At 32.8% G+C, this 102,512-nt stretch overlaps 4 protein-coding genes across 4 annotated transcripts; 1 reads left to right on the top strand and 3 right to left on the bottom strand.

Annotated features, from left to right (window-relative positions):
- Positions 1-498: 498 nt before the first annotated feature.
- Positions 499-12,426, bottom strand: LOC123712698 (glutamate receptor ionotropic, kainate 2-like). Its single transcript, XM_045665909.1, has 16 exons — positions 12,209-12,426; positions 12,020-12,106; positions 10,742-10,885; positions 10,419-10,528; positions 9,197-9,353; positions 8,667-8,875; positions 8,088-8,273; positions 7,608-7,760; positions 5,849-6,286; positions 4,296-4,519; positions 3,103-3,240; positions 2,526-2,724; positions 2,179-2,410; positions 1,793-1,911; positions 1,224-1,382; positions 499-692 (listed from the first exon to the last, which is right to left on the bottom strand). The coding sequence occupies exons 1-16, from the start codon at positions 12,213-12,215 to the stop codon at positions 510-512; spliced, it is 2,745 nt and encodes a 914-aa protein (XP_045521865.1). The 5' UTR covers positions 12,216-12,426; the 3' UTR covers positions 499-509.
- A 24,667-nt stretch (positions 12,427-37,093) lies between these two features.
- On the bottom strand, positions 37,094-58,178 carry LOC123713440 (glutamate receptor ionotropic, kainate 2). The gene is made up of 20 exons (XM_045667107.1): positions 57,935-58,178; positions 55,251-55,327; positions 53,825-53,980; positions 52,975-53,159; positions 52,485-52,642; positions 50,582-50,723; positions 49,276-49,443; positions 49,172-49,192; positions 46,937-47,089; positions 45,122-45,340; positions 44,460-44,710; positions 43,436-43,615; positions 43,061-43,192; positions 42,626-42,763; positions 41,816-42,014; positions 41,502-41,733; positions 40,591-40,706; positions 39,534-39,689; positions 38,985-38,993; positions 37,094-38,911 (listed from the first exon to the last, which is right to left on the bottom strand). Exons 2-20 carry the CDS (start codon positions 55,324-55,326, stop codon positions 38,765-38,767), a joined length of 2,838 nt encoding a protein of 945 aa, XP_045523063.1. The 5' UTR covers position 55,327; positions 57,935-58,178; the 3' UTR covers positions 37,094-38,764.
- Positions 58,179-73,907: 15,729 nt separating this feature from the next.
- On the top strand, positions 73,908-87,859 carry LOC123712855 (glutamate receptor ionotropic, kainate 2-like). Its single transcript, XM_045666181.1, has 17 exons — positions 73,908-74,090; positions 74,156-74,316; positions 74,772-74,939; positions 75,249-75,415; positions 76,021-76,217; positions 76,841-77,106; positions 77,290-77,394; positions 77,897-78,013; positions 78,713-78,919; positions 79,986-80,147; positions 81,438-81,637; positions 82,580-82,781; positions 83,211-83,302; positions 84,015-84,151; positions 85,113-85,228; positions 86,536-86,688; positions 86,940-87,859. The coding sequence occupies exons 1-17, from the start codon at positions 74,033-74,035 to the stop codon at positions 87,204-87,206; spliced, it is 2,775 nt and encodes a 924-aa protein (XP_045522137.1). The 5' UTR covers positions 73,908-74,032; the 3' UTR covers positions 87,207-87,859.
- On the bottom strand, positions 87,854-98,270 carry LOC123712857 (luciferin 4-monooxygenase-like). The gene is made up of 12 exons (XM_045666182.1): positions 98,161-98,270; positions 96,415-96,588; positions 95,498-95,705; positions 94,828-95,023; positions 93,719-93,841; positions 93,356-93,530; positions 92,952-93,092; positions 90,405-90,530; positions 90,061-90,144; positions 89,399-89,545; positions 88,582-88,747; positions 87,854-88,146 (listed from the first exon to the last, which is right to left on the bottom strand). The coding sequence occupies exons 2-12, from the start codon at positions 96,568-96,570 to the stop codon at positions 88,019-88,021; spliced, it is 1,650 nt and encodes a 549-aa protein (XP_045522138.1). The 5' UTR covers positions 96,571-96,588; positions 98,161-98,270; the 3' UTR covers positions 87,854-88,018.
- Between the last annotated feature and the right edge of the window lie 4,242 nt (positions 98,271-102,512).

Raw genomic sequence — 102,512 nt, 5'->3', positions numbered from 1 at the left:
TACCTTACTACAAAGATTATTACAAAATTTCATTAATTGTAATAAAATTATTGCTATCATTGTTATCGTTATTATATATTTTTGTTATTAATGGATTCGAATCTCTTCGAATCAACCGTGGTAGGGACAAGAAAAGGTCTGCGCTTAGCGAAAAATGTGACGCGTAACCGAAAATTATGACGGTAATTTTTTTTACACCGCCGATATCGAAGTTTTACTTCAAAAACCTGACATCTTATTTCTATACACAGTTAAACATAGAACAGACACTCTTTAATAAAATTAAAACAAATAATACCAAAGCTATATACGATTATATACCTATAGTAAAGGTCATTAAGAGCTTGTGTATACGTCCTATACCAAAGACAATTCAATTGTTTTTGCTTATTTATATTTATAAGACATTTATATTTGAATAATGATCGTATGTATCGCATAACTTTTGATATTGGTTGCAATCTTTATTTGTTGCGCGTAAAATCAAATATTCTTAAGTAAATAATTATTCAATGTTTATTAAACATATCGATGTTAAACAAATCGGCAGCTGATCTCAATACCGATGAGGCTCTTGAAGCCATATCCCCTGATGCAGACGAAGACGGCCTTGAATGCTCTACAGGTTTCTCAGTCTCCCAGAAACTCAACGCGAAAGCCAATTCCGCCCAAAAAGCCTCCGATTGTGTCATCTGTAAGAAATGTACGAGAGTTGTTTACTCCAAACTTCAGTATATATTCAGTAATATCAGTTAATGATTTCTAAATGAAATAAATGATTGTACTTGTTTATGCTAGTTACTAGTAATGACAAACTGGCAGCGCTTTTCTTTTTCTTATTACGCTTTTCTTTATAATCAAGTAGGTGATCAGCTTAGACACACGTTTTTTTATTGTTTGGCCATTCATGCCAGCATAACGAAGTTCTCATTCGTTTTCCTTTCAGCAAGTGTTAACTGCGCAATTAAAATGAAAAAGCGATCGGTGCACTGCTGGGCGCAGCGGTGGGGTTGACACACCTTTAGAGTAGACGCATAACAACGCTTCATCATAAAAATATCTAAAATATATATGTAATATAATAATAAATGTATAGTAATAGGTTTCTTATTTTTACAAAATTAAGATATCAATATTCGATAGCTTATAGATACTTAGTTTTTGTTATTATTAGTATATTTCTGTTGAAATATTAAAGTCCTTAAAGACTGCGTAAATCTTACCTTCTGCTCGATCGCCACATCTTTCACGTGCCAAAGAAACTCTAAAGCACCCATACTAGCTGCCATGCCACAGCCTATGCCCAGCACAACAAATACTCCACCTACATTGTCCACACCCAGTTCCGCAGCACTTGCACCTTCTTCGGTCGTTTCCTCAAGCTATAATTTAAGAAAAATAATCATTTGTAGCTTAATAAAAGTTAAATGACTGTGTGTCCTAGCATTCCTTCCTTGTATATTCTAAATGTGGCGTAGCGCAGACAGATTTATGCATTGGTATTTTTCTAAGATTTGCCAGTTTATTTTTACGTTACAAAGAACGCACTTAAAGGGATATATTAGCACCCATAGTCAGGCTAACATAGCTGTCAAAAATTTAGATGAAAGTCAGAAATAAATAAAAAATCCTTTGGTATTCAAAATTAACATGGTTAGCCCATTAATAAGAACACGCGTAACACTTATATAGAATATCATAAATTCTTTGTTTGTTATTTTAAAAATGTGCCAACTATATATTTTGATACAAGTTTTCTAGGTTAACGACAGTTTGAAACTTAAGTACTTACAACACACTTCTTAGGTGCATCTTCTGGAGGTTTCCACCATCTATTTTTCAGTTCCACTAATTTACCGCTTTCGGCTAATTTTAGTACAGCGTTGTCTACTGCAGTGCGATAGGATGAAACTGAAAATTCAAAGATTCGGTTAAATTTTATATATATATATATATATATATATATATGTCCAATGTCGAATTTTAACTTTATTACCTAAATATTCATCAATACTCAAACGCAACGTTTTAACATATTCGTTTTTAGGCTCGGACGTTTTTGGTAAGTAAAAACAAATAAATATTAGTTTCGTTCCCTGTCCTGTGTTCATTATCATCTTCATTACTGACGTAGCATACAGAAATATCTTTGATTCCCGCCAGTATACATATACTTACAGAAAGGCATTGCAATTCCATATCCTTTGGAGTCAAGCAAACCTCCAACTTGCATAAGTTCGCAGTGTCTCTCCAACTGGTACTCGATGGCAGTGGATTCCATGAGAAAAGCGTATTGCCGCTTCCCCTTGTTCACTCTCTCCACTCCTTCATCATTGTTCTTCACAAACACCGACGGTCGAGCTGATTCCATTGCTGTCCACATGCGTTGGTATGTAGACACATTAGACCTCTAAATGCAAATTTAAATTTATTCAGGAAACAACAGCTAGAAAACATGTTGCGATACCATCTCAATTGACCTTAATATTGAAATAATCATAATAATATTCTTAAGCTTTGTGTACCTTAAAAAAGCTAGAGGTGGAACCGCCATCCACGGTGCCAAATTTAATTTTAGTTTGCATAGCTAAATCTTCGGCGCTCTTAATAGAATCATCCATAGCGGCGTTTGTTAAAAATGCAGCTAAGTTCGCAGTGTAAGAGGAGCACATGATGAGAGCGAAAAACCACCACATACCGCACACCCAGCGAGTTGAGTAGCCTCTACGAAAAAAAGGATAGAAAGTAAAAATGTAATCATAAATAATAAATATACTTGTGAATGTTTAGTATAAAGAATTACTCTTTATTCTAAACATTCATTGAAATCAACATTGGTCTACGTGAGAACTATTAAATGAACCGTCGAGTTATGTAAAATAATTTAATAAATTTGCTTTGACATAGAAGTCACACTCTGTGTCGACTATGTCTATGTCTAATCTTACCCTAAGAATTTATTGCATCATTGTATTGTAACATTCTTCTATTTGTGAAGGAATCGAAGTATGAACCTATGACCAACCAAAGTCAAAATACATGCCGTTATAAAATGTTATATAAAATTGCCTGAGCGATGATAAATGGCTGAAAATGCATTACTTTGGCAATATATCAGATCCTTGTGTCATAATCGATCCAACGGTGAGCCAGCAAGAATTCTTGATATGCCAAATATTCTCCAATTCCTCTGGAGACTTATCACATGGATGCGGGTTCTCCCAATCATTTGGCGCGAGCCTGCAATTCATTTAGCCAAGTTGAACGTCGCTGGAATAACTTAATTTGCGCAAACCAGGTCGATACGCCTACCTACATTGAGTGGTTTACGTTATATACAGAGTATAGACAGTAGTATTAATTACTAAAATAATATTTCTGTACTTCTTTAGTATAATCAGCTACTGGACAATAATAATAAAAATATTAAAAAACCAATTCGGAATTGGTTAAATTAATGGAACGAATAAATATTTTTTTAATTCTGATAAGTATTGGCTTTAAAATTTCAAATTAAATATTCATAATTTCAATAACCTTTTTGTCTTTTTACTTTCTATTTTTAATGTATCATCTTTTTGGTTTAGTTTTTTTTTGTTCCTGTTTTGTTTTGTCTTAATACATACACAGTGTATAGCATGCATTTTTGCACTACTTGCCTATCTTATGTAGTTTAATACATTTTTATTAATTTTTTTCATTACTCACAGTGGTTGCCTGGAAGAGATCGCTCGAAAGCGATAAGGCCGCCAGTTGCCCTCCTTTTGATTTAATTATGTTATTTTTTTTATATTGTAATGTAACGAAGTGTTAGTAAATAAATAAATTTTCAAATTAAACATTCATAATTTCAATAACCCGCCAAAACGCTCCAGTAGGCAAAATAGGCGTAGCACCAGTCCTTATGACTTATCATGCCAGTAAAATAGTTATTACCATTCGATATTAAGTTCCAAAATAGAATTAGTATTATATGTTATCGGCGACTGTACTAATGTGTGACTGTTAGGTGTCACGTGATTGACAATGTATAAAAATCTTTATTTTTAATTATCGATTTTTTTAAATTAATTAATCATTATATTCAGGTTATATTTTATACTGTAAAATTTCCCATTTCTGTCTCTACAGAATTTTTTTCAATATTGAAAATATTATTAGATTTTTCATAAATATACTGAAGCAAAAGAGGATAATTTGACTGTGAATAGTTTTTTTTATCCCCTTATGTATAGAAATGGCCAAAAGTAAATCTTACCTAAACGGGAAGTATCATGTATCAAGCTCATACGAACCTGGCTAAAATATGGAGCAATAACGAAACCATTAGAAAAGCCGCGGCCATGTAAATCCAAACGTCAACTGAGAAAGGCTTTAGAAATGAGAATAGCTCGGGTTCCGGCGGTTTGGGCTTTGAATACAGAATACTGATCCCCAATGTCATAAACGGCGTTGTAAAGTCCACAGCTGAACGTCTCTCATAAGTAATGGTGAGATCGCAAATTGCCAAATCTGCCTTCTGTAAAAATCTTATTTAAATGTATTATTCTTTTAATATTGTAATGTTTCCCTTTAAATGTACTGCCCATTTGTCATAGATGCATATGCATGTATTGTGTTGTTATGTGTTTCGTTAGAGTGCCTTTAAAAAAAAATGTTTGTCAAGTGGATTCAAGAATGACAATTCGATTTTTTTCCATTTTTGTATTTGAGACGTGTAAGTAACAACATATGTCTGGTCTGCTAGTTATACATATAATTATATAACATATCTTTTATGTATGATAGGTGCTACTCGTTTCTTAATTGTGCACTTATTTTCGGCTTTTGCCTTGTAAAATTAACATAATAATAAAATAAATAAAATCACTATGTTTCATGGAATATTTCAAAGCTTGGTCCGGTTAAAAATACTTAACCATTATATTTATTATATTATTAGTAACATTAGCGTGGATGGCTCGAAATAAATTTTGTTTCCGTATAATAAGTAAATAAACAAAAATGTTTATTTTGGAAGCCACGTTTGAAGTTTACTTTTCCTGTAAATAATGAATAATGAAACAGAGGAAGATTTATTTAATGCCTGGCGTATATGGACTATCTTCATAAAGTCTAAACTCCTATGCCGTTTTACACTAGTAAGACTTTATGCATTATTATTATTATGTAATGATTCAAAAATAGAATTAGAAAAACTTTTTTTTGTTATGTACAGCTTAGATTAAGACAACGTTGGTCTAGTGGCTTCAGCGTAGGTTCAACTCCCGGATGTTTTTTTTATTATAGAAGTGGGGGCAAACGGGCAGGCTCCCCTGATGTTAAGTGATATCGGCGCCCATGGACACTCTCAATGCCAGAGGTCTCGCGAGTGCATTGCCGACCTTTTAAGGAAAAATCATGTACACCATTTTACCTACTTCTTATGTACCCATCTAACATTCGCACGCTTGTACGGTGAAGACAAACATCGCGAGGAAATCAGCATGGCTCAAATACCAAAACCATGACTGTATCAGTCAGAAGTTTGACTGCCTACTTGCATATTAGAAAAACAAATGAATAGAGAAATGGTTGAAACCCATATGGGGTTATAGCTCCACTAGATTATTATTATTATTAAAATTTTAGGTTATTTTTTTTATTTTAAAGTGTACCATTACCATTGCATGGTAGAAAAAAAGGAAAAATCATTTATTTTATGCCGTATGAATAAAAAATGCCACGGGGTTATTGTAATTATTGTATCCTATTTAAATTTATTCATTTCCGTAACTTTATGTTCAAAACTTGATATTCATAAGATTTTGTTCGAAACCATAAAGTAATAGAAAACTCAATTACTGACCCTTTCTATCAAATGCCCAATAAGTCCGTCCCATTTCTTTGTATCCTTATTGTACGATCCATAACTTTTGTCCGGTACAATCTCTAACTCATAATTCAGATGCAATGTTTCCTTCAATATCTCATGTATCAAATCTTTTGAGTAGCCCTCGTACCGATCATTTCCAGTAAGTGTTTCTCCTTTTTCAGGCACTTTTTCGACGAGGTAAGGCGCGCCAATCCTCGACACGACTTTGAATGTTTTGTTTTGCCATATTTCAGCTAAACGGTCTGAGACATCGTTCGCAGTTCGAAAATGTACGAATCCGGTATCGGAACGCCATTTTGCGATTTTATTAAAACCACTGTTTGACAGCTCCATTATTTCTACATCGAAATTGGTTCGGTCTCCCGTTGAATTGTTTAAGGATATTTGGCCAGTTATTCCTGTTATTTCGTTCTGAAATCACAACATTCCCATTTATTTCTAAAATACATCAGTCTAATTGCAACGTTTTGGATAAAATACTCATCTGTCTCTTTAAATGACAGCGTAAATACAATGTGACACAGAAAGACAAATTAGTATTTTAGTTATAAGAGTGCAACACCGATGTATACTCGTTATTTTTCAATTTAATTTGTGATTGAATGTGAATTGTTATTTTCGATGGATTTTTACTTTATTAAATCATTCATAATTGTAGTTATGGCATACATATCTTTTAAATAAGGTTCTATGCATTAATAAATTATAAGACTTCTTTCTAAACATGTAAAAGTAGTTTACAAAGGTTGTACATATAAACATTGAAGATGGATGTTTATTGCGATTTTTCCCTGCACTTTATTTTTGCAATATCTCTGATAATATCCCTAAGGAGAGCTAAAACCGTCAACACGAGTAGAGTTAACGGTACGAAATACGTTGCATAATATAAAGCTGGAAGTCAGTAAAGTCGAATTGTACTAGAATTATGCACTATATACAACCCTAGTACAAATTTTAATATACAAACAACGAAATAATTACAAAGTTGATATTTCTATTCCTGAATGCACCTTTATAGTTTTCTTGGAACAAAAAATGACTTGTTTGTAAATAAAAACTGACACACCAGATCATATACAACGCAAAAGCTAACGAAAAAACACACTTTCTTCGCCCAACGCTTTTTCTCCTTTAGAGGCCCTTACATACATCTTTAACCACTTGTTTAAAAACAAAATCTTCACCAACGTTACTTTCCGAATACTTTATACATTCACTAACAATCTTCAACAACATCTTCTCAACCGAAAACGGAAAGTGTTTTGATTGTGGAGTAGTAGTTTAACCATTAATATGTCTGATGGAAGAGACTAGAAATCCTAGTGCCCCAACACTGCACTTTCTCTTTTATCTAAATATCATTTTCTTATTATGTGAATAAAACTTTTTATTCTTCATTCTGCTTCATATAAAATTTTATGTTAATAAATAATTACACTTGCACAGCGAAACTCGACGATTTTCTAAACAAAATTTTATAATAATTTTCTGTATGTTGATAATAACATAGATATACCTTTGGATTTGGATATGGAGGTAGGATACCTTAAGCACGACATAAAAGTCCTTATCACAAATTTGGGATAATTATAAAATTAAACGTTCATTTGAAGGGCCATCTAGGGGACTTACGTTGATCATTAATTGATCTATTTTGTTATTAACATACTACTATAGTTTACACTAACAAACACTCCATGTCCAATCAGAATCTTGCCCTAAGACTCACCGTCAATAGTAATTCGTTAAACTCACTCCCGATTTTCCATTTCTTATCGGAATCACATTCGAGAGGCTCTGGTTCAATTTCAAAGTTTTCGGGCGCGTTTTCTACAGAATCTGTTATTAACAGCGCGACGTCAGTCGCCAAAGCAGCCTCTACCTGCAACAAAACTCTTGACATATAAAACATATGTTAGCTGTAACTTTAACATGATTAAGGGTTTTCAGTTCAGTTTCTAAGTAGATTTTGTTCTGATATTTAAATTGGTAATATTTGGGTTTAATTTGCTATTTATTGTTTAACGTAAATGATGATTAAAAGTGTGTTTGCGCATTATTTTAGTATTGTTATAACTTATATAAAACTATGTTAAGTATTGACGTCATACATACAAAGAAGTCTTTTGCTTTTAATGTGAATTATTGATTCTCGTATTAATAAAAACCATACAATAAATTCAACTGTACCTACAATTCATAAGCTTACCGTAATTTGGTGAGTTTCGTTAGGAAGTTTTATATTGTTAGGATTTCTAGAATTCCAGTCAGCTAGGTAGGAAATAGTTCTAGAGTCTGAATGATCGAAAATCCTCAAACATGTAACGTTCGAAAGTCCGTGGCGTAGTTCTTGCAAGTCCAATGTATGAGCGTCTAAAGACATGAGTACGTAACTCTGAAAATGTATTTGTTATTAGAATTAATGAAATAGGTATTAAAAATGTTTCGCTCTTTATACAAATCGTTCTCAACGATACAACGTTCGGGTTTTTATCGTAGAACCCTTAATAGTTTTAGTGTATAATATAGTTATTTTGTAGATACTTTAGCTTTGTATAACACTTTTCAAAATCATAATGATTCTGTGCGCACTTAACGCATTTGAAGGAATTAATTACTCATACGTACTCTTGTTTAATCTAAAATCATTGTTTTTTGACATGACTTGATACATTTATTAATCATCGACCATCCGTCTCCGTGGCTCAGTTACGCACATAGCACATAAGCCAAAGGTTCTCATCCCTAAGAAATCTGATGGTCTAGTTGAATTCTATTTGACTCTCACCATGTAATCTTCGAAGAATTTAACATCGTGCGCCTGTCGTAAATATTGAAGTACTCTATCAGACGGGCAGTCTAAAATCACTCTAGTTTGTCCCCTGGCCTTAAGTGATTTTAACAGTTGTTTATTATCTTCCCCTCTCTTGAGTCTTCTCACCAGCCACTTGTCTGTAGAAGGAGCGTATTTAAGAACTTCCTGTAATCGAATTAGCCCTGAAACAATATTGGTCTTAATCAAACTTCCGCTAGGCCGGGAACAAACGCCCGAGATCGCTTAGTGTTGTGTATTCTTCATTGCTAAAATAACAATTCAGGGACAGTTAAACCAAATAGCACAATTAGGGCTAACATAGACAAGTTATAAAAAACCATAATTCCATGTCATATAATTTCACTATTAAGTACATTCCACATTCATTTCGTAGAGCAAAGATGTAGATAAAGGCTCTTAATTATTTTATTTTAACCCGTCAAAACGTAATGTTACTCCACGTTTGCTTGAGACTAAAAATATCATTTCATACAAACTCTTACCTTCATCGTCGTCATAAAGAAAAGTGTAGGTATTCCAGTCACTGTCTTTTACAAATTGTGCCATTGCTTCTGACAGAGCTACGGCTTCGGGATATAAATTGAAGCCTGGCGGAGAGGGTATTTCAAAGCCTCTTATTGGTGGAGGTCGCCAAGATGCCTGAAAATATATAGTTATAGTTTTATAAATTGACTGAAGTGATCCGTTAATCTGTTTTGATTTTTTTAATAGGACAACAAGAAAAATGAATCTCTAATTTAATTATAAAATTGCAAACAAACAAGAACGTAGTCTTAACTTTTTTGTCTTGTTTATTTAGAAATATTCTGCGTGTGTTTGAAATTAAACTAAATTTTGTGTGTATGTGTTGAAATGGTTTAGATTTTATTACTATTAAAATTATATTACTATTTTTGTATTTAAGACGTGTGTACAAGATAACTTCTGTTGGTTCGCTAGTTGGCTAGTTGCTGTATACAAATTATGGTATTATAGGCATGTAATGTAAACTTTATAAATTTGTGAATATTATCATATCACGATTTTACCATATTTTTTTAGATCATTATTTAAAACGCCTATGTTACATACTTGACGCAGTAAGCCATTGCCAAATTCTTATGATACGACGTAAACGGGCTTGGCAAGTTTTTCACCGATAGCCTTTTAGTCAATGAAACACTATTTTCTGTGTTAAATAAATTAAATGTATTTTTATAAATTACATCTAATTGCTTTATTTTAACATGCATGTATTTGTGTCGCATTACTTTCAAAGTATGAAATCTTGTTAGCCTTTAATTAATTTTAAGGGATTTATTATAGATTAGGTTTAAGACATTATGATTTGCTTCCAATGAATTCTTTTACTGGATCAGATGAGACAGTACAAATAAAGAGTTCAAACGCTTTGACCATGTCAAAGTTCATAATTGTACTTAATACTTATATTAGAATGTCATATTTGTCTTTCTGCGGTTCTTATTTCCCGGAGTACACCGTTAATATACTGAAGTTAGTATTGATCAGCTGTTTTTTTTAAACCGACATATTTTTGCACATTGTACATAATTAATGTGTTTTATTTCAGTTCAGTTCTGTAGCATGTTTGATAAACGAAAATCTAATCTAATAAAGAGAAACTTCTATTAAATATATTTCCAGACGCAACCACTTAAACTACGTTAGTACTAAAAGCTATTGAAAGTTAAGACAAAAGCTAACTTGTATGTGCGGCACTCCAGCTGCTCGACAATGGGCCTGGACGGCGTCCGCCGAGTACGGATCAGTAGGTCCATAGATTGCAATCACACCACTGGCGAGCAGATCACACGCTGTAAGACACGAAATTGATTAACTAACTTTTGTAGACTTTATATTGTATAGGTACAGCTCTCTTTTGATTTAAAAACATTCTTTAGGAATACTACGGCATAAGAATTATTAGACGATCTAGATATATGACAGACATATTGTAGGCTATATTTGATTAAAAAAGCTTTGTATGAGGTCAATGTTGGTCTTTAGTATTTTGTAAAGCTTCTGACCTGCCTTCGATGCTGCAAAACTATCTCCATACTGCGCGTACCGTATATTCATTACATAATTATACTTCTTACTTTCCATGGAGGCACGAACAAGAGCTGATTCGAAGGCCACTTCTGTTACCGTATTTGGTGGTAGAATAACACCTTAAAATAATCTTTAATTAAGTTTAAAAAATAGACAGTAATTTGTGTTGTTTTTGAGCTCTGAAAACAAATGTTTTGGTGAAGTTTTGTTTATTTACTTACACTTCGTTACTTTAAACATCCATATGAAAAAGTGAGTACTTTAAGTCATTGCTATTAAGTCATTTCTCACAGGCAACAATAGCATGGATAAATAAAAAAAGAAATATCTACTGTGGGTAAAGTATCTGATGTACTTAACTAGATTAACGAAAACATACAATTACTTTTAACACTAGAATAAAATAATAACAATAAAATCTAAAAGCTTACGAGACAGAAAAGAAATACTTAAGAATATACTTCAATGAATTTGAAGACTGAGCACGTCTGATTTCAAGAGGTAAGGAGTAAGGTTGACAGTGCGAAATAGCCAATGTGTCACGTATCATATTGATCCATGTAAATCTATATATATAAAAATGAATCCCTATTTCCCTTGGTCACGGCATCACGTGTGAAAGGCTGGACCGATTTTGCTAATTCTTTTTTAGTTGTATTTGTTATTGTCAGGAGAAGTTTCTTATGAAAGAAAAAACTAAAAAAATTTAACGGGAAATTAAAAAATTTAAGAATACTTAACCACCATATTAAGTAATCATGATCAACCTTTTGTTGCGATATGAATTTTTTTTTTGTTCATAGCGCTTTTACAATTCAAACTTTTTCATATAACCTTATGGCGTTTGATATAACATTGAGAGAATGCGTGCTGAAAATATAGTTAACGAGGATGTAAATGAATATCGCTTAAAACAAATGCTTCTATCGGAGTTATTATATTGATAAAATACATATTAAATAATTACTGTCGCTAATTGTTTGTGGCATTAATCTTGAAAATCCATCCATGGCCAGTTATATGTCGCCTGTTCCCGTGTCGGAAAAAAAACTATTTATATACGCGCCAGAAAAACAAACAAATAATGTTGTTTATCATAAAGCATAAGAATAAAAAACACTTTGTTTCTGAAATATTTTTTAGTTATTCGATACTAATATTCATAGTTAAGACAGGACAACGTCTGTCGGGTCCACTAGTATATATATACATTTTTTTACAGTACAATGAATATTTAATAAAATATCGCTTACCAATAGCCAAATGCTTTTTTAACAAAATGAAATTCCGCAATGCTCCATCGCTAAAACCATAAAGCGTTAGTACTATAAGTAGAATTCCTGAAACAGAAAATTCAAAGTTCACATTTACGATACTAAGCAAATACGGCTTCAGAAGTCCGGGCAAATAGTTTGGAGTTAAAAGTATATAACAATACTTGCCCTGCATTTTTATGATGAGATTTTCTGCAGAGCGGAAACGAAATCTAACGGAAATATAAGAGTCCGCAGCCGTCACATTACAACTTTATTTCAAACGTGCTCACTTTGAACATTACGTTTTAAGTTTATAATGTATGTATTACAGAGAACAGATGCAGACTGGGTCATTGGAACCGGTCGATGCGATCTTGGCCAGGAGAGCAGCCAAACAGTCTTGCTTTGACACGTGTTACGTTGTTGTTACGTATGATACATTGCTATGGGTCGCACGTAATGCGTACAAACTAATTTAACTCACACAAATTGTGGTACGGGTAGCAAATTTCACGACATTCAAGATATTAATAACATACATATTTTTTTGAACTGTTCATACGGTGGACAGAAACATCTGAATGCTCACCAGTTGACTTATAAGACTTATTAGAATGTTATATTTATATTATGTGCGATGAACTTTACCTTATTAGTTTATACATTTACTGCAATGAACGTTATTTAGAAGAAAAAATTTGTGCGTGTACTAGTTGTATACTAGTACACGCACAACTAGTACACGTGAAGTGAAACTTCTTTATGACCTTATTTTTCGAAAAATATTCTACTGTATACAACTTTACAGAAATTGGTTAAATAAAGTTACATTAGATAAAAGTTTAACAGAAGGCTTGTAATATCATAGACATGAATACAAAGAATACAATTGTTTTATTTTACCTGCTAAGATTATTAGAATTTCATTAACTGTAATTGAATTATTGCTTTCATTGTTTTCGTTGTTATATAATTGTTGTTTTTTTAACACAAGAAAAAATGTGACGGTAATTTTTTTCCAACGCCGATAAAGAAGTTTCATTTCAAAAAATAATAACGACAATAATGTAAATAGGAAATAAGTTTTGATTAGTAATCATAACAATCAAATATATAGTATTTACAATTATTTATTAGTAATTTACATAAATAATTATTATAATTGTCACACACGGCGATCTTGCTAATAAATGCTTGAAAATGTTACCAAGTAACCATTTTCAATTCTGCAATTGAATAGTTCATACTACGTATATACATATAATCTCCTAAGTGACGTACACGGCCTAATAAGAACAATAGAATCGGTAGAGTTATATTAATATTTGCTTTTTAGACGAAAAATATATGAGAAGAGAAATATACGGCGCGTTTGTACACGTGATCGTTGAATTTATTAAATAAATGGAATTAATCAAGTAATATATTTTTTGATAATTCACATTGCCGTATTGTTTCAAAACCAGGCCAATCATACCAGAGCCCTTCCTCTTTAAGTTCCAATACTGACAACGAATCCGATATGAATAATGAGTTTTGCTTCCGAACGAACCCAAAAACTCCGGTTTTAGCATTGCTGTCGCTACTAATAGCGAAGTTATATAGAAGGGGAACAGATCATCAAAAATTAGGACAACAACAACAACGAATCCTTCTCGGCAGTGAACTAGGTGATTAGTGAATTCTCGAATGTGAAATGGAGTGAAAAAATTGGCACAAAATTTAACAAATTTCATTTAGTCAGACCAAGCCACGGACAACAACATGTCCTATTTCAAAGCTTTCAATATCATATTTCCATTTAGAATCAACTCATCTTTTTAAGCAAACAGCGTATTTAAAAAGTGTGTCAGGGAAATAGGGGCAGGGATTTTATAGTATTTTTATCTAGCAATGCTTTTTCACTATTCAAACTAAATGCCTATCATGCATATGCAGCGCTCAGCATACATATACCAAACAGGTGGTCTGAATACGTCATGGCCATTCGAACATTTGGCCTATATCCAGGTCAATCGTATTTTTGTTATATCACTGATACATAATTAGTTCTAAGTGCTCTTAACTACTAAATTTAAGTTGCTTTTACAAATGAATGTAAATAAATATAATTTATCATAAAAAATAACTCTTATGTATTTTAAACACAAGAAAAAATTGCCTACGCAACATATTCGGTGGTGTCGGTTAAAGCTTTAAATTAGTCTATATACTGTAATTATATGGACTAAGAAAAAGTGGCAGCCCAAAACAGACCTGGCAGCGAAGCAGGATTAAAGGCAATGAAGCTGAAATGACCTGGAGTGAAGTCAAAAGAGCCGCCCAATACTTATCAGCTTGGTGTTGTACGCTGGATGCCCTCTACCCTACATGCGGAATGTAGAACTTTAAGTAATGTCGTGGTCGTAAGGTTTAGACGTACATTTACACTTCTTTTATATTATACAGTGTAGTCTATAAGAAAATGAGCGGTCGAGAAATTAACATTGTGTTTAGCAAAGGCTGATTACGTGTCTATATAGAAAACGACTAATATCCCCATTATTAATGACTAAAACAGAGAGGAAACGTTAAAAAAGTTTGGTATGGTTTGAAAATTGTATTCCATTTATTCTGCCGAATTCTGTATGTGTACATTATGGTCGGCTCAAGGAAAAAAGGCGAAAAGCCCGCTGTGAAATCAGAGGAAGCCGGAAGTGAAGTTTGATTTAAATCTATGTGATTCAACTTTTGCTGGATGTTAATTTGAAATGGGTATTAAGATTTAGTTTTTGGAAATCTCAGACAGCGTTAAGAGGTCATAATTAATTGAGTATAAGTATTTTAGTATGCGTTCTTAAAATAACTTAAAGTTATTCATTTGTATAGCTAAATCGCATAGTATCGTTCGTTACATATCTACTATTAGTACACTATACTGATCATGATTGAGGGCTTGAGTCTTCATACATATTGTTTAAACTGATTATAGTATCAATGTTAATGTAAGTTTTACGTTTTAAATCAAAATACCGATCCAAGCGCGTTAAATAATTTTAACTATTATTTACTAGTCTCTTACTACATTTATTATTTTAAAACATTTGTATACATGTTGATAAGTGTCGCCTATTAAAACCGTAAACTGTTTTTACTGAACACGTGTTATCAATAATGAAAGTCAAATAAATTATTAAAACCAAACCAGAATATATTTTTTTCATATAGTACATAACGTACACTAATGTCAACAAAAAATATTTTTAATTTACATTTACTGCCAGTTATCAAGTCAAGGGTGAAGAATCTACAAAAAGAACTGCCAAGAAATATTCGAATTTTAGGAATTAAAACAACAAAACATATATAAAAATGTCTACAAGTAGTAACTTAGTAATTGTAGATTTTTTTTTCAATTTTCATTTATAAAACTTAACTATAAATAAATATTCTGACGTTGTATTAGATTTACATTTAGGCGTAACTAACGCCATTTTATTGAAACTAATGTCAGTAAAACGTTTTAATTGACCATTAGGTCAATGGTTATACCATAGGCATTAAAGTATATATTTAAAAGAAAACTTAACTAACTTCGTAGTTTATAAGAACTAAGATTTAAATTTGTGTCATAATAATTGTTAAGAACACCTTGTTTGCTGCTATGTTTTTCTCGTGTATCTACACTAATTATACTAAAATGAATAAAATAGAAAATTTAATTTAAAATGAAATATCCATAAGATTTCGTTCGTCGACGTGGTGAGAATTCTTGACTTGGGAGAACGAAAATTCATTTATCTGCAGCATACTTCAATTCTATATAAAATTCAGAGTAATGTTTCTTAGCGTTATCTAGCAATAGGCTATATCTTAGTATATACAATGTGCCCTATTAATCACAAATATTAAAAAAAAACAAAATAGATAATAAGAAAGAAATATAAGATATTAATAATACATATATAGATTTCTTTATTTACGGAAGTCGTATGTATGATATGGTTTGTGGACTTAGACTTACTTGTCTGTTGTGCGTAAAGTACTGGCAGGCTCAGCCAGCCTAAATCAGAAGCCTCCTAGGCACTTGAAGCACAGAAATTTCCTGGGCACTTCACAGGCTTCACGGAGCGACCTCACTGTTCCGAAGATTTCTGCACGTTGTTTAGCCACTTAGCCACCGGTTGGCATTACAGGAATTAATCCTGTGGCTAAGTGGCTGATTCCACTGCACTGAAACAGCCTCTGCACATGGGGCTGTATGTCGCGCATAAGACAATAATATGTTTATTTAGGAGATAATGTCCCGTTATGATTATTTTGAGATTAATTTGGTGTTTAGGTTTAGAAGTCGCTTGTCATTAACACGTTAACTGCTGGCATAGCCATTTTGGACTGTCTGAAAGCTGTCTGGCAACCATCGTTGATGTTGGAGTTTTGCAGATCTAGGTTCGCACTTGCGAGAAGGGTCAGCCAAGGAGTAGATATGGGCCAGCAGGCATAATTTGGGAGCGTCTCTTTGCAAGTTCGTTGGCTGCATCATTGCCGAGAGACCGCCGAGAGTAACCCAGTGGGGTTATTGCCTCCAGTGCATTGTGACACTCCAATATCAGATTGCTGTTTGTCTTTTTAGTTAATTACGCCATCAGCACAGACGCACATAATACAAAAGTAATTTAATCCTAGCCGCTGCACGGTTCTGGCTGCTTTACTTAGAGCGACACATTCACATTAGAAAATCAAGCTATGTGTGCCTAGAGATAGGTGTATGTTGATGTTGAGATCAAGAGTGAATATGTCAACGCCGGAGACACGTAGCTCATTCAGGGTCAATTAATCATGGTCCTCTTCTAACATTTGTACATGGTATTTCTGTTGATTAACGATCCTAACAGATAGCGTGGCTATGAGAGGATGATACTGCCTTCTGCTGTATCTGTAGGTCTAGGAGTATAATTAGCAGGGATATCCCCATTGCTGCAGTTGGCGTTGTTTTCATGCAACCACTAGCTAGTTTCGTGTTTGCCGCTTTGACTTCCGTTCTCGGCCACCAAACCAGGGCTCAAGAAGGTTGACATTGGCCAAATTACGACAGTGTAAACCCATAAAGTTATCTTAACGATAAACTCAATTTAACGTCTAGCATCTTTTTTCATTGATAAATAGCGATCGTTGCATCACTATCTATACACTATATCAATTACACCTACTTGATTTGTTCCTTGGGTTTACGCTTAACTAGCGTTGAGTTTTGGCAGTCTGTACGGTCCAAAACTCTTCGGTTCTGAATACTAATTCTATTTTTGATGGGTTGACAGATCGTGCTGTGCTCATTGCACCAACACTCTGTAAGCCCTTCTCATGAGATCACGTAAGGTGCTTTCAATGCTCCCCTAAGATAGCTATGACAGCCGCATACCCTACTGTGTAGAGATTGCTAGCGTTGAGTTCTTTAATGAGCTAGTTAATTACTGGATTCCACAATAGCGGTGAAAGGATACCACCTTATGGGCAACCTCTGCTGATGATACCTCGTGTAGTAGGATTCACGGTGAACTGTAGAGCTCGTTGTTTAACATTTTGTTGATCCATTCTGTAAGAGTTGATGGTACTCCAGATGATTCAAGTGCTTAGCTTATGCTAGAATTTGTTTTGTCAAAAGCCCCTTCAATGTCAATAAATAGAGTAAATAGAGTTGCCCATGCGAGATACAAAGTTGTGGATTCTCTTGATTTGCCTGAGTCACACAGCCACATCCAAATCATGTATGGAATGTGTTCCACGTGCACCGGTCGCTGTGATCAAGAAAGTGTACGGCTCACTACTCTGCTGTACTACTCTGCTTCATTTAATAGAACCAACCTTAACCTTGCAATTATAAGTCCTTTATTTATAAAATTATATTATAACTATGTTCATCTATCTGTCAAATTGTGCCGGCTTGTGTAATTCATTTCAAATACTAATAAAAATATTATACTAAGGTATAGCAAATTGTGAATATTATTTTTGCATGATTAATACACCTTTCAGAAAACCATATAAATTCCACAAATTAACCATATAAGTTCGAGCGGAATGTTCAAATATTTTCTATTAATTTCATTAAGGATTTTACCTTCAGGCCGAGTAAATTAATAAATTAAAGCTCATTTTGTTAAAATAAATATTTTGATAGGACAGTATTCCAGATGGAATAACTGCCAATTTTTGCCTTTAAATTATATATCTATATCATTTTAAGAATAGAATTGGCCTTGTTTATTTATTGTATGTTTAAATGTAAGCTGTGATTACTACTTCATATATGAGGCCGCAAACCGACTTTCGAGCCTTCAATCTGTGTGTCCATGGTCACATCACTCTCTTATTAACAAAAAAAAACACCTCGACTACTACTACTTACGTACCTTTCAAACTAAGGCCCCGTAGAATTGTTGCAATTCATTTGTCAACGTTGTGTAACATTGAAATGCGTAAACAACTATTAGAACAATGTGTTACAAAGTTTTCGCGCTACCGAAGTATACACAGAAAATTGTCGAGTCAAACAAAAAATTTATTCAAGTACCGTACTTTGTTCACAATGTTTTACAAAATCCCGAGCTAACACAATGAAATTTTAAATTATTATGAAAGTGTCCTGCACTTTCGTTTATCTTTATAATAAAATTGTAATAGGCGGATGGCTGTGTAGCAAGTTTTTAAGAAAACTTAGAAGGGAAAAGTGTTGTTAGAGCAGTGTTGGCCTAGTGGCTTCAGCGTGCGACTCTCGTCCCTGAGGTCATAGGTTCGATCCCCGGCTGTGCACCAATGGATTTTCTTTCTATGTACGCATTTAACATTAGCTCGAACGGTGTAGGAAAACATCGTGAAGATACCGGCTTGCCTTAGATCCAAAAAGTCGACGGCGTGCGTCAGGCACAGAAGGCTGATAACCTACTTGCCTATTCGATTAACAAATGATCATGAAACAGATACAGAAATCTGAGGACCAGATCTAAAATGGTTGTAGCGCCATTGATTTATTGTTTTTTTAGGATAGCAAAGAATTAAAATTTATTGAAGTATAACTACCTGTAATTAAATATAAAAAGTGCTCAATTTTATTTAATGCGTTTCAAGATTTGAGGGTAAAAAAAGCTAAAAAATCAGCAGATACAAAGCTAAAAAAGAGTAGTACTTTAGTGCACCTTTTAGGCCAGAGCTGTTTTTATTTCGTGATCATTAGTTTTCCTTTAGTAGGCGCCTTGTTATTGGCGCACTAATATAATTAGCAGAACATATAAAAATAATGTCTAAATATTACGTCTTAGGCTTGGTTTCCATATATTTTTTTTTAATGAAAAAGAAACGGCTGTGAAATGCTGCTATAAAAATCAACACCCTAACAATTAATAGACACTAGGCTTCAGTAAAACTGCTTTCAGAAATAAGTCTGACAAATAAATTTAAATTATAAAAATACATATGATTGATGGTGGAATATTTTAAAATGCAATTTTTGCAACTAATATTATTGTATGCTTTGCAACAAGTGTATGCTGAAAGTTCAAACACAATAAACTTCATAATACCAGATTGAGGAAATAATATCAATAACGTTCTTCAGTGACTTTAAACCGCATTTATTAATATTAGATTTCGAAAGTTACATTTGTTACAGTGGTAAATAAACGCATCTATATGAAGTTACATACATTATAAACACGCGAATACAAATTTATCCTAATAAACCCAAACGTCTTGAATTTTTATTTTTTATAACATTTAAAAAAAACTGCTTCAATGGTTGAATGGTCAGTATGTTCGCAGATCTTGTGTCCTTCGAATTCAAGATCAAAAACCTACAACCACTAACCACCACACCACTAATAAATCCACTGGTTGGTTTGGTAAGATGCTGGTGGCCTAAGATGTACACAATTGCTGGTTTTGCTATACTGTGAATGCGTTCTTCATGTGGGAGTATGAGAGTTATGCAATGATTGCGTCTGCGCACACATTAATTACGTATAATAATAAGACATGCACAAAAATATTTGTCTCATAAGTTAGCTACAATTAAATCCCGTATTTTCCCTAACTTTCATTCGGTATATTTACTTGAATAGCAAAACTTGGTATTATCATTTCGATAGGATTGCGTTAGAGTTGAGATCAAGTTGAATACAAACGTCACGACGTGGACGTTCACTTGAAACCGGAAATGGTGTTTATTGTCAAACTTGGCGCTCAATACAATCCCGGGTCGAGCCGGCAACTTGATGAGGAGTTACCCTCATTAAAGAAGAAAAACTTGATCCCATTTTCTCGTTGAAATCTAGTTGGGAACTAGCCGGCTGCGACTGAGCTGTCTGTCAGTAATGAGTTTTAGTTGGCAATTTTTAATGTAATTTGCATTTGCTGTAAGCGTTTCACTTAAGCTTTAACGTCTGTATTTCTACATCAATTCCAATTAACTGAAGAACGTTGAATAGAAAAAATAAATTATTTATATTGATACAGTCTTTCATTATTAATTAGTTTATTTACCACTCTAATTTTCTCAATTAGATTTTTTGAAAGAGCTTCGCGATATAGAATTTATTTATTTATAGACTAGCGTTTCGTGGCCTTTAAAGCAAAATAATTTAATAAACGTTAAAATTGTATAGAAATGAAATTTTACTTGTGAAAACCTTTATTTTATTTATGTAATTAGTAACTACAAACGTGTTTTTTGTATTTTAAAAGCGTATTTATTCATAATGATTACTTCTACGTATCGTCAATTATCTTGCAACGCGAGGAATATAATAAAACTTTTAACGAATTGACAATATGCAAGAAAGGAATAAGAAAGGTTAATCAAATTAACAATAGAATAAATGTGATAACGAGGTATCTCTATAATATTTGACACTTACAATTTGACTATCAAAAACACGTAGAATGCATAATATTCTGCAACGATACTCTAAAATAACCATAACAGACTCGTATTTGCGTAGCTGTTTTAAAATGCAATATTTATGTAATCGTAAATAACTTTTCAATAACAGAACAGAATTTAGAGGTTTGATACTGTTTGCTTTACTTGCTTTACAGACACAAGTATATTGGCAAAGGGCCAAATAGGCCCGATAAACAATTTCCCTAATAATTGTTTACCTGTTGAATAATTATGGAAATGTTTTGTTACGTTTTTCTTTGTTTACCATATTTCTTCTATATATAACAAGATTTCTGTTTGAGATTCAATAAAAGCAATGAATTATGTAATTACTATACAGTTCGAAATTGCTATAAATACAATCTACTATGTTAAAAATAGACAGTTTTATTTCAAACAGTAAAACTAGATTAATTTTTATGAATAATAGAACTAATGCATAAATCGAACATTTTAGTTAGATTTTTGTATCGAAAACTTGAGTTCGATTAAAAATACGTGTAATAATTTATACGAATTGCATTATAAATCTATGCTATGTAGCTTCATTATTATTGCGTGACAAAAGTATAAATATATTATAGTAAGTATATATATAAGTAAGTAAGTTCGTGCTAAGAGTAACATTTTTTTCTAGAACATTAGCATTCCTAAACTAAAGACGATTATATAATAAGCAGCCAAAAAGATGCAGTTATAAAAACAGCTTTTCACATTATAATTTCATATTTAAATGAATTTCGCTTAAATATAATTCTACTTAATTTCCTAGTTCTCAACGCTTCTCATGCAGGTCTACTTATTTCCGGGCCATAAAGTATTTCCGCTTTCTACTTGGATATAGTTAACGTATGCAAACACGTAAATTAAAATGATGTGTACTGCAGTGCTTCAAGCACAAACATTATAAATATTTGATGTACTTTAGAACCAGATCCTCCAGCAGTGGAGCTAACTGACGCAGATTGTTTTTATATTATTATATTAAAAGCCTTTATAATATAATAACGGAAAAAGACAAGTCTCAAACAATATTAAGCTCCTTCTCGTATTGTAGGTCACAAGGACGTAAAATATTTTTCCTACAGTTGCTTAAAACCAATATGATAACAATTATTGTTACACCAAGGAATTGTACTGGTTATCCATACATAATTAAATGAAAAGGAGGACAACTGGTGCTGGCGCTTTCGAGCGTTCTGGCTGGAAGAGAAGAGAAGCACTGTAAAAAAATTATTTTAAATTAGATAAGGTAGGCAAGAAGTACATAAATCATATTACAAATAGTTGTTAAGACAAATATATATATATCTCTCTCTCTTGAGGTGGAGATTTGTTATAAGGAACAGTACCTATTACAGTAATCATAATTTACTTTTTGTTAAAAGTTCTTTCTAAAATAGTAAGTAAATTATTATTTTAAATTAATTTAATTACTTAAAATTTGGTCTGGTATTTATTGGATTTTAAATTATTAAAAAAGCAAACCAAAGCTTAACACGTCTAATTAATTAAACAATAAAATTTTCAGGTCATTACGTCATTGACAAAGAAACGTAAAAATTCATTAAAGGTTCGACGAAAAAGAATGTTAACAAAGATGACAAGATTTAATGCGAAGACTTTGTAAATGCGAGAGCTTTGATCGCTCAACACTTAATTTAATTGACAGGAAAATCCGCTATACACTTTCTTAAGGCTTTATCTATAAAATTACGTGGAAAACGTAACATTAATGGTTATTGTAATAAAGTGCTTTCGTATGCTACGCTGCAGTAATACTATAGATAAATTTCTGTTAATGGTAAAATTACTTATGGCATGGAGAAGAAAAACAGGCATATCAATAATGTAACCTCAAAGCTCGCAAGTACGATGCTGGGACCATAAACTAAAAATATTGAAAATTCCCCTTCTAATTTTGTAGGTGAAATTTGTAGGTGATTTTGGTAACAAGCGAAAGTAGGTTACTATTGTCAGGTTTACTAGGACTCAAACCACAATGAACGCTGGTTCCTCAATTGACTATTATAACATATATGTACTTATGTGTAGGTAAGAATTATCTTATTTTTATAATTTATTTATTTATGTATGTATCTTATATACATACAAATTGTAGTGTATGTGAATTAGAAATAATTTGATTTGAGTGTTTATCTGTAAAAACCAGCATTATTTGTTTTTTATGATTCTAAACTATTACAGAACTGATGTAATAAATGTAACTGTAAAAATATATGTATATGAAGTATTTTTGAACAATTTGAATACACAATTTCACAATGGCATATTGACACTGACAAATCGTCATATAAAATAATTATTGCACACATAATAATATTTAAAAAAAACGTTTTTGTAGTTATGTACACGCGTTAGAAGTTATACATCTTTGGCGTAAGAAGATAAAAATCTTTTCAAAAGGTTTATTCTACGTTTGTAGAAAAAACGATACTAACTATAGAAACAACTAAAATGTTCAGGGTGTCGCTTTTTTGCGACGGTGCGCGCGCGCATCGTAAAAAATTACTCTCAGCATTTTCCCCTAACGCGCCAAAAGAAGTGTAACTAATTTTAATACTTTAATTACCTACTAAGATAAAATATACAAAATTATTGGTTACAATTTTAGTAGGAATCTCCTCCACATGCCATAATAAGTAACGTTTACTTTAAAAAACAAAGAAGAAGGCCTTTTCAATATTAAATGACACCCTTTTGAGGTCATAAATTATCCTCATAGATTTGTTGACATCGTCCGCCGCATCACTTGGCTCCTCGCCAAATAATAGTTTTGCTGACCACTTCTTGGTCATTAAAATATCATTTATTTAAAATATTATCTGTGTCACTATGAACAGTAAAACCTTGTGGTTTTAGAAGCTGAAAATTGCCCGCGTAATAGATAATAGAAGTTTGACATTTTCCTCTGTAATCACATTACATTATATTGGACAACAGGGAAGCGTAATTGAAATATCAAAGGGTTTGGCAGCCTAAAAGCGATTTTTATGTATAGAGTTCGCGGGGAACTTCGTTTCTCCTTAAACTGATTTTCCTTAGCCTACCTTTTTAGTACATACCAACACGGAATATTTTGCTAAGCTACCCCAGAGACTGTTCGGTTTTTCGGAATAAAAACTTTTAGTGTTTTCTGTGAATTTTTCTCGATATAAACCTCAGAGTAGTCATAAGTTTTTAATTACCAAATAAAAAAATTGAGTTCATCGTAGAGGGGTGAAAAAAAGATGCTGTCCGATTCGCAGACCTAACCGATATGCACATCAAAATTTAACGAAAATCGGTCGAGCGATTTCGGAGGAGTTTAATTACAAACAACGTGACAAGAGATTTTTTTTTATATTCGACAAAATGTAAACGTTCCTGACTTTGATTAGTTACCCTAAATTAAGATTAGTTGCTTAGTTACTGATTGCGGCAGAAACCTGTAGTGAGTTCGCGGAGTATATCTCCTATAAGCTGTGATAATATATACAATTTTATTCACATATAAGGAACAACTTATCAATTAATGCTGATACTAGATATCAACGGATGTTGAAACAGTTGAAACTCATGAATATTTCTCATCGATACCAATTAATTTCATAAATCTTCTTAATCATTATTTCTAATGTATTCTAATATAACTAATACGTATCGAAACAATCAAGCCCTAAGTCATGATTTATATTAAACCTAAACCACGAACTAGTGTTGGTTAAAGGCGTCAACTAATTAACTTTAAATTTAACCTCAACTTAAATTAGATTTTTTATTTAATTAAAAAATAAGATTATTGCACGAGGGCAGTGAGTGAGTCGTGAGTTAGTTGTCGGGCTTTTTTAGAATTGGTACGCTTTCTTGAAGGACCTTAAATCGAATTCGTTCAGTAATAGTTTGGTTCAATGAGTACTGAACAATGGTCGGAACTGTAAACAAAGTAAGTACCTATGTTCTCGAGTTCGTAAACTTATACGTGTAAATGTTTTCAAACGCCTTAGAAAACCTGATCCACATACAACCAAGATAGTGTATACTGCGTTATGCTAGTCGATATTATCTTAATATATATCGGTATGGGGTGAAGCGGCATAGTCTTCAATGCTAAACATTGAGCGCAGCCAACATGCCATTCTTGAGATATCCTATAGGAAACCTTTTCACTACTCAACTTCAAAATTGTTCAAAGAAACAAAGCTTTGAACTGTTAGACAATGAAACTTACTAGCAATATGCAGACTTTTTTGGAAACAAACACTCGACACACTACATCAAACAAAACGCAAACCCTATATAATATATATATAAGCAACCCAAAAAACGCACTTTCTTCGCCCAACGCTTTTTCTCCTTTCTTGGCCCTTTCAAGTTTAACCACTTCCTTAAAAACAAAATTATCACTAATATTTCAAAACTCACATTACAAACACACACACAAAATCTCAAAGAATGTCTCGTCAACCTGTCCTATGCTGATACAGAAAATATTCTTATTGTGGAAAAATAGTTTTAAATATACATTTGTGTTATGTAGAAATCATAAAGGTAAATACAATTTATATGTTAAAAGGAAGAGACTGGCTACCCACAAGACAGGGAATCCTAGTGTGGGGGCCAGTGCACTTTACTTTACCTAAATATCCTGTATATTGAGTATAATAAAGTTTTCTTTTTTTCTTTTAAACTGTCCCATGTGCCAAAAAATTTGAAGTGACTGTTCGAACTATGCTTACGCTGTTTTACGCTGTTGTAGTGAATTATTTATAGTGTTTAACATTATATTGTACTGATACTTTTGTTGAGGTAAAACTGAAATGAACTATAAAAGAATATATAGTTAATATTTTTGTTGTAAATAAACAAAACACGCATGAAAAAAGGGCGAGTTATGTAACTCTTTCAAAGTTTGTTACGTGTACTCCAGCAAATGCAAACTACATTCCCAAAGGTTCTAACTTTGGTTAATTGTTATAAATTTCACGTTCCGTCATTTTATCGTTAATGGGCTGTTGGAAATTTATCAAGACAATCATATTTGATTAATGTATTGTATGCAGTATTAGGGTTCGAGAAAATTACATAACTGTGACAATTCCACTTTGTATTGTATGTTTGTATTAACAAATTTAAGGGTTTGCGATTTCATTCCTATGTATATAATAATATTAAACAGATATTAATAATACGTATATTCATATGTCATATTCATAATGTTACAATAGATGTTTAAGAGGCTTAAAGCTAGGTACAATATTATGGATCCTGTTAGCGCACAGCAAAAGAAGGCATTACAAAATTTATATTACATAATTAATAGTAACAAAATAGTACATAAAATTTTACATTTCAGGTTAGTATTAATTATATAGAAAAACTTTTTTATTTATTTATTTAATTTTGAATATTTAGGGATTAATAATTATGAAATTAAGCTATATTTTTATCTTCTAGGTACTCATTAACGCTATTATTATACATTTACGTATAAGAAGTTTTTTCAGTTTGTTTGTAAATATATGTATCTTTTTTTCATTTCTTAGTGTCTCAGGTAGTTTATTATAAATTTTGATTGACATGACTAGTGGGCTAGATGCATGTATTTGTAATCGGGAAGATGGTAGGTTTAGGCGTGAAAAAATGAGTATATTGGTAGATTTCTTTTTGATTTTGACGTACAAATAGCTTTTGAACAATCAATGAAAAATCACACATCTAACATTAAAAACGGATATACTTGATTTTAACCAATAATTTATCGACTATTGATGTGTTAAATCATTGGTAATTTGTACAAATAAGTGTACATAATTTATTGTTTATAAAAAGGCACTAAAGGTTTTTGTATACGCTAATTACACGGTTATTGTAGACTCTGGAACCGCATTCGCTTTTCCAAACCTGTCGTAATTGCGATGGATTAGTAACTAAAGGCCAACATTTCATACACAACATTTGAAACAGGTTTTTCTAGGTTTCTCAAATAAATTTATTACACAAATTTTTGGATTTTGATGAGGCGTAATTTTGTCTTTGTCTTATAACAGATATAAAAACATATTGGACTTTGACTACGAGTACTTGGATCATTCAGAAAATATTGGAAATATATTTATTCTATGAGAATCAAAAAAGAAATAATGTATCGTTGATTCCCTAAAGGTGTAGTGATAATGTAACATATACAATCCTCATGTCAAAGGAATACAATTGATAATATTGTTGGGCTTTGTGAGCGAACGTTCGTATTTTGGTTTTTATGAAGTGTCTATGAATAAATGAATATTTCGTGTAAGAATAATCGAGTACTTCTTGTGTACTCACTATTTATTTTTAAGTTTTTATTTTTAATATTACATACACGGCAAGAGTGACAGAATGCTGCAGTCATTGCAGGATGAGAATTGCTATAGGCCAGTATATATTTTTTACAATTGTGGATTAAATGTCTTAATTATGTCTCAATTATTTAAATAGAGATTGATTCTATTTAATTTGCTTTGCGAGGAGCTATAAAATATATAGTAATATGAATTGGAGGCAATATTTTATAGTTAAATAAAATTTGGAGCGTACATTTAAATCAATAAAAATAAATTTATTCATACCAACTATTGTCAGATTGTTATCAAATCTCCAAAATTGCAAAAGTCTCAAAACGTCTTACACACAACACAAAACTTTTTATTTTCTAACTTTTTCTATTCTGGCTTTGTATCGGATCAGATTTTAAACCATTTAGTTACTTAAAATATGTGAATGTAACTATCTATTTGTACAATTTATAAGATAGGAGGGCAAACAAACCTACGGGACAGTCAGCGCAGCCCCTGGACACCCATAGTTTTCACTACATCCTGGGATACGTGTTTGCTATGTAACTAGTTTTGGCTATAAATAAAATTATTGTTATATTAATGGCTGCGTTACCGGGCTTTATATAATAATAAAAAATAAACATATAAAGTAAATGCGTTTATCATATCATTAATTATATTTTTTATACACATAGGTATCAGAGATTTATCTCTGCAACTGTAATTGCAATCACTACTACTTGTCATACCGTCATACATGTAGGACCATACGTATATATAAAATAAAAATATTTATTACAAAAAATCTTTACAAGTCGGTTGTGGAGGCTTCCCAGAAAGTAATTAATGTACTTGTTTCGGGGAATCTCGCTCATCCTACGTGAGCAATTTTTTGTTGGGGTGTGGTGTTGTATGAGAGTGTGGGGCTTGTTTGTGAAGGTGTGAGAATGTGCCACATATACTACTAATTTGTTTTGTGTGTGTATGTACACGTATGTAATGGTTTTCTGAACAATTTTTTCCATGCGAGACAATCCGCGTGTGTTACACGGGTTTCAGCAACTAGGACCGTAACGTAATGCTTTCATACCCTGTCGAAACGTTCTAATTCGTTTAGGTCGTATAGTGCTGGGTTTTTAGGTTTAGGTTTAGGTAGGTGGACTCAATTTCCGCACTTAGACACGTAGTCGGTCCGTTGTGCGTAGAAGCCCTGGCTAATGCTGTATAGTGCTGGGTTCCTGACATGACCAGAATACGCTTATGGTAAGAGATGATGTAAGTGGAAAATATATTTAAATTAAATAGATATTTAAATTTCTACATTTTACATTTAATAGTACTATTGAGACAGCGACATTGCATGGAAGTAGTAATGTTTGTTAAGGAATGCGTTATGTTAAAATCATAAAATACGTTCTAAAAATAAAAAAAAAATCATAACTTTTTTGTTTTTAAAACAAATTATAATTTTTAAGTCCTACACTATAACAATATATATACATTTTAGTAAAAGATCTTTTTTGTATATAAACTGGTATAATAATCACAAAATCTATAGAGTAATGACATCGTGTAAAGCTTTATTGATATTAAATCATATTTCCAGCAACGAATCAAATTCCGTGAACCGTCGGCTTCTCGTTTAGAATATCGGTGAAATAGGAAACTGAAGGCTTCTGACACATAGAAGAAATATTTAGAGCGGAAACAATTGAATGCTACCTTTATCTATTTCGTATTTTCTGGAAAAGAAATCTTTTTTGACTTAGTGTTTGTAAAGCTTAATAATATCATCATATCATCATAATTTTCCGTTATGTATATTGTTATGTTATCTTACAAACAAGTTTAAAGCCAAAATATTATTTAAACTTGTAAGTTAAAAAAAATCTAATCGTTTCATCGAATATATAAATATCTTATAGGCCTTTCGTTTAAAAACTGTATATGTTTATTTGAATCGCACCATTATTTACCATTTATTTAGTTTACCATTTCCTATTCGGTATGACCTGCTACATACATTTAAAAATTAATTTAAGCAAATAAGACGAAATAAGGGAATATGTAAATCACACAGCCGACATTTTTCAAATTTGTGGAGAAAATATAGATATAAAGCATAATATCGGTAAACCTTTCGGGTGTAATGAATAAGCATGGCAGACGTATACGTCTTGAATACATTAACCGGGTTCTCATAAATTCGGGACGGTATAAGTAGAACGAATGAATATTGCATTATTTAATAGGTCTATTGTTAGACATGGATTATGTCAACCAGTAGAATGATTTACGTTGGAGGAGCAGCTAAATTGTGCTTTATCGCAGGATCATTCCTTGGTCCATTGAATTTTTGCTGTGCCTATTTCTGCTGCTTGCCAGATAGCGCTCCATTATCGCAATTTGGTGTTGATAGAGCATAACTGAATGCATCTCCTTTTTCAGGTCATAGCTAATTTTTCTATATGTCCATATAATGTTCTTTGTTAATACAACGCAACAATAAGTTTTGTTGAAGGTCAAAATTGGCATTATCTTAATTATTAAACACGTTCGCCATATTCACGCTATTTGATATTAAGGCAATATTAATACATAATGGAACATTAATAAGTGCATTTCACATATTTTTTTCGTGTTCATTATCAAATTTCAATATGAAATGGGGTGTTAAAGAAAATATGATTGCAGTGATTGCCTTGCACAAAGTTTATGGTCGACATAAAATTTTGGTCAGTTTTAGAGGACATGTCCTGCTCTAACTACGGCGACATTGAGTTTTCTGAAAAATCTTTGGAGCAAGCGGTGGCGAAATTTCCTTTGGGTGTACGGTGAGTAAATCCATAGATTCGTCGCCAAACAGATTAAAGGCCTGCAAAAAAGCCAAAGGTGGCCATTTCAATTAGATTTTTCAAAAATTTGCTACTACTTACTTTAATAAATATGTAGATAGTATTGTCTTTAGTTAACATAGCTTTTACACATTGAAAAAAAAAACACTTTTTTACCGGATTGAAGCTATGTATTATATTATAATTATTTTACATAATTTTAAATTTATCCGACGTTTCGCGTGCTTTACAAAGTGCTTGGTCACGGTGACTTAAGACAAAATATTTTGATAAATAAAATAATTATAAGTTTATAATAATAATAATTGCTTCAACAAAACAAAAAAGTGTTTTCTTTCAAATATGTAGGTATAAATTTTATTAATATTACATTACTTCATTTCAAAAAATGCATTTTCATTTGTAACAGAACTTTTTTTTTAAATAAAATAGGGGGCAAACGGGCAGGAGGCTCACCTGATGTTAAGTGATACCGCCGCCCATAGACACTCTCAATGCCAGAGGGCTCGCGAGTGCGTTGCCGGCCTTTAAAGAATTTGTACGCTCTTTTCTGGAAGGACCCTAAGTCGAATTGGTTCGGAAATACTTCAGTGGGCAGCTGGTTCCACATAGCGGTGGTGCGCGGCAAAAATTGCCTTGAAAAACGCTCAGTCGTGGAACGGCGGACGTCGAGGTGATACGGGTGGAATTTTGTATTCTGCCTCGACGTCCGATGATGAAACTCAGCTGCAGGTATTAATCCGAACAACTCCTCTGAACACTCTCCATGGTAAATGGGGTAGAAGATGCAGAGTGACCCCACATCTCTACGCAACGCCAAAGGATCAAGCCGCTTGGAGAGGGATTGGTCATCGACGATTCGAACCGCTCTTCGTTGGATACGGTCAAGTGGAAGGAGCTGGTACTGGGGAGCCCCCACCCAGAGGTGAGAACAGTAATCCATGTGGGGCCGTATTTGCGCTTTATAGGGTTGCAAGCGGTGGCCCGGAGTGAAGTACCGTCTCGCCTTGCTGAGCACACCAAGCTTTTTGGCTAATTTAGCCTTTCCCTCCAAATGACCGCGAAACTGAACGTCGTTCGATGTGTCAACGCTAAGTAATCCGATGCTGGCTGTGGCTTTAATAAGAGTGTATTATGGCTGGGCTAGGTTATATAGTAGTATTGCGAACACTTGATCTTATTTGGAAGTGGGTACTTCAAAGAATCGCTCTACTGAAACATTTATTTGTAAGACTAACCTCAAACCGTTCCCACCTTATTTGTAACCTGACAGGGATTAATTATAGATAGAATATTTAATAGATTCTGGTTATATATGAACAAGGGTTGATTTATAATTTATAAAAGGCCGATAACAGCAGCCCTGTTTCATCTATGGCACACCAACTTTTAAATTAATCTAAACAAAACTGAGTTTTTTAATGAGATGTTATGTAGCTTTTTAGGAATAGTGGTTTGGTTTTGACATACAACTCCTTTTTTTCAATAACTTTTTTGGAAATACGAAGGGATTAAGGTTAAAATTGATATTGCACGTAATGTTAGTACGTGATAAAAAAATCTTTTTGGTCGCTATTACTAGCATTCGTTTCATATAAATTCAAGACTCCGTGTAAAAGTTCAGAAATGTATGGACTGGTAATCGAGCAGTCCTTATGGTCTCATAGTAAATCATCCGTGTATAAAATATTCTGAATGCTGCATTGTGGTGCAAGCTGAACTTTGTCGTGATTTGCATATAAAGTGCATCTACTGATAGCGGTTTGGTTAACGTAAATATCGGGACATGGAATATCGACCTTATTTATTAAAAATGTTTCAATTTAATTGCGGTTTGAGGTTTGTTTTATTTAAAAAAAAACAAAAATCTATTTGCGACATATTAAAATCAATGGCACTAAAACCTCTTGAGTCCTCAGATTTGTGTATTGGTTTCATGATCATTTCTTAATCTAATAGGCAAGTAGGTGATAAGCTTTCTGTACCTGACGGGTCTAAGGCAAGCCGGTTTCCTCACAATGTTTTTTTCACCGTTCGAGCGAACCGACACCGACTACGACCTCAGGGACAAAAGCAGTGTTGGGTTAGTGGCTTCAGCTTGCGACTCTCATAAAAAGTATTATAATTTTATTAATTTATTTATATTATCACGCCTTTTTTCCGAAAGGGTAGGCAGATTCCACGGATCTCCACTTCATACCTTGTCATACCTCTCTCACTCCATCATTTTCATGACCTTCGCTATATATATATATATATGTCGGTTATTTCCTTCAACCTCTAGTACCTCCTGGATTTGATCCAGATATGTACGATAAGGCCTACCCAACTCGATCATACCAGTATTATGTATTAATAAAAAAGCACAGTTACTTCCTAGCAAACTACAAACATATATAACATTTGGAATCAGTAAAACATATCTAATTTGATGTCCCATTTCCTGATTTCGTCTACAGTAATCCTCCATTGTATTCTGTCTGTAATAGAGTTTAAAATAAACTAAAAAGGTTAAAAAAATAAAATACCTGTCTGGCTTTCTAGACTTTCTATTTTTCTAATTAAGGCGTAATCTTAATAAGCACTACTACATATATAACAGACAGATAAGACTTAAAAATTAATAAGAAAAAAAAAGATGTAACTAAATTATATATAATATAATATTTTAAGGAATGTATAAGTAGTCTAAGTTTGTCATGAAAGAGCTGGAAACCCTGACACAGGTATATTTTTTTACTTAAAAGGGTTCCCAAATCTTACACATTGAAATGAAATTGTACTTAAAATGAATAAACATATTTTATTATTATTATTATTATTACTTCTAGTATAAGATATTCATTATAAAAAAAAAATTATTAGTAGACTAGATTGTTTTTTTAATTAAATTGTTAATTTTTAATTCGCAGAAACTTGTTCCCATTCATTCTCTTTTACATAATTGTTATATTCGAAGACTTAATTTCCATTCAGAAGTAAAATGAGATCTTAATGCATTAGCTAACCTAACATCAAATCGTCCAATGATGTATTTAATTATTTTTTTACGTTAAATACGTATAGAACAGTGCTTGCAATAGGCAGTATACATATTTTATGATTATAAAATCAAACAAGAAAAGTTATTTTGGAAATTCCACCCCTAATTATAGAATATTGCTATATATTCGCAGTTGCACCAATATTTAATTAAGTTTAAACATTATATTGAAATTTGTGGTTACAAAATAGACGAATAATATACATATAGTTTCAAATCCAATAAGTTGGTCTTGTGGCTTCAGCGTACGGCTGTCAACTCTGAGGTCGTAAAATCGAACCCCAGCTGTGCACATGGACTTTCTGTCTACACTGTAACACTCAATCGTACGGTGGAGGAAAACATCGTAATCAAACCGGCTTCCCAAAGACTCTAGTCGACGGCGTGTGTTAGGCAGTGAAGGCACTTATTAGAAAAAAAACAAATGATCGCGAAATAGATACAGAAATCTGAGGCCCTTAAAAGGTTGGAACACCACTATTTTTTCGATATTCGAATTCATTATACGATAACCGAAAATTTCCAATACCATAACAGTATTTACGTTCGACTTTGTTTTACCACGTTGAATTGTTTTTAATCAAAGAGTTTGTATAGCATTCTAGCGATTTTGAAAACGTTTGCATTGAGCGGGTAAAGTGATAGCACTAGCCCATTAATTGTAGTTAAATACTCGTCGCTGGAGCTCATGCGACCTCTAATAAAATGTGGTGCGGACAAAATTCCTCGGGACTTTAATGAGGGAATTTTCATTAAACTGCTAGATTTATTATCTATGTTGAAGCAAACAAAATAACGAATGAGTGAGATATTTATGAATATTGCAGTCATTGAATTCAACAAAGAACACTCCTTGAAGGATATTGTATAATCTAGTTTTTTCAGTATGAAAATTGTCACTACGTATACCATTAAATCCTAATCGCAGAAGTTCAACATCCATTATAACAAAAAGGTTTTAATACTTATAATAGGTGCATGCATCGCTTTAAATAAGGCATTATTTCGTCTCTGTTTGTCAAATTGTGTTATCAGTGTGGTGAAAAGAGACAGATAAGTCTAACTTCAGCTAAAATGGTGTAATTGGACTGTTTTATTTTATGAATAAGGCTTCAACGCATGTCTTGTGTTCGCCTTTGCACGCGGATTTTGTAAGTAAAATTCATATTATTTAGGTTATATAACATCTAAGTTAAAAACATTCCAATAACGGTTAAAACTACAGAAAATTTTATCCCGTAGCAGTAATAAAATAACCGCTGGCGACATCAACAGACATCTATAAAGTTTTGCTTTTATATCCAATATCGACATACTCATATAAAACGATTTTCATTAGCATTTTCATTATACGGATATTACTATCAATCGATACTATATTTGTTTTGACTTACTATAATAAACTATTCCTTATTTTAACGAAAAGCGTAACCTTGCCTTTAGGTTTACGAAATAATACGGATTATTATTGGTTTTTATTATAAGTTATAAACTATTTTTTTAAAAACACAACCACAATATTTTGACAAGAAAATCTTCTACTACTTGAGCTATTTGTGAACACAAATTATATGTATTAGCTTTGAATATGAATACGTATACGAAGTCACCTTTAATCGAAAGCACGCACTTGTAGTCCTTAAGATAGTTGAAAGAGAAACATTGTATTTACTGTAGATAACTATTTCACATCCGTTGCGTTCCAATAATTTTTAACATTTCAAGCGGGAAAATAGATAAAGTCACTCGTAGATTTGACCGTCGATTTTTAGTTTTACGGTCATGTTTGCGAATGGTATACACGTCTGTCGCTCCCAATTGATAGAAATGCCCCGATATTCAGCGCTGAAAATTGAATTGAGTTGAAAAACGTATATGTTCCATTTTCAAATTTTAAATGTCTTTAGACCAGTAAAATTGGTTGTCAACCTTATTTACTTTTTTTTAGTCGTATTTTGGTAATTCAAATTTCGAACGTTAATTGTTAAATAATATTCAAAAGAATAAAACCTTTGGCGGAAAGAACACCTTGAATAAATAAATTAACCAAACAGTTGAGGTACGGAGGTGACCACAGACCAAGTTATGTAATATTAACATACGTTGTGATAATTGTAGATAATAAAATTATATACTATACAATGAATATTATCATCGTCGATTGTTAAGCTTTTAGAAGAATAAAAGGGAAAATCACAAAGGTGTGAGGTTATCGTAATGACCTATTATTTTCCGGCGCTCATTATGGTAGCTGTCCCTTGCGCCGGATTTGCCCTATATTTAAGCGACACCGCTTTTGTTAGCTATTGTTTGCAAATATAGAGATGTATAGTTAATCACTATGGTATTCAATAAGAAAAATCGTGGAAAAATTAGTATTACTATTTTGAATTAAAACTCGGACAAGTGTTGTAAGATACTTTTTCGTTACAAGTTTATTTAAGATGATTGTACGCATCGTGTTTTTATTGAAACTTTTAAAAACAGACATCTTTATTATGATTAAATATTTATTATTGTTATTATTTTGGACGTATATTAATAAAGACTGTATTGGGTACAAATGAATTAAAAACTGTACCTACAAACGACGCTCTTGAGAGTTTCGGTTTAATATCGGTATGTACATTTACTGGAGCCGTCCAGGGGATTCATTTTGAATATTCATCAAAAATAATAAACGTGTATATGATGTTATGACTGAAAATGTTTAAAAAAATTGCAATTAGTCTTTATAAAAATACGTCGAGAGATCTCAGTCACACGATTTAATGTCGAATTTTATATTTCGTCCCTCTTCGTTTGTTAGTTTGGTTTACCTTCTGACGACATAAAATTGTTCTCCCTACAACAAAGAAATTTGTTGCTGCCACCACTGTTAGTCAATTGGTCGCATAAGCTCCCAGTCCAATTGTATTAAAAGATTCTCGACTTATTTTCAATTATCTCATTATATATCTGCCACAATCTAGATTTATATATTACCTTTAATTTAGAGTGAAACAACGTAATTGTTTGTGGTTAGGTTAGGTTATCATTCATATGAATTCGAAAAATCGTTAAAAACGTGGGTATAGTGTATAACGTTGAAAACTACTGGTTTGCTTGTAGGGATAGTGAATTTAATGGCACGGAAGACAAAGTATCTTCCGCCGCATAGAGGACACCATCAATGAACTAGATGTGATCATCAATAAAAGCGTTGTAGAGCTGATATTTATGGTTGAAATTGTTTGTGATTAATTTTTTAAGCATAAAACTCTTTCATTTGTTATTTATCCTTTCGGGTTCGACTCTTTTGTTATAAATATTTCGATTGAAGATGATTTTTGAAGTGACTTCTTTATCAGCGTTGTAAAAAAAATTACCGTCACATTTTTCCGTTACGCGCCATCTTTTTTTATTGCCCCTACCATTGATTCGAAGCCAATAATAACAAAATATATAATAACGATAACAATGATAGTAATAATTCCATTACAAATATAGAAATTCTGTAATAATCTTAGTAGTAATAAGGTAAAATTAAACAATTGTATTATTTGTATTCGTGTCTATGATAATAAAAGTCTTTTGTTAAACTATATCTTATTTAATTTTATTTAACCAATTTCAGTGAAATTGCATATAGTAGATAATTTTTCGAAAAATAAGGTCATAAAGAAGTTTCACTTTGACGTGTGTACACTAGTACACGCACACCTTTTTTTATTTGAAATGCTTTATCACTTATCGTCGTGTTTAGTATAGGATAAGAAAACCTTAAACATTTTGCATGACGATCATGTATTTTTGGTCTTATTTCTTATAAATATTTAATTATAAGGAAAAATAATACACGTAATAATTCAAACGACTTACTTTATTTATTCTTTAGTCAATTTACGTATGAACTTACAAAATATATTAAGATTGTAGACAACATTTTGGCACACATTGAGCTGTTGTACAAATTAACTGTGTTTCATTATAATAAATTATATTAATTGAATTATCTAGTACATATTTCCATCTATAATAAAATTATTTATTCATTGTGGTCAATTTAATACACCAATCTTACGTCTTACTTATTTATTATACATTAACATTATATCGGCTTATAATGACTTTGAAACTGAATTGATGTAATAATTACTCTTTAATATCAAATATCATTCCTTTTTTTCTCCTATGTATAAACATTTTCATAATGCAATAATGTAACGAATTTTTGTTTATTTTATTCTGTGTTAAAAAAAAAAAACAATTGTACTTAGTTACAATGTTCCTTTTCAAATAAAGATTGACAATAATTACACAGTGTACAATCCCGTGGAACTCATTTAGCATTAACGAACACATACATATAAGTAATGTTACATAATGCCGATTACTACAGTATGTGTTGACCACAATCTCCTGCTAATTGGAAACATACTAAAACTATGTTCACACCATTCCGAAACCGATATAGTGTGAATGGACTTGCAAGATTCAATTATCAATTTAATTATACTAGAAATGCTTAATACCAATGTCATGAAAACTATTTACAAAAGTTATGAAGATTTCAATGATATGATATTTACAAGTTTGGCACAATTGTAAGTTTTGGCAAGTACATCACGGATCTAATACTATAAATGTTAAAACATACGTCACAACGATATATCTTAAACGACGATATGAGTTGTAAGATTATATACATAGATATTTCAATAATTTAATTGTGTCGTCGCATTATGCCATAAGGCCAAAATTTATAAGGCGTACTTTTACTTTTATAAGATTTACATACGCCAAATATGTGTATTTTCAGGTTTCTAATTTATTTGTCTTCTTAGCTGAAGACTTACATTTAGGCAATATATCATGAAAATTCTTACAACATTTCTATGCACACCAGCTTCTTTATTTGTAAGTGGTGTGCTGGCCTAAGTACGCCTTATAAACATCAGTCTTTGGTAGTTTTTGCCACTGGGATAGCATTTAAACCCGATGCTTTTCGATTGTTTTCAAATTACATTGAACGTAAAATATTTAGAATGCACAATTTTAATAAAATTTGAAATTACCTATGATTTGCTTAAATACGTCTATGTATCAATTAGGGGTTGGCAAGTAATGATCGTGCGTAATTATAATATTGTATTAGGCTCGTAAACCTGACCAAAGCGCCATCGTTACACCTAAGACACACCATCAAGTATGTTACAAATACTATCCTCTGGAATTAGTATGAAATTTATAGTAACGATTAGGAGGATTTTATATTGTAAAATGACAAATAAGTACATCGTCGAGCAAAACTTCGACTGGAATTATCAAATCTGCATTTCTATTTACAATTCAGTAGCTGTCTGGCAGCTACTGAAGTCCTTGTCAAGTCACGGTAAGTGTTTGTATCAATATAAATTATAATTGCGCAAATATTTTGTTTCAGTATTGAATACCTGTCGAACGACTGTCAAATACAACCATTTGTCAGTCGTTCTTTTATAAGCATCTACAACTAGCAAAAAATACGCTTAGTGTACGATTGACAGGGTTTTGGGCACGCAATGTACGATATCATTATGTTATCCATGCCTACACATCGCTTGGTGGCGAGGCGGCACGGTCCGGCCGCTAGTGCAGTTGGCTCTTGGTACTGAATCCGTAGTGCAAGTAGGGAGAATCTGCCCCCTCACGAGGTCCACTGCCCCCTCCACTTCCGCCACTAGGACACTTCAGAGCGGATCGTAACTCAGATGCCATCTCCGAACAAAGCGATGCCTGATCGAAAAAGTATACGGTAGAAGTTTTTTGAGGTTTGAAGTAAAAATGTAGGAACTTAGAAATAGTTTACCTCCTCCTTCTGTTCGGTGAGCATAAAAAATAAAAAAAATATTAATGTTTTAATTTATTTTATGCATTTATCTATGTAAAAATTCGAACACCTCTTTAGCCTACAATGCCTGAATAATCTGTCAATGTTTTAAGAATATTATTTATCTATATTGGATTCCAAAGACAATATGAAATGGCAATAATAGCAGAGATAGTTTTACTAGCACAATACCCAAACCACACATTGTACGTACGATCTGACGTCTTTTAAAAGTAAATCTAGAAAAAGGAAAAATCGTTAACACAATAAAAAAATAAAAACACTGGAACTTTAAACACTTTAATAGAATATATGTATTATATTTTTATTTATTTCCGTAATATATATTTTTATAGACAAATAGGTAATCGAGCTTAGGTACCTGAAACAGGTCGTCGGAAAAATCGACGACCTGTTTCAGGTCATGTTACTTAACCAACGTGTATCAAGTAATTTTTGAAACTTGTTGTTTTTTGTATTATATTTACTTCCTGTATAATTAGTAATATTTGTATAAGAAGTACTCACTCTTTCATCAACAGCCACTTTTCGGGACTTCCAGACGAATTCACAAACGGCTATAACACAGGCCACACCCATACCGCCCATGAGCACCACGAACACACCTCCCACATTTGCCAAACCCAGCTCATTCGCCGTTGACGAAGATTTAGATGTCTCATCCTACAAAACGTTTAATTTACTACTCTCCTCATTGAAAGTTGCGGAATTGTTCTGATTCACAATGTAAAAGGGCCTCTTATAGGCCGGGGAAAACTCTTCTTTTCTAAAGATATATACAGTTTCCTCCACGTGTTGTCTATACAGAGTCTTAAAGTCTAAACTTGTACATTATATATATCGAAGCAATAGCAGTACTGTCATCTGCCACTGTCATTATATGTCACAGAGTATATGAATTAACGACAATGTCTAATCAGTTAAAGAATGTTTGTACTCGTGGTGTGGAGATCTAAAAATTAACGACGATTTTATAGTCAATTCTACTCACTATTATTATTAAAAGTAATTTATCATGTCGAAACGTCACTGTCAGCTGCCATTGCTACTACATAATCGACTTTGACATTGTCAATAATTTATTATATGTATCTAGTTATATATGCGTCATATATATATATCTATATATTAGTCGATTATTGGTCAATTAACTTTTACAACAATTAACAAAATTTATTTATCTTAGTCAAAACCGCTTCGTCACAATAGGGTTAAATAACAAATATTTTTAAGGACGGATTGAAATATCATATGAAAATTGAATTGCAGATACATAAGCTAATAATCCAGGTCAGATATTCAAAAGTGACCGCTGCCAAGCTTATGCATAGTTCATTTATCAATGTCTCACTTACAGCGAACCGTAATTCCATCCAAAAAGGCAAACAAAAGTGAAATAGCCTGCAAAATTGCATCATAATGCAACTGCGGCTTTAAAATTTTGCAATTTAGATCGTCATTCCTCAGTCGGTTCAGACTCATTAAAATTTAAACCGTATTTTAGGCGTTTAAAAACTAAAAGGTTTTTTGTAGGCTATGTAAACAAGCCGTAAAATGAACGTACTCGACATGAACCGCCTCCACGCTTCTCTTTCCACCACTTTGTCTTCAATATGTGCAGTTTCCCTTCTTCTTGCAGTTTTAAAACAGCGCCACTTATAGCGGTACGGTATGGTGAATCTACAAAGTGAATAGCTTATATTTTATGACCGAAATTAGCTCTGCATTTCGTACATCGTTCATTTTTGTACGCAAATTAAATTTGGCTGCAATGTAGATATTGTAAATGTAAGTAAAATAAATCAGTGGCGCTACAACCTATTTAGGTCTGGACCTCTGTTTCATGATCATTTGTCAATAGGCAAGTAGCTGATCAGCCTCCTGTTCCCGACACACGCCGTCGACTTTTTGGGGTCTAAGGCAAGGCGGTTTACTCGCGATGTTTTTCTTCACGGTTCGAGCGAATTTTAAATGCGCATATACAAAGAAAGTCCATTGGTACTCAACCAGGGCTCTAACCTACGATCTCAGTGATGAGAACCGCACGATGAAGCTACTAGGCCAACATTGGTATACAAGTAAGCCTCTGCAAAAGCAAATGCTTATTAAATTTACTCAGTTGTTTATCTTACGAAACCCATTTCGGCCTTATTTACACAAAGCTATATAATTTAATATTACGAAGGGAACAACCCCATGTAATTAAATCGAACTATGAATATTAAATCATTGAGGCACAGACGGCCTTATCACAGTCACCGATCCCTCATCCAATACTCATTAATATCGTGAAATGACAGTCTCAGTCAGCGTCGAACGTAATTTACTTTGAGTTTTGTGCTGATTTGTGTCATATAATTAATAAAATAGATTTTTATTAAAATTTACATAATCCCTAAACACCACGCTTATGTTACACACTTTTTTATTATTGAAATATATATAGCCTTCATTATAATTCTTTTATACACTTACTTGGCGGCATAGCTATTCCATATCCTTTAGAGTCCAGCATCCCACCAACTTGCGTCAAGTCGCAATTCCTTTCCACAACGTATTCAATTGTCGTCGATTCCATGAGGTATGCATACGCTCCCTTACCCCTCATTACTCTTTCCTCCCCTTCTTTATTACTAGTTGTGAATACTGACGGCCTAGCTGACTCCATGAAAGACCACATTCTTTGGTACGTTGAGAAGTTTGAGTCCTACGCCAATTTATTGAGTTAAAACTCAGTTATTAAGTATTTTAACAGTCATAGCTTATCTTCATTAAAGGATTGTACGTACTCTGAAAAAAGCTGCAGTGGAACCTCCTTTCAAAGCTCCATACTTGATCTTGGTTTGCTTTGCCAAGTCTTCAGCACTTTCGATTGGGGAGTCCATCCTCTCCACCGTAAGAAAAGCTGCCAGATTTGCGGTGTATGAAGAGATCATAATCAATGTAAAGAACCACCACATCCCTGCTACCATCCTGGTTGAGACAGCTCTGGTTTGGTTTAAAAAAATGTGTAAATTTAGTAGTATTTGCCAATTATTCGTTAAAATTTTGATACGGATGGATACTATTTTTTGATACATTGGAAAATATTTACAAGAAATTAGTTCTATTTAAATAGGTTTTGGAAATGTTTTCATAATATATTATTTCTAGCGTTGAAATGACAAATGTAAAATACCTAATCGCGTTCAATGTTGATATTACTAAAGTAATTGAGATATTTGTTTAAACCAAATACACATTTTAAATAAATAGCGGGTACTAATATCACACACGGTTTTAAGTTACGAAACAAAAGTCATGTTGATGCAGCAAGCTATGGATACTACAGAAGCCCTGCTAGCTAACTCCAATTTATCTCACATCAATTAGCAACTAAATTACAAACTTGAACTATCTAGTGAAAACCTGAGTAGTTGAAATCGCCACACACATTCAAATTGGTCACTCAGACCACCGAAGCTTGAAATTCACAAAGGGCTGCGGTCGCTTTGTTACTAATTAGTTAACTTCTTCAACAATCGATTTTTTTATCCTTTGTAAAATCAAGTTCGGCGTGTGCTGTGATCTTTTGCAATGACTTTTCATTTGTAACTTACTTCGGTGCGATATCCGAACCTTGCTGCATCAATGATCCAATGGTGAACCATAGCGAGTTCAACAGTGTGAACTGATTCTCCAGCACCGGCGGCTCGTCAACACAGTTCCGGGGATTGTCCCACTCGTACGGGCTGAACCTGCGCCCAAATACACCCAGTCATTTGCTGACTTCACTATCCATTTGACCCCAGAGCCAATTTGGCGGACGAACACGAAATTTTATAATGGGTTTGGTGGTGTGATTTTGTTAGGTTAATTTCATATTTCGAAAGCAAGCTGCAACCTGAATTGGAACACATATAATGATGAGCTTTCTCCTTTATAAATCCTTCATTAATTCTCCTGTGAACATCGCTGTGGTTACCATAACATCAAAAATAAACGTTAAGTTTATCTTTGATATTAAATAAACTGCCATTTTGTTCTACTCTTACTTGGGCAAAAAGTCACAGCTCTGTTGCATGAGTGATCCGATGGCAAACCATAAACAATTTGCTAGTGAAAATATGTTCTCCATTTTTTCGCCGTCTGGTGTGCGTGATTGGTGCCATTCGTACGGCGTAAACCTAATGGATGGTTTAAAACACAACAAAAGAGACATTTTACTGAAATATTGGACTATTTTATTATTATTTTATTTAAGTATAACAATTCTGAAACATGGATATTATTAGTTAAGGTACAAAAAGTGTTAATATTATTTATATTTAATGTAGTATTTGTACATAATATAGTGAACTATATCTACATATATATCATCATAAACATCATATTTTAAATCTTAAACCAAAGATATTTGTCATTATTACCTTGCAAGTATAAATAGTAGAACAGAGACTCCTAGGTAGGCGGTGGCCATATATATCCAGACATCTAGTGATAATGGCGATAGGAAGGAAAATAGATTTGGTGGTTGTTTTATCGGCTTGCGGTAGAGTACTGATATTCCGAGATTCATAAATGGCATCGTGAAGTCTACAACTTGTTCCCTACAAATATTATAATAATTTATAACAGATAACATACGGTGAAATAAAAACTAGTTGATTTATGTTGGTATCAAAATTTCTAAATCAATTTATATTTTTTCACTGTTATTTTATAGCAGTGTTGTAATTATAAGTAATTAATGCGGTAACTCTGTGATATATCTTGGTTAAACTTGGAGAAATAAAAAATAAACATTTGGATAAATTGCATCAATGTCCATGACTTATATAAAATAGTAAAACGTATAACCGTTCATTGAGTATAACAATTGAAACATATGTATACTCTCTATTCGCTTTTGTTGTCAGAAAGAGAATCTAATTTTAAAACCGTATTTTAAATCGTCTTTCCTTACGCATCGAATGTATTTTACATTACTTTAAAATCTTTATGAAAATATTTACTAAGCATACTTTAAATAGAATATCATATGAAAAGCTTTAGATGTCACATTTCCATAGTACTACATCTTCAGTTAAATATTGCAAAACTCTTTGGATTTGTCATCACGTTTCGTACGAACGCTGTTCTTTAATTAAACATCTCGGAGCTGCGCGTTAATGCACACATCTAGCTTCTCTTAATACATTCTCAGGTCATAGAATTTATTATGAACTCTTACTTTCCGCATTCGTAGCTCAAATTACTTCTATAGTTTATTAGTACGTTAAGACATTTAAGATTTATATTAAAAAAATCCCTTTACATTAATAACAGCTTTGAAGTTTTAAGGAAGATTAAGAGCCTGAAGCTTTTCACTATCTACTTTTATATAAATTAAATACGTCCGTCAAATCGATATACCAATGAAAAGAAAAGACTGCCGATAAAAGTTGTTAATACCTGTCGTATGTAATAGTGAGGTCGGCTATCGCTAAATCGGCCCTTTGTTCCAACAATTCCCGTATCATCCCGTCCCATTCCTTGCTCTCCCGGTTATATGACCCGTACCGACCGTCAGGGGCTAGCTTGAATGTGTAATTGAAGCCGAGAACTTTTGATATCTCATGAATTAAATCGATCGCATATCCCTCAAATTGCGCGTTGCCAGTTAATTTTTCACTCGCCTCCTTTCTCATGCAATATGGTGCACTCTATGATGTGAAATTGTACCAAAGATAACTTTAATAAGGCAGAATTCGACATTCGAACACGAAAAGTGATTTAGTAAAGAACTAAATCACTTTTATCGTTCGTGATAGGAAACAACTATGCTTTTGAAATATAATAATTATAGTGACAGTTAAATGTATGTCTCGAAGCGAAAATTGTAACCGTTTAAGTGGTCGTTTTTAGTGGTATATTAATCTTAATTCTGTAATATTTTATGGCTGTTCTCGATCTCCGGGTATAGGTGCGTACAATGAAGAAAGAATACGACCACTGCATACATTGAAAATAAAAAGAGCGTACCAGAGCCCATTGACGTAGTATTGAATATTAGTACGGTTTTGTAAGTACATAGTTATATTTTTCTTTTGTATTCAGCAACTAACTGTACTTACCAGAATTGTTGTAACAATAAGCGTTTTGTTTTGTAAAATTTCCACTATTTGCTTTTGGTTATCGCCGTAAGACCTCGTATAGTTTACACCTTCGGATGAGTTCCATATTCCAGCCTTTTGTAGGCCGTCCCGTGTCAGCTCTATTATGTCAAGGGTAAAGTCGCTACGAAAGCCTTGATGGTCGAACTTTATAACTCCCGTTAAACCTTTCATTTCCACCTGTTTGTTGAAGAATGAAAAGTTCACTATGAAAGATATTATGACGCCAACATCGCGATTAAAATTTTATTGAAAGTGAAACGCTTGTTAGAATGAAGTTTTACGAAAAGGCTGTTGATTATTTTTAGGTTTTGTTGCCTTAGAATTTATTTTTTAGTACTTGAATATAACCGTTAATATTATATGTGGAAACTTCAAATCTTTTCGATCAAAGCAGTCTTCCACGGAACCATATCCTAACTTAGTCACAAAACAAAAATATTAATAAAGAATTGTTAAGAATCCTATCGTATTCTAACATTTAAATAAATTTAAAACACTTTATGATTAATAATGTTTTTATTTTGCAAGGAGGTATAATTTCCTGAAATAAGTTTGAGATATACTTATACCGATATATATAATTTAAAGTAAGAATTTCGAAGCGACTCAGAATATATATTATCAACATATAGTCATAATGTGTTAATATATTTACTCATACTACAGAGCCCTCGTCTCGGCCCTAACTGGTGCTATACCTATTGTAGCTGTCAAGATACACATGAGCAGAGCTTCTAAGCTTCATATTGTACTCATAACATGAGAATTAAGTCTACTTTATCTGTAGACAGTATTTTGTCTAAAGCACCGACTTAATAATCACGAGTCCATATATATAATAACGTTTACCTTTCTTCCGCAGTTGTTAACATAAATGAGGAAGTAGATTTGTTTGCATAGTACCTAATACAGTGTATACGTATATGGGGTATTTTGATGAAGTATTGTGTACTCGTAGTAGGCGTGACTAGCTATCGGAATAGAACTGTACATGTATCACATATTTCACATGGCATTAAGTGGGTATTTACTTAGATTACTATTAGCTCACGTGGTTATGTAATTATTTTCACAAAAAATAAATTCCGTAGCAGGTCGCGCACGACAGAGTTTTATGTTTCTAGCATTATACTGGATTTTCTGTGCATTTCTTAATTATTATCTTTTAAAAATCTTCTACATAAACTTAATATATAAGATTTGCTATCTTGTTCAATCGCGACTTTTGTAATTCTTGTATTTCGTATTCTGTTGTATTGCATCGCAATTCATTAATCCGTGAGATTACCTTTTTGGTTTTTAGTTTATTTTATTAATTATGTTTGTATTATTTTAGATTAGCGCTTCTTGCACTTTATACATCATATTTCTTTTTCTAGTTTTTTCCTTACTAGCGTTGCATGGAAGAGATCGCTTGCTAGCGATAAGGCCCGTTCCATCCCTAACGTAAATAACGAAGTGTAAATAAATAAATATTATACGAATGACATAGTTGCTATTTATTATTTACAAAAATTTACTAAGCCAATACGTTATTCTCGAAATTAAAAATTTAAATATAATATTAAATAATTAATACATAAGATACACAATTATGCTTAAAAAGTACGGCATATAGGAACAATTTTATTTAAATATTTATTAGCTACTTGCACTTTTTGAATATTGAAATAAAAATTAATGTTCTTTGTCATCCTTACACAAATAAATATAAATAAGACGAATATATATTTTTACTAAAAGCAGGCGTTATATTTAAGAAAATGTACTCACTATCTTCATATAGTTTATAAGACTGTATCCATGAGGCCATGTATCTTCCGCCTCACACGAAAGCGGACGGACGTCGATTTGCTGGGACGTGTCAAGGTCGTGAAGGGCTTTCGCGAACAAATGGACAGCGTCGTACATCAGTGCCGTCTCAGTCTATAATACAAATCATTTTTAAATTTTCATAGAGTAAAGATTGTTAGTTTGTAATCTCTGAAACTATTGAATCTATTATGAAATTTCTTTCACATGTACATAGCTACATTATTACTGAGGTAATGTTTGCTTGTCATATTTGCGTTATACGGAAATGAAGTCGCCCAACAGCATAATTTGTCGAGGAAGCAAGGAAATCGTTGCGAGCTTTAAATGTTTGAAATCTTTTGTTGTTGAACTCACATACGAGTTAGACAAAGATTGTTAATTTAATAGTAAACTAAGGTATATCTTATCCATCTCCAATATCAATACTCTTTTGCAAAAAATAGGCAATGTATGTTTTTTTCTCTACTTCAATGTATATTACGAAAAATAGGTTTCAGTAATTTGACGATTAATTGGCATGTTACTTGTAGAATCCTGGCGTGATACTTTGCGTTGCAAAATTAAATTTTGAAATTAACAACAGAAATATAATGAGTATTGTAAAATTGCTTTACTAATTTCGGCAACTGCTAAATCGATATTTTTTTATATTTTCTGCAAATCAAATGACGTATAAAAAAATACGTGTAAAGAAATAAGAGCCTATAAAATGATAGACTAGAAGAAGGTTGTTCGTTCGCTCGTTCATACGTGTCTGAACGGCTAATTGTGAGTCGTTTAACTGCCCAGAGGACTTGGCAATGGTATTATAAAAAGAAGATAACGATGCATGCAGACGGTTAATGAAGAAAACGATGCACTGAACCCAGAGATGATACCAGTCTGCAGAACTATCCTTTCATATTCTAGCACAACTATCACAAAAAGATCTTTCCACCCAAAGAATGAGGCAATCATCTTTTTTCCTTGTCTTCTACCTTTCTTTACCTTAGTTGGCCTATCCTCGAAAGGAAACACCCACTGAGCTGATTGTCTTTTGGTTTTGGGTTCGTAGCAATTTATCCATCTTTCATCACCTGTGACGATGTCAGCATTTGAGTCACCGCCATTGACTTTATCTAACATTTGGCGACACAAGTCCATGCGAAGGTATTTCTGGTCGTCGGTTAAAGTATGGGGAATCCATCTGGTACAAAGCTTCCTGACGCTTGAATGTTCGTGTAATATTTTTTGAACTGGACTCATACTAGGTACACTCTCTTATCTTCCTCTATAATCAGCACTGTTAACTCGTTAAACCAATTGTAAATAGTGGCACGAGATGGGGCTTCATTAAGAAATGCTAATCGCAGCCTATCATAGCTTTGTTGTTGAGTAAGCCTACAACGAAAGTCATAATAAATCATTGACCGAAAATTTTCTCGCGTTAGGTTCATCTTCACGTGTAACAAGAGTTTTAGATTTGCCCCCAATTCACAAAAACAAATGACAAATGTTGAGTGAGTTCTAAAATTGAAATTCAAAAAGTTTTCATTAGCAATGTTCTTAACTGGCCAGTTCTAAACATTTTCAGTGTTACCCACGTAGAAGTTCTGGATTTGACCCGACGGTCAGGAGGAAGCATTTGGTTGCCAATATCAAAAAATACCCGGCCCGGACCCCTAAATTACTCCATGTTGCTCAACTTCAGTTTGTTCGAAACTGTGCTTCATAGATTCTGGAGGATTTGTTTTCTGATGAAGCTAGTCTCTATGTATGGAGAGGACCGATATCGAAGACGAAAACGTTATGCGCTATGTTTCGAAGAAATCGCACCTTTTGACGGACGCTATGTTATGTTTTGGGCAGCAATTGATTAAACGGAGCGTAAGGATTAAGTGTTCGTAGAATAGAACTATTGTATAGTTTACAAGGTTGGTTCAACAAACAAAAATATACTCCATTAAGTTTATTATTATGTATTTGAGAAATGTTCAATACCAACAAATTGCTTTGCATTGGTTTACATTTAATACTGATTTACTAAAAATTTGTGATTATGACCAATATTTATATTTATATCAATATTGTATAAAATAAAGCTTTTTATAATACCAAATACAAACACCTTTTTTAAAAATTCTTCATTACAATGAAAAATCTTGCCAAATCTAAAATATAAATATACTTCTTTTGGCATGAAAATTCACTCACCTTAATAAAAGTCATGTTTTCCTGTAAACAAACGCAACAATTAAATTCAAATCCCAAGACGCGTATAAATCGAAATAAATACAGCAATTTGAAAGAAAAATTACCTTAGCTGAGGTGTGTCCCAGTTGTAATTTTCTTCCCTTTCTCGCTTCATCATAAACCCAGTCCCTGACTACTCTTTGTACTTCAGCTCTCTCTGGATCAAGCAATCTCAGTGCAGTAATATTCGTGCCGCCATATTTGAATTCCTCTAGATCTACACTATGAAGATCCTGTGACACATTCATAACTTTAGTTGTAAGTTTTAGGGCAAGATAAGCTTTAGGAGTCTATACATAGGGCTATCGCTATTAGACTCACTGGGAGGTAGCCAACGCATTGCAAAAAAGTGAGGGTAGGCTGGTGGATAAATACTAATCTACGCACCTACCTTTACAACGAACGAATAGTATTTATCCAAGTAACAATATGGAATATTAATGTTAATAATAAAAAAAATACTCTATATGATAATTAAAACTGAATATATTAATCAATTAATATTAATTATCCAATCGACGTTAGCGTTTGTAATTAATATTCTACCGATTTTGACTGAGGGAATTATTCAAATCGGCATTTTCCAAATTTCATTCATTTAATAAAGCTTGTATTTGAATTCGTAGTTACAGATGTCTGAAATAATTAGATTTTAATAGACAGATGTACTTGTCTAATTCATGATTTTACATTGCTGCATCTGCTAGCTGTGTCCAAAATCTAAATGTTAATCGTTGCGGTGGTAACTATTATTATTCGGATGGCTAAGACGCTCAGTCTTATTTCTACCAAAAATCTACAATGCAATTAGGAAGAATAAACTTAAGCTAGTTTTAAAAACTTAAAGTTAGATGTTATATGTATAAACATATATTTTTTCGTTTGTGTATTGATTGTATTTTGTTTTTCTTTTAATCCTAAATCCTTATTTTCTCAATGAATTTGTTTTGTGGTGTGGCCCTTATTGTTTTTTTTTGTGTTTTTGTACTCTTAGTTTATATATACTGCAGTCTGGACTCAACGATCGATTCTACGTACTACTGACAAATTGACTTTAACGCATTGACAACTTACAACCTGTAAGATTGCGTGGAGTTACCATATAATAATACGAATGGCATTGCTTGATGTTGCCATTCTAATAATACAAATGACATCGTGTTCGTTTATTACGCAATCTCTGACATATACATCTAATTATTTCGCAATGATAATAACATATAAAATAATCGCAATTCAAAAAAGCATAATAGAGCACAATAAGATATAAATAATATAACAAACTTTTATCACATAGGAAGCATGTTTGCCTGATTGACCGATTCAACAATGATTGCATAAACAAGAAAAGATTTTCTTTATTGTACTCACTAAAGATGTTATGAGGTAACTGTGGTAGTCGGACATCATTCCAATCTGCTGTGCCTGTTGTAATACATCCCTTATCCTCTCCGTAGCACAATCTAGCACTATGTGTGACTCAGCGGAATTCTTTATTTGCTTGAGAAGTGGCCTAAAATATATCATACTTACTTTACTTCAATTGTGTTTTATTCTTGTAATGTTCATATCATTTATATTTCATAGCTCTTATAAGAAATCATAAATAATAAAAATCTATATTAGTTTATTCGCTAGTGTTTAGTAAGATTATTATTATTGTAGACAGGCATTTCTCATAATTTTTTTTCATGAAAGTATAAGAATGAAGCCTACTAAAAACTCGGTACATTGCTAAAGACTGAGAATTGCGGCACATTTTATTTGGTGAAATGCTTCGACTTCTGTTTTATTGCATTAAACATTTAGTTATTAAAGCAGTTAAAATAATTATCGCATTATATTTATAGATCTACTATTTAGTTATAATGGCTTTGCATAGAGTTCCTAAATACACATAGGAGAGAGTTTAGCGTTACTTTGAAAGTAATTTACTATCTACACAACAACAAATAACACTTGTAATAGCTCTCAAGAGACTGTATGTCAACCGTAAGTACGAATCGCTGTATGTTCTTGTCATAACGTTAGACATACTAGCTTTTAATTTATACTGTCGAATATTATCGGTATTAATCCATGAACTATGTAACTGATACGAGTTTTGATAGTTATCCTTTTATTAAAAAGGAATTAAGGAAATTCAATTGAAGCGAACAAAAACGACTATTTGATTTTATATCGGAATATTGGTTATATTCAATATCTGTATTAAAGCTAAAACTATTATATTAAATTCTTCAAACTAATTAAACACTCTTTCGATCTTAATTATCATGTCAACCTCCACAGTAACAGACATATACACACAGGCTATACGAAAATAAGTACTATTTTTAATATAAGACATTGTATTATATACAAAAAAGTTAAAATGGAAATGGGCCGGTCACATTGGCCGCATTTGTGATGGCAGATGGGTCCAAAAGGCCCTTAATTGGAATGGCCCAGTGGGAAGAAAAAAGAGAGGATGCCCACCAAAAACTTGGGAAGACGAAATAAAAAGGTTAGCGGGAAACAAATTGGAAAATTGTCGCAAGGAATAGGGACAAGTGGAAGAGTTTGGAGGAGGCCTTCACTCCATCGTAGGTCGAGTACCAGTGAAAACATATATAACATGGACTTAGTGTAACTATATTGGTCTAATAAAGGCTATTTTTGTTTTATTTTGTTTAGTTGCTGTTTACGACATTGCCGTACCTAGAGTTTATTGTTTAGGGGCCTGTGCCAGTGTTTTTTTCTTAGTTCCCTAATTTATCTTCAGTTTCGCTCAACAAATAACGTATGAAATTCATATTCATTTCTAAAAGATTCATATAAGAATGAAATCTTTTACTTTGTGAATGGCAGGTTTTCATAGAACCAGTTTTCAGAAAAACAAAACATATATGCTTCTTTACTTACTAATGGAAATCAATGTTATTTAATATTTTATAATTAATTTACATTGAGGTGACATTTAAATTGCGTAAATACTCTGGAAAATCTAATTATAAATATAAGCTAGTATTTTCTGAATGTATATAATAATTTACCAATAATTTATGGAAAATGTTTAAACACTATAATTTTCAATGACGCTTATATGAATTATAATTTCTATATGGGCACTATTATTTATTAAATAATTGTGTTAAATATCGAACGTTACCTTCGTTCGTAATTGTTCTTCGAAGCAAGTGTCGAAATCTATTTCTTCGACGTAAAATAGCGTAGTAAAGGTCGAGTGAGATTAAACTATTAACCACAACTGGAATTAGACAAGTTAAATTACCTGTAGTCGTGAGAATCGGGCAGTTGTCTGACCGCAACAGGCAATTCAGACGGCCCATGGGCTTTCAGTAACTCTTGAAGTCGGACCAGACCGTCGCTATTCTCGTAAACTATTGTGAAGGACTTCCATCCCCAAGCTCGAACTAGATCTACGTATGCCTACAAACAATTTATTCGCTTGAGTGGTGTTCTAAATTTGAATATCTACCCGTTCTATTATTACAGTACATTTTGGTAACATAAATCGATGTATAATATTTTTTATTTAAAACTAAAAGTTAACATATTTTACACAAAGGAAAATTCTATTGTTCCCATTACAATTACATAAATTACACGTAATATCTTTATCACGTAATATATATATCTGGTGTATTAAACGAGTTAGCTTCATACATTTTATAGTAGAACAGTAATAGGTAAAATATTTCGTTGATTAAAGTATGTATCGTATACAATGAACCAGGCTTGTATTATATAAAACCACTCACCCGGCTAAGTGCCGCTGGGTGAGGATATAAGTTAACTAGACAGGACTCCCGCCTTGTACGATAATCCCATCTGGTCTCCAGGTGGGGCAGTTCCATTGTGTCACATATGGACTGAACATGGGCGGCTGCAGGTGCGGATTGCGGCCCAAATATAGCCGCCACACCACTCCGAAGTAGGTGACATACTGAATTATACAATTTATTTTAAAATCTCATAAATAATTAACTACGGCACAACTAAAATTCTGTACCAAATCACGAAATTGTCCTAAGTATGTATGTTTTAATTTATTTTTTTAGAATTTGGAATTAGAAGAATACATATATACTGAAAGTCTATACGTCGATACACTGTTTTTAGTTACTTTCCTTTATTATTTTTATTATTGTAAACGCAAGTGTTAGAATAAGTTGGAAAACGTTTTTAAAAAATACTTGACGGTTGCTTAGTAATTAGTTAAACAATACAGTTTTATTATATTATATGTATGGGATGTAAAAACATAACACTTTCTGCCTTTTTATGAAAAGAAAACCTACTCTTAGGTTTATTAAATAATAATTTGTAGGGTAGTTTGAATAAAAATGTAATGACGGTCTTAAGAACGACGTGCAAATTTCTTATAGATATAATGAATTTACCTTACCGAATCTTTTGATTATAACATACTTGTAATGAGTCCCTACAAGATAACTACAAATTTTATTAGATATTTAAGGTGAGAGTGAGAATACAAAATAAATTCTCAACATTTACTTTACAAAATATCGTCTGCAAAGACAAAGACAAGATAGAAGCCATTATAGTAACAAAAAGAAAATTGAGATCAGACTTTCGTACTTTACATACCTCTTTTAGAAGCGTGGAAGCTATCCTGAGGCGATATAGTTTCTACTTGCGCGAGTAATTTCGCTCGTGGCAACACTGCACGGTCCGCGTTAACCCTCTCCACTGCGTAACGGAACGCAACCTCTTGTTTGTCATCCTCGGGGTGGAAGAGGCCGCCTGTTACGAATATCCAATTGTTTCACAATTATATTGCCTTGCTATAATGTCAGAATGCTGAATATACTCAAATCCGAACCAGTTTTACAGAAATAACTTCTTTGCAAACTAGTTTTATATTCCAAAAGAACGAAAAGAAAACTGATATCTCTATAGTAAACGTCGAATATTTAACTTCTACTTCTTCTTCTATCTACTTACTACTCTTGAAGTTCTTGTAAAAATGTGCTTTTGCTGTAAAAACTGCTTAAACATTTCTTGTCTCAACAACAATGGACAAAAATATAAATTTTCAATTCGGATAAACCCATTTTAATTAAATTCCCAACAAAATGAAACCATAAAATTCGAATTTAATACAAACTATTGTGTACAATAAGTAAGAACTAGTGTGGCGAAACCACATTACAGAGCGCTGAAACTTTTAAAAATTTTGTTTCATTAGGGAAAATGTTTGTGAAAAGGATCTCAACATTGCTTTTTGAAATGAAGCTGGATAAAATGTTCACATTCTAGATTTTCCACACCGTATGTACTTTTACAATAAAATTATAACAATAAATATTTTATGAATGTAAATGTTGACACCATCAACCATTCCATCCCTTTATGTAACAATAATCTCATAGGGGTGTATAATAAATATTTTACAATTGATTTAACGAAATAAAAAAGTCTATAAAATTGTTCGTTTAATTTGTAATAAGTGCGATCAGCAATATTACTGAAAATTTTATGTTTACAATGATATATGTAAAATGGGTTTTACGTCAAAAGCGAATTTGAAAATTATAAAATATTGAAAAAGGTTTTTTATTACGATTTATGATAATCTAGTAATCTAAAAATAATCCAGTGGATCATCTGAAAAACATACACCCTTAACTTTAGTTTACATGAATTCTGTAGAATGTAAGAAGTAAGTTCCTGATGAAAACCCTTAATTATTTATTTTTCTTTTAGTGAGTCTATTGAAGATTAAAAAATTTTTTAAAGCAACTTTATGTCAGACGGCAACAATTGTGTGATATTCACGTTTTTGTACACTGTCTCCGCGACAATAACAAATACTTATTATTATTAAGTAATGAAATAATAAAATAAGTTACCTTTTAAATGGAAACCTGTCAATTCACTTGAATTGTTGTAACAATGTTTTTATAATAATATACATATTTCATGCAGTTAGTAACCTCCATCGTCATAATAAGGTATTATAATTTGAATTAATTTGGTCTTAGTAATATAAACTGTTGTTTGTGTAACTTACCAATACGAATTGTATCGGGTAAGGCGGAGAGATGGCCGAAAAACAAAATGAGAAAAACCGCCTTAGCCCCTCTCATTCTGAAACAAAGAAAACTTTTACAATATCTAAAGTTTTTATTCGTATAGCTATTGGGATACAATATACGATGACCCTTAAACTTTTCAGACACCCTTTTTGACTAGTTAAATAAAATTTTATTTTTATAATACTTTTTGATTTGAAAAAAAATACAGTTTCGATGTATATTCTGATGGAAGTCTAATTTAGATGCGGCTTGAAATACTGTACTATGAGATCCTTATTAGAAGTCCTTCTACCAAGATCTAAGCCGTCATCTTTTCATTAGTAAACCTAATAACTATGTAAAAACAGGCACTGGTTCGTTCAATAGCGGGGTCAAATGCAGAAGCCTTTACAAAGGATCCTAATGTCGAAATCATCAGCGGATGCCAACTAATTTATGTGCCTTTCATAACATACCTCCGGAAGGTTCTATTTTTGTCAAAATTCAAGTCGTGCGTCTCGGTATTGTCATAATTCTTTTTCCTTATCTTATTACCAGTGTTACCCTCTGTTCCCGTCAATTGTCTTTTTCATTCCTTAGTCTCTTATCCTACTCTCTCTATCTTATATATATTAACACTGATCTTAATTGAAATCGTATTTATTGCCTTGTTACGTCATCGTTCTTATCGAAACTAAATATTATATTTACGGTAAATATGCTGAATTTAACATGAGATGTCCATACATCTGATTAGCTTTTTAATATTTATAATCAATTAAAAAGCTTGTGCTTTAGGTATCAGCACACGCCTGATGTGTGTGTGCCTGATACATACCCACGCACACTCTCCTGACACTCACTCACGCATACATGTACACATCCTCTCTCTCTATCACACAGACACATACACACTCTCTCACACACACACCCTTGCATATACCCATATATTTTTAAATAGTCATTGTTTCTATATTTGCTATCTAGTTTTATACAAAAACACAGGTATTGGAAGCAGAATATACCACACTTTATTTTATGTGCCGTTGACATAAACAAGGTAAGTACTATCATGCTATTATGGTCAAACACATTTTTGAGTCATACAAATTGTTTGAAGCAAATGAATCCCAAGGAATATTATCATTTAAATATACATCAAATTTATAAAAAGCTTTATTGATTGATTTACGTTCAACGAGAGTTTTGAATTTATTCAATGATTCAAACTCCCAATCGTTTGAGAACTAGTTGTAAATACGAATAAAATTTCCATATAAGGAGTGGTTTATCTACTAGAGCTTAGTTGGTACGTACGCTTAAATTAGTTCTGTTTCGAGTATTATACAGGTGAAAGTCACCATTTGTTTTAAAATCGTTTATATTTTTTTTGTACATACAACAAGGCTTCATGAATGTGTTGACTTATATCATAATATTTTATTCCTGAAACTTATACCGTACCGATTCCCTTGAGGAAACACAACAAATACACCGAACAGTTAGCTTCTACAACACATCCTATCCCTTCATCCTATTTTAAATAACGGTCTTGGATCCTCGAGTAGAATGTGTAAACGTTTTGTAAATTTTAATACTATAGTACATAGAATTTCTCTTTCTAATTCAAAACTTTTTACCAGCCTAGCCTTCTTACTAGAAGAGTGTTAGTGGAACACTTTACAGCCTGGGTAGCCTGTAAAGTGGCAGTACATAAGGGACTACCCACGCGCAAAAAATATCCTTTAATATAATACGAATTGAAGGGAACTTCACACATAGAACGAATAAACTGAGAGGTATATTTCGATACGCCAACAAGGAAAAAATAAAGGTATTGTCTTCGTTTATGTCTGTGCTTTCCAATACTTTCTTATATAAATACTTGAATTATGTCTATAATAAATAATGAAAATAGGTTTTCAATACAAAATAAGAGCAAACTGGAATAAGGATAAGTTAATTATTAGTTATTTTAGTTGATAATAACATAGCACTTAGACTTTATAAAACTTGATTCACATAACAATGCGGATAAAGCCGTGGATGGCAATAAGTATATTAGAATTTCTTTTAAATTATTTCAGTTGAAACATTTAATAAATAGTAATGTTTATAATAGTTTGTTAGCTTTATTTCAAGAGCATTTAACTGAAAAGTCTGGAACTCGCAATTTTATTTATATAAAATTTGAATTTCAAACTTAGAACACAATTTATTATCAAATTTTGATGTTTATTTTTTCTTTAATATAAGACAATTTATTTAATTTAAACAGCAAGTGAAATAACGAGCAATTTCAGTAATAATGGACGTTATATTTAGCAGAGGAATATCGAAATTGTACCTATACATCTTACACTTAATCGTACAACAACCTTCGATCCGCCTCAATGAGGAACAAATCAATCACGCCTTATTTAGCTACGTCTTTGATCTTTTATTTTTGATGGTAACATCGACTTTACACACACTACATAACATTTCAATAGTTCTAATGATCGCTACCTATTTGTTGTTTGACTATGCTACGATAAATCTATTGAATGCTTCAACACATGTCTTTCCATACATCGTCATACTAATTTAATAAACTACACACCGTCGACCCTTAAAAGAAGGTCATGGGGCTCCACTAGATATATCAGACAAACCCTAACAAAACTATACTACAACATACCTGTTTAATTAATCAGTTTTTAATAACTTCATAATTACTCCAATTACATATTGAAAACACTTCACAAACACCAATCGCACGGAGGAAACATTGCAAACAATAGTATCATTCGTTTAATGTCTGTCGGTTTGATAATAAGCGATTTCCGATACAGGATTAACTCGATTTAATTAATAATGGAATGGATATCGATTAAAATTCGATTCGCGAATGGATTTAGGGTGTAAATAGGCTGAGGGACAGCCAGCCGCGAGGTTGGCGTCGACAGGCTGGCGGGGTTCTGCCGTGGAAGCCTTACGGCGCATGCGCGCTGCCTCCCTTCCCGGTAACCATTCTGACTGAAGCACCGAGACCGAATTCTGGGTTTATTAAATTACTTCACGGCGAAATATTTTAATGACTCCCATTATATAGTAAAGACTACCCACAATACGGTGTTTATTTAAAATAATTGTAAATAAAAAGCTTGGAAGAAATGTTAAAGGGCTGCCGGTGAAATTTAAATATTCATGTTCACGTCTTGTCTTAATTTATTCAAATAACATCACTTTATGATGGTTTTAAACATGAATTTAGCAAAAACTGAGTGTATATTCTGATACATAACAAGATAGCAAAACAATTTCTTGAAGACAAGTTGACACAATGTTGTAATTTGTATCTAAAATGATGTTTATCATTCATCTGGAGCGATTATTAGAGTATATTTGGCAAACGCTGGAAATAGAAGTAATGAATGCAAAGTCGACGCTTACTGACACCAAATGATTACAAGTCATACATTGGAAAGTTTCAAAGCCAAATTTACACATTAAACTCGTTAGGTGTTCGTTCAGTGAATGAATTTACGTTTATGCGTCATTTTATTTATAATATTTAAACCTATAAGTAGATAATGAAAATATATATTTCTACTATTACTCATAATTATGAGCTAATATTTTTTTAAAGTTTAAGAAGTTTAATGATTTAATTAAATAACAAAATTCATTTCTACTATTCTATAGTAGAAATGAATTCTTACGGCATGTCTAATGTATATTTTTGTCTGTACTTTCTTATATTGCTTTGACTTTGTATTTTCAAAATATTTTTTTGTAGTTGTATGTTGGGTACACCTATCCAACCACATCACACTTTCCTTTCTTTCAACGGCAGGAAGACCGTCACCTTAGTAGTATTCGTCATAATAGCTAGAGTATATTGTATTGTATTTGTAGGTTTCACGCATACGTTAATTTGCTTCTGCCAGTAAAGTTATTTAAGAACCTATATGACTACAAGAAAAGAGCGTACCAATCCCTGAAAGATTGGCAACTCACCCGCTAGCCCGCGGTGTTGCAGGTGCCCAGATAGGCGGCGAATATCACTTTATTCAAAGTGCCTGCTCGTTTGCCTTCTGTCCGATGAAAAAATAGTTGCAGCGAAGTTTCAAGTACAACCACAGGTGGAGAAGTCAATAAAGTGAATTAATTCTAATGCCTTAAAAACGACGAAATTGAAATAAGAAAGTTTTGCTATTTTGTTTAAAACCACTGCATTAGACACTTTTAGAACTTAACTATGAAGGTTTATGCGTAAGTAATGTTAGCTAATACGTCTACATATTACTCAACAGCTCTCCGAGGCATCAACTCTCGCGAGACGTAAAGTTAGCAACTCAGTGTTATTGCAAATTTAATAGTTTACATTAGCACCTGTACATAATGAAGTTTAAAATTGTTTTTTTTTATTTATGCTTGTATTTTTTGTGTAGTTACAGTTAATGAATGTAACCTTATGACTATTAACTAAACATTTAACCCTATAAATAATTTATATACAGACCGCGTAAATATATTTAAGTATGCGTATAGCATAGATTTCAAATACATTTCAGAAAGGAATGGTGACCATTTAAAGGAATATGAATACAATTACTTACCTTTTAATCTGCGTATAGCGTTTTGTCTTTACGACGATATTCTAGGAGCAGTTCTGTTAAAGAACTTACAGTTATCTTGCCTAGAAATATCCGAAATGTACTTTAAAAGGATTTTCAACGGTTCCGTGAGAGCTCTAACTTGGGACATGTTGAGTAGCAATCTTTAGCTGGCTTTTATCCAAAGGAATGCAGTTTTTAGAATACAAGGAAATATTTAACCATATTATTTAATGTATCAGATATTTCACGTTTAATTGTTTTAATGTAATAATTTAAACTTCTTATATCAATACCATTGTATACAAATAATAAATAAAGTCTTATTAGACTTATCCGACGTTCCGTTTGTAATTAGTTTAAGATAACTATACTAATATATTTATAATTTAGAAGATTAAAAATGATATTTATATACGATACTATTCTGTTTCGTGGATAAAGTCCCTGCAGTGCCTAAAGGGATACGGTCTCTCGGCAATGATGGTGCCAACGAGCTTGCGAGAAGTGGCTCTGGAATTATGTCAGCTTTTTCGTACCCGCTGAACTCCAACATCAGCGATCGTCGCGAAGAGCGGACTACAGAGATGGCCAGCAGTGACCCGCAATTGACAAAGCGACTTCTAAACTTATTTCATTTAAAACTCTTAATAAATATCTTTTTGTCCTAGACGCGATAGGCCCATGTGCAGAGGCTGTTTTAACGCAGAGGAATCAGTCACCCTAATGGAATGCGAGGCTGAGGGTAAACAACGTGCTGAAATCCTCGGAGCAGTGAGGTCGCTACGTAAAGCCTGTGAAGTGCCCAAGAGATTTCTGTGCTTCTGGAAGGGGCTAAGCTGGCCAGGATTTCACGCACACCGGACCAATTATGTGTCTAAGTGCGGAAACTGAGTCCACCAGCCTCAACCTTAACCTTATTCTGTGTCGTGGGATTCAAAAACATAAAATGCTGACAGTGTGTGTAATATGTGTATTCCAAAATATTTGCAAATGTGGCTTTGATCAAATAATATAAAAACATTTGAGGATACCACCTCTAAGGATTAAGGGATCTACCCATAATTTCCAAGTTAAAAGCACTAAGTTACCCGGGCTCGACGCCAGAGTTGTAGCTTGTAGCGGTTTAGTTGATTTGTCACACATTAAGCAACTAATCCTTTACTAACTTTATTTAAAAGTAGTATATACGTTACATATCGAGAAAGTCTTAGGCATAAGAAAACCTCCAATAAATCAAACAAGAAAACTTTGGAAGAGGAAAATAAAGCTCTCAACGTGGCGTTATATTGGTTTCATACTGTTTTATGAGTTTAGGTTCTTATTAGATAACTTCATAATAATTGAGGAGAAAGTGTATTTGTTGAATTTGTTTCTTCAACAGAACGTTTAAACAGGGTTAGGTAAGTATGTTGTGTTGTATTTTAAAAAGGTAAGCCTGGGATCTCAGCAGGATGATTAGGAGGAAGGACCCGCGGTCGAAAATGTAAAATAAAAGTCGATTTGGTTGACGGCAAGCCTAGTCCAACATAATACCAAGGTAACACTGGTTTAGAAAACGGCTTAATGTTGCCAATACTTTTATTGTTTTTCGAAGTAATCTCCGTTCCTCTCTACACATCGTCGCATTCGATGGAACCACTGAGAAACGCAGTGGGCTCATTCTACCTTAGGGGATTTTCTTCTCTTCTATGGCATTTTCGTACGGTTTTGCCGCATCTTAAGGACTCGTAAAGCGAGTACCTCGAATTTTATCTTTAGTTCTTGGGAACAAATGAAACTCGCAGGGTGCCTGGTCAGGACTGTATGGCGGATGACTTATTATCTCGACACCTGCCATAGTCAAACACTCAATGTCGATTTTTTCCAAGACAACTGGCAAACAGCGATTGACATACCAGTCTGCAGTAACTGTTCTCCCATCTTCTAGCACAAGTATCGCGAAATAACCTTTCCGACCAAAGAATGAGGCAATCATCTTTTTTCCTTGACTTCTTCCTTTCTAAAGTAAGTTGGCCGATCGTCGAAAGGAAACACCCACTGAGCTGATTGTCTTTTGGTTTCGGGTTCATACAAATATATTCAGCTTTTATCAACTGTGACGACGTTAAATACAGCATTTGAGTCACCAACGTTTAACTTATCTAGCATTCGGCGACATGCGAAGGTATTTTTGGTCGTCGGTTGAAGTATGGGTAATCCATCTGGTACAAATCTTCCGGACGCCTAAATGGTCTAGTAATATTTTTTTAACTTGACTCATACCAATGCCTAGACATGCCCATATCTGCTGGGAGGTCACTCTCTTATCTTCCTCTATCATGCGTCGCACAGCACTGTTGTTATCTTCAGTAATCGTAAGTCCCCCACGCAGATCATCATTGAGATTGTTACGTCCACCATTAAACTCGTTAAATCAATTGTAAATAGTGGCACGAGATGGGGCTACATCAATAAATGCTAATCGCAGTCTATCATAGCTTTGTTGTTAAGTAAGCCCACAACGAAAGTCATAATAAATCATTCACCAAAAATTATCTCGCGTTAGGTTCATCTTCACGTGTAACAAGGTTTTTATTTCCAAAACATTTGATAAATGAATGTCCTACATTAGGTTACCAATGAGTTCTAAAATTGAAATTCCAAAAAAAATGTCATTAGCAATGTTTCTATCTGAAATTTTCAGTGTTACCCACGTATTATGTCCGCTTGTCCTATCACAGAACAAGTGTTGGCCTAGTGGCTACACGTGTGCTTATAACACTCTCATGGTGAAAGCACAGAAAACTGATCACCCACTTGCCTATAAGACAAAACAAACTATTTAAAAAAAAATATCTGAAACCCACACCTAAGTAGACTACTACTTGAATTAAAAATCGACGACGCCACAGAAAGATCACTTTCATGACTATGAACAAAAATTATCAACGTAATTAATTGGCAAGCTGAGAAGATTTTAACCATTTCATTCACAGAGAGTCGTCACACCAAAACATTATTTTCTAATGGTTTATAAGCGCCACGGTAAAAGTTATACTTTTAAAAGAATTTATTCATTTCGCTTGTACGTTGACAAATAAGTAATTTTAAAAGTAGGCTTTATAGTTAAGCCAGCAAGCCTGATTAATAACCAGTTTAATATCATTTTATCGAAGCTCAAATAGACTTCGAACTATTCATTTGTCAAGAGTAACATTTGTCTGTAAACAATATGATGTCGAAAACAAGAGCTCATTTCTTAGCCCTAACGAGCGATACTGAATTTCAAAGAGATACAAAGGAACATTGTTGAATTTAACGCAGAATTTCTTATTTCGTAACTTGTTTTCTTGACATGTAAATATGGATGTGAAGAGAGATGATCTGTACCATTTAAATGTTTTATCTCGTGATACTTGAGTGCTTTTGAAACAATTTTCTTGTTTGATCTACCTGAATAATATGATGTTAAAAGCATTTTGTAAAGCCGTTATATAATATTGTTTAGAACTCCAGTCATCGTATAACGGTTTTATAATTTCATTGGATGTAGATGATATTTGAGTACTGTAATAAGCGGAAGCTTATTTAATGCGATTCCAATCAGCACCAGTAAACGCTACATGCACAAAATTAGGCGGCCTTATTGTGGGGAATCTGAGACTCTTATTAAAATATTAACATTGCTTTTTTAACGGCTTATATCTTATTCATTATTATGTAAAATCTTTCATCCAATCAGCTATGGGAATCATTCGCTAGATTAACAAATGATCATGAAACAGATACAGTAAAATGAGGCACAGAGTTATAAAAGGTTGTTTCGCCATTCATTTATTTTATATATAAATTAAATTAGTTAAGTTACATTTCCAAGGACACAGAGCAGAAACATTATACATATATTTCAATAAATATATAAAGTTGAGGTTGAAATATTACTTCTCTTAGAAACTAATCTGGAACGCTGTGTATAAAGTTCTTTACATGTTTTAATTTAATTTCAGTAATATTAATAGTATATGTATACGTACAATCTCTGTAAGAAACTATATGAATGGAAAATATTCTCTTGATCTTGCGATTCAGACTGTACACGACGTATCACACGAAATATTAACGCCGTCTAGGTCATTCAACTCAGGGCAATACTCGCAACTGTCTCATTAGTAAACTGTACTTGGTGGATTTTCTGTTTTTTCTACGAGAGTTTGCATCTCTTCATTAATCGACTGACATATGCATCACATATGTCAGTCGATTTGTTAATCGAGCACGTAGGTTAATTGGTTGTCGTTAAATCGCTATCATTATTTTATTTCAGGTATATTATATCTTAAAATAAAATAAGAACATAGAAAAGCCGAGTAAAGAATAAGCTCAAAGTACTGGACCGATATCATAGATTCATAATACAGGGATCTAGGCTCCCTAGAATATGATTTTTTTCCTTGGGCCTGGGTAGTAACGCTATAAGGTTTTTTAAACAAATAGCAAAAAGGTTAGTCGACATCACAGGAGACCGAAGAGCTGGTAGCTACCTCAGACAAATAATTAGTCTATTCAAAGGGGGAACGCTGCCCGAACGCTGTATCGGAACCTTGCCTAAAGGTTTCAATAATATACTTTAGTTATTATATTTTAAGGTAAGTTTTATTTTTTGTTATATTAATTTATATTAGCAGTATTATGATATTTTTATTTAGAATATTAATAATATGAAGACGATTTGTTAATTACTAGTTAAATAAATGTTTAACATTCAAACAATCTTAATTCAACGATAGATCGCGACATTCTTAACATGCGCTATTTATATTTCACAAATAAAGGCTAGGCCGCTGGTATTTACACATACATGTCCTTAAAAAGTAATCTCATGTTAATAAATGCATTAATAACAATTATTTCGGAAGTCTTTTATCCGCTGAAGGCACAATGACTGGCTTGTTAAAGTGGAGTGCCTCGTCAACGGTTTATCTCTCGAAAGTAGGTTACAGACCATTTCCTTAAGCACAAAAGTTTCAGAAGAAAATATTATGATATTAAATACGAACCATTCTGAGGTCTCTTATGGCATTGCAGTTTTAGCATTAGAATCACATCATTCACAATTGGTAGAAAACCTATTCGCAAAACTATTTCTAAACTTAATCCCAAAACTTCGTCTACAATTATTGTAAATATTCAAATAATTTAAACAAAAAAAAAACTTTCAACCCAAGACTCTGCTACTTTATTTGCTGTAATACAGATTGAATAAAATGATTTGAATATTACATTTTTTATAGTAAAAATATCGCCAATATTTTCAAATAGTTTTTAATTAATTATTATTTTCGCAGTAGTAGTAGTAGTAATCATAAAAAAATACTGGTGTCAATAACGATATATTTGGAATCACTGGATGATTACATTCATGCGAGACTCATAATCCATACTAAATTGTCACAGAATGCAATTGTACATTATACATTAATTTAAGTTGGTTTTTGTTGGGTTACAGTAGTGTAACTTATATATTTTTCAGTAAATAAAAGACACGCATGTCAATGAAAACACACTTAATGCATAGATTTTTAACAAAACTTATACAAACACAATAAGTTACAACGCGCAAAATAAGATTATTCAGGTATAACTACGAATAAAGAAATCAGATCAACAAAGAATTCATTGATTAAATAAAAAGTGCTTAAAGATTCATGTTGTTTAAGACAAAACATAAAAAGTTTAAAATGTTATTGTGTGAATATAATTTAAACTTATTTAAGTAAAACTTCCTTAGTAGATATAAATGCGTTTTTTTTACATAAATCTCTATTGCTAAAAAGTATTCATAAAATCAGGTGGCCTGAAATTTGACTTAAAATATTTTCAAAGTCCATACAAAGTCGCTGACAAAGCTAGTCCATAGATATATAGAACGTCGGTAAATCTTTCGTAGCCAGTAATTAATTTATGTTCTTTTCCATTCCGCGTCCGCAGACACGATTATACAGTAAACACTACTCTGTAACGTTTTATTTTTTATTTAACGACGCTTAAGTATCTTTACTTAGAATACTTAATATTATGAAGAGAATATTCTTAGTCCCTGAATTTAAATTTAGAACAAACATAAAATAACGAAATATGTCTGTTATCTATTAAAATGCCAGCAGTCACGGACCACTGACAACACTGACCGGTATTTTTTTTATAAAACAGGAGGCATACGGGCAGGTTACTGCATCTATTAAGTGATATGCCCGTGGACACTCACATTGCCAGAAGGTTCGCAAGTGCGTTGCCTGCCTTTCAAGAATTGGTACGCTCTTTTCTTGAAGGACCCCAAGACAAATTGGTTCGGAAATACTTGAGTGGGCAGCTGGTTCCACATAATGTTGGTGCGCGAAAAAACTGCCCTAGAAAACGCTCAGTTGTAGAACGACGGACGTCGAGGTGTTACGGATGGTATTTTGTATTCTGCCTTGACGTACGTTGATGAAACTCAGCTGCACGTCCAAACAATTCCTATGAGCACTCTCCATGGTAAATGCGGTAGAAGATCCCACATCTCTTCGCAACGGCAAGAGATCAAGCCGCTCGGAAAGTGACTGGTCGTTGTCGATTCGAATCGCTCTTGATTGAATACGATCATGCGAAGGGAGCTGGGAGCTCCCGCCCAGAGTTGACAACAGTATTCTATGTGGGGCTAAATTTGTGCTTTATAGAGTTGCAAGGGGGCCCGGCCCGTCTCGCTTTGGTGAGCACACCAAGCTTCTTAGAGGCCTTTCCTTCTGAACGTCAGTCGATAGAATAACCCTTTTATATTATTATATACCTATTGGTTGAGGGTTGTGGAAAACGATTGCAGTGTATTGGACGCTTCTGAATTAAATGGTTACTTATGTAATATGAAATTTTGAATTTTTGTTATAAATTTGTGAGGGGTTCATTAACACAATATTTAATAAAGAATGAAGCGGAATTCAAACATTTTTGTCGTGATTATGTACCTTCTGGTCGCATAAGGAACCCTAATAACCTACATGTTTGTTCGGACAACCTTTATTTGTCAGTTAATTTTAGTTGAGCATATGTCAGTTATTGTGGTAGATAACTAATATCCTGTGCTAATTTGGTTTTATTTTACAAGAATTACCGATAACAAGGTGATATTTTGTTAAAATAGACGCAAACATTTTGATTTTGGATTAGCCAATTTGGATGGCCACCGAAGCTTTCAGAACCCTTCAATAATTCCCGGCGAGCATTAAGCAACGGCTTAATATTTAATGAGAGAGCACTTCACTGCCGTGATTGCTCTTTGCTAAATCGAAATTAGTCGCCAATATTGGACCATGGTTTCTCAATAAGCTTTTATTATTCCGAATTGTATTGTGGAAAACGGAGAGTAGCCCTTACGCTACGTACGAATTTTGGGTTCTATTTTTTATGAGGATTTTGGGTTCTACGTAGCTATTTCTAAAGTGATTATCCCTTTTTATAAGAAGTAGTATGAGCTTAAATCGTTGTCGCTAAATTAGTTCGCTATAATACTGTGTAAACTCAAAACTCAAAGGTCCTTAAATAGAATTCCGGCAGAATATTAAACGTTTTGAGTAGGAAGTAATAAGAAGTCGCTTTACTGTAATTATTAATCTAACTTCTGAGTTTAATGGTTCCGAAAAAATACTTAACAAAGTTATATTTCCGAACCTGATGGATTAGGTCAAGAAAAAAAATACTTTTAAATTGTATTCCTATTTTGACAAAATAATTTTTTTGTTCTAAATTGAAATCCTTACAATCAGTATATTGAGAATTGGCGCTACAACTACTACAACTAACTGATTACGCGAATGACCAAGATTTTATTCAAGTCATGTTTCGGGATATAGCTACAGGATATGGTTTGTCGAAACTTGTAATATAATGCCGACCTCTCAAACAGACTTAAAAGTTATTGGTAGTTATTATACCTCTAGTAATTAATAGAGGATCTTTAGAATCAATAATTTAATGGTTAAAAAATTAGCTCCAATTTTCCCTAATATATTTAATTTAAAAGGGGTCGGTCTGTGCAACAAATTAATTCACCATAGCATTAATTAGAAAGAAATAAGTCATTCAATTAGCTGCTAAAGTCGATGAAATATAATAATAAAACGTGCCTACACGTGTTATCCATTATTAATATAAATGTATTACATGTTATATGCGATAAGTTCGTACAGAGAAAGCGAGACAATTTTCCTTATATGAATTCGCTGACTTAGAAGTTGATATTTTAATATAAAACTTCATATCTCTCCGGAAACAACGACGTCGGGCTATGAATATTAAGTATTTTACAAATACCGTTCGTTAACTTAGTTTTCAGAGGATACGTTTTTATGGTGTTCAAGAATTTGTGTAATATGTGCCTCATGTGTCGTAAATATGGAACTTCGAAGTCACAAAATAACTACGACATTTGGTAGTGTAATTCCTCTATAGTTTTTTTTATATCTGTAAATAAATATAGATTCTAAGTCAAGACTTAGCGCAATATGACCTGTATGTTATTAATTAAAAAAAAACAGAAGACTTGGTATTTAACAGCAAAATATTTTGTATCTTCCGTTACTTCCTGAGATTCAAACAAACACTTCAGTTTTAAATAATTCCATATTAATGAATGTTATTTTAATATTTTTCTAACTATTTTACATCAAAAGAAAACAATTTTTTAACCGGATTAAAGCTATTTGTATTATTATAAACTTATAATTATTTACATAATTTTGAATTTAAATTTTTCCGACGTTTCGCGTGCTTTACAGTTTATAATAATACAAATAAAATATTAAAATATGGTTTCCTCTTAATGTGTAAAAGCTATGTTAACCAAACACAATACTATTTTACATCATTTTACTCGCCTATTATGTCTAGAAGCTATAAATGTATGATCCTAAAATTGTTAAAAATAATAAAAGCGTACAAAACCAAAAGTTTATATTGATGCGTGTGACATGTTTTAATTAAAACGAGGCGACTCTCACTCGTTGTTTAGGCGCTACATTTTACATGAATTCAATTAATGCTGGTTTAAGGATTGATGCCTGGCTTTCGTTTCGTTTCGTTGACGTACTGAATAGAAATGTCTTCATCCGTGAACAAAATCAACACCTCTTATTAGAATATTGAATATTTTAAGAATTCTTTAAATGAATCTCCATACATGAACTCATTATAACAAATATCTCTTCAAATATTTATTTAATTACCGCATAGTGCTCAGATATCCTGTAATAGTTGCAGTGAGAAATAAGTTTCATCATAGACAGTTATACAGTCTCAATACAAGGAAATTACTTCGCTACAGAAGGCTACGAAGTAGAATTCCCAGTAGGGATAATGATCCTCCAATTTGGTTTAATTAAGGATCTAAGTTAAATATTGATGTACTTACTAATTTTCTCCTAAACTAACAGAGAAAGACGATTCTGATCAATTTTTCACCACACTGATAAAAATCGACAATATTTTGAATTCTAATGAAAGTGATGTCCTACAATTATAAATTAATAACAAGCCCTTATATGTTATACCAGCGATTGTCTTGCATTCCTGTATTGGTCTGCTCTAGAGCTTGCCATTCTTCTCGGTTCCACTTCCTCGGAAAAATACCTGCCGCTATTTTCTGTATACCTCCTACCTAATTAAATTAATTATATTAACTGCTTTCCTTTGTCTCTTTTCCTCTCTCGGTACCATAACCATTTGGTAATTACTTATTAAGTGTCCTGTCTATAATAACATAGTTATATAGTGCTTAAACAATTTAATATTGTACTAATATAACTTTTCTAAATCATAGAAGCGATATTATAGAAATTATGAATAATAATAGAATGTAGTTAGTTTTTGTAAAGGTTTTTATTTAATTATTTTTTGAAATAACCACTATAAATTGCAAAACATTTTGCATTGATAATGGTCCTAAAAAAAGTGAATAAATTTGCCCTGGGAATCAAAAGGCTGAGACATCCGTCAAGGTATTGTGCAACATTAAGGATGAATGGGGGCGAATAAAATATAAACCGTGGACCTCCGAGCAAGATTACAACGAATAAATTATTAGATGTTTAGTCCGTGTATCCGACTTCTCGTAGATTTAATAGAAACAGAATATTTTGACAAAACAGCTCCGCTTAAATGTATGGTATTATAAGACAATGAAAAACCAACAAACAATATAGGTGATGAATTGTACCGACTAATTGTTTATAGTTAATTATTTTCATATCCCAAGAAGAGAGTTGAGAAACCTGTAACTTCCAATAACCACATAAAACCGGCGTTTTCGTTAGTTTGTCTATTACTATATATCTTTCAATATCTGTAGTAGTTATGACGCAACATTGTGATCGCGCGTTACATAAACTCATAATTTAAGTTAGGATCGAAATTGCTATCGGGGTTATAACCTCTGATCAGAATTTACTAAGTCTGAATACTTATGTCAGAAACGTATAGGATTTGATATACTGGAGTAGCGTTGATACGTCAAAAAAACAAGCGCGGTACAGGGTAATAAACCGTAAAATCTATCTATAATATAACAGATGAAACGTCACACAGAGTGTGGCCCATAACCGAAGTAGGAGATTTCAGGAATCTATTATTTTTATTCTAATTATTTAAACAAATGCATGCTATTTCTATTCATACTGTAATTTGTGATTTTTGGGGTATAGTTTCTATGAAGGCAAAGAACTTGGTTGCATGTAGGTTTAACAAAACTAGTGATTCCGGCTGTAAGTAGTATTATAGATATTTTTGACGTAATAAAATATAGCAGTTTATTACGTAATTAAATTGAATTCAAATTTCTGCTGTATCCATATAATCCACATAGGGTATGACGGCGGCCTGGCGAAACATTGTTTTTTAAGTCGGCCTTAGACACACAATATAAACGTTTTCTCCATATTTCGTTTACTTACGATATAACTTATTATATCGCTCAAAAAACAGCCAAGACTAGCTAGTATACGTCATTGTGGAACTAACTCGCACACACTCACAATGAAGCAGAACATCAGAACATCACATACAGAAATCTTAGGCCCAAACCTTAAAAGGTTGTAGTGCCACTGATTTATATATTTTATATACATTAGACATTGGGCAGTCAATGGTTAAACGGGTAATGGATCTTCTTTTGTCGAAGGAACAGTCCTTCTTCTATAGCAAACGTACAAAATATTTCAATATATTCCTGAAACATAATTTTACTCATTTTCATTTTTATCTACGGTGTTATTTGATTGAGTTGAATCGTATCCTAGAACTATTTCATGACGGACACACATTACACCCAAAATTACCTGGAATGTTATTTGTGTTAGAAAAAATATGATCACTCACGCAAAATACTAATAGAAGAAAATAATTATTCGATATTTCTAATCATAAATTACAATAAAGTTCTAGTACACGGTAGGAAGAGATTGTATACGAAATGCCAATAAAATCAAAAGATGTGTGGATCTACAAGGCAACACATGGGATTTCGTATATGTATTTCGGAAATTTATGTAAAACATCTGAAACATTCTACAAACGGTCGTCCCGAAGGAATTTGTATGTAAACTAAGGTAACATGTGCCTACATCACGATATAACGCGAAGGCTTTGTACTGATTTATTGATAGTACATCATTATTAGTAAATTATTTTTTCTATTAGGTTGAGGAATAATATAAAATAATTACTTACTGTTGATAAAATGTTAATGTAGTTAGTATTAGATATCATTTATCACGCGCTAATTGCGCATATGCTCCTCTCTGCTAGAAAATTATTTAAAACTTCTGCCTCATTGGCTATCGTAATTTTTATTATACCTTCCAAACTCAGTTATTTTATTATACAGACAAGAAATCAGTCAGTGTCATCATCATCAAAGTGTACTAGATTTCAAGATTAGTACCTACTTAATATTTGTTTAAAAAAATGTTTCGGTCACATAAAATATTTATGGAAATTACGTCGCGACCCCCAATGGCGAACTTGCAAACATGCGATAGCACATTGACGGCCATAATACTGTGTCTAACCCGATGATTTTAAGTAAAAAAGTATTTTTTTGCCCAAAAGGCTGGCTTTTGTCAAGCCAATCGTTCAAATAGTTCTAAATTTATTTTTTTACATTTTCTTTTATCTATTTTTATTTGTGACTTCCGTTAACTTCTAATACTATTATAGTAACTATATATCTGCTCTATACTATGTTAATTCGATATTATTGTTCTTTTTAACCTATGGTCCCTCTTGTCTTTACGTGCGTTCAGTCATGATGCAATAGAAATGCATGATGTATATAATATTGCGGATTGTGTACATTAATTGCACTTTAATTAAATATCTGAATTATTTCCGGGCATATGCAACAATATTATACAAAAGTATAATTATTGTCTGTACGACTATAAGGCGTACAGACAATATTAAACCGTGAAATTTAATTAAGAGAGGTAATTACGGCGAAAGGAAATTAGCACGTTGAATTCAAATTTCTGAGGGTGACAGCTAAATGTGCTACGGTATTAGCTCTGAGTAGATTTAGTTCGGAATATTTATTTGGTGAAAATGTGAAATGAATGAAAATGATCTGACAAATCGTCCTTTGGCTTTTTTGCAAGACGTATCTTTTTTGAATTTTGTTTTTTAGATAATTGGAATACATATAATATGCCAGTCAATAAGCGTTATGTATATTATGCAGATACCGGTCATATATTATTCTGAGACGTTTAAATTCTGTTTTTATTGAAGTATAGTAGATTTATCTGCCTAATGATGTATGAAATTATATTCTATTTATATCTCGAACGAAGTATACAATATACAATTTATAACAAGGCAATCATTTTGAAATTAGAAAAGAAAACAAATACGTGAGGGATAATTCCGTCCCGTATTTATGTTTATAATCCTCCAACCCCAGAAACAAATTCCTGTATTTAACTGTTTTCCCAGATCTGTATTACAACAATCATATACTTTAGTATTAATCATTTGCCTTAGTAAATGGTTAAAACGGCAGTTGGCTATACTTACATTGTTTTGGTTTTCGACCAAATTTTGTTATGAAGTTACTGATATCTCTATCATAATTTAATAGTCTATATCTTTTAATCTTTGAATGCCGATGGTTAAATGTAATTTAAAGACTTGGATGCTATTATTTAATATATGGCGTAAATCGCTTCCCGCCATATTGTTGATCTATTATCGTATTTTCGTTTATTTAAAAAAAAATTACACTAAAAACAATTCGTATTGAAAATAAAAATAATTTATTCATTTTCACACAAAAAAATCCTAGGTTATAATGGAGGAGACCAGAGGCTCATCCAATGTTTAGTGGCCTACCAGCGGCGCGTTTTTACTATTGTGAAGAGTTTTCGTAAGAATTAGTACGCTCTTTTATTGAAGGACCGTAAGTTATACTGGTTTTAAAGGCTCAATATCCAACGATATTACTCAGCTGCTCGTTTGCATGATGTTATTCATACAAATAGGACAAGCGCATTACGCAAGCTACAAAGTATTTTTGTTTACACTCAGATAAAACAATAACGACAACGCCATCTCTGCAGACGAACGATTTTATAAACAAAGATAGAATCGACTACATTCTGAAATACTGTGACTTGAACGTTTTCTATTTTCGTTACGATTCAAGAAAACAAAACGAGATGGCGCTTTTCTAACTAAGAGTTTTTAAAATTATTTTTATTTAAAACTGTAAACAAATATAACATAAATTACTTTTATATAAAATTCTATTTCTTTTTACATTACAGATTTCATTCGTGACTTGTTTGGAAGTTTGAAAAGGTACCATTCGTTAGATATACAATTATTATTCAACCATTATAGAGAACAACGTTTAATATACCAAAATTAGTAAATCTCTTAAATCGTTATTATTTACGTCTAAAAAGTTTTATATGCATGGTGCAGTTTGGGCCTTTGAAGCCGATGCCAAACTGCGCTCGCCAGTCACAGATGCGACATTAAATGACTAACTGCACAATACCAAAGATCCAAAAATAATAGTTCTATGCATTTCTCGCTCTTGAATCAATAAAATTAGTTATGCGTTCCCGCGTTACGCAAACGAGTTTGTGATTTTAGATACAATTTTCTTAATGTTTGCTTTTTGGCTCATTGTTGTCGTATGTAATGTTGATGCAGAACGATTGTTAGGTATGTATTGTTTTACTTTAGCCTTGCTTTGCTAGATTTAATTAATAAGTTTTAATTATTTGTAGGTGCGATCATTGACGATGGCAATTTTATTCTGGAAGCAGCATTTAATTTAGGAGTTTCCGATGCATCCAAGGGTGAAGAAAACCCATTTGTAGCAAAGGTTATAAAGACCTCACCCGGTGATCTGCTAGAAGCAGAGGATGCAATATGTACTCTATTGGATGTACGTATTTGTAACTATTTTTCGATTCACCTTTCTCCAATTAATTCTGCTATCGATATTTTTTGCCTAGTGCCTAACAATGTTTTATTTTCTAACATCAAGGCCAAGGCCACGATTGACCCAGACTGTAGACCAGACTTTAGTATAGTATGTAGTGAGGACTTAGTTTTTGCACTTTTGGTCCATTGTGCATTAACTCCTGGCTCATTGAGCCTGCCTAGCTCTATCCAGAAAATCAGACGTTTCCTGGCCACTTAGCCGGCTTCGCGGAGTGACCTTACTTCTCCAAGGCTTTCTGTTCGTTGGGAAGACACAGCCACGTACTCCAGGACTACGTGGGTGACTGATTCCTTTTAGCAAACTAAAGCTAAAGTTTTGTCCAAAACAAATAATTTATTTTTCTGATTTTCTACGGATTCATTTTAGTGATATTATTGTAGTTCAAATGATTACAGAACAATGTACTAGGAATATTTGGACCTACAAGTCAAGCAACGTTGCACCATGTACAGGTCATCGCTGATTACCTCGAAATACCACAGATTATAACTGAACCTGTGACAGCACAAAATCGAAATTGGTCTGCAATTAACCTATATCCCCATCATATAGCATATTCACAGGTATTGATTGAAATTGATTACTTATTTGTTTATTAGTTAAAAAGGTTAAGGTTTAGTTAAAGTCCTTGCTAAGGTTTTTCACTCTACAAGCGTCTAGACACGTCTTTCAAATCAGTGGCGATATCGGGACAATGGTGGTGGGGATGAAGTCGGTTCATAGTTTGAATTGGCAGTAGCATACTCAAATTAGGGTACGATTTGCCTACACACGAGGCATCTCCCCACCACTTCCTCGGTATTGCCTCTGATTTTAGTGCCGTGTGTGGTCTACATACGGCAACAAAACTCTTCATATTTAATACATTTTAGATTTTTGCAAGCATTATTCAAGTTAAAGATTGGAAAGATTTCACCATTATATATGACGGGGCAGAATTTTTACCCTTTGTTGACAATATTCTTAATATTGAAGACTTAGATGCGCAGGAGCATATTGTTATAAAGCTTGTACAACTTGCAGCTGGAGATGACTTTCGGTATGTTTTATTTAATATTTTTGTTATTTTGTGCTGATTGATATTTAAACAAATCAATCAATGCGATGCGTGTCTTCAGCATGAATTAGGACTTGGTTTTTATGTCTAAACTACGTCTTGAATTATCTAGTCTTTTTATGAAGAAGAGTGTATCAATGTTAACAACCCGACTCTATTAAATCAGATTAACAAACACACTTCATACATAAGTAAAAAGCTTTCAGTGGTGTTTTTTTTAGAAAAATGTGTTTTTTAAAAATACACTATAAAAATTCTTTTCTGTCCTGTGTTTTTTATGAAATAATAACGCTAATTTATAATACCTGAGTATATATCAGTATAAGGCGCTGGTAAGGGCGTACGAATTATAAAGTATTGTAATAAAAACCTAGAATCAATAAAGCGTTAACATATACCATGATAAAGATCAAAATAACTGATGAAGGAATTGCCTTTATATTTGTAAACTGACCTTGGTTGAATTCTCAGAAAAATTAAGAGCAACATACCTCGCGGATCACCAACACATCCTGTGCAGAAAACTGTCAAAAATATACAATGCTCTATATTTTAGATAATTAGAGGGAATCCAACACATTTTTCAGGTATCAACTTAAATCAATAAAGGCATCTGGTTCCGTAAATTATGTCGTCTTATGCAGTACAGAGAATTTACCATTGTTCTTAGAGCAAGCCCAACAAGTAGGTATAATGTCGGATGAACATAGTTACATCATCATGAATCCAGATTTTCAAACCCTTGACATTGATCCATACAAACATGGTGGATCAAATATAACTGGTAAGCAGAATTTAAAAATATGTTTAAAGATTTTATGGCTATTTAATTTGTATATATATTTGTGTGCGTTTCACAACAGATTAGTATAATACTCTACAATATTTCCACCGTTGTCAGATTTCGGCCATTGGGAAATCTCGAACAATAGACTTTTTAATTAATTATAAATCGTGTCACAACGTTCGTTCCCATACTCCTCCAAAACGGCTCGACTGATTCTTATGTGTTTTTTTATTGCATATTCAGTAAGAGAATCGGCTACTATCTATATTTCAAACACCTTAGTGCTATGTCCACCCCAATTTTTTATTTTTAAACATTTTTTTTTGTTTTTATTTTCTATGATACAACATACAAAAATACATACAACCCCTAATTCTCACCCATTTACGATCAATCCCTTTTTTATTATAGTAGATAGTTATTTTTATTAAACTAAAAAAATATTTTTATAAATAATATACATGGCAAAACGAAAACGAAACGTTTGCTGGGTCAGCTAGTATATTATAGAAAGCTGTGTTTACATAGATACGTTATTGACACACGTATTAGAATAATTGCACGAAGTGAAAATTTAATAATTAAAAAAGCATGAAAATAAAGTATGTTTTAACTTAAAGGTATAAGATTCTTCGATCCTGAAATGGAAGACATCAAAAATTTTATAACTGAATTAAATAGTAATGTGAAAGAGCTGACGCAGGGAAGTATAGAAACTGCAATCAAAGAAAACAGTTTAAATCTTAATTTGGCTTTATTATATGACGCAGTTATATTATACACGTCTGCTATTAAAGCAATGAGTCTAGAAGAGGGCGGGAACATTACCTGCGATGCCGGTGAAGCCTGGAATTTTGGCTCGAGTATAATAAATTATATAAGAACTGTAAGTATTTATTTGGAGATTAATGCAATTTTTACCAGAAACACATTTCGCTTTCCTGGCATTAATCAAATCTTCTGACTATTTTGCGATCAAAAGTTAAAAAAAAGGCGTAAAGTTACGTTTGTGTACATAGCAGTAATCCTTATATAAGCGTAAATTAATTTAGATTGCGTAAAATTACAGATTGAATTAGATGGTTTAAGTGGAGTGATTAAATTTGACGAAGATGGCCTTCGTTCCGACTTTGAAGTAGACGTCCTTGAAGTCACGAGCCATGGTCTTGAAAAGGTAATCATAATATATTAAATCTACTGTACTATAAACGAACAATACGTACAATTATAAATATAATTATAACACGGGCAGAACAAGCGTAGCACCAAGATGTATGGAAAAATCCAGTCTAGGTGTAGAACAATTACATTACCGTTTACGAATACTTCATGAAGCTCTCGTAATATGTGCTAAGCACTTTCTAACCTGGTTACATAGTGACTGTAAGGTTGATAGCGAACATCGAAGCTTCCTTAAACTATTCCATTATAACTATTACAATAACTATATAATTTGAAAATGTTACTTTTCAATCGCGTATTCCTTTTTTCTAGCTAGTTATTTTATTTATACTATATATATATATATCTACTATACTATAAATAATACACATACTGTCCACACATTATGCGGTGTAAATTTACTGAAACTAGAAGAACTATAAGAAATAGTAAGTTTTGTTTCTTAAATTGAAAAAGCTTTAATTTTAAATATTTTTCTTAATCGCTATTTTCAGATAGGAACGTGGTCATTAGAAGATGGTTATACTGAAATGAGAAAGTTTATACCAGCTGTTGAGAAAAAGGGGACGGATTCCATGAAAGGAAAACATTTCCTGGTACTCACTGCCCTGGTTTGTACTTATTCTTTCTTCAACTATATACTACTTTTTAAATAGTATGATTGAATTGCATGCAAAATTTAAGCATACGATACAAGATACAAAATATTGCAAAAATATCCTTTACTTTGCGCTTTCCCTAGTAAGGTTTAACTCTCAATCTATGAGTCCGATGGTCATATACATATAATCATAATATTAATATTCCATGATACTAGATTTTGCCTTGCCTTGGTTATCTTTTATTTTTTAGAAGTTATACTTCGTTTGGCGCGTTAGGTAAAAATGAAGTGAGTAAGTTTTTACGATACGTGCGCAAACCTTCACATAAAACCGACACCCTGAAGTTAGCATAGTCAACATTTTAAATTAATAAAGGTCAATTTCTTTAATTATGTAGAAATAAGTTTATGTGATATTTAAATAAACTTTATTTAACTACATAATGCCTTATAATAAAACTTTAAGTGTATAAAATACCTTTTTTAGATAGATAGTCGTTTTTTCAGCAAACGTAGAATAATACGAAAGATAAAAAAAATTAAAGATTTTTCTCTTGTTTCACCAAAGAAGTATAATTTCTAACGCGTGTACATAAGTACACACATGTTTTTTTATCAACGTGATACTTTTGTATACCTTCATACAACTTATTAATTGATTGATCCCAATTGATTGAATTAATCTATAGCAATTAATTGAAACTTTCAGAGTGCACCATATGGCATGCTTAAGGAATCCTCAGTGAAACTGGAAGGAAATGACCGATATGAGGGCTTTGGCATAGAAATTATTGAAGAGCTAGCTAAGATGAACGAATTTAATTTCACGTTCGAAATTCAAGAAGACGGTGTTTATGGTTCGCTGAATAAAAAGACTGGGAAATGGAGTGGTATGATGGCGAGAATTATTGATGGTGTAAGTATTCGTATTCGTAAGTATGGTATTAATTAATTATAAAGGTTAATTGAAGTCTGCTCGGGATACAGCCGATGAATCGCCCCGTGTTATTATTATATTTAATTGTATTTCTTCAAACTTGTTTAATGATATAGTTTACCAATCAATTAATCTCTATAGTTATATATTCCCGTACGTAAATTAAGTAAGTAAGTATACTTTTTGCAACACACTACTGCGAACTGAGGTATTTCCAAACCCACATATCTTTCAAAAGACGGTGCCAAATTTGTATGACGTAGGACCACGTTTGGAAAAAAATATTTAACATTATATTATTTTGCCCGGCACTATACTAATATTAAAAAAGGAAGTATGTGTATTTTTATGTTCGCAACGAATAAACTTAATAACCATGCCACCTCATAAATTATTTTGCAACTATAACGGTATATATATATATTAAATGTGACTCAGTTAACCCCTTGGATTAGCTTGTACATTTTTGTTTAAACGAGTACATATTATTATTAGTATATATATATATATATATACTAATAATAATATGTACATATATATATATATATTTTAATTATTTTCTTTTTCTTTAGATTTTACTTTATTTTAGTTTTAGTTAGTGTTGCATATTATTTTGTGTTCTTTTTTGTTATAGTTATGCACTTCTGAACTTTACCCTCTGTAGGTGTTACTTATTTTATTATTCCATTAGGGGTTGCCTGGAAGGCCGCCTATTGCCTATATGTAAGGTGTTTTTTTATATGTATTTTTTTTTAAATGTAACGAAGTGTGAATAAATAAATAAATATATATCTGAATATTTAAAAAATGCTTAGCCAGACCGGTATATGGTACCGGAATGTTTTATGAAAATACATAATTCTGACGCACACTAACATGCTTCGAGATTCACCACTGCAAGCATTGCGCTCCCTTAACAATGATGCAGTGAAGCCTGATTTATTCAGTTTAAATTTATAAGAGTGGCATTGTCCACTATTTGCTTTGAAAGGTTTATGTAAAGTTAAGCTGTAATAGTACAAGATAAATAAATAATTACTTCCAGACGGCTGATTTTGCAATTACTGATTTGACTATCACATCACAACGTCAGAGGGCTGTTGATTTTACAAGTCCTTTTATGAACTTGGGCATAACTATTTTATATAAAAAACCAACAAAAGAACCACCCAATCTTTTCTCTTTCATTTCACCGTTTTCATACGAGGTAAGATTTTTATCTATGTTATCTGCTAGTTATAGAAATGCAAAAATATGAAAACTGAAAAAATTACACAGAAGTCTGAGAAATCTTTATCTAGGTAACACTGAACATGTTTAGAAATAGAAAAACGGCTTAATGTAGATTGTTGCTAGTAATAAAGGTAATCTCCGTTCGACGATGTGTAGAGGACACATCGTCGCAATCGATGGAACCACTGAGAAAAGCGGTGGGCCCATTCTTCCTTATATATATATATATTCTATGGCATTTTCGTATGCTTTCACCGCATCTTCAGGGCTAGTAAAGAGAATACCTCTAATTTTAGGTTAGGACTGTATGGCGAAACCAGCCATAGTTAAATATTCAACAGTCCGTTTTACGGAATGTGCTGAAGCATTGTCGTGGTGAAGGAGGAACTTGCTACGAGGGCGCTGCTGTCGATTTTTTTCCAAGACAACAGGCGATTGACATACCAGTCTGCAGTACCTGTCCTACCATCTTCTAACTAACTGTCGCGAAATTACCTTTCCTACCAAAGAATGAGGCAATCATCTTTTTTCCTTGACATCTTCCTTTCTAAAGTAAGCTGGTCTAGTTAGTTGGCCGATCCTCGAAAGGAAACACCCACTGTCTTTGTCTTTGTCTTGTGTTGGTTTCGGGTTCGTAGCCATATATAGCTTTTATCGCCTGTCACGATGTCAAATACAACATTTGAGTTACCGCCGCTGAAAATTTGGCGACACCAGTCCATTCGAAGGTGTTTCTGGCCGTCGGTTAAAGTATGGGGAATGCATTTGGTACAAACTTCCTGACGCCTATATGTTCGTGTAATATTTTTTGAACTTGACTCACACCAAGGCTTGCTCGTATCTGCTGATAGGTCACTCTCTTATCTTCTTCTATCATGCGTTGCACAGCACTGATAAATAGTGGCACGAGATGGGCTTCATTAAGAATGCAGGATATTATAGCTTTATTGTTGAGTAAGCCCACAACGAGTCATAATAAATCTTTGTCCTTAAATTTTCTCGCGTTAGGTTTATTTTCACGTGTTACAGAGTTTTAGATTTGCCGCCAATGTACAAAAACAAATGACGAATGACTGCAATATACTACATTAGGTTACCGAAAAGTTCTAAAATTGAAGTTCAAAAAGTTTTCATTTGCAAAGTTTCTAACTGGCCAGTTCTAAATATTTTCAGTGTTACCCACGTAACATAGCAAAATAAACTACATAACCTTAACGGGTGAAATGGGCGTAGTATTATAGCAATATTATAATATGTTTTTAAGGTGTGGGGTTACTTGGCCGGGGCTTATGTGGGAGTATCGGTACTGCTTTTCATTTTAGGCAGATTTGCACCCGAAGAATGGCAAAACCCTTATCCGTGCATCGCTGAACCTGAAACCTTAGACAATCAGTTCACACTGGCCAATTCCTTCTGGTTTACATTAGGTAGTGTTTTGACTCAAGGATCTGAAATAGCTCCAATGTGAGTATTTATTAATGTATTTGATATTCAAGGCGGTATGAAAAGTGTTATAAACGAGACTTATTGAAAGATAGATAACTATCTATCTATCAATTAGTCTCGTTAGGTAATCTAACTAGATTACCTAGTCTACCTAATCTAGTTAGATTACCTAACTAGACATTGCTTTTTTTATAGAACAAATCGGCTCTCATCTGATGTTAAGTGATACCTAGAAGTTATCTAATTTGATAAGCTTGTCTTTACTTTGAGACTTAAATTTCCCCTGTTTGATATCATGACCTATTGGATGATCTAAATAGAGATTAAAAATAAAAATTGCCAAAATAAATTTAAGCTTCACGCTTAGAAATTTGCTTCGCCCAATTTTCTTTTACTGACTATTTAATATCACATCTTAGGACTTGGTCTAGGCTTGTAGATATTTAGCTACTGCTAATTATCCGATATTTATTATTAACAGCCAGCTCTCTGATGTGTCTAGGGGACCACCAGCTGATTAGTTTATCAGTACGGCTTTCGCCGTGGTCGCTAAGTTGGTGACCTCCTTGTATACCTAACACACTACCACTATGTGTAAATAGCCCACTGAAGTATTTCCGAACGAATTCGACTTAGGGTCCTTCAAGAAAAGCACGTACCAATTCTTGAAAGGCCGGCAACGCACTTCCGAGTGTGAGTGTCCATATATCACTATCACTTAACATCAGGTGAGCCTCCTGCCCGTTTGCCTCCTATTACATAAAAAATCTGGGTTTCATAATCTTTGTAGCTTAGTAATTATTTTTGGTGTTTGAAGTCATCAGCTCGACATCACGACCAATAAACAATTACTCACATTTTTTTCTAAACTGGTTTGCTTTAACCAAAAACCCATACAAGCTAGACAAAGACAAAGACATATTTTTCTTATGTTTATTATGTCAATGATTGTTCTTCCAGTGCTGTGTCAACACGAATGGCCGGCAGTATGTGGTGGTTCTTCACTCTTATTATGGTGTCATCATATACGGCCAATTTGGCTGCCTTTCTGACTGTTGAATCTAAATTTTACGCCATAAAAACCATACAAGATTTGGCCGGTAATCCATATAATATTGAATATGGTGCGAAGGAAAATGGAGCTACTTTTACTTTCTTCAAGGTATTCAAAGATTCATAGAAGATAGACCACAAAACAAAACAAAACTACCCTATAATAGTGACGATGAAGGACATATCAGTGTTTTATCAACCCAGCACAATTATACACACGTGTCAACAACTAAATCCATAGATTCATCGATTTTTATAAATTTTAACGATTTATAAATAGAACGTGAAGGGCGGTTTTTCTTCCATTTATTTTTAGTCTGTATTTATTCTTAGTTAGATTTAGAATATATAACTATAATTAAATATAAAGAAAGATAACATGGTCTGTTTATATTCTTTTATTTTAGCGACCTCTGTGTATCTTGTTAAACACTACGATAAAATATGTAATCCTAATAGTTGAGGAAAGAATTCCACCGTTTGAGTTGTAGGATTTAAAAAAGGTTTTATAATAAAATACATTTGGACTATTTTACAGGAATCTGATAATTTACTGTATCAAAAAATGTATAAATACATGGAAGATCACCCAGAGCTGATGACTCAGACTAATGATATTGGATTGGATTGGTAATAGTATATTGAAACTATGTAATTAAAAAAAATATGTTGCAAAACTCGAAGACGGCTAGACCAATTTGAATATTTTAACGAAATTCACGGGGCAACTAGTAATATATAAAAATTATTTGAAAGAAAACACTTTTTTACCGGATTGAAGTTATCTATAAACTTATAATTATTTTACATAATTTTTTTGTTGTTTTTCGCGTGCTTTACAGCGTGCGAGGTCACGGTGACCAAATAATACACAGCTTCAATCCAGTAAAAAAGTGTTTTCTTTCAGTGTGTAAATCTATGTTAACAAAAGACAATACTAAACATTATTTAATTTATACTCAATAATAATATAATTAACCGAGTATTATTTTACTCGATCATTTATAGCATAATAAGATACTGTGATACTTATGTTAACAACATAAGTATAACGTAACTGGTTTACTTTAAATTAAAATACTAAACGATTACGTGTTACTACTTTAACCAACCTCACAAAATCAATCTACATTATCATATACACAAAAAACTTTATTTACAAAGTTTACAATTTTTTCTATATTCTTTATAATCCAATTATTGTGTAGGCTACACATAGGAATGAGTCTTCTTGTCCATCTTAACGAATTAGAAAAAAACAATTAGTAAGCCTTTCATGGCTTATCTTTGACGTTTCGTTAGTCTGTGACAATCTTCCTCATTTTATTATTTATGGTTTCAGGGTGAAAGATGAGAGTAAAAATTATGCGTTTCTCATGGAGTCAACGTCTATTGAGTACATGGTAGAGAGGAACTGTGATGTAGCGCAAGTCGGAGGGTTATTGGACAGCAAGGGATACGGAATTGCAATGAAGAAAAGTATTCTTTAACCCTAAGCCGTTTCACCTTTATATTTAAAACCCTATATGGCGTTGGCGTGGCGATTGGCCTTCGTTTACATTTCTGTATTATTTTTCTTTTCTTTAGATATTTAAGCTTTCTGCTTTGCACATTTAATCTTTCTTCGCGATATCCGATGCCGCTTTTTTTAAGGGTTAAAGATTTTGACGAAATACGAAAGTCTAAGCAAATCTAAGCGTAAAATTCAAAGTCTTAGACTAAGTATGACTCAACAAGTATTGGATTTTATAGCCCAAGCTGTCCTATAGGGTTTCTAGATAAATATACTAATTGAGCATCACCGTGGTCACGTGGCCGTTCTTTTTCAATTGGTTAGTGAGTCACGGTCACGGCTAAGGATTTTTTTTCTATGGCCCTAAAATGGCAATGAAATGTTTATGCAGAATTTGAGCATCAAATAATCTATAAATTAATAACTTTTTGTGAACCATCGTTTAACTTAACGGTAATGGTAAATATATCAGAGCAGTGTTGGCCTAGTGGCTTCAGCGTGCGCCTCTTATCCCTGAGGTCATACGTTCGATCCCCGGCTGTGCACCAATTGATTTTCTATCTATGTGCGCAGTTAACATTAGCATTAGAAAACATCGTGAGGAAACCGGCTTGCCTTAGACCCAAAAAGTTGACGGCGTGCGTCAGGCACAGGAGGCTGATCACCTACTTACTTATTCGATAAACAAATGATCATGAAACAGATACAGAAATCTGAGGCCCAGACCTTAAAAGGTTGTAGCGTAGCATTGTTTTTTTAATGGTAAATATACATTGTTGGTATAAATAGTTTAACGAAAGTACTCGTCCGTCATCATAGCGTGAATACAATTTGACAGAAATTGACGAAATATTTTCTTCTTACTTAATTCTGATTTACTTTTTATAAATTATGTGGATAAAATATGAAAGTCGTATATGTTTTTAGATTCACCATACAGACAGCCAATGAGTGAATCGATATTACAAATGCAAGAGCAAGGGACGATTACCAGAATGAAAGACAAGTGGTGGAAGGAAAAACGAGGAGGTGGTGCTTGTTCAGTAAGTATTTAAGTATTTTAACCATTAATTATTCTTTAAATATCGTCTTTTCATTATTTATAACATACCGTCCGGAAGCTCTTGGACGTACAAACATGAAATTTGGCAATAAAGTAATTTATAAATGGAATCAAAATTTATTTAATTATTTGGTCTGTCTCTTAGCCCAGTAGCTAATCTGAGAATCCTAATGAGCAAGGAAACATCTGGAGCAAACTATGTGTATCCACCGGTTTCTGCTCAGAGCCTCTCTTATTACAGTGTTTTGAAGAAGATGCGTCTTTCACTTGATCGTTTCATCTAGTTGATGAACGGCCACGTGATCTTTTGCCTTCAGTGTTATCACGATCAATTTCTCCAAGTTCTAACCCTTTCTGCGTAATCTGCCTCTGGGTTCAATTATATTGGTAACAATGTATAATTATGAACGATTCAATATTTTAAAAAAAGGACCATATAAATTTACCAGTCGTAGAGTGGACAAGATCTGGAAATCAACTCTACTGTTTATTATTATTTTAATGAGAAGGTGGCATCAAAGACAAATCGAAGTATGATTAAACAGTACCCGATTTTTTTTTTAAAATAATGCAAGTTGGAGTTATCGGCACAGGGTTTAGGATCTTAGGTTACATAAAGCACTATTCGGGATGACGTAAGAGAATTTTTTTTTGGAAAAAAGTAAATATTTGTAACAACAGGAATGAAAAAACTGTCACATGGTGTACATTTTCTGGAATAAAAGGAAAATTTCCATAACTTCAAAAATACATGACTTATTTTTTTTTTCTGATAACTGGTGTGGCATTACCTATGAGAAAATTTCGACTTGACGTCGACTTTTGGGACACCCTGTATATAAGTTTTAATGTATAGATAGACTACATAATGTAATACTTACGCAAAATTACTGTTATGTATTGAGACTAATTTAACCACTTTTTTCATGAATAGCCTCTTCTCTGAGACATTATTGAACATAAAGATTTAACCTGACTTAAGATTAATAAGTAATTTAAGCCGAACCTACTTTACTAATAAACATATGTAACTTAAGAACGTGTCCTATAACACTAGGTATTTACAGTTTCTATTAAGACACTCCGTTCATGTAGTTTTTTTTCTCACATACTACTGTTTAGCACTTAACACTAACGTGCTCTAACCGCGGTGTAATAATATATATAAATAATAATAGCATCGAAATTCATTCAAATTCAACTTAACCCACCAAAATAAATGCAAATCCATCAGTCCATCCATCAGTCATCTTAAATCAGTCTTAGTTATTAATATACATTTGACAGGATGATGATGCAAGTAGTGGCGACGCCCAACCCTTAGTATTGGCGAATGTGGGTGGAGTATTTATCGTATTAGTGGCCGGCTCAGGCCTTGCAGTTGTCTGTGCTTTCTTTGAGATGGTGGTGGATGTTTGGATGATATCTCGAAGGGAAAAAGTATGTTTTTTCGCTTAATAATATTACAGTGTTACGACATGTATTTTTATTCCACGAAGAATATTATTAGAATAATTATTTATAAAAATAATAGTTACGAGAACTCAACAATTATTTTAGAAAAACAATTGTCTTTATTCTCTGAATCTTGCAAAGCGATATATACTTTTTTATCGTCCTAAAGTGAAGCTTACTACTGCTTGTTTAATGCATACCAAACAATTACCGTAATTATAATCGATTTTTTTCAGGTATCCTTCAAAGAAGAATTAATCGCGGAGCTGAAATTTATATTTAGCTTCAGTGGCGACGTAAAACCAGTTAGGCACAGGGAATCCACTGGCAGTGGTTCTAAAGGCTCCAAAAAGGATGACGAAGAGGAGTCCCAGAAGAATGACCTGGACCCAGCACCAACTCCTCGATCAGAAAGATCTAGTCATTCTAGACATACATCACATAGTAGACGACAGAGTAACGCTAAGCAATTGGCCGCTATGCGAAAATATAGTAAAGATTAGGCCATAGTTCAATACAGAAATGATTATTTTTATATGCTCTCGTTATTTCTCATTACAACAAATGTCCATTCGATTTTAATTATTGTTCCTTCGCCTTATAACCCAATATGTATTTATAAGATATATTCATATAGTATTTTTATAAGTATAAAAAAAACATTGAGGGACTAGTTTGAAGTATAAATAAATGTATTTTGTCGCTTATTATACCAAAATCGTAAATCTCCAAATTCCTCTTTTCCTCCAAAACCGTTCCACAAGATCCAGACTCTTCTAGATCTTGCAAAGTTTTATTAAAACAGCAATCGTTTGGTATACTCGATAACAGTGTGTGCGTCTCAGTCACTAGGTCGTGTGTTCGAACCTCGACCGTGTACCAATGGAATTTTCTATATCCGCAATTAAGCATGCATCTAAGACGCTTCAGCGCCACATGTCACACCTTTTATGTAAGAGTATTTATTAAAATGTATTTTGTTACTTCTTAAATTGCATCAATTCAGATTTTTTTATTTTATAGACAGAACGTAGAAAGTACCTTTCATGTAACTGTGTAATTTTTTTAAAGTTATATCTTAAAATAATAAACGCGTTTGTGTAGTACAACATGCTTTTTGTCGTACATATTGATTAATAAAAAACGAAACGAAAATATTATTGTTATATTATTGCAACATCATGTAAAAGAAGTATAGACTTCAAAAACTAGATTCCAAAAGATAAAAACAATCATCTATTTGCTACCGATTTTTTTCTTTAAACGTCTGATTTGATTTTAAAAATCATAAAAAATTTGTCCTTATTAGGTAGATTTATTCTCTTTCCATTTCTATCGCTAGAGCGGCGAGTTTTTTCCTGTCAACCTTGGAGGAAGCATTTAGAGGTAACTGTTTTATGAAGATAACGCCTCCCCGAAGTTGCTTAGAGTCCGACAAATTATCTGAAAATAAAGTAAGAAGAATAATCTCTAAATACTTAAAGTTGTATTAACAGTGATGATCAAAAAAAACACATGTAGGATCGGAATGCTATTATTAAAAGTTACTTGTTTCAAACAAGTAAACAATCAAATTAAAATTCAATGTAAATAAAACCACCACAAATTTATAATATTACGTCTTAATATTAAACAGGCTTATAATATTACGTCTTAATATTAAATAGGAGAAACCTGAATATTTATAGCATTTCTTTATTAAGCTATGGCAAGCCTCATCCAGTGTTTACCCCATAGGAATGTGGTCTATATAATATTCCCTTTCGAATGTTGTCGTTATTTCTAAGACGTAAGAACGCCCCTTTTCGCCTGAGCGCGTAAAAATCATCAGCAAACATTGAGCACTACCACACCCATATTTTTTAATAGGTAACTTACTTTTAACCAAATCCTTAATCTCTTGAGCAGTTACTTTACTTTCGCCTAATCTTATCACAAAAGCAACAGGCAGATCACCATGTTCTGGATCCGGAACCCCCGTCACGGCTACTTCGAACACGCCTGGATGATTCCTGATTAAACTTTCTATTTCTACTGGAGATATCTATAAAATAACAAAATTTATTTTTATATAATATTGTAAATACTCTAGTTTATATCCACCACAGCCCTTTTTACCACAAATTAAGGACATATTTTAAAATAAAATTGATGTGAATTTTATTAAAAAATGACAACGGTATAGGTGGAAAAGGGAAAATCGAAATAGGCTATAAGAGAAATACAGCGTTCTACTCGATAATTATTGAGTCTGAATATTATTTTATTTAAAAATTAAAAAAAAAAAAAACAAATGACGCTAAAAATTGCAATAAATTTTCCTGATTGCAAAAAGATAATATTGACATCTGGAAATTGAAAACAAGTTTTATTTATTTATTCTGCATTTTGATTGACTGCAGTTCTAAGTAAAGTACCCTAGATCTATTACTATCGGCTATTAGATCAACTTAAATTAAACGATTGCAATACTAACATTTTTTTATTGTTAGCTGTAGTAATCAGAACCTCTAAGACATCTAATCTAAATAAACGTTAATTTAAATAAAACTTTTACTGCTAATTTATTACAAAGCGTGACTATGAGTGCCTTCAGCAAGTGTGTTCAGCAAAAAATATAATTGTAACAATTAGAAAAACAATATTTTTTAATTTTATTTAAATATGTCTCAAGATCAGAAAAAAATAAACTCACTTGATTATTTCTATACTTAAGTAGTGCTTTGAATCTGTCAACAAAGTAGAAATTATAATTCTTATCTCGGTACATAATATCTCCAGTGCGAATCCATCCATCCTTTGTCAGGGTTGCCGCTGTAACCTCTTCATTGTTATAATAACCCTGAAAAATAAAAATAAAATTTGTCAACTACGGATACGTAGTGGATAAGTGAACATAGAACCTCAGGTTTGAGTTATTCATAAAAAAATTGCTTAGTTATGCTTTATACATATTATTTATTAAAACAACCCACACCCACCACATTCAACTGAACCATTGGCTTTCTAACATAAAGAAATGAATATTTCCCCAAGCTGAAAAAACGTAACCTTAAAGTAATTTTCATTAAAACTTTCTACAGTCACCTCAGAAATTGTTTTTGTTCATACAGAAAAAAGAAATCGCCGAATGCCAGAGAGGTTACAAATGTTGTGCATATTAATTAAAAAATTATCAGTAGTTAATTTCAATTATTAAATATCTTAAATAAAAAAATAATAATAATAATATTTTTTGCTCTGTTGAATTATTCGTATACGTATTCGACTAAAAGTAGGTTTGATAAAAAAACCTACTTAATATTAATTGGCTACCTATATCGGGACAACATAGTATCGACGATATGTGATGCTTACCTTAAAAACAGCTGGACCCTTAAACCAAACTTCACCACTGACGTTCGGTTCCGTAATTTCTTCCAAAGTGTCTAGATTTACAAGCTAAAAAAGTAATACTCATGTAGATTATATATAAATAGGTAAAGAAATGTATTGAGTAAAATTGTCGACACTGTTAAAATAATTTAAATCAAAAAGTAATTTAATTAAGTTATCATTTATTCCTTAAGGTACAATGCAACATAGAACGGACGGGAACTGGCAATGAATCCTCCGCCATTATAAAGATCTAGTTAGATTTATAAAACAAGTGACGCTCAAGCAAGCTTATATTAGATAAAAATGTTTTAATTTTAACAAACCTTATATTTATAGTATGGTACTGGGCGGCCCATTGACTCTGGGAGTGTGGGGTCGTATAGAAAACCCAATCCAGACAATTCACTCATACCATATACGTTCATTACCAGTGTATCTGGTGTTGCTTTCTGTGAATTAAATAAAACAGTATTAAGAGTATCTTATCATCGCAAGTAAATTCGAATATTAATATTATTTGATGGAAAAACCTCTAACCTTATAGAAACTGTTTCATATTTAAAGGATTTCAAAAATATAGGAGTATTGATCTAGCGGCTAAAAAAGTCGACAGCGTCCACTTCAAGACCAAGTCTTGGCCTAAGATCGCTTATTAGCGATAAGGCCCCCCGTTGCCTAATTACATATGTAACCTGTTTTTTTAATATATGCATTTATTTGTATAAGGTAACGAAGTGTGGATAAATAAATAAGCCTTGTTGTGCTATTGGTGTTTTCATAATTATCTTAAATATATAATCTCTTGGTTACAGAAGGTTATCATCATACGTTTTGATAATATAATATAAACGTTGATAATGTAGTAACATCAAAACAACAAAATTATTAACATTGGGATCAAAAGTATTTATTCGTTTTACAATATTTTCCGTCACATAAAGATTAGCATATTTTTTTTACGACTTTTTCCCGAAGGGGTAGGCTGATGTCACGAATTTTTACTTGCTACAGTCCTCGCTCGGACATACCATTTTCGCTTCATCCACTTTCCACTACATTTACACCCCTTCTCTAGTATTATGTAATACTTATCCTATCACTCACTGTTACACCCCACATACTTCTTAACGCTCTCATTTCCACGGCATTAATTAAACTTTCATTCTTACTCTGCCACACCTAACATTCCCAACCATATGATAAGTACTCCTTTTTGTACAGCCAGTGGTAGTTCGTATGAGATTTCCTGGCTATACGTAAAGTATTACAATGATACATTAACTTTATTCACTTTTACTCCTTTTATCGGAGTATCAATGTATGTATGTAGATGATGATGATGATGATAAATCTTATTTAACTACCATAGATTTTTGTATATGTCCACTTTCACAATCTTAACATTCAAAGCGGTTACCTAACGGTTACCAGCTCCTGCAATTACTCCACTGAAGATATATACATTAATAGATGATCGTCAACTTATAGAAGGCTCACTGGTAACTGGCCCATTAATCCCCGTTCACTTTCTTTAAGAAGTGAAGAGAAATAAATTTCTTTAAACGGTATAATTAATTCACCTCACGATTGTATCGCCTGTTCCAAAGGTACAATTAAAAACATTTTGGCCATTCGCCAGAAACTTCTAGACATCGTAAGGATGTCATGTAGGAAATACTTGATCCAATCATCCCATTCTAATAAAATCTGCTTCAAAGTTCTGCTTGCACGTCCCATAGTTTTTCTTCAGTCTCTTTTATCACTCTTTCAATGAATACCTCCGCTTATAATTTTCTGACGAATCTTAGCAATCTAAAGGTCCATTTAGATGGAGAGAGTTTCGTACGCGATTATCACCAGCAATAATCGCCATAGCATTATCGTATCAAAATGTTTACATACAGACAAGAACTAAATTCTCACCTACGATTATGTCATACGAGAATCACCAGTGATAAATTACTAGGCGATAATTTCCTGCTTCTGTTTACATATCGGCATTTTAGTAAGAAGATTCTTACTTACGAGAATCTCGACTAGTATAAACACGATCTCGTATGACATTTTTTTATGTTCATACGAGTATCGTACAAACGGTTTAAACTTTGAACCGTTTTGAGTGCAAGATGTTTCATTCGAGTTTAGTGATTACTAGGATATTGATCTCAAAAATGTCAAAAAAGTGGTTTTAGTCCAACCATATGTGTACCTACATGTTCTCGTACGCCGAAATAGTTTGTTTATATATCTTATATAATATCACCACCAAATAATAGTCGATGTATGCTTATGTACATGCAGTAAAAGATCCGTACTTTATGGACTAACTTGCTTTACACTTCGTCTCATTCACCCACATTACGTCCATATATATTTTATCATATCGCACACATCTATTTTCACATCATTCTACCACATACATTAATTGTATGGCATTGTCTTTGGTAAAATTTAATAAATTTTTATTCAAATTTGTTATTACATAATGCACACCTCAATCAAATATAACTAAACTAAACTACTTAATCGTGCAACTGCAATCTCTGTGGTCGTGCGTTCTAATCCCGACACTTTCTCGTACAGTATAGGTACATAAATAAACCAACCAATAAAAGTCCCTAACACAACCCGTACGATTGGCAGTAAAGAATTTTCCCATGGAAAGAGTGCGTGCTTCTATTGATATCTGGCTTCAACGTTTAAAGGACTGGTATTGCAGCCAATGGAGAGAACACTTCGAATAAGCTTTTTATATTTTTTTTTTATATTTATTTATTAAACTAATACACTGTGAAAGTATTATATATTTGCAATAGGCATTTTTTTTACTTTGTTTCAGTATTTATGGCTAGACTAAGTATAGTAAATACCTTAATCTCATCCCTTAGACTCTGTGGCATTGCACTACCCCCACTAAGAATTAATTGAAACGATGTAAAATCACATTCTTCTCGGTCTCCGGGCTTGAACAAGGTCATCCACATATTTGGACTTGACATTGCGAAGGAAGGCTGCAAAATATATTAATATGTAAATTATAGCAAAGAATGTATTTGTAAATGAGGATATGTAAATTTTTGAAGATTAAGGTCAAGTAGCACTTTGCACGTTTGCACCCTGTTGTATGATAAAAAAAGGTAAAACTAACCAACAACTAGGGCGTTGCTGTATATAAATTGTTCAAGCCTTTTCATCTCTACCGTTATTTTAGCTCTAAAGATAAATCACACAAAAAAACAAATTATCATCGAATAGTACTTTGTATACAACTTACCCTATACTTATTAATAAGGTAATATAAATGTTCCTTTGTCATTGGTTCTGATGACTGGACTCTGGTCTGCCTCATCAAAGGGCAGGAGATAAGTAGAAATATTGCCGAGTACCATTGAAGAGGAGACATCACAATACTTAATGGTACTGGTGAGGGGAACGTGTCAAAGTTGGCCCTATAGAAGGAATTTGTGCTATTATTAACTTACTACTATAACTGGAGCCATATGGAGCGTAATAAAATTGATTAAGGGATATCCGGAGGGGCTTCAATGCAAATTGTTTAAATAAGAATCTTGTGCTCTCTATCTATTGCCATTCAATTTTCAGTGAGCTAGTATATTATTTTAAATTATAGGCTTACCACATGAACGGCATTCCAATGACAAGATTCTTGTGTGTAACTTCAGCAGATTTTGGCAAACCAGTTGTTCCACTGGTCGCTATAAGCATTGATGACGTCTCTGATGGATCGAAATCTGCAGCCCTGAAATTTGATAATTATTAGTCAGAGGACATTTCAGAAGCAAACTATCACCAAGGTTTCAATTTTTAATTATTATTAATTTATTACTATCACTTCGATGCACATATACATACAATCCTAAGAAAACCTAATGGGAAATAAAGATCGACCGGGCGACGGGCGATCGTTTTGGCGATATTTGATGCAGGCAAAAAACGACATGTATATTTAATAACTTAAAATGTAACATATTTCCAAACCCTTTTGATAAACTGAAACACATAAACATACTGTGGTTTTCATAGGGATATAGCCAAAATTTAAAAAATAAGGATCGGTACTTTGAAGGTTAGATCAGCCTGGCATATATCTGAAAATTCTAAAATATAATAGTGTTCCTACAATAGAACTGACAGTGCGTCGTTAGAAGACAAAAAGACGAACAAAAAGCTAATACTTGTACTGGCGGCAATTACCTGCTGTAACGGCGGCTGTAACCTAAACTAAACCCTGTTTAAATGACACAGAGAATAAAATGACATAGTGGATGTCTCGACAATGTCTGGCACACACCCGCTCATTCCATTGCTCTTCTTGCAAGTGCGAACCAGGATTAGCCAAAGATCCACAGAACTCTAGCAAATCGCGGACTCAATAGAATTAATCTCAAAATAAAGGTAACGACAATAACGGGGCACTGTCGTCTTAATAAACATCTCTTTATCCTAGGCACGTAGTCCTGAAATGCGTAACTGAGGCTTCCCAATGAACAAATCCTCCTGAATCATGGAATCCTCGGATCCTGAGTTGTGCCCAGGAAACTTCTGAACTTTTGGGAGGAAGAAAGGCTAGATTGGCATAATTAGCCAGGACTTTACGCACAACAAACCAAATAAGCGTCTAAGTGCGGCAACTGAACTCCACACTACATACATAGGTTCCTTGCAATTTAAAATTTATGAACGCGCTTTACTAAATAATTCAACTTTAGTCGATTTTTAACTTACTCAAACTCATCAATTGAAACGTCAGCTTCTTGCTCCAACAACTCTGAGAAAGTTTTATACTGGGATCCTGTGTTAAATGTAATGATTTCACAAGAGAAGTCCAGACCTTGTAAGGCTGTTCCAACATCTTTGGCTTTTTCGCTTTGGCAGAATATTATCTTAGGCTTATTAAATTTAAATGTTTCGTGGAGTTCCCCTGAAATACAAAGATTAATAATTACTAAATAAAAACACATAAATGTTAATGGATAGTTATGAGCAATTGCATAAAATAAATAAATAACGTAGCAACTAAAGTGAAATATTAAATATAAAAATTCAAAAAAATTTAGGTTACCTTAGGTTCGTAAATAAATCTGTATAATAATTAGCAAAGATTGATTAGTTATATTTCTACATTAGTGATACGTCAGTGCGCAAAGAGACAGAAAGTTCATTGGTCCACAGGCGGGGCTCAAACCTACGACCTCAGCGATAACATTAGCAAGCTGAAATCACCAGGACGACACTGCTTTATTTGCTATTCTAGCTGTTTATTACAGATTTAAACCCAATAAATGAACACTTACTAAATCATAATAGTATTGAAGTTCTTAAGAAATGACGCTCTAATAATTTTCCTGTCTTAGAACATCAAGTTTTTTCCGAACAAAAGTTATGCTGAACTCACTTTCTGCCAACGCATAATCAACCGCTGCTACTCCCACGCCAAGGTAAAGTGCAGCATAAAGTGGTATGCAGAGATGAATATGGTTCGGCGCCATCAAAAGTATTACGTCATCTTTTTTAAGACCTTTCGACCGAAACACGCTAGCGCACTGAACGGATCTCTTCAGGGCTGAACCAAACGTTTCAGATTCTCCAGTTCCTCCATCGATCTTAAAATAAAAACGATTAATTACATATACCCGTAAACTTCTTGAGCATTAAACAAGGGAGTGTTGGCCTAGTGGCTTCAGCGTGCGACTATCACCCCTGACTGGCTTTTTATGTGCGCATTTAACATTAGCTCGAACGGTGAAGGAAAACATCGTGAGGAAACCGGCTTGCCTTAGACCCAAAAAGTCGACGGCGTGTGTCAGGCACAGAAGGATGATCACCTACTTGCCTATTCGATTAACAAATGATCATGAAACAGATACAGAAATCAGAGGCCCAGACCTAAAAAGGTTGTAGCGCTATTGATTTATTTATTACCAATCACGCGATCGTCACGTCACTCTCCCGCCGCCGCGTACCACCGCAAGATTGTGAACCTCAACGTACTACAATTTACGTAATATTATTCGGTAGATTGTAATCTATCGAAGTGAAACCGAAACTACCCAAATCTATCGAATTGAAAACAATCTTATATTATTGTCAAATTGTCAACTGTCCGAATTTTACGGTGACATATATATCATATTTAAAAAGTTTGAAGACACACAAGACTATCTGTGATCAAAAAACAAGAGATAGGCCAATAATTGGCATTTTTTCAAACATTTTCTTAGGCCATCACTTGACGTTTATTAACTATTTGTTATATTATCAATATTCCATTTCAATAATCAATAAGGTATCAAATATGTTAGAGGCTAGTACCTGAAGAACTTGTGCCGGAACATCTCTGAGGCCATCCAGCACCAATTTACCAAGATGGAATCGGTCATTAGGGTTTCCAGATTTAGCCACAACACGGGTTTGTATTTCGGTCATCCAATAATGGACAGCGAAGTGTGGAAATTTATCAACACCCATAATGTGTAACTGAACACTCTGAAATTAAAAAAAAAGTTTTATTAATCAAAATTTAAAAAAATCACGTCATTTTATAACCCTTTTCCTCCGAGGTTATTTTAAGGGTACATACGTTCATTAGATCTCAGCAGAATTCTTATGTAAACAAAACTAAATTATCTTATTATTATCTTATGTACTAAATTATCTAAATTATCTTATTATTATGTTATGGTCATAGTCAAAGTCAAAGCTAAAAATCATTTATTCATATAGGTAACACAATGTACCCTTATGAACTTCAATAAAAAAGAAATATACATTAAATGCTACTAATTTTACATTTACTGCCAGTTCTCAAATCAAGGGCGTAGAACGGAAGAGAAGAACTGGAATAAACTCTCCGCCTTTTAATTAAATGTCTATTTCCTAATAAAGTTATAACATAATCACATGAATAAAATCTTGTTTGTTTTACTACTTAATGTCTAATCAATGTCAAGGACGCATAACAAAACGTCAGAATTAAAAATAAATTTTGGTAGGTTTCTACTTCCTGTTCTGCTGATCGACGTAATAATGAGAAACATGATCATTATTATTGTACACTAGCTGCCCTTGTGAACGTTTTGCGTTTCTCGTTTCGTTTTAATCGGTTTTTTACTTAGACTACATATATGTAGAAACATTTAGCTTTGCTACCTCGAGACGGTTCACTTTCTGTTAATAATAACTAAAAAAAATGTTAGGTTTTTCCGTGCAATGTTTCCCATAAAAAGTGAAATACTTATCGATCAAGGAATAAATTAAACAAAAATATTGGAATTGGTCCAGCCGACTTCGAGTTTTGCGCTTAATTTTTATATATAGATACAAGAAGACAGGAAGACGTTTTGAATCCACATATTCCTTTGCTTCATCACGACATGCCATTCGATTTTAAACGGTTACAATTTCCAGTGCGGCCAGCATTTGCAATGTCAACAAATAAATCTCTAGGGCAGTCGCTTATTGTTTGTGGCATTAATTTTAAAAATCCATGTTTTTCACATGGCCAGTTATATGTCGCCTGTTCCCGTGTCGGAATACGAACAAAACCATTTATATACACGCCAGAAAACAAAAAAAAAAAGAATTTTGTAAATTATAAAGCATTACAATAATAAATACTTTATTTCTTAAATATTTCGTTAGTTAATTATATACCAATTTGAAATCAATATTCATAATTAAGACATGACGATGCCTGTCGGGTCCGCTAGTCTAATATAAATTTAAATAAAAAACGTAAATGTTTTAACATAATTTTTATCGATAAGCAATTGATTAAAATATTGGTAGCATTTGATACTGTCGACAACAAAAAAGTACTTAATGATTATGGACCTAAAACTATCGTGAAGTTTATTAATTTTAATCTATGTTATTATTATTAGAATATATGCACAGGATTCAACTGGAAGAAGAAAATAAAAACATATTATGAAAATATGTTTTATATTTACCGTAGATTTTTAAAATATAAAAAGCGGATTGTTAATTAAAAATAATAGATTTATATATTAAATGCGACTGCAAAATATTTTTGAGACTTATCTTTTGTACACTTACAACGAAAGGAGGCACCAGTACCGAAGCACAGAAGATATTTTTATTCTTTATTGGCTAATATATAGACGCGATAGGTCCACGATACTCGGATACCATCGCATAACTATGATGAATTAATAAGAGCGTTTGTTAATATACTTTCAACGTGCGTTATCTTAAAATTTTCGACAATCTGACACTAAGTAATAACTCAAATTATCAGGTACTGTCGCAAAGACAAATCTCCAAGATGTTTATAATACATTCATTTAATATTTAGAAAATCTATTATCACTTTATACCAACAATATTGTTTAGGTAAGCTCCTCGATGACAAAGAATAAAGAAAGGAAAATTAATTCGGAAGCTCCAGTGGTAAACTTACAATATTTAGTATTTTGATAATTATGGGTGATAGGCGAAATATAACAAGTTGTAATACAATTTAATATATAAATCACATTGTACAGAGACAGGTGTGCCTGACCTCCTGCAACCTTTATGACATTCGTCATTTTTTTTGAGATATCTAAAGTAAATTTGTTATTAAGACCTTAGAACGAACCAAAGATGGACAGACGTTGACGTAACATTTTCTTATACGAGTATTACATTTAAAAACTTTTTAATTTGTAAATGCTATCAAATTTAAAATAAAACTAAATGATTTATTTCGCATAATCCTGTTTATCAAAAAATCACTAATTTGACAAAGATTAAACTCTGTTAAATATTTGCTTGACAAGTCAAACAGCCTTCCTCATACACGCTAATTTTCTAAAAGACTTCAAAGGGCTGATGTATATGTTTAGTATAGCCAGGTGTAATGCTCTTATTTTACAATATTAAGTAGCATTTTATATATTAAGGGATTTAACATACGAAAAGTTCGCGTAGACAAAAAAAAATTAACCTATAGTACTAGGGCGCTTCTCAATACAAAAAACTGGACGCTACTACAGTTTAGGTCTGAGCCTTAGATTTCTGTATTTGTTTTGTGATCATTTGATTTTTCGAGACCACCGCCACTGTCATCGCATCTAAGAAACATGACTTAGCCGAACTAATTCAGAGAGTGCAGACAAAAATGAGAAGTTTGTATTACACATAAATACATTTATCCAAAACTAAAGTGACGATAATAGATAGATAAGGGAAACTCACACGCACTGGTGAACTCAGAGATCTAGAAGTAGTGGGCGTATACCTCGGTTCCGCGATAAGCAGTCAAGAGGGAAGCCAAAACGAAATCCGAAGTAGAACCCAGGTGACCACCGACGCAGAGACAAAGCCTGTGGTTTTTGTGAAACGATCGGGTCATATCCTCACAAACATAGAAGAAAGTGGTTGAGAATCTGGTATTTCAGATTTTTCTTTTTAAAGCTGAATTCTGGACAAAACGGACATCTAAAAGGTGAAAAATAGATGCTTTGGAAATGTGGTGCTGGATGCGGATGCTAGAGATTCCCTGGGCAGGGAAGGAAACAAACGTGTCCATACTAAGACGGTTACAGGTAAAAATTGGTCTTTCGACACTTTTTATCAAAGTATACTTAACGAGATGTTTTGTAATATACGAATAGAGATCCAGAAAGTTGAGAAAAAGTTATCGGGACTGAGTGTAGAGTAAAGGGCACCAGACCTCGAGGCCGATCCCCTACTCACTGATCCTACCAAGTAATGGCCCTTACGGGTCCCATCATCAACCAGGCGCATTAGGCCCAGGAGAATTAGACGCTTAACTATTACGCTAGTAGGTACTATTCTAGCTCCAAAACGAGTGAATTAGAACTGTATTTATTAATCAGCATAAATCAATTTTATTATTATATGACATAGTATACGTTCGTCACTGGACTAAAAAAATTGCACTTTGATTTGATTCTAGAATCATTCAGACTACGATATCATTTGGCCATGAAAGACGTCACACCGAAGGTTATCTATAAAAAAAAATTGGCGCAAATGAAGCCGTTAATAGTGAACGATATTAATGCTGATATTAAGGGTTAATAAAATTATACACTTGACAATTTAATTTAGGTTGCAATAATACTACTTCCACGTAATAGTATATTTCATTACTAGTGCGGAAAGCCGAGTGCAGCCAAAGGTTGACAGTCAGAACAAGTTGTCTCTCCACGCAATAAAGTCTTCGTATGTAGATATGTAGCGACTTTTTGACTTTTCCGGTAAAATGTTCTCCGAAGCATTTCGTGCAATTATACTGAGTGAGTTCGGGTGGTGTTAATTCAAATAAAATATCGTCGAAATTACTTATTTTGTGCATCAAACAACTAAACTCGCAAGAACATTTTTGGAAAATGGCGCCAACAGTAAAAGAATATAAGCAGATGTTTTTTTTTGTTTTCTTCATCCATTCTGCGTAGGCAAATGTATTATGGCATATGGCTGTAAGTCTTCAGTATAATTTAGTACAAGTTCTTTTTTATTGATTGAAATGAAATGAAACCTAACCTAGCTCATTGAATCAAAGCTTAGGAGCTTCTTTTTATAAATATTTGCATGAATCATAGAAAACTTCTATTATTTCTTTAAAGTAAAAACTTCGTGGTTAGTTTTCTTCTTTTTAATGGACATTGATTTGACAGTTGGGAAAGAGAACGCACGAGTGCGGAAAAGGTAAAGATAAAGCTTGAGTCTGTTATAGCCCACATCCTAAACGCCACTTTTTGAGTAAGTGTATTAAAATTAGGCACAAAGCAGAAATTTTATTAATCAAGGAAAAATTAACAAAAATTCTGTTATCAGCAAATAATAGTACTAGTGTGATACCATCTAAGATACGTAGCCGGTTTATATAATTCAGTTTATTTGATACGATATAATTAATCATTATAAACAAGTAATTATTGTAATAATTTTTATGATAGGGGGTCGTTCAAGTATTACGTAAGCACTATAGGGGGGGGGGAGGGGGTCTTTGATTTCCTTATTTGGTGATTACGTCGACAGTAATTATTTACTTTTTTTCACATATTACCCACACAATGCTTGCAAACGAAATGCATTTTCGAGTATTCTTACAAAAAATAATAGGTGTATGTACTGTTATTTTTGAGAGCTTTGCTTACTTTTGCTGATAAGAGGAAGGGGGTCGGAGAAAAATTGCAGTAAATCTGCTTACGTACTTCTACAACGGCCCCTTGGGATAAAAACAGAAAGAAAAATACACTGTTGTATAAATTATTTCATCATAACAAAAGATTTATTAATTGATTGAGTATTAATTATATATTAATGAAATATTCATTAATCAATAATTTTATATTACATATTTTCTCAGTAAGAATGGTTATATGATCAGTGCAGTTGTGTACATTAAAGGTGGAGTTTTCTTAGGTATTATCAAAGACAATTAAAGTAAATAGACAAATCATTTCTATGGAAATTAATTTAGCAAACCGTCGCTAGTATGCTCTACATCATCTTAATTTTCTTTGGTATTATTTAATTTAAAAGCATCGCAACAGCCTTATCAGTGTTATATTGAAATTGCATTTAAAATTATACTATTACATCTAAAGAAACCTGAATTATGAAACATAATTTAACATGATGAGTCCTGCATAACGCCGTTCACCTTGAGCGTATAAAAATTATAGTGACAGATAGCGCTTAATACCCAATGTGATATTTAAAAAAAACCTATCAAGTCCACACGTTGAGTCTCACTTTGTCTAAAATGACGATAGGTATGTTTTTATGTCAATCGGAATCGAAGTTCATGTTAATATTAAGACAAAAATCTAATCCTTACTATAAAAGCTCTGTATATTGACTAAAAGATTAGAAAAATAATTACCAAATATTATTTGAGCATAGGAACGGTGGCATTTTCGTATTCAGCTCATCTTGTTTTTTGTTTACTATCTGACTCAAAACCCTTAATTCAATTAACAACTTCAAAATGTGTCTAATTTCGTGGAAAAATCAATATCAATAGTTGCGTCCGAAAAAAGTGATATTTTTATACAACCACAGGAGAGTGGTCAAGACTTTAATATCAAAAAGTGAAATTTTCAGAAAATACCTACACCCGACGCTGCTGAAGTCCACTCCACAATATAATACTTTGTTAAATAGATTGGACATTATAAGATATTAGTTTTCTTCAATGAGGTATGTTGATGCTAGATATTTTGTCTGTTATATTTAAGGGGTTAGGCTGTATGCTGAAATACAGGTTCACGTCTAATTCAGCGTCAGATATTTTTTTCGTATTATTATTGTCGTAGCGTAATTTTGATATAAGTTTTTTCCTGTGAAACAAACTTGAAATAAATTATTATTATTATTATAAAATCAATACATTTTCTGACAAAAGGTATAGATTTTGAATTCTTCTATTG

This window comes from Pieris brassicae, chromosome 8 (genome assembly GCF_905147105.1).
Source record: "Pieris brassicae chromosome 8, ilPieBrab1.1, whole genome shotgun sequence".
NCBI classification, from domain to species: domain Eukaryota; kingdom Metazoa; phylum Arthropoda; class Insecta; order Lepidoptera; family Pieridae; genus Pieris; species Pieris brassicae.
The sequence above is the reverse complement of the archived record's forward strand: the minus strand, read 5'-3'. Positions and strand labels throughout refer to the sequence as shown.

What these genes read in the sequence shown, in the direction of transcription:
- LOC123712698 (XM_045665909.1), bottom strand. An exon ending in CTGGAGTGCCGCACATACAA is followed by an intron (nt 9,354 to 10,418) that starts GTTAGCTTTTGT and finishes ATATATTTTCAG; the next exon opens with GCATCTTGGCGACCTCCACC. An exon ending in TTAACGAATTACTATTGACG is followed by an intron (nt 6,287 to 7,607) that starts GTGAGTCTTAGG and finishes TTGTGATTTCAG; the next exon opens with AACGAAATAACAGGAATAAC.
- LOC123713440 (XM_045667107.1), bottom strand. Translation starts at nt 55,326, where the DNA reads ATGAGAGGGGCTAAGGCGGTTTTTCTCATTTTGTTTTTCGGCCATCTC. An exon ending in CCCGATTCTCACGACTACAG is followed by an intron (nt 50,724 to 52,484) that starts GTAATTTAACTT and finishes GATATATTTTAG; the next exon opens with GCCACTTCTCAAGCAAATAA. An exon ending in TTATAAACTATATGAAGATA is followed by an intron (nt 45,341 to 46,936) that starts GTGAGTACATTT and finishes TTCAACAAACAG; the next exon opens with GTGGAAATGAAAGGTTTAAC.
- LOC123712855 (XM_045666181.1), top strand. Translation starts at nt 74,033, where the DNA reads ATGTTTGCTTTTTGGCTCATTGTTGTCGTATGTAATGTTGATGCAGAA. An exon ending in TGGCGAGAATTATTGATGGT is followed by an intron (nt 78,920 to 79,985) that starts GTAAGTATTCGT and finishes AATTACTTCCAG; the next exon opens with ACGGCTGATTTTGCAATTAC. An exon ending in GGATCTGAAATAGCTCCAAT is followed by an intron (nt 81,638 to 82,579) that starts GTGAGTATTTAT and finishes TTGTTCTTCCAG; the next exon opens with TGCTGTGTCAACACGAATGG.
- LOC123712857 (XM_045666182.1), bottom strand. Translation starts at nt 96,570, where the DNA reads ATGGGTGTTGATAAATTTCCACACTTCGCTGTCCATTATTGGATGACC. An exon ending in ATTGGAATGCCGTTCATGTG is followed by an intron (nt 93,531 to 93,718) that starts GTAAGCCTATAA and finishes TTCCTTCTATAG; the next exon opens with GGCCAACTTTGACACGTTCC. An exon ending in GATTAAGGATTTGGTTAAAA is followed by an intron (nt 88,147 to 88,581) that starts GTAAGTTACCTA and finishes CTTTATTTTCAG; the next exon opens with ATAATTTGTCGGACTCTAAG.